Source organism: Onychomys torridus, chromosome 12 (assembly GCF_903995425.1).
Source record: "Onychomys torridus chromosome 12, mOncTor1.1, whole genome shotgun sequence".
Taxonomy (NCBI): Eukaryota; Metazoa; Chordata; class Mammalia; order Rodentia; family Cricetidae; genus Onychomys; species Onychomys torridus.
Window position 1 is genome coordinate 13,690,615 of NC_050454.1, and position 144,179 is coordinate 13,834,793.

Here is a 144,179-nt window from a genome sequence, read left to right on the forward strand (position 1 = left end):
TGTCTCAATAGTAATAAGAATAAACCCCCAAATTACTTCAGACCCAGTTAATGCTGGTCATATCAGGATTCATCTCAAAACTACAGAGTACATTTGTTCTGTCAGAATCCAGCCAGGAAGGAGACCCATGGCTCACAGGAAGAGCTACTGAGTTTGGAGAGATTGGAATGTGTTGTATGTTCTCTGCACAGTCCTGATGTAAAGAGAAAACTGATGACAAGGGGAAACAGGGTTGAGCAGGAAGCTTGTCAGAGCAGCTCAATGCAGGAAGCAGCTGGCCAGGAGCACTCGTCCAGCACACTGGCGGCAGTGGTTAGTCCTGGGCACCACTACATGTACCAGTCCTAGAATAAATGCCCTCCACATTCCCTTCCCTGTGGCAGCTTTTTCCTGGTAAGACTCATCTGTGAAACAACAGAACCTTAAAAAAAAAAAAAAAAAAAGATTTATTTATTGTGTTTATATAATATTCTACCTTCATGTATGTCTGCAGGCCAGAAGAGGGCACCAGATCTCATTACAGATGGTTGTGAGCCACCATGTGGTTGCTGGGAATTGAACTCAGGACCTTTGGAAGAGCAGCCAGTGCTCTTAACCTCTGAGCCATCTCTCCAACTCCCAGAACCTTAGTTCTAGAGTCAGATTTGCCTGGTGTCACACCTCCCTTGGCATCTATTCCAACCCCGTGCTGAATACACTACAGATCATGTTTTCCTTAAAGTCCTTCAGGAATGAAGAATTTACATTTCCCCACAAGACTGATCTTAGAGCCTGCACGTACTTTCACGGTCAGAGAGGGTCTTAGTTAGGGTTTCTATTGTTGTCATGAAACACCATGACCAAAAGCAAGTTGGGGAGGAAAGGGTTTATTTGGCTTACACTTCCACATCCATGGTTCATCAATGAAGGAAGTCAGAGCAGGAACCCAGAAGCAGGAGCTGATGCAGAGACCATGGTATGTATGTGTGTGTGGGGGGGGGGGGGGGTTGCTGCTAACTGACTTGTTTCCCATGGCTCATTCAGCGTGCTTTCTTATAGAACCCAGGACCACCAGCCCAGGGGTGGCCCTCCACCATCAATCACTAATTAGGGACAGCCGGACCTTCTGGAGGTGTTTTCTCAATTGAAGTTCCTTCTTCTCTGATGACTCTAGCTGTGTCCGGTTGACATAAAACCAGCCAGCACAGAAGGACACCATTGCGTGCTCCATTCTGTTGAGACTTCAGGGAGAGCAGGGAGGGAGCTCAGATGTGATATTGGAATCAATCCCAAGCACTCTTTGGGGGAAAAAAGATTACATCCAGGTTGGTGGTAGCATACAGCTTTAATCCCAGCACATGGGAGGCAGAGGCAGGTAGATCTCCATGATTTGAGACCAACCTGGTCTAAAGAACAAAGGCTACACAGAGAAACTGTGTATCAGCAGAAAAAAAGAAATACAATGGATTGAAAAATAAAACTTATTGATGGAAGTTTCTGAGAACAGGAGTGCCTTAAACCACAGCAGTCAATCCATCTTCACTTTTCTGTTTGTTCCTACTGAGGCACTATATAAGTAAAGTGAAAGTGTGTCCCAGACACGAGAGAAGAATAGCTGGGACCTCCTTTGATGGCCATGTGTCAGAGTCCAGCTCCGACCTGTCGAAGGGTTATAGGGAGGAGAGAGAAATGAGGAAGTATTAGATAGATGTATAGGCGGAGATGGAGAGAAAGACAGAGACACAGGATAGCTTCTGGAGGGCCCTTGGGTCAAAACCCAGCTACCTGGAGATTATTCTAATGGGCTTTTTATACATCAACAAGGGGAGGCGCAAAAGATCTCCCTCTTTCAAGATCAAAGCACAAAGTACAGCCAAGTGTAGACCCTTCAAAACACCTGGTAACCACGCCCTTGGCCAAAGCATCCCCTAATGCTTTACCCTGCTGGGCAAAGCAAGCTCAGGCTTTCTGACCTTGAGTAACATCTCACTAGGGAGTCTCTGTGGGCCCCCACAGCTTCCCCCTTCTTTATGCTATAAAATTCTCAAGTGAGGGTACAGAGCTGAACTCTATGAAGCTCTGAATCAACTTTTCCACTAAGAACTTGCAAGTATCTAGAAAAACCATAGCAATACACCTGCTCCTTACAGCTGCTATACCTCCTAGTAAAGGAGTAGAGGGTAATCAAGATGGAATAGCCTTCTTAAATGGGTCTTAGATGACCATAGCTGTAGATGAATTTCTAAACAGTCTTTTTTTTTTTTTTGTCTTTTTTTTTTTTCAGAGCTGAGGACCGAACCCAGGGCCTTGCACTTGCTAGGCAAGCACTCTACCACTGAGCTAAATCCCCAACCCCTCTAAACAGTCTTATTAAATAAGAAACACAGAGCCAAATAGAGGGGTAATAGCCGAAGAGATCAGAGAAATAGTGAAGATCCATGACTAGCCTTAGCTTACCACCACACTGTAGCTTCGAGAGAGAGAGAGAGAGAGAGAGAGAGAGAGAGAGAGACCTTCTTCCTGTCTAACCTGTGCTTTTATTGCATTTCTGTTCTGCCTTCTCATTGGCTCTAAGCCTAGCCACAAGACTTCATTACTTCCTGGTCTCGATGGTTGATACTGGGATTAAAGGCCCATGTCACCATGCTTGGCTGTGTCCCTGACCACACAGAGACTCTGCCTGCCATGTGATCGGATTAAGGGTATGGACTACCACCACTTAACTTCTGTTTATGGCTTGCTGACCTCTGATCTCCAGGCAAACTTTATTAACATACAGATAAAATATCACATTTCAGCGCAAATAAAATATCACCACATATAGCAGTTTTAGCTGCCTCAAACCTTTTTTAAATCAATAAACTCCTGATGCAACCACATCAAATAAATCAGTAAATTCCTGATGCAATTACATTAAATCTGACTCCTTAGCATCACCATATCATGGTTCATTAACATTAACAGGTTAACATAATTCTAGTATGAATATTACTATACACAATTACAATTCTTACAAACTTACATCCAAAATCAAACTCTTAACAAAACTATTTACATTTCATAAAACTTTTAGCAAATCTCCAAAAGCAATTTCTTAACAGAACTTTTTGCATTTCTTGTTAACAAAGCATAGGGTACATTAATATAGGCTAATATTATCCATACAAAGAACAAGAAATTTTTTTTCAAAAAAATTAAAGAGACTGAGGAATATTAACTCCTCCTTTTCTTTATAATTTTTTAAGCTGCATTTTGAACCTGGGTAGAAAAAACAAACTTCTCTATTTCTACACAAAACAGTTCATGAGTCACCACAGTTTATAGAGTGTATATGTGTAAATGAAATAAAAACTGTCCCATTGCAATTGAATCACTACTGTCTATCCCATTTCTTAAGTCTGAAAAGTTCAAAAAGTCAGTTCTGATACCAGTCTTAATGTTCCACTGAAAGCCCAAGATCAGAGCCTGGCTCTCCAGCTGCCCTGAAGCCTTTGTATAGCTGTCCAAGTCATAATGAATCTGAAGCAAAAAGCTCCAAATATGAAGAAACCCGTAACCAAATTCTTGTTGCAGTTCCCTTGAATACAATAACCCAGTTCAAACAAGGGTCTCTGAAACTTCACTCTTAGCAACAATGGCACTTTGATGCAGTTGCCTTTCCCTAGGCAATCAGGGTGAAGGTGGCATCACTGAAGCTAAGCCTCTAGGGACCTCTTCAAAAAAGCTCTCCTTACAGCCAGCATGAACCAGGAAGCCATCTCTTAAAGGAACTATGCCTCCCCTCCACATACAAAGCTGTGGGGCTTTGGCTGCTGACTCCTTCCCATTTTGGCTTTTATAGTCCTTTTATAGTCCCAGTGTCCTGCGGCCTGAAGATTCTCAACCTTCTAGTACAGCAAGAGCTCAAGGTGCTGCCCCACTGCTATGAGCTGGCTCTTATTCATCACCCTTGGTCCCATTACCTGCCCCAATGGTAGTGTTTCTCTGTGTACTGCCTTACTTGCATGTTCAAATGCCAACCTCAGAGCAGCTCCACAGCTCTACTTCACCCTGCTGCTGGAAGCTCAGGTTGGCCTGGCTTCCAGTGCATCTCTGCCACTCAGCCTGGATCATGGCTCTGCCTCACTCAGTAGTTCCCTTGCTGCAGCTATGGCTGCTAGGGACTCAGACCCTGTGCACAAAACCTCTACTGTACTTTCCATTCATGTGCACGTCCCACCTGGGCCTTCCGTCAGCCAGCAGTCTCCCTCAGGTCTGCTGTGGTTCTGCCCTTGGGGTAGCTGCCTCATCTCCCCAGGGACCCCATGCTGTCTCTGCTCTCTGCTCTTCTCTGCTCCCCTCTTCCCCCATCCCACCATCTTTCTCTCTCACCAGGCTTGGTCCCCCCCCCCCCTGCTCTTTTCCTCCAAATAAAGCTCTGAATACTGATACTGGGTTCTGTCATGACCATGACCTTTCCACCTGGTAACCAGCACCACCACTAGCCCTGCTTATCATCCTTTCACCCTGTGAACTCTCCCTCCAGCTACCCCTCAGCTCTCTGCCCATGCTCTCCTGGGGCATCCCTCACTCAGCTCTGGTTACTGGGGACCCTGGCTCCGGGTGACAGACTTGCTCCCTGCCAATGAGGTCCGAAGCCTCTGCTGCACCCTCGCCACCACCACCACTGATTGCTTCTCCTGCAACATCTAGGCTCCTCAGGGTTGTGGAACATGGCCTCCAGCCATATCCGTCTCGCTCTCACAAACACCTTGGTTGATTGTGCTCACCTCATCTAGGCTCCACCCATGGCAGAAAGCTTGCAGACTCTTGCTGCTCAAGCTGGCTCCTTTGGCGCCTGCTGTCCATGACTTGATGACGCCTTAGCAATGCTGGTACTACTTGTGGTGGGGCTTCTGAAGCCGCTGCTCATTCTTTGACTGCCGAAGTCCCCAGTGGCTGCTCAGTCCCAGACACCGTCCTAGGTACTGTGCTCAGGAAAACCTACTCTACCCTAAGTTACTTTCTATTCTACCTAAGCCTACATTTCTCAAACTTCACAAAAACTTTTATGACTTACTTACATTACAACTTTAAATCTAACTTAGTAGATAAAGAGAAAAATGCTTGCTGCAGCCTAACTTCTACTATCATCCTGTTCTTTATTTATAATTTTACTCCCAAAAAAGAAAATCATCGCACTCCAATTAATTATCCAAGCATGCCCATTTAATCTGTGGTGTTGCTTCTTTTATCCTCTGTACCCGAGTTCTAGGTTCAGGCACCATCAACCTGTTGAAGGGTTCTTGTGGGAGAGGAGAGGAATGAGGAAGTATTAGAAATACAGGCAGAGATGGAGAGAAAGACAGAGACACAAGATAGCTTTGGGAAGGCCCTGGGTCAAATCCCAGCCACCACGATGTTTATTCTAATGGGCTTTTTATACACTACCAAGGGGAGAGGCAAAAGACCTCCCCCTTTCGAGATCAAAGCACTATGAACAGCCAAGTGTAGACCCTTCAAAACACCTGCTAACCTTGCCCCTGGCCAAATCATCCCCTTATGCAGTCCTGCTGGGCAAAGCAAGCTCGGACTTTCTGACCTTGAGTAAAGCCTCATGAGGGAGCCTCTGTGGGCCCCCAAGGGATGAAAAGGCAATTTGGTATCTAAGGTCCTCTTCACCTTGTCTGAAACAGTTGCTCTCTTCTTGGCCCGCCCTCAAGACTGTGGGGGTGACCTCCTGCAAGATCTTCCTTAAACCGTCAGCCTGTGACAAATGTCACAGCAACTCTGGAAGGACATTCCCCTGGAGCGGAGGACATCTGGTTCAAATCATTAACAGCCTACCCATTAACGAATGAACTTTCTGAGAGGGCTCTGTGGGTAACGGAGCTACTGCCAAGAATGATGAGCCAAGTTTTGTTCCCGGTACCTATGCTGTGGAAGGAAAGAGCCAACTCCAACAGGTTGTCCTCTGACCCCAACACATGGACTGTAGCACTTATGCCCACCACATATACACACTAAATTAATTAATTTTTAAATTAAGAGCCATTATTTGCTGTGTAGCCTGGGCTGGCTTCAAACTTGTAGCAATCCTCCTGCCTCAACCTCCCAGGACTAGAGGGGTGTGCCACCATAGCAGGCTTAGGAAAACTGTTAGCCCCTCCAGCCACTCAAGTGGCCAGGCCCCTCCCCTGCGCACCTCTAATTGCCAGGTTCCACCCACAGAACACTCTAAATGCCCTAATTGCTGGACCATGCCCCCACCCTGCAGAGCAAAAAGCCCAAGCTCTCGACGTGAAATTCCACCAATCTCTACCTTGGGAAGCTGCAGCCTGAAAAGTTCCACCCCCTTCCCAAGAAGCTCTGTATAAGCCCTCTCTCCTGTTCAGTTTGCTGCTATTTCTTGCTCACGCAGAGGCAGCCGCCCTCCTGGTTTTTCCCTCCCCATAAATCTCTCGTGTGAGGTTTGTTGTGTGCTGTGACTTTGTGGTATTCCTTGGCTTCCACCTGCCAGAATATCTTTCCATCTGAGCTGCAATGCTTACAGTAGAGTGCTTGCCAAGCACGTGCAAGACCCTGGGTTCCATCCCTAACACTGCAAAGAAGACAAAAAATATTCTCAAAAGGCCCAATTATAAAGACACCTCTAAGATGTATGCTTATATTTCATGAAATCTTTTCTTTTGTATTTTGGTCTGCTGGAAAAACCAACGCCAAGTTTGTTCTTTGGACATAAAAGCTGGGAACTGGGCGTGTGATAAGGAGGAGAAAGGTCACCCGAGTGTGGTGAGCTCAGCTTGGGAGAGGCTGAAGACTGGAGGTCAGAGGGCAAGCTAGCTGCTTTTGGCCTCGGGTAACCAAGCTGTGCTACGTTATTAGCTGCCTGGCATGCAGAGAAGACTGCATTTGCCAAAAGTCAGCGTGGAGATGGTTTCAAGTTCTCCGGTCAGAAGCACATTGACTCAGACACCATGCAGGACCAGGACACAGACTCTGCTTCCCTGAGATGAACTTGTACTGGGCTACGGTCTCCACGAGTTATCTACATCTAGTATCATCCTGGACTATGTAACTATTCATTTAAGACATGATGGTGATTTAAGTCCTAAACCACAGGGCTAGAGAGATGGCTCAGTGGTCGAGAGCATTTGCTGTTGTAACAGGCCCCCAGACCTTAGCCTAACTGATGTCATGTTAGAGGCACCATTCTGACCTTAAAACCCAGCATGTAGACCCAACACCTGCCAAACCAGGAACAACGACCTCCAAAGATCTAGTCCACAGTTCCAGGAGAGTCCCTAAATGTACTAACCTTGCTTTCTGGCTTCTGTAGTTCTGTGTCCTGCCAACTGAAGTGTGACAATCAGGATGTTGTTTTTGTACATAAAGGACAAAGGGTTGTAAGGTTTTGGGGCTGCGTGATTGGACAAGTTCCCTGTGCAGCCACTAGCCAGCAATAAAGACTTCCTTTTCAGCTTTAAGAGAGTCTGTGTGGTGGTCTCTAGCGGGTTAATCTTGAAACACTGTTTTTGAGGAGTACCTGGGTTCAGTTCTCAGCACTTATATGGTAGCTCACCACCATCTATAACTCCAGCTCCTCCATGGGCACCAGGTACACACATGGCATATAGCCACAAATGCAGATAAAACACTCATACACCTAGAATAAAATGAAAAGTATGTTTTAAAAAGTGTGGGGGCCCACAGAGGATCCCTAGTAAGGCCTTACTCAAGGTTAGAAAGCCCAGCAGGGCTGCATAATAAGATGATTTGGCCAAGGGCGTGGTCACCAGGTGTTTGGAAGAGTCTATACTTGTTGGTACTTTATACCTTGACCTTGAAAGGGGGAGGTATTTTGCTCCTCCCCTTGCTAATGTATGAAAAGCCCATCTTGAATAAACTCAAGGTGACTGGGTTTTGACCCAGGGACCTCCCGAAGCCTGTGTCTCTGTCTTTCTCGTTGTCTCTGTCTGTATTTCTAACACTTCCTCATTCCTCACTCTTCCCCATAAGAACCCTTGACCGGTCGGGGCAGGCCCCTGACCAAAAAAAAAAAAAAAAAAAAAAAAAAGTGAAAAAACAAACAAACAAAAAAACCCAAAAAAACAAAAAACAGGGGCTGAAGAGATGGCTCAGTGGTTAAGAGCACTGGCTGCTCTTCCAGGGGACCCAGGTTCAATTCTCAGCACCCACGTGGCAGCTCAAACTGTTTGTAACTCCAGTTCCAGGAGATCCAACACCCTCTCACAGACAAATGTGCACATAAAATTAAATTTAAAAAAAAAATCTGAAACACAAGGAGTGGCCCAGAAGAGCTGGAGTGGGTCGCTGTTACTGTGTTTCAGTCATGAGCTATGGTTTGCAGGATGTGAACGTCTCTAACTGTTATAAAAAGCTGCTTGTGATGGAGTCAAGCTGCCCCCAAAGAAGGAAGGATTAAGTATGTACCCTCTAGGCCATTTACATTGTACTGAATGACTTTCTCCACGGTGGAAGGGTGTCCAGTTCCACTTTAGCCTCCGTAGTGATGGAAGAAGAAGAGGAGAGAACCATGTGCTCTAGCCAGAGTCAGGGACGTGGAATGGTGGAGAGGCCCTCTAAGATTGGCACTCACTCCCTGCTGCACTCTGGGGAAGACTTTCTTGCTGGAAGCAGCTATGTGTATTGTCAGCTTTCAGGACCTGACACAGAATCCAGCTGTGTGAAAAGGAAAATAAATCCAAGAGCCAATTCCAAAGTGAAGGCGTTTGGGGGCCAGGCAAAATCTGGCTCTGCTAATAGTGTCTGTCTGTCTGTCATCATCTACCTTCCTTCCTTCCTTCCTTAAATAATTTTCTGTGTGTTTGTGACTGTCAGTGCAAATACAGGCAGAGGCCAGAAGAGGGCGTTAGATCCCCTGGAGTTATAGTTACCAGAGCTTAGGAGATACCCATTGTGGGTGTTGGGAGGTGAACCTGGATCCTCTGCAAGAGCAGTACATGTTCTTAACCACTGAGCCATCTCTCCAGCCTCCATACGTCTCTCTACACTAAAGGACTCAATTTCCATCATGTAATTCATTCCTTTGCTTGGAATGATTCAGTGTCACTATTTGGATTTGGGGAAAAGTTTGAATTTCTTGACCTGGCATGTCTGCGACTCATCTATTTATCCTTTTCCTTTATTTGTTTACTTTCTGCAGTGTTATGGATTAAATTGGGCCTTGGCTGGGCGGTGGTGGCACATGTCTGTAATCCCAGCACTCGGGAGGCAGAGGCAGGTGAATCTCTGTGAGTTCGAGGCCAGCCTGGTCTACAGAGCTAGTCCAGGATAAGTTCCAAAGCTATAGAGAAACCCTGTCTCAAAAAACAAACAAACAAACAAACAACTTGGGCCTTATGCACACTAAGTAGGTGTTAAATCACATAAATATATCTCTAGTCCTCTCATTAGATTTTTTTTCTTATTTAGTGCCTGGCTTCATTGTTCTGTCCCTCAACTCTGAAGACAAAAAAGATATCTAGCTTAGGATTGCATCCCTTGGGCATAGCAAAGTGTTTGGCATTTTATCCACATGTGATAAACATTTGGTCATGGGGGCTGTAGAGATGACTCAGCAGTTAAGAGCACCTGTTGCTCTTGAACAGGACCTAGGTTCAAGTCCCAGAACCCACCGAATGCCTTACAACCATCCAAAACTCCAGTTCCGGGGGATCCAATGGCCTCTGGTGGCTCCAGCCACATATTTGGTGCATCAACACATGCTAGTAAAACACTCATACACATAGAATAAAATAAACACTCTTTAAATTTTTTTAAGACGTGTTCGGTCAATGGCTGCAGCAAAGGCTTTCAGAGAATGTGAAATTGCTTTCGTGGTTTGACATTCTGAGCCCATCTTTCCTCTTTTGAGTTTAGAAAGAGGAGCCCAGATCCTCTAAGACCGGAGAGATAATGACTAAACTCCCTGAGAAAAGGAATACCTCCCTGGGTGGTTAATCTGTGGGCTTCATCTAGGTATCCTCTGGCTAGTCTGAGTTCATCTTTTTCTCGTTCCACTGGATAATCTTACCCATTTCTTACTAACTATGCATGTCACCATACCTGTAGCATTTTATAATTTTCATTTTGTAGAAAGTGGCCTTTGGCATTGTTAATCATTTGATGTTCCCCCTGTGTCTCCTGGTCTGACAAATTCAATCATCTCTGGCTTCCCTCTGGACTACAAATGGATTGTTTTCCCGTGGACATTAATTTTCATTTCTCTTTCTCTCTCCCCCTCCCTCCTTCCCTCCCTCCCTGTCTCTCTTTCCCCCCTCCCTCCCCACCCACTTCCCTCTAGCTGGTTTTCCTGTAACCTGGACGGGCTTTGAGCTGGCTGTGTAGCTAAGGCTTGCCTCTACCTACCAAGTGCTGAGATTACAGGCCTGTGCCGTGCTCAGCTTCCTTCTGGTCTCCTAATATCTTAGTTACTTTTATAAGTTGCCTTGATCATGGCCTCTTATCACAGTGATAGAAAAGACAGTGTTTAATTGGTCTTACAGTTTTAGAGGGTCAGAGTCCACAATGGCAGAGCAAGGGCTTGGCAGCAGGAACAGCTGAGAGCTTACATGGAGAGAGAGAGAGAGAGAGAGAGAGAGAGAGAGAAAGAGAGAGAAAGGGAGAGAGAGCACTGAGAATTAATTCATGAGTCTTTTGAAACCTCAGAGCTTACCCTCAGTGATACATATCCAACAGGGTCACAGGTCACAGCTTCAAATCCTTCCCAAGTAGTTCCTCCACCTGGGGACCAAATATTCAAATCTATGAACCTATGGGAGTCATTCCCATTCAAACCACCACATCTATTTTGGCATTTAGAAAACTGTCTCAGGGCTAGAGAGATGGCTCAGTGGTAAGAGTACTGACTGCTCTTCCAGAGGACCCAGGTTCAATTCCCAGCAACCACATGGCAGCTCACAACTGTCTGTAACTTCAGTTCCAGGGAATCTGACATCCTCACACAAAAATACATGCAGGCAAAATACCAATGCACATAAAATAAAAATACATAAATCAATTAAAAAAAAAAAACTATTTTCGCCTGTCGGTGGTGGTGCATGCTTTTAATCCCAGCATTCGGATCTCTGTGAGTTCGAGGCCAGCCTGGTCTAGAGAGAGAGAGATCTAGGACAGGCACCAAGACTACACAGAGAAACCCTGTTTTGAAAAACCAAAATAGAATAAAATAATATTTCCATGGAAGGCTATGGCCAATGTGAGAGTGTGAGATGGCTTGATCCTCTGGCCTTGTGTGAATGTATCATAAATGCCACCACACAATGGGCTTCTGGGACAAAGCAGCCTCTCCTAATAGCCAAGAAAATAACATTCAGCTACAGCCAATGGACTGCAGAGTTGTGACCAGCTGTGGGAAGATGCCAGGCCAGGAAAGAGGATGACTCTTCCCTCTGAAAGGTCTCCATCACTCCTTTACTCCACAAGCACTTACAGAGGTCCACTGTGCCAGGCTACATGTTGGGTTCACATGGCACATGGTTCTAGCCTGCTCACAGTGCCCGGGCAGAGGTAGGGAGAAGTTGTTATATGAAGGATCACTCCTGATCTGCATTTTCAAACTTTAATTCATGCAAACACAATCAGAGCCCCCGTATGAAGCATGGGCTTTAAGCACAGAACCCATAGGAGACATCATTCATCGTACCAAGGAAAAGGAAGGTTAGAAGATGGCCCAAGTCAGAACCGTCAACTAGGCTAGCTGCAACCACAACATCTATGTACTTCCAATTCGCTGATGCTTAGGCAGCCAGGGTCTGGGAACCCTAGTGTTAGTTATTTGGCACTCTTACCCCGCGAGGAACATGTCCCGAAACACTACAAATCCACAGAAGAGCTGTTTATTAAGATAGGATAGGAAGAGACAGACGTGACAGGCCTGTGGGAAACACACGTGATCAAGAGAAAGGGGTGAGGAGAAGAGACCCGTGCAAAAATGGCGCTGGCTTCTTAAAGGGTGGGCCGCGCACGCGTACAGAAATGCATGTGGCTCCTCCACGCATGTGCGCTTTACACAACCATGCAAAGCCACGGAGTCCTAGTCACGCGAGATGTTTTGACCCGGAAATGGCTATTTTGAACCCAAAATAACTAGGCGGGAGTTTCTAGGTCCACCAGGCAAGCCCAACTGTGTGGGCATGTTGTGACTTCATATCACCTAGTCCCCTTCTGCCACAGTGTTCCATGACCTCATCATCTTGAGTGGAGCTGATTTGTGGCAGGGTGGAGGAAGAAGCAGAGGAGGAAGTCTCAGCATCCATCCTCTTCAGGCTTTTCTCCAAACTTAGCATGTCAGTAAAACACCCCGCCTCCTGAATAGTCCACGACTCAGGTGCGGCATTTCAAAACAGAATTCTGTTGGGCTTCCTTTTGCTCTGTACAGGTTGGTATTATTAGGTTTTGGAATCCAGATGAGAACACCAGTTTCTTGTCATTTTGGCCTCCTCAGCTGCCACTCACTTCCTGTTTGTTTGTTTGTTTTGAGGCAAGGTCTCACTCTGTAGCCCAGGCTGGCCTGAAACTTGATATTTAGCCCAGACTGGCTTCAAACTAATGTGCAATGGGCTCACAGGCTTAAGACACTATACCTGCCCCCCAGGGACTTTGCAGGCTCAGTCTTCTAGCTGCCTCAAAAAGACTTGCCTATTAAATCCTCTAAGGAGGGCTGGAGAGATGGTTCAAAGGTTAAAAGCTCTTCCAAAGGCCCCGAGTTCAATTCCCAGCACCCACATGGTGGCTCACAACCATCTGGAATGAGATCTGGTGCCCTCTTCAGTATACATAATAAATAAATAAATCTAAAAAAAAAAAATAAATCCTCTAAGGGTTATGCAATAATAGAACCACTTTTACTTTATTTTTTTATTTTAAAAAAAATAAGTGTTTTCAAATGTTTAAGAGATTAGTATCGGCTCAGGACACTCCAAGACCAAGTTCTAAGCACAAATGAGATTTATTTTCCCCAGAGGGACAGAGGGCAGGGATTAAGAGACAAATACAGGAGATAGAGGATGAGGGAGAAAGGGGAGGGAACAAGGGAACTGCCTCTGGATGGAGAGGAGACAGAAGTAGCCCACAGGAAAATGGCCGTTTATAAAGGGAAAAGGGGAAACCCCTGTGTTAGGATTGTTCTGCCCAGATTAGGACCCCCAAAGGGACCATCAGAGACTGAAGATGTCCAGAATGCAATAGCAAGGTTTATTTGATTCAGCGCACGTGTGTAGTTCAAGCTAGCAGGGAACTCTCGTCCACCACAACCAACACCGCAAGGCAGGAAGGAGAGTTCCTCTTTCTTGGGGAAGTTAGGTGTTTTGTTTTGTTTTGTTTTAAGATTTTTTTTTTTTATTATGTATACATTGTACTGCCTGCAGGCCAGAAGAGGACACCAGGTCTCATTATAGATGGTTGTGAGCCACCATATGGTTGCTGGGAATTGAACTCAGGACCTCTGGAAGAACAGCCAGTGCTCTTAACCTCTGAGCCATCTCTCCAGCCCTGGAAATTAGGTTTTTTTTCTGTTTTTTTGTTTTGTTTTTGTTTTTTGTTTTTTTTGTTTTTCAAGACAGGGTTTCTCTGTAGCTTTGGAGCCTGTCCTGGACTAGCTCTGTAGACCAGGCTGGCCTCGAACTCACAGAGATCCACTTGCCTCTGCCTCCCGAGTGCTGGGATTACAGGCATGCACCACCACCGCCCGGCTGGAAGTTAGTTTTTATAGGCAAAAATCACAAAATTCCTTAGAGGGGAGGTGGTTAGTACGGGTCCATCCTTGATTGGTCCAGTTTTTCCCGGGCCTGGACTTTGTCTTATTTCAGCTTATCTGTTTGCCCAGTCAGGAGTTTTACAGCCCATCTCCCGGGTCCGGTCATGTTATCTCTGGAGAGGGGCATCTCGTGGTTAATCTCAGTCACCACCAGACATCCTGGCTTTGTTCTTTTGAGAACACCTGACTTCCCCCTCTCCAGGAAAGGGGAACTGACTCAGTTCTGTTTGTTTTAAGATATCTCTTCGCTCAGCTCTTTTGGGTTTCTGGAGAAACTGTGTCTGGGCCTTGGGTGGGGGGGTCTTTCAGGGATGTTATTAATTTTAATTGGACGTGTTAATTAGGTGAGCCAAAGGGGGCTTTTGATTGCTAGACTTCATAACTTTGATAGTTGGACCTTGGCAGTCAGTTTCCGGAGGAGGAGGGAGTGTCCAAATAAGGGACTAGACCTTGGTTAGTAATAAAGGCGTTAGGGATGGAATCCCATGGTTTAGCAAGGAAAGAGGGAATGGGAGAGAAGGGCAAAGCCTGCCAGAGCCATGTTTGCCGCATTGTGGCATTGTGGTCGGCTAGAGTCCCTTCACAATGTATCTAATCACTGCAAGAAAGTTTTAATGTAAGTTGCCGCCTACTCTTGTACAGAGAACAAATGGAAACTACCGCCCTCTGTTTTCTGTTGGGCTTGTGGGAGAGGATGAGCGCTTTTCAGAAGGGATCTGGGCACAGATCTTCTTCCTAAGTAAACCAGCACTCTCCTGCCTTCTGACTCATTTCATGGGGACAATAAATCTGCATGCCATTTTGGAGGCAGACCCACGTGTGTACCCAATCCCCATCTCTGTAATTGCATGCTCATGAGCATCAGCTGCTTGTCCTGTCCCTGCTTTTCCAAGGCAACACCTGGCATGTGACACTTGCCCCAAAAAAGGTCATGTGACTTCAGGCTTGGTCATTTGTATGGGCTTCTGTGAGCAAAATCCTACCCGTACTACTAGCCAAAAGAGTCTAAAAATGGCCAAGAGACCCGTCACACGGGGCTTCGTTCCCATTTTCTAAAGCAGCTTTGGAAGGCTAATGGTTCTATCGACTGGGTGTTTAGTGACATATGTTTAGGTTGAATAGGCATCCAGCACAAAGGTGTTGGGACAGATAGACACTGCAAGACAACATCTCATTCCACCCAAATGTGAGCAGCTCCCTTTTAACCCCACACCTTCCTTTGAGCTCCCAAACACAAGCACCAGCTGCCTGTTGTTTTGTTTTGTTTTTTTAAACTCCCACAACAAGCTTCGAGCTTGGCAGAGGTTCTTCCAGGGCAAGGCTGTTGTTCTTTTGGAGCCCAGCAGCCGAATCATTCCCCCTGGGCTGGGAAATTGCTAAAGAGTTTCTGCCCACGTGGACAGGGAGGGGTGAGCTGTGGATGAACCCAGGCAGTTCTTTTACTAAGGGAACACCAGCCGGATGAGCATGACCTTCCCTCCCTGGCGCCGCCTTCAGTTTCTGCCTTCCTGTTAAGAGACCCACGTCGCTTCCCAGACCCCCTGCCGCCGCATTATCTGTGGCATTTCTTCACCTTCACTCCAGGTTTCCTGCTATCATAGTTCTAAGCTAACAGAGAGAGGAGGCGTTCTGGTTCTACAGGATGAACCATCCATCCCTTCCCCGCTGCGTTCATCACAGCTGGCAGAGAGTTTCCAGCACCGCCTGGTGTTAACAGGTGCTGGCACTGTACTAAACACGTTGTTTTAAGAAAGATTTTATTTTTATGTGTGTGTGTCTGTGCTGGTCAGGTTTTTTTTGTTTGTTTGTTTTGTTTTGTCTGTCAACTTGACCAAAGCTAGAGTCATCTGGGAAGAGGAAACCTCCAATGAGTAAATGCCTCTGCCAGACTGGCCTGTGGGTAATTCTAGAGAGGCATTTTTTAAAATTAATGATTCCCGTGGGAAGGCCCAGCCCCCTGTGGGTGGTGTCATCCTGGAGCAGGTGGTCCTGGGGTGTAATAGAAAGCCTGTTGAGCAAGCCATGGGGAGACCCCAGTGAGCATCTCCCCTTCATGGTCTCTGCTTCAGTTTCTGCTTCTAGATTCCTGCCTTTATTTCCTGCCTTACTTCCCTCCGTGATGGAGGCGGTGTGAGCAAAATAACCCTTTCCTGCCCAAGCTCCTTTTGAACATGGTTCCCCTTAGCAATAGAAAGCAAACCAACATAGTGTCTGTCTGTGTAAACGTGTGCCATGAGAGTGTGGGTGCCCTGAGAGACCAGAAGTGGGTGTCGATCCCCTAAAGCTGGAGTTACAGAGAGTTGTGAGCCACCTGATGTGGGTGCTGAGAACCGAAATCGGCTAGCCCACAAAAGCACCAGACACTCTTTACTGCTGGGCCATCCTCCCAGCCCTCTGTAATGCACATTCTATACAAGCGTTCCTGTTTTCTCAGATGAGGAAGCTGAGGCTTGCCAAAATAGTTTGCTCCCATCACCCACAGTAAGGGGCAGAGCCACCAAGATTTGCAGTCAAGGTCAAAGTGCCTGGTTTTGTTGTTTTGTTTTGTTTTTTCCTTTTGGTGTTGGGATTGAATTCAAGGTTTCACAGATTGCTAGGCAAGCACATAATGTAAGATGCCATGAAGAAAACTAAAATGTTGGGAGTGTAGCCCAGTGGTACCGCACTTGACCTGCATGCATAGGCTCTCTTTTTAATCTCCAGTACCATAGACATGCACATACTGTGTGCATTCATACACATTGGAGACACAACAAAACTGAACATGCTGTACACACACACACACACACACACACACACACACACACACACACACACCATTGGGGACACAATAAAGCAAGGCAAGGGATAGAGAAGGATAAGATCTGCTGCTCTGTGAAGAATGAGCAAGTGCTGGGCAGTGGTAGCGCATGCCATTAATCCCAGCACTCAGGAGGCAGAGCCAGGTGGATCTCTGTGAGTTCGAGGCCAGCCTGGGCTACAGAGTGAGTTCTAGGAAAGGGGCAAAGCTACACAAAGAAACTCTGTCTTGAAAAACCAAAAAAGAAAAAAGGAAAAGAGTGGCCAGGGGAAACCTGTAGGAGGAGATAGGTGACCTTGAGGCAGAGGTGACTGTGCCCCCCCACCCGCCCCATGTTCACCAACTGCACATGCTGGTGACTCCAGATAAGGCTATTAGGACTCTTTGTCTACAGAGACATACAGACAGGTCTAGTTGTAAAACCAAGATATGGCTAGAAAACTCCACTTCATTTGAGGGACAAAGTGGCCATCTCCCCCCACACACACCCAAAACACCACCAACCAAAAAAAACATGTTTGCAGAGAGCTGACCAGCAGAAATCGGCTTCCCCACCCCCACCCACACCATGATTGTTCATTCTGCTTGGCAGGCAAACTCTATCCTTCTAATAGCAACAGTTAGCGGTTGCAAAGCACTTGGCATGGTGTGTCTTAGACACAAGCTCAAGTGCTTAAGAGGCAGCATTTCATCTAACGCTGCCAACTCCTCCAAGACGGACGTTGTCTTAGCTTGGGCTGCCATCATCAAATACTGAACATGGCTGGATGGCTCAAACAACAGGAATGGGTTTTCTCAGTTCTGGAGGTAGGAAGTCCAAGATCCAGGGGCAGTGTGCTTGCTTTCTGGTGTGATCCCTCTGGCTTTCTGGTGTGATCCCTCTTGTTTTCTGGTGTGAACCCCCTTGCTTTCTGGTGTGAGCCCCCTTGCTTTCTGGTGATATCCCTCTTGCTTTCTGGTGATATCTCTCTTGCTTTCTGGTGTGAGCCCCCTTGCTTTCTGGTGTGATCCCTCTTGCTTTCTGGTGTGAGCCCCCTTGCTTTCTGGTGTGATCCCTCTTGCTTTCTGGTGTGAGCCCCCTTGCTTTCTGGTGTGATCCCTCATTTTCTGGTGCAATCCCTCTTGCTTTCTGGTGTGATCCCCCTTGCTTTCTGGTGTGATCCCTCTTGCTTTCTGGTGTGAGCCCTCTTGCTTTCTGGTGTGAACCCTTTTGCTTTCTGGTGTGAATCCTCTTGTTTTCTGGTGTGATCCCTCTTGCTTTCTGGTGTGAGCCCCCTTGCTTTCCGGCGTGAGCCCCCTTGCTTTCTGGTGTGAGCCCCCTTGCTTTCTGGTGTGAGCCCTCTTACTTTCTGGTGTGATCCCTCTTGTTTTCTGGTGTGATCCCTCTTGCTTTCTGGTGTGATCCTTCTTGCTTTCTGGTGTGATCCCTCTTGTTTTCTGGTGTGAACCCTCTTGCTTTCTGGTGTGAGCTCCCTTACTTTCTGGTGTGAGCCCTCTTGCTTTCTGGTGTGATCCCTCTTGCTTTCTGGTGTGATCCCTCTTGCTTTCTGGTGTGAGCCCTCTTGCTTTCTGGTGTGAGCCCTCTTGCTTTCTGGTGTGAGCCCCCTTGCTTTCTGGTATGATCCCTCTGGCTTTCTGGTGTGAGCCCCCTTGCTAGCATACAGATAAGTATCTCCTTTGTGCATCCTCAGATGGGAGGAGCTTTCTTTGTGCCCTCCTACACACCAACTCTTCTCACAAGGACCTTTTCTGACTGTACACACTAATCCACATCAACCTTATTTAACTGTAATCATCTTTCAAAGGCCCATCTCCAAATGCCGTCTCACTGAGGGGAGAGTTAGGGCTTCAGCATTGTATGGGAATAAAGACACAATTCAGTCCTTTGCAGAGATGTTATTACTTGACAGGTGAGGAAAAACAGATGCAAAGAGGTTGACTGGGTCGCTTGTCCAAAGTCACATGCAGCAGAATCTGCTGTCAGTTTTACTTCAGGATCTAGGTCACTGTGAAGCTTCTCCCACAGAAAAGGATACTCTACTGGCCGGCAGGACTGCTAGGGAATGTACCTTAACCTCCTGGAAGCGACACATAGGTCCCTTTGAAGGGTTCAGAACAGTGCATGTATCTTTCTTTATCAAACCATATTTTCCGTTCTCCTTGGACCCTGAGTGAAGGTCAGATTTAGACCCTAACACACAATAACAGAGGTTGTTTACAGACAAACAAAAAAACAACTGCCCAGCTGGGTCTGGTGGTACAGGCTTGTCATCCCAGCCATGGGGGATATTGAGACCAGAAATCACAAGTTCAACTTAAGACCCTGTCTTAAAATAAAAAGAGAAAAGGGTTTGAGGATACAGCTCCGTGGTAGAGCACTTGCCCAGAATGTCTGAGGTCCTGGGTTTGATCCTCAGTACCACAGCAGAGGAAAACCTAAATCCATGCAAACAGTTTCTCTGCTTCCACTGGGGTCTGGCCATAACTTACCCTGCTACGTTTCCTACACAAAACGGTGCAGTGACATGCAAAGTGTGGTCCCCTGGCCTGTGTTGTTCAATACTGCCACCTGTTTTCCCAGTAGCTGCATACCATGCTGAGTGGCTGACTGCAGCCAGTCCCAGACCGAATCTTACCGCCCTAGAAGACAGATAGTTCCAGGAACTCTGAAGCTGAAACGTCCATGTTTCCTCCAACCCTCGGTTGGCACGTTCCTCATCCCAACTGCTGCTCCTCCACTATCATTTCTGACCTAATTTTTGTATAATTACCTGCTATTAATAGTTGCCCCCCCCCTTCTTGTTCATTAAAGCCAACTCTCTATATGCACTTGGAGTTGTTTTTTCTATCAGACAAGGTCTCATGTATCCCAGGCTAGCCTCACGCTCACTATGTGGCTAAAGTTACCATGCGCTTCTGGTTCCCTTGCCTCCACCTCCCAAGTGTCGGGCTTCTCGGGTGCCACTGGATGTTTTATGTGACAGTAAGGAGAGAATCAGGACCTTGTTAGGCAAGCACATTACCCACAGAGCTCCATCCCCAGCTTGAGCAACTGAGCTACAGTTCATCTACTGTAAACTCAACCCTTTAAACTATACAGTATCCAACTAAATGGCTGGAATATTTTCACAAGATTGGGTAACCTTCATTCACCACTACCTGATTTTAAGATTATCTCTCACACACATACAACAAAAAGACGCCACACCCACAGCCTCCTCATCCAGTCCCCTTTTAAAAGATTGTTTTTATTATTTTACATTATGTGTATATGTGTGTCTGTGTATGTGTATGATACGTGTGTGCAGGGGCCTACAGAGGTTGGAAGAGGGCACTGGATCCCCTGGAGCTGGAGTTGAGGACCTGAACTTGGGTCCTCTGCAAGGGCAGCAAGCACTTTAAGCACTGGCCATCTGTAGAGCTCCCCTACCCCCCTTTTCTTAGTGCCTGGCTACTAGTCATCTGCATGTGGCCCTCCAGGGCTTCTTTATTCCAGACATTTCCTAGAAATGGAAACACACAGTGTGTGATCTGTTTGTGTCATCTTCCACTGAGAATAATCAATATGTTCAATGCCCATCTATGTTGTAGCATGTATCAGGCCTGCTTCACTAACAGGTTTTTGGACTTAATAAAAAAGATGTGTATGCCTGTGTGTCTGGGTGTGGGTATGTGCACGTGAATGCAGGTGCCCTCAGAGGACAAAGATATCAGATTCTCTTGGAGCTGGAGTTAGAGGCAGTTTTGAGCCGTGTGACATGGGTCCTAGGAACCAAACCCTGGTCCTCTGCAAGAGCTGTATGACTCTTAACCACTGAGCTGTATCCCCAGCCTCTATCCTTCTTCAGGTCATTTTCCATTTTCAATGACAGTCATCAATTTCTCCACATCCTCAATGATGGTTATTAATTAACAAATTAATTAATTAATAGAGAGGGACTCACCATGCAGCCCTGGCTAGCATGGAACTCAGAACTATTTCCAGGACATTCAGGGATACACAGAGAAACCTGTCTCGAAACAAAACAAAACAAAGAAATTAAAAAGTCAGGGCTACAGAGAAGGCTTGACACTTAGGACTGCTCACTACTCTTGCAAAGGGCTGATTTGATTTCTAGCACACACATTAGGTGGCTGGGAACCAACAAGTAAGTCCTCCAGTTCCTGAGGACTTGCTGCCCCCTTCTGTCCTCTAAGAGCATCTGCACACATGTAGTGGATATAAACACACACACACACACACACACACACACACACACAAATTATCCAACATTAAATAATTAAATATGGGCAAAGGATCTCAATAAGATGTAATTTCTTATATCTGAGCTGTAAGAATTTTCTACATATTCTGGATATAAGCCCTTTAATGTGGTTTGCAAATATCTTCTCCATTTAAAATATTATTTATTTTTATTTTATGTACATTGGTGTTTTGCCTGCATGTATGTCTTTATGTGGGATCCCTTGGAACTGAAGTTACAGATAGCTGTGAACTGCCATGTGGTTGCTGGGAATCAAACCCAGGTCCTCTGGAAGAATAGTCAGTTCTCTTAACCACTAGGCTATCTCTCCAGCCCCTATTTTCTTCATTCTACAGATTACTTTTTCATTTTCTTCATGGCATGATTTGCAGATCAAAAGTCTATTTTTTATGAAGGTTTTTAATTGTTATTATTATTATTACTATTTTATTGGTGTTTTGCCTGCATGTATGTCTGTGTGAGGGTGTCAGATTCCCTGGCACTGAGTTACAGACAGTAGTGAGCTGCCATGTGGGTGCTGGGAATTGAACCTGGGTCCTCTGGAAGAGCAGCCAGTGCTCTTAACCAGAGCCATCTCTCCAGCCCCATGAAGTCTATTTTTAATGATTTGTTCTTTCGTGGGTTGTTTGTTTGTTTTTTGTTTTTTTGTTTATGTTTTGTTTTGTTTTTTGAGACAGGGTTTCTCTGTGTAGCTTTGGTGCCTGTTCTGGATCTCACTCTGTAGACCAGACCGGCCTAGAACTCACAGAGATCCGCCTGACTCTGCCTCCCGAGTGTAGGGATTAAAGGCGTGCGACATCACCACCCGGCCTCTTTTGTGTTTTGATGTTGCACCAAAAACCAAAACCCAAACCAAAAACTGCCTAACAGCAGACTATGGAGATTACTCATTTTCTTATGTTTTACAGTTTTAGCTTTTAAATGGATGTTTTTGTCCATTTTTGAATTAATTTATGGACATATTATGAGGCCGAGAGGTCCAGCTTTTGGCCATCCGATTGTTCCACACTTGTTGAAAGGAGTGTAGCTTTAAAAACTTAATCAGGTCCCAGGCTTTCAGTTAAAACCTTCTATGACTTTCCACTTGGTAGATCCGGTCACTAAGCTTACAGATAAGGCAGCCTTGGGGAAATCAGGGCACCCTCCCCTGAAGTCTGTCCTTGAGATATAGAACTAGCAGGCCCCAGCCGTGGCAGGAAAAGCAAGCCCAGTTTTTCTGGAAACTGAAAACTATGTTCGTGGTCCTTCCTGGTGCCCGCCTCTGTGTCAGGAGTCAAGTAGACCAGATCACGCTGTCACAAGGTGTGGAAATCCCACCAGCCCTTCTAAGAGCCAGAAACCTCCTCTGTTCTGAGATTGGAAGGCTTTCCTTCAGGGCCTCCATCATGTTATCTGTGGGAACACTCTCTCCTAATCCAGCTCCTCCCTGGATCTGAAGGCTTTCCTCCTCCTCCTGCTCCATTGTGCAGTCTCTGGCATGGTCCTCGATTTCTCCTATTGCTCTTTCATTCAAGATCCAGTCACACCTCCCCCAGCTGTGAGACTGCCCCTCACCTCTCCTCCAGCTTTGAGACTGCCCCTCACCTCTCCTCCAGCTGTGAGACTGCCCCTCACCTCTCCCCCAGCTGTGAGACTGCCCCTCACCTCTCCAGCTGTGAGACTGCCCTTCACCTCCCCTCCAGCTGTGAGGCTGCCCCTCACCTCTCCAGCTGTGAGACTGCCCCTCACCTCCCCCAGCTGTGAGTCTGTCCCTCACCTCCTCCAGCTGTGAGTCTGCCTTCACCTCCCCCAGCTGTGAGACTGCCCCTCACCTCCCCCAGCTGTGAGGCTGCCCCTCACCTCTCCCCCAGCTGTGAGACTGCCCCTCACCTCCCCCAGCTGTGAGTCTGTCCCTCACCTCCTCCAGCTGTGAGACTGCCCCTCCCCTCCCCTCCAGCTGTGAGGCTGCCCCTCCCCTCCCCCAGCTGTGAAAGACGATGTGTGCTCCCTCCTTTCCCAAACCTGCTGCTCTTTCTTGTTATTATTTCTAACACTGTTGTATTTAAGTAAGCCCCGAATCCCTCTGCCTTTCCTCACTCTCACTTTGTACCACTTTCTGTCCCGCTCTAGGCTTCCGGCTCTCATTTCTCAGAGTAAGTACAGATTGCTCTTCCTGTAAGTTTCTTGTCCTTGATCATCTCACTTAAATGACATCTTATAAAACATCTCTTTATACATCTTTTTCCTTGCTCTAAATCAGGTTCTCCATTCCATCCCACTGATTTTCTGGTTCATCCTCCAAAGCCTTTTATTTATTTGTCTTATTTTAGTTGTGGGAGGTTACTTCTATGTTGTTCCATGTGGCGGACCTAGTAAAAAGTGCCTTTTAGACATACAGAAATAGCTTAGTCGGGAACCCCACTACACCCAAGGCTGCACCTGATAACCAGAACCCAGCAACGTCATTCACTCAAGATAATGGGACACACAGCTACACATTTGGAGACCTCCATGGTGCCCATTTGACACAGTGTGTGAGCAGAGATCAAAAGCAATGCTCTGCACCACACATCTTCAGGACTGCTGCAGACAGTGGAGAGATACCACCTAAATCTGCCCTGGGGTTGAAGATTCTCTCCTGGGATCCTGACCCTAGAACCAGAGACTATGTGAAGAGACTGAACCAGAAGACATGCCACATAGGTGAGCAGCCTTGGGGAGACGGGTTTAGGACCATAATTAGGAACTTAAGAGTGTGAACCTTGTGTGAGGACTCTCAGCAAAACAAATATAACTTTTGTTAGCCAGGTATGATGGCACACATCTTTAATCCCAGCACTGAGGCATGTGGATCTCTGTGAGTTCCAGGCCAGGCTAGCCTGGTCTACAAAGCCAGTTCCAGGGCAGCCAGAGAGAGCTGTTACAGAGAAATCCTGTCTTGAAACAACAATAACAACAAAAACAATAACCAAAGTACATGGACCTCCACTGCAGGCTCCCTAGAGATTTTGTGAGAATCAAAATTAATGCTGGAGGCTATTTATGTTTTCACTCCCCTGAACAAGTTTGTTTGACCCATCTGCGCCTGTACTAGTACTTGATCACATGGGGGTACAAGCTGCATGACGGGTGGGGAGTAAGGTGGGGAGACACCTAGGCAGGAAATACATCAGGATATACGCTTGCCCCAGATTGGACCTGATGGGAAATACCGTGACCTTGCGGGGTTGCCTTTTTAAGCCTCTGCAAGGCATGACTTGAGAAATGGACCTGGCCAGAGCCCATCCACCTGGCCAATATTTAAATTTGCTTCCAATTTGGCTTTAAACTGCGGTCGTACTCTTATTCTCGACCGGTGGGATTAACATAATATACATTCAATTCACTGGTCTTGTTGTTAGGAATTAGAGTTTATATTTAGTAGGGAAAGGAGAAATCTAAACAATTGTGAGAGTCAAAGTTACATTTTATGTCTTAATTACTATGCCTAGGAGATCCATGAAACAAAACTGCCACTGATCTGCAAGTCCCTTGCCCAAGGACAGTTAGTTCCTGAAATGCTGGAGGATATTGTTTATGGATGATAACAAGCCACAAGATTTCACTCCCCTAAACAAGTTTGTTTGACCCATCTCCACCAGTGCCATCCTTTTCAAATAGTTATCACCCAGGTTCACATTGCCCACCTAGCAGAATTAAGCTTTTCCTATGAAGAGACAATGGCAGGCCAGGCCTTAAGGATGGTTGTGGCCCTGCTCTGTCCCCTTGAGTTGTCTCTTAGTGGCATGCTTTGATATGGGGATGGCTGGTTGTAAGTCAGGGTTGTCTCCTTTTGCTCTGGGATGGAGTCTCACTGGAGGTCAGCTCAGTGAGTAAACAATCACAGAAACTTCCTTAGAAACCCTAAACTTCAATTAGGACCCAAACTTTCCTTTCTTACAGCAATCCTGGTTGTACCCTACTTTTCTTCCAGTCATATCAGCAGAGGCAGTGCTCCCTTAGCTAAATTCCACTTTGTATAACTTCATATTTCTGAAGCAAGTTTATTGTTAAATCCTTTATGGCATCAATATCACTACTTCAAATTTCTCTGGCATCACCAAGAGCTCTAATTTCCAAGACAATTTCCTTCTATTTTCTTCTTTCTTTCTTTCTTTTTTTTTTTTTTTTTTTTTTAGCTGAGGATGGAACCCAGGGCCTTGCTAAATCCCCAACCCTCCTTTTATTTTCTAAGACTGATTTACCTTAGTCCAATATCATGTTGGGATTTTTCTTCTTTTTTTTTTTTTTTTTTTTTGGTGGGTAGGGCGTTTCAAAATGACTTAACAGGTGTTTTTTCCCTCTTTGCTCCGCCAAATTCCTATTTATTTGTTTGTTTGTTTGTTTGTTTGTTTGTTTAGGTTCCCTTAAAGAAGCACGGAATGGTGCTCTATATGAGAGTATAGGACCTGTTTAGCAAGGCCATTTCATTCATTTCATTCCGTTTCTCCCTCCTTCCCCGTGGCTCTTCCCCAGTAGCTCCGATCCTCCAGCTCCTCCTCTCCCGTGGGCTCCCTGTCACCGCCTCCTTTCGGGCTCGGCTGCCCCAATCAAAGATGGCGTCGTTGCTTCAGCCCCAGCGGAAATGAGCTCACACGACACCGGAAAGGAAGGCGGGGAGAGCTAGCAGGCGGGTGGGTGACCGGCTGTGGGTGGGGCGGCGGCCGGGGCCCTGGCTTTTACGTTTGGGGCTGGGGTGGCTCCAGGGACCGGTCCGCTCCGGTGAACTCGGCCGAGCTTCAGGGCCAGGGCTGTCGGAGGAGGCCGCCGCGAACCTCTCGCCTCCGGCCCAAGCTGAAGCGGCCTCGGAGCCCGCGTCCCGCCCGGCGGCGCCTGCCCGACCCTCCGCGGGCTGCGCGCGACCGTCCCGGCTCAGTTTGGGGCTGCGGCGGGAACCGCCGAACTGGCTGGACGGGCCCTTCCTTCTGAGGACCCGGCCGAGGAGAAGAGGCAGCGCGGCCGGCCCGCCCCCGAGCCCCGAGGTCAGGCCGCGGGCTCCGGGGCTCCCCGGCCGTGGTCCCCCGTCCTTGCCCCCGCGTTCCGGGCCGGAGGATCCGCGACCTCGCCCGCGCCGCCCGGCTGCTCCTCGGAGTGTGGCACCGAGCCCTCTGGCGGGTTGATTTGTCCTCCTTGTTTTTGCTCCGGAGAGGCGTCTATCTGAAGGGTACCTGTGCGTGCGCTTTAAAAGTTTGAACCGAAGTGGAAATGCGTGTCCTCGTTTCCTGGACCACTGACGGTTTCCACGCTAGCCGCGGTCGGAGATCACGTTCAGAGTGAAAAAGCAGGAGAGGAAGGGGAGAAGAGCCTACCAAATCCCTCTGCAGTTGGTCTCTCCCGCCCGAGGAGGACAGATGAACTTCGGAGTTAAGATGCAGGGAGGCGAGCCGGCATCGGTCCTGAAAGTCTCGGAGAGTGAGGGGAAGCTGGAGGGCCTGGCCACAGCGGTGACCCCGAGCAAGAACAGCAACAGCAGCTGTGGGGGTGCAGTCAGCAGTAGCAGCAGCAACAGCAGCCGCGGTGGCAGTACGAAAGGCTGGCAGTACAGGTAAGACCCCCCAAGGGAGGTTCTGGGGTGGACGTGAGTGTTTGGGGGTCCGCATATTGCAGTATTGGAAAGCAACTTCCGAAGCAGCTGATAATCTTTCTTGGAGCTGCTTCCGTGAACAGGATTCACTTCATTCAGAAATACATTCAACAGGTATTTGTTGAGGCCTTTTGAGGAATTCGGAAGTGTACCCCCAGGGTTTCCTCTATTGCCCGAGGCTTTTGTCCGTCCTCTGAATTATTTCTGTACTCACTTCTGGTTTTGCCTCTGTTGTAATTTGTTTACAAGTAAGCCTGAAAGGCTGTTAGAGCAGAAACTGTTGAACTCGGCACTTTTAGCGGCTAGCAAATGCTGCGTGCTCCAAGTTGTGGAGTGATGGGAGCAGGCAGAGCATCTTACCCTTTGGGTGCCTGTGACCCCAAAAGGGGGAGGGGTGTAAACACTTAGGATTCAAGAGACAACATAGACCGTTTCCATGGATATAAATGAAAAGTTTAAGGAACAGGAGTGCCCGGAGAAGCAACAAAAGCTTCATTTTTGTGTTTTGTATACGTGAAGTGTAGGGAGAGATTACAATCCATAATTCTAAGAATGAAGAAAATCCGGGCGTCCTGTGATGTTGGAACTACAGTGATGAATACTTAAATTTTGGTTAACTGACTGTGTGTTTAACTCTAGGGTTTGTTTTGGTTTTTTGATTGTTTTCAACTCCTTGACGGCACTTGTGAAACTTGGAAGGGGTTAGAACCAACATTTTATGAAAGATACGTATTTGTCATGAATACTATTATGGGAAGTGTGCATGTATTACAGTATGCAAATATGGGCTGAGTGTGGTGGCACTCTTTTAATCCCACCACACAGGAGGCTGAGGCAGGAGAATATCTGTGAGTTCCAGGCCAGCCTGATCTACATGGTGAGTTCTAGGACAGCCAAGACTACATATAGAGCCCTGTATTAAAACTGCCCCCCACCAAAACCAAACCAAAACAAAGCACCTAATATGCAAATATATGTGTATGTGAAATATGTGTGGCAAGAATTTACAGAAATGAGTAGAGCAGGTAACTTTTTAATTGGCAAATGGGGATTGAACTAAAGTCAGTATGATATTCTTTCCCTCTTTGTGATTTTCTTCATTTTATTTTTTTATATGTATGAGTGTTTGCCTACATGTGTGTGTATATATGTTTGCATATGTATGCTTTGGTTGCCGAGGCCAGAAGAGGGCATTAAATCCTCTGGAGTAATAGACAGTTGTGAGCTGCCACTAGGGTGCTGGGCACCAAAACCAGGTCCTCCAGAAGAGCAACCAGTGTTCCTAACTCCTGAGCCATCTCTCCAGCCCTTTCCTTTTGTGACTTAAGATGAACCATTAGAAAATTCTTTTTGTGGGGATATTTTGATTTCATTAAAGGGAGTAAAGTACAAGATACCCAGTGGCCAGTCTTCTGATGGTCTCAATTCTGAAAACCACTCTGAATTAAAGTGGGAAATTCACTAGACTAGAGTAAGTACTCGGTGCCCAAAACGTGTGCTCTCCTTTTCTTGCCTTCTTCTCCCAAGCTCTGAGTCTAAAGACATTTAAAACAAAATAATAACAGTTATAAAAAGTGACCTAACCCTTTGCTCTGGAGAGCGATTTATACTTACTAAGCAACCTGTGTCATGTGCTCTGTCCTTACCAAGGCACAGTGGGTATTTTTCCATCTTATCCCACCCGAGTTCCCTATAAGCATACTTGCTTTTAGAATACTGTCTTGACCCCTTTCTTGCTAAAGCCAGCTCTTTATCCCGGAGCCACAGCTGCACCCTCCCATTTTCTTGACTGCCTGACAGTACTTTCTCGTTTGCCCTTCATACCTCGTTCCTGTCCAGTTGCATCGGTTGGCTTTTCTTTGCTCTTTTCCAGGCTGGTCTTATGCTCTTGTGCTGTGGACTCTTATCTCTTTCTCCTTTCTGACCTCAGCTAATGGAGTCTGAGTCAGGGAATCTTTCAGGAACTCTAGAGTCACGTATTCAGCTGCTTATCTGAGCATTACAAATCTCATCAGTAGCTTTGATCTCTACAATAATTTGATACTATCTCCATTTTGAAAATGTACATTGGGTATACAATGTGTATGTGTGTGTGTATGTTTTGAGATAGGATCTCATGTAGCCTAGGCTTGCCCTGAGTTTGCTATGTAGCTGAGGATGACACTGAACTTCTGATCTTCCCGTGTTGAGATTATAGGCACACTTAAGATGTGAATTAGCATTTAAAATTGTTAATTACTATCATATTTAAAACACTTTGTTAACTTTAAAAAAAGTAGGATTACATTTGTGAAATATTTGCCTTAACATGCTTGTCCTAACCACCCAGTTTTTCTCCCCAAGGAAACTATTTTTACTGATTTCTTTTTCATTTTCTTTTTCTTTCTTTCTTTTTTTTTTTTTTGGAGCTGAGGATCGAACCCAGGGCCTTGCGCTTGCTAGGCAAGCACTCTACCACTGAGCTAAATAAATCCCAAACCCCTTTCTTTTGTTTTTTTGAGATGGGGTTTCTGTATGAAGTCCTGGTTATCTTAGGATTCACTCTGTACACCAGGCTAGCCTCAAACTCTCAGCAATCTGCCTCTTGTCTCCCAAATGCTGTGGTTTTGGTTTGTTCATTCCTTCCTTCTTTCCTTCTCTCTCTTTCTTTCTCTCTCTCTCTGACTTTGTGTGTGTTCATGTCTTTGTTCTTTGTAAGCATGTTCTCATGTGTGTGCAGGTATGCATGCCTGTGAGCACATGGAGCCCAGAATAAGGCATTGGGTTCCTCAGAGCTGGAGTTGCAAATATTTGTGGAACATCTGTCTTATTAAGTGGATGTTGGGTTTGAACTGCAGTCCTCATGATTATGCATATGATTACCCATTTCCAGCCCCTTACCACCACCACCACACCGTCTTATTTGAGACAGGGTGTTACTGTGTAACCCTGGCTGACCTGGTCCTGTTAGGTAGACCAGGCTGGTCTCAAACCCGCAGAGATCCCTGCTTCTGCCTCTCCGGAGCTGGGACTAAAGGTGTACAACCATGCCTGGCCCTCCAGCCCTTTTCTGGTTTCTTACTATAGTGTCAGAGAAAGCTGTATTATTTCTTTTGTTTGTTTGGTTTTTGTTTTTGTTTTCCAAGACAGGGTTTCTCTGTGTAGCTTTGAGCCTTTCCTGGAACTCACTTGGTAGTCCAGGCTGGCCTTGAACTCACAGAGATCCTCTTGGCTCTGCCTCCCGAGTGCTGGGATTAAAGGTGTGTGCCACCACCGCCCGGCTATTTCTTTATTTAGTAAGTGCTTATTATATTCAGTATGTTTTAGGTTTTTATTTATTTATTTTTAGCAGTATAGGGAGTCAAACCTAGAACCTTGTGAGCACGTAGGCTAACAGCCTTTTAGTTCTATATAGTTACATTTAACAATGTATTGTATTTATGTTCTTGTCTGTGTGTGTAGATATGCATGTGTGGCAGTGTGCATGTGGAGGCTAGAGCATAGCCCTCAGGGGTTGGTTCTCTCCTTCCACTGGGTTCCAGAGATTGAAGTCAGTTCATTAGTTTTGACAGCAAGTGCCGTTCCCCACTGAGCCATCTCACTGGCCCCTGACTGCACTTTGTATGACAGAGAGACCACTTTTGTGTGTGTAGTGGGTGCATGTGGACACCAGGGGGCATCAGCATCTTTCTTGTTTCATACCTTATTTTTATTCTAAGAATTTGAAGTGTATCATTCTCTGTGTGTATGGTATGTGAGTGTGAGTGTTTGTGTGCCATGGTGTCCGTGTGAAGGTCAGAAGTAGCCTGTGGAAGTCGGTGCTCTCCCTGACTGTGGGCTGCAGAGATTGAACTAGGGTTGCCAGGCTTCCCTGGCAAGTGCTTGTACCTGCCCAGCTTTCTCACCAGCCTTCTCCCCCTTGCTTTTGAGACAGGGTCTTTCACTGAATCCAGAGATCCTCTGCCTCCCCAGTGCTGGAATTACAGCTGCACACTGCTGTGGCCAGTTTCTTTGTGGGTGCTGGGATCTGACTCGGTCCTCGTGCCTGAGCCATCTCTCCCAACCTACCTCCCTCCTGGTGGAGATGGAAGGCAAGGTCTCACATGTGATTGATAACATGCTGTGCCGCTGAGAGCACTTTATTTTGAGACAAATTTTCACTAAATTGATCATCAGGCTGGCCTTGAACTCATGGTAGTTCAGGTTGTTCTTGAACTTCTGTCTCAGCATCCCAAATTGTTGGGATTGCAGGTATGAGCCACCATGTTGTGGCTATAATTCTTACCTTCTGTGTAGCAACCCTGACTGTCCTGGCACTTGCTCTGTAGACTAGCCACCCTCCAGATCTGCCTGCCCGAGTGCTCTGGTTTAAAGGCGTGCATACCCACCACCCAGCAGTCCTTACTCATATTTTTTTAATGACTTGTTTTGAAATGTAGGTAAGCTGGGCTTCGTGGTGCACACCTTTAATCTCAGCACTCAGGAGCCAGAAACAGGTGGATCTCTGAGTTTAAAGCCAGCCTGGTCTACATGGTAAATTCTAGGACAATCAGGACCCCATAGTGAGACCCTGTCTTAAAACAAAACAAGGTAATCCCAGCCTTTGGAAGGCAGAGGCAGGTGGATCTCTGTAAATTCCATTATAGCCTGGTCTACAGAGCGAGTTCCAAGACAGCCAGGCTACACAGAGAAACCCTATCTTGAAAAAAAAAAGTGTAGTAAGCTTTCTTGTCAGACTATCTTTGAACCACTAGCCCACAAATGATGACCCAGAGACTTATTTTTTAATTATTAAATGTTTATTTATTAATTTTTTTTTTCATTTTACATACCAACCCCAGTTCCCCCTCCCTCCCTTTCTCCCGCCTCCTCACCTCCCTCCCACTCTACCCCCATCCACTCCTCAGAGTGGGTAAGGCCTCCCATGGTAGTCAACAGAGTCTGGCATACCAAATTGAAGGAGAGCCTAGCCCCTCCCCATTGTATCAAGGCTGAGCAAGGTATCCCACCACAGGGAATGGGTTCCAAAAAGCCAGTTCATGCACCTGGGATAAGTCCTGGCCCTGCTGCCAGGGACGCCACAAACAGATCAAGTCATATAGCTGTCACCCACATTCAGCGGGCCTAGTTCGGTCCCATGCAAGTTCCTGAGCTGTCAGTCCAGAGTCAGTGAGCTCCGACTAGCACTGGTCAGCTGTCTCTGTGGGTTTCCCCATCATGTTCTTGATCCCTTCTTCTTCTTCTTCTTTTTTTTTTTTTTTGGAATGTCGAACGTCATTTATTGAAGGAGGGAGGAGGTCTTAAATACAGACTTACAGCACAATGGTGGAACCCCGGTTGGCAGAAGTTCGCTTCTGGTGTTTTTAGTTTTTTTTTAGCTGAGGATCGAACCCTGGGCCTTGCACTTGCTAGGCAAGCGCTTTACCATTGAGCTAAATCCGCACCCCTCTCCCCATGTTTTACAATCTTGCATCTAAGCAGTTAATGACCAATATGCTGGATTCATAGACGAGGAGCTTCCCTTAAGCATTCAGGAGGGTGGAATCTTGCAGGGAATTAGCATAGGGAGGATATCAAGGTCAAGGTCAGCAAGCATGGCAGCAGTTACCCAGAACGGAGGCCAGGGACCTACAGGTGTCGTTGTCGTAGTTGTCCGTCCGTGCCCCCCCCCCCCCCCCCCACCCCGTTTTACTAAAAAATGAGCTTCTGACTTAGGTTGCATGGGACATCAATAGGTCACCTTACCCATCATGGAGACACCTGTCCAGGCCACACAGGTGTTCTGTCTTAGGTTGGTGAGCACCCCCCAGGCATTACCCACCCAGAGACTTATTAATTATGAAAGCTTGGCCTTAGCTTAGGCTTTTCCCACTTGCTCTTATAACTTAAATTAACCTACTTTTATCAATCTATGTTCTGCCACATGGCTCAGTTACCTCTTCTCAGTACAGCACCTCCAACCTGCTGGCGAAATTGTGCTCCTGGATACTTTCTCCCAGTTTCTCTCTCCTTCCCACCCCACCCCAAGTCCTGCCTATATGCCTAGTTCTTGGCCGGTGAGCTTTTTATTACACCAATCACAGCAATACATCTTCACCCAATGTACAAATATTTCACAACAAAGAAATGTAGGTGAGACAAGTGTGTTATTAAAATTACCCCCAAGTTCAGTGACTCAGTTTACTAAAGTAATACTTTTATATCTTTGAGGGAGGAGGCAAGGGGATCAGGTCTCCTTGTTGCTTAGGCTGGCCCAGAACCCCAGAACTTCCTGCCTCAACCATCCAAGTTGATTAAAGACATGCTGCTACCACCCCCGCTAAAACAGCAGCATTAGTTATCTCACAGTGTGTGGGTTGGTATTTTCAGCTAGCTGTGTCCTGTTTCTGTGTTCTTCATGAAGTCATGGTCACCCAGAGGCTTGAATTCAGATAGGAAGGGTCTGCTTCTTACCTCTCCCTTGGACTCACGGCATAATTAAGTTCCTTTTGTCTTATTGGACAAGGATCTCAGGTCCTCATGACTGGTGGTTAGAGACCTAACTAATTCCTGGCCGTGTGGACCTTTTCACAGAATATCCTATGCTGAGCAGTGTATTTCATCAGAGGCAAGAACGGAGAGCCCAAACTCTAGCCAGACTTAGAGATCTCAGTCTGGAATATCGGGTACATGCCAGAAAGTGTCTACTATAATTAGTAATGTCTAATTATGTGTGTGATCAAACAAATTTGACTTGATCGTTAGAGAATAGAGGAGTTAGGTGCCAGGAAATGAGCCACAGTGGCCTGGACACAGAACAACAGCAAGAGTGAGAGAGTTGGATGAGAGGTGGTAATGAGGGGAAGAAATACAGATTGACCCCAGTCGTCACCATAGTTCAGAGTCTGAAGATCTAGAGAAGAAATGAATTTGGGGCAGTCAGATTATTCATTTAGCTTTAGTGTGTCCAGCTCAATATGCCTGAGTATTTACATTACAGGTCATATTCGCATTCAACTAGCTTCAGAATGAAGGGATGAGAAATACAGGTAATTATCTTTCTGGTATTCAGCATGTTTCCACTTGCCACATGTAGTCCTCACAGTTCTCAGAGCATTGGCTCTGTTTTATAGTGGAAGAAAATGGAAGTTGAAATAGTTTGCCAGGATCCCTTAGCTAGTAATTGGAAGAATTTGTATTTCTAGGTAGTTATTGCAGAGAAGATAGGCTGTAATCGAAAGGATACTTACTGCTAATAACTAGTCTAATACATGGTTTGTCTCATGTTTTTCTGGGGTCCTAACTCATAACAAATATTTCTGAGCCTTTTCCGTGTGAGACACTCTGTTACTCAATTCCCATTTTGTGCCCACCCAGAAGAGCGGAACTCGGAGGCTCCTGGCCTACATTTTCAGCAGTGTTTGGAGACTGTCTCATGATGACCTTAAGAACAAGTTGGTTGAATTTATTCCATTAGCCTTAAATTATCTTCCTTTTAGAGTCATTTGTATTCACATATGGATTTTACTTACCATTTGTAGAGAGGATAGTTCTTAACTCTGGATCTTCCTTTTCACAGTGAATGTTAACAGTTCATAAATGAGTTTCCCCTTTGTTTTTCTGTGTCAGCTTGAAGGGAAGTTTACAGACCCATAACTGCACGTCTGGTGATTGAAGTGGACAGAAAGGAATGAGCCAAAGCTAGGGCACGGATGGTAGGGACCGCCTTTTCAAAAAATTTAAACATGAAAACGTTTTTGTTTTAGGCTGTCCACCAGCTAACCACGATTATATAACAGGCAGATCTCTTTGCTGAATTTTCGGAAGGTGAGTGGAAGTCTTGGCATGTCTCTGTCTTCTAGGCCATTAGTCAGCCTAGACCATGACTGTGGGACAAAGGGAGGTCAGTATCCCTGTTCACAGACGTGCCCTGGACGGCAGATCGTGTCTGTCAGTAGTCATATCTCTGCTGTTGCTGATGAAATAAAGTCTTGCTTTGGCAGAGTCAGTAGTACGTACTGCTCACTGCTTTTGACAAGATGTGTGTTCGAGCAAGGCTTGAGGCCTGCCCTTAACACAGTCTGTCTGTCCTGCGTGTGGGCCTCACTTGCCCTCTGTGTGGCCCAGTGGGGTTGGACTGAAAAGCTGCCATTTCCCACTCAGGGGGCTTCGGCTGCTCTCTATAAAATTGGAGCATGCTAATTTGCCAGCTTGTGGGTAGGGTAACCCCAGATCCTCTATAGTTTCTAACAAAATACCTATTGGAGAATAATACAGTGATAAAAATGATTAGTTTTGGTGCTAGAATCAAACCAATGGTCTTGAGCTTGCTGGGTAAGTTCTCTACTACTGAGCTATGTCCCAAGCCAATTAGTAGTTAAATATACATAATTTACACATATATAATATTTGTATTTCATGTATATGGTCATTATTTACCATAAATATGTCTTTCATAAGATTTTGCCTTTAACTCCTTCTGAGTTTCACACACATTCCACAATACAAACAGACCCTGAACTAAAAGGAACTAGAGTTAAACAGACAGGCTGTTAGCCCAAACTTAAGAGTTCCTCCCTGTGATTTCAGCACCATGGCATGCCCTGGTTTTGTTTTGTTTTGTTTTGTTTTGTTTTGTTTTGTTTTTTGTTTTGGTTTGGTTTGTCGAGATAGGGTTTCTCTGTAGCTTTGGAGTCTGTCCTGGCAGTCACTATGTAGCCCAGGCTGGCCTCAAACTCACAGAGATCCACCTGCCTCTGCCTCCCAAGTGCTGGGATTACAGGCGTGCGCCAGCAGCACCCAACCCTCATTCATTCTTAAAATTATGGATTGTTAAGTTTCTCCTTTATCAGAAACCAAAATAAGTCTTTCGTTGCTTCTCCAGGAATGCCAGCTCTTTCAATTTTTTCATTCGTAAAGATTTCCTCATTAAAACAGCATTTAACTCTTTCTGCCATCTTTCTGCGCCGTCACCGTGGTGAGCATGAATGTCCTGGCTGATACTCTTGAGAGCATCAGCCATGCCGAGAAGAGAGGCGAACGCCGGGCCCTCATCAGACCTGGTCCAGAGTCAGTAGGTTCCTAACTGTGATGATGAAGCATGGTTACATTGGTGAGTTTGAAATCATTGACGACCACAGAGCTGGGAAAATCATCGTGATTCTCCCAGGCAGGTTGAACAAGTGTGGAGTGATAAGCGCTAGATTTGATGTGCAACTCAAAGACCTAGAAAAATGGCAGAACGGTCGGCTCCTGTCCGTCAGTTTGGTTTCACTGTATTGACAACCTCAGCTGGCATCATGGCCCATGAGGAAGCAAGACAGAAACACACGGGGGAAAATCTTGAGATTCTTTCTCTAGAAATGTAAAACATATTAATAAAAAGCCTCCATGGACTGTGGGGGAAAAAATAACCAAAAAACCAAACCAAAACAAAAAACAGCATTTAAGAGGTCTGATCACCTCGAACTGAACTGTCTCTCTGCTCAGGTCTACATGTGGGAGGCTCTGTACTTGCTTTATCAATCTAATCGAAACTCCAGTGTCTGATAGCACTCAGCCTTGCTGGCCTCACACTCATCTGGAAATACCCGTAGACCTCTGTCCTCTGCTCCTCTTCTCTGTTGCTGATAACTCATTCTTTTTGCCCTTGAACTTTTCCTTAGAGTTCTCTCTCAGACCCTGTCCATGTCTCATCCTTTATGTATCTTGGGTAATCCCGTTTACGACATGTCTTCAGATATGCTGTATGCACAGAGGCCAAGTCTCTATCCATATCAACCATGCTGCCTTTCCAGATACCTTGCCCTGTGCACCTTGCAGGTCCTTAAGACTGCTGTGTAAATCACCAGCAAATGCAGAGACCCCTGGGACCCATTGAGGTGTCTAGGTATTGCCACTGGAATCTAGCTGTGGCCTTTGTCTCCTCTCTCTCACTGTTTTGTCCCTCATTTCATATTTCATACCTAATCAGTCACCAGGTCCTATCTCCCCAGCCCGTTACCATAGAGTCTGTACTTTGTTTAATGACATATCCTTTTTAGACAAGCATCACATGAATTCTCTCATGTGTGGTTCCTAGATTGCATAGAGATCAGTAAAATTATGCATGTGAATGTCATGAGAAAGTAGAAGCAAAACTGTCTAGTGGGACAAAGGGCACTGATGGGGGTGTGGAAGGGGGTGTGATCAACGTATAAGGTATACTTGTACGAGAACGTAGAAAGTGAAGGAAGAGCCGGCAGTGGCGGCTCATGCCTTTAATTCTAGCACCTGGGAAGCAGGGGCCGGTGGATGAGTTCCAGGACAGCCACAGCTACACCAGAAACCCTGTCTCAAAAAGCCACAAAAACATGTCTGCTAGGCAGTGGTGGCGCAAACCTTTAATCCCAGCACTCGGGAGGCAGAGACAGGTGGATCTCTGTGAGTTCAAGTCTAGCCTGGTCTACAGAGTGAGTTCCGGGATGGCCAGGGATACCCAGAGAAGCTCTGTCTTGAGGGAAAAAAAAAAAAAAAAAATCACACACACACACACCCAAAAACAAAGTGAAGGAAAAGGAAAGTCTTTTAAATATTTGGAGTCTGAAAGGTTAACATTTACTGTGTTAGTCAGGCATGGAGCCTAGCCCCGTGACCCTAGCCTAGCCCTCAGGGAGTTGAAGCAGGAGTGATCACGACATTCAAAGGTAGCCTAGGCTACATAGCAAGACTGTGTCAACAAGACTGTCTCAACACAAAAACAGACAAAAAAGATGTGTGTAGTAGTAATGGAAATTCAGAACTGAAACAATCGTCTAGGAGGGAGTGTCAGACTGAACATATTAATACCACTTGGCAGTTCAGTGAAGCAGCTCTTCAAAAACCTCGCAAATAAGTAGGAAGATCATCCCACCGTAATGAGACGAGTCTCTCTACAATTCACTTCTGTACAGTTTGAATAGGCTGGGAATGTAAGCCAGGGAACTTCACACTAAATTTTACTTTTAGTTTTCAAGACAAGGTTTCTCTGTAGCTTTGGAGCCTGTCGTGAAACTCACTCTGTAGACAGGCTGGCCTCAAACTCAGAGATCTGCCTGCCTCTGCCTCCTGAGTGCTGGATTAAAGACATTCGCTGCCACCACCCGGCTCCTAAATTCTACATTCTTAATATAGAATATATTTTATGCACTTATCTACCATAAAAAAAGCCCATGGCAGTTTTAGAACTAGAAAAAACGATTAACTTTGTGTCCTCTTTCATGACCCTTGCCCATTCCCTGCATTCAGTCCTTCCTTATATCCTTATATTTAGCTTTTCTTCTGTTTTCTTGTTATACTGTACCTACATGGACATTTGTTTTTTTATATATATGTATATATACACACATATATATATATATATATATATATACACTACTTTAATATTAAAGTTTGATTATGAATATGTATGGGGGTGCGGCATTGGATCCTCCTGGACTAGAGTTAAAAGCAGTTGTGGACCGTGGTTGCTGGGTGCTGGGAACAGAACTCAGGACCTCTGGGAGAGAGGTCCACCAAGCCGTCTCTCCAGCCCTTCACCAGCCGTTTTTCATAGAGAGCTTTCAGGACCAATTCCAAGGAAATGGTCCATTGAAGAGATCAGAAACATACCAGTCTGTTAAGCAGTGGGGTTGCTGCAGCTCTGAAGATAGTTTCTTTGTAGTTTAGTTTACAGAATCTTGTTTTTAATCACCTGGTTCATAGAACATGAAATAGCATGATAAAATCAGGTATGTAGTGTTTTCCTCAGTTAGCAACCAGATTGTCTCACTATTAAAAGTTCGTTAGGTAGATACAAAAATGTGTTCACCTCCAATGAGAGTGGAGCATGAGCGCTGGAGGACCACATGGTCAGCCCCAGGCTTTCAGCAGAAATCTCCTCAGAGATGCTTGAGACCAGCAAGGCTTCAGATTTTGGTGTATGTGTGTGGCTTTACTGGTGACATTCCTTAATCCCTTTGGATGCTAGCTTGTATAAGGAGATGGAGAAGAAAAAAGTGAACAAAAAGATGCTCTGGTCCAGCACAGAGTTGTGCTGCATGCCTGTCATCCCAGCAGCACTTGGGAGGCAAGGGAGTCAGGAGTTTAAGGTCATTCTTGACTTGACTGCAGAAGACTTAGAAACCAATCCCACAGCATCTTCTGATGGCCACCAGGTGGCACAGTTGTTCCACACCAACCGTCTGCCGTTAACTAGTTCTTGGGAACAGAAAGGGGTACAGTGAAAGAGTGGCCTTGCAATGGTCCATTCAGAGACTAGGACATGCTCCAGTGCTTCTACAGAATCGGGGCTGCTGTTTCATAAATCAAGCAGTAGTCTACACTTAATTATTTGAGTCTGCTTCTTCTCTGTTGCTGTTTTGAGAGAGTCTCTTGTTATGTAGCCCAGTTTGTAATTTTTATGAGAAAGTTAACCTTTTTTTGAGACTGTGCTTCATTTATCTTTGGCCTTGTAGCTGGTGATGGCTTTGAACTCCTCCTGATTCTTTTGCCGCCTGAGTACAAGGATCACAGGTGTATGCCATTACACCTGGTTTAAAAGTTAACTCATGGGAGGCCTGCTCCTTTCTGAACCGAGTAGTGGATAGGGGTAGACTGAAGGAGGGGGAACAGGAGGAGAAGAGGGAGGGCAAATTGGTTGGTATGTAGAATAAATGAAAAAAATTATAATAAAAAACAAAACAAAAAAATCTTCATATATGTATTCCCCAGTAAAGTATTAATAACATTAGAACACAGCTTACTGTATTATAATTTATAAAGAACCACTTTGGATTGTTTTTGCAGATAATACTACTGAAATTCTATATTTTAAATATTTATTGTTAGATATTAAATGATTGATACAATAACTTGCAAATGAAGAATACCATTAGTTTAAAAAAAAGGAAAAAGTAGTGACTGAATAAAGGGAATGAATATGATGCAATTTTTAATTAATTTTAATTAATTTTTGGGGTGTGTGTTCTCATGTGGGTGTGTGGAGGCCAGACATCGGTGTTAGGTGACTTCCTCTATTGCACTCTACCTTTTTTCTATAATTTGGTTTTTACGTTTATTTAGTGTGTGTGTGTGCCATGACGTGTGTGGAAGTCAGAGCACAGCTTACAGGAATGACCTGCTGCCTTCTACAGTGCAGGTTCCCATCTGGAGCTCTTATCATCACATTTGCTGGCCAATGTCTTTCCCTGCTGAGCCAGATTGTCTCCCTTTACTTCATTTTCTGGGACCTGGAGCTAGACTGGCCAGCCAGTGAGGTCCTGGACCTTCCCATTTCTTCTCAGCACTGGGATTAGAGGCATGCGCAGTCAGTCACCATCCGGCTTTTCCATGGGTGCTGGGGATCTGAACTCAGGGCCTCACACTTGCACATGAGCACTTTACCCACTGGGCTGTCTCTTCAGCCCCCTTTGACAGCTTTAACACACCTATGTTTTTCTAAAGGGTAGTCAGTGTACATAAGATTTTAGGGAAGTTTCTCCGCAAATCCACGTGTAGGTCGTCCTAGAAGTCCAGTTCTTGTAGGACATGCTCAGCTACAGTGCTTTTATGACGTGCCGCCAGGTGGAGGACATCTAGAGGCAGAGGCTGTGGAGGATCCGGCCGACTTCCCCAAGTGGTGAATCATGAGCTATCTCAATCCTTGGAGGAAGTAACTTGTGTGCTTCCTCAGGCTCTGGGGGTTGACAGAGAGCACAAGGTTGTGTGTGGAGCTCCAGGACTGGACAAAGAGTAAGGGCAGGAGCAGCTCAGGGAGAAGGGACTGGGTGTGACGTGCCCAGAGCAGAGGAAGGGCTCTAGGAGATCATTTTGGGATGGTTGTTTAAATATAATACTTAGAGTGGATTTGTTTTTATATTTATGCAGTTTACAGTCACAGAATGACTATTTGAAATATTGATAATACATGGAATATTGTACTTGTTTTGAAGAAATTTGGTAAATTAAAATTCCATAAGTAAGAAAATCATGGAGGAGGGGATCAGGTACCTCAGTGAGTCTATTTCTTTGTCTTCTGAAGAGTTTGACTTTTTTTTTGTCACAAGGCCTCTCTGTAGCCCTGGCTGGCCTGTCATTCCATATGTTGACCAGACTGGCCTTGAACTCACAGAGATTCTCCTGCCTCTGCTTTCCTGAGGGCAGAGACTAAAGGCATGCATAACCGTGCCTGACAAGTTTGATGAGTTAATGTCTCTGCGGCTGTTCTCAAACCTGTACAGTAGCCTAGCTGGGATTTCTTCTCATTTTTCACTAACTTCAACCTTCTGTTCTTTTGCAACAGCGATCACATGGAAAATGTTTATGGCTATTTAATGAAGTACACCAACCTCGTCACTGGGTGGCAGTTCAGGTAAGTTGACTGTCCTAGAAGAGATTGGGAGCGTGGAGCTGATTGTGGTATCTGCAGACATCAGTACAAAGAGCTGGGAGCCTTTTAGAGCAGGGTCTACCACCTCTCTCCTTTAGTGGGATGCTTTCTCCTTAGGTGGAGGGGTTGGCATATGTCCAAGCGGCAGCCTCTATCTCTCAGAAATGCCATTAGGAATAGAGTGCCGTGTTCACTTGCCATATATTTCTACTGTGTGCAGAGGGGAGGAAAATGGACATTTGTGTTTGATTCTCAAAGCTCTCTGACCTTGGAGGGTTAACTAAGCAGCCTACAGCCACGCAGGCTGTGAGAGCAGGAAAGCTGGATCTCTCAAGTACATTATGGACTTGACATTGCAGGCAGAGGTATTAAGCTTTTACTTTGTTGTTGTTGTTGTTGTTGTGTTTTGTTTTTCGAGACAGGAGTTATCTTTTAGTTTTGATGCCTGTCCTGGATCTCGTTCTGTAGCCCAGGCTGGCCTTGAACTCACAGAGATCCACCTGCCTCTGCCTCCTGAGTGCTGGGAGTAAAGGTGTGAGCCACTGCTTCCCAGCTAAGCTTTTACTTTTTAAGTGAAATTAAATATTAAATATAGCCACCATTTTGTACAGCTGTCTTAACCAACTACCTATCTCCAGAACCTTCCTCATCCTCTCAAGCTGAAACTCTACCCTTTATATAATAGTGTCCCTCCACAAGCCCCCCTCCCCACTTTGGTCTCTGGATTTTAATACTCCTTCTGTCTCCTGTCCATAGAGCGTACGTATGTGACTTCTCTCTGCATAGTTTCAAGATTCGTCTGTATGAATGTAGACTTGTATCACAACTTTGGGTTCTTTTGTTGTTTTTTCTGTGATGGTTTCTCTGCATAGCCTTAGCTGTCCGCAAACTCAGAGATCCGCCTGCCTCTGCCTCCTGAGTGCTTGATTAAAGGCCACCACCGCCCTGCTCTTCGGTGGTTTTATTTTATTATTTTTATTTTTTAAAGATTTATTTATTTATATACTTATTTATTTATTATGTATGCATGCAGTGTTCTGCCTGCATGTATCCCTGCAGGCCAGAAGAGGGCACCAGATCTCATCACAGATGGTTGTGAGCCACCATGTGGTTGCTGGGAATTGAACTCAGGACCTCTGGAAGAACAGTCTCTTAACCACTGAGCCATCTTTCCAGCTTCATTATTTTATTTTATTTTATTTTATTTTATTTTATTTTATTTTATTTTATTTTATTTTATTTTATTTTATTTTATTTTATTTTATTTTATTTTATTTATTTTATTTTATTTTATTTTATTTTATTTTATTTTATTTTATTTTATTTTATTTTATTTTATTTTATTTTATTTTATTTTATTTTATTTTATTTTATTTTATTTTATTTTATTTTATTTTATTTTATTTTATTTTATTTATTTTATTTTATTTTATTTTTTTTATTTATTTTATTTTATTTTATTTTTTTATTTTATTTTATTTTATTTTATTATTTTATTTTATTTTATTGTGTAAGACCTTTGTTTATTCATTCATCTACTGATAGACATTTGGGTTGTTTCTGCCTTTGGCAATTGTAAATAATGCTGCCGTGAATGTTGTGCCAATATCTGTTCAAGTTTATGTTTTTTGTCTATGTGAGGAGGTAGAACTAATGGATGATATAGCATAGTGTATGTTTTTAAAAGAAATGAGTGGCACACAACTTTAATCTCACTATTCGGGAGGCAGAAGCAGAGGCAAGCAGGTCTCTGTGAGTTAGAGGCCAGCCTAGTCTGCATAATGGGTTCCAGGACAGCCAGGCTATATATAAAGAGACCGTGTCTAAAATAAACCAAAATAAAATAAAATAAGTGCGTTCTTTCTGTGTGGCCCAGGCTGTCTAAGCTCTTGAGCCTTTGCATCTGGAGCAGCTAGCATGACAGACATTGTCTGTGCCTGGTTGTACCCTTTTACTCTGACCAGCAGAAGTTGCATGCACAAGGCTTCTAATTTCTCTCACCTGTTGGGGGTCCTGTTTCCACCCCAAGTGCTAGGGTTACAGGCACGCACAGAGTGCAAGACTTTTTATGTTGGTGCTGGTGATTCAGACTCAGGTCCTCAGGCTTGCAAGCACATTTCCCCAGCCCTTAATGGTTCTTTAAAGTAATCAAACTAAAATTTGTAAGCAAATAATTTTGACTATAAGGTCTATTTTTATAGACAAATTATTTTCACAAAACCATGTAGCATGCTGTTTCTAATCCACATGCATATGGAGTCTTCTGCTTTTCACGATGGGATAATACAAGTTGATGTTGTTTTCTTCCTACCTTAAACAATACAAACCAGGAATATTCCATGAAAGAATGATTTTCTTTTGGAAAGAATGTTTTTCAGACACTTTGAAGAATAGCAGAAACACTCATGAAAAATACAATTTTTTAAAAAGAAGCCATGGCATATGCATTTCCACCCTCCCATCATACACACACGTGCGCACACATCATATAAAGACAAACATTTTTATTTATTTATTTTTATTTATTTATTTTTTAAAAAGATTTATTTACTTACCATTATCATTATGTATACAGAAGAGGGTGCCAGATCTCACTACAGATGCCTGTGAGCCACCATGTGGGTGCTGGGAATTGAACCTGGGACCTCTGGAAGAGCAGATGGTGCTCTTAACCTATGAGCCATCTCTCCAGCCCGACAAACATTTTTAAAAAGAGAACAAACCCACCTTCATGCTCCATTTCTGACAGCTTTGTTGGAGGTTGTGAGACACTGCACAGACACACCAACTCCTCAGTGTGGAATGGATAGATTGAAGGATGAGATGGAAACAGAGTAAGAAGCTGTTGAGGAACCAGAGGCTTAGGGGACCAATCTGTGTGGTTTCCAAGCTACCATTTCTATGCACTGCGAAAAAGAAGCTTCAGGAACAAAAGCATTGTGCCTGTGCTGGATACTCCAGGCAGTTTCCTTCCCTCCAAACCATTGCTGCTTTACTCAGAGCAGCTTCAAGAAGGTTGGAGAAGCCTAGCAAGAGTGCTCTAGAAAAAATTGCTTGGTGACTGGTAAGAAAACTCAGTTGGCAGGCTAGCAGGATGGCTCAGGGGTTGGTAGTTAGCATTAAAATGGCCCCCATTGGCCCATACTGTGTGGCACTGTTAGTTGGTGTGGCCTTGTCAGTAAGTGCTTCACTAGGGGCAGGCTCTGAGGTCTCCAATGCCAGGTCTAGTGTGGCATTTACTTCCTGCTGCCTCTGGATCAAGATGTAGAACTCACAGCTCCTTTCCCATCACCATGTTTACCTGCGTGCCACCATGCTTCTTACCATAGTGATAATGGACTGAACCTCAACTGTAAGCCAGTCCCAGTTCAATGTTTTCCTTTATGAGAGTTGCTGTGGTCATGGTGTCTCTTCACAGCAATAGAAACTAACTAAAACGGGGTAGTAACTTCCATCCCTGACACCCACAGGATGGGAGGAGAAGATTCCTGCAGGCTGCCCTCTGACCTCCACAAGTAAAAAGAGGGCTCACTTGGTAAATAACTTGCCACACAAGCTTGGGGATTTGAGTTTGATCCCCAAAGCCCATGTTAAAAAGCCAGGTGGCACACACTTGTAATAGCATCACTGGTGGCCAGCCATCCAAAATGGAGAGTTCCAGGACATTGTGAGACCCTGTCTCACAAATAAGGTCGACGGCATTCCTGAGACATGACACCCAAGGTTTTCTCTAGCCTGCAGACATGCACACACAGTTAATTACTTGAGGTGGGCATGGTGACATATACCTGTAATTGCAGTGCTCAGGAGGGAGATGGAGGAGCAGGTATTCAAGACTGTGCATAGCTTCCTAGGGAGTTTGAGGCCATTGAGGAATGAGATCCTGGCTGTGCTCTTTCCCCTACTCCCAAAGAGTGGCTTGCTCTAGAATGGAATGTCCTAGAAAAGTATAAAGCAAGATTCTCCTGATTTCACTTCCTTCCAGTTTTGACTCTAGTCCTCGAAGGTGCCAGAATGGCTTAGGATTCTGTTGTTCTTCCAACAAGGCCATACCTATTCCAACAAGACCACACCTAATAGTGCCACTCTCTTTGGGGGCCATACATATTCAAACCACCAAAGTGTGTGAGCCTGTGGCTTTACACTGTGTGCACAGGAGCCCATGAAGACCAGAAGACGGCATCAAACCCTTAGAACTGGAGTTACCGGCAATTAGCAGCCACCTTGTGGGTGCCGGCAACCAAACTTGGGTGCTGTGCAAGAGCAGCAAGTGCCCTTAGCTGGAATCATCTGTGCCGCTCCCCATTCTGCATGTTAACATCTTTATTGAGAAGTAATTCATTTAGAATGTGGTTCTTTCATTGAAAGTACACAACTCTAGAGGGTTTTGTTTTTGTTTTTGTTTTTTAATGTGAGAAACTATTACTTTCTTGCTAACAGAACTTTTGGTGTGTTTGGTGGGTTTCTGTTATTATTTTTGTTTAAAAACAGAATTTCCCTTTGTAGCCCACACTGTCTAGAGTTCGCTTGCATGGCCAAGCTGGTCTGGAGCTCAAGGCAATCCTCTCGCCTCTGCGGTCTAAGTGCAGATTATGGCTGGGCACCGCCATTCCTCACTTGTTTTTGTTTGTTTGCTTTCTTTTTTAATGGAAGATTTGTATAGACATTTTAGTAAGTTCAGATTTAATTGTAAGATCTTTTTGTTTTGTTATTCGAGACAGGATTTCTCTGTGTAGTTTTGGTGCCTGTACTGAAGCTCACTCTGTGGCCCAGGCTGGCCTCGAACTCACAGAGATCCACCTGGCTCTGCCTCCCGAGTGCTGGGATTAAAGGAGTGCTCCACTGCTGCCCGGTGAAACATAAGACCTTATCCATGGCTACTTTATGTTAATTCAAATAATTCCTTTAAGTCTTTGGAAAATAACTCTTTAAAATGAGCAGTGATGTGATTGGCAGTTTACAGTATTGAACAAACATATGAAACGATCTTTAACTCCACCAGTAATGAGATGTGAGTTTTAAAATGACAAAACTATAGCCAAGTGGTGGTGGCACTAGCCTTTAATCCCAGCACTCAGGAGGCAGAGGTAGGCAAATTGAGCTCGAGGCCAGCCTGGTCTGCAAATCCAGTTCCAGGACAGCCAGGGCTATTACATGGAGAACCCTGTCTTGAAAAACAAAAACAAACGGTTACAAAAGTATGACTGTGGTTGGAGCTCATTCAGTAGAGTGTTTACCTAGCATTCATGGGGCTCTGAGTTTGATCCTCAGAGCCACTCCAAGCTGTGTGGTCTACCTGGAGGCAGAGGCACGAGAATCAGAATTTGAAGTCATCCTTGACTACAGAGAAAGTTTAGAGCTAGCCTAAGACTCTGAGACCTTGTCACAGAAAAATAGCAACAAAACCAAAGAAAAGAGAAGCTGCACAAATATTAAAATTAAATTTTTATCAAAAATGTGAGTATCATTTTCCAAACTCAAAAGTATGTTGAAAAGTTTGGGAGAGAGTCAGGTGTGGTGGTGCATGCCTTTAATCCCAGGCAGATATGTGTCTGACAAGGCCAACCTGACCTGCATTAGGATAGCTAGGGCTGTGTAGAGAGGCCCTGTCTCTCAACAGCAATGGCAAACCCTAGGAGAAGAGCCGAGCGATTTAGCCTCCCCCCACCCCCCACCCCTCCATCAACTCCTTCTCTCTTCCTGAATGGGAGGCTGATCCATTCTCTCTTTGATATGGTCATTTCGATGTCATTTGAGATGTTGAACGACTTCCTTCCTGGCTCTTGACTGGCTCATATTTTACACCAGGTTCTGTTATGAACTTGGCTCTTGCATAGAATGCCAAAAACCCCTCTGGAAACATAAACATACATTTTGAGAAATTCAAACTTTTTAATCAACTTTTAAAGAAAGGAACTATTGTGCTACTTAAATTGGGATCTGGATTGATGCATCCTAAACTATCTAGTCTATAACTGAATCAGAACATCAAATTCTTCTCCAACATCCACCAGTGTTCCATCAAATTCTTTGCCAAGGTGTATCAGTATTTCCTCACTTAGTCTCGAGTTCCCTGTGTTTCTGTCTCCAGTTGCAGTCTCTTCATTTTTAAACAGGTAAGTAACCTTCACTTGTGACCTATCTAAAGGTCCCAACATCTTTCTACGCTGACGTTCTCAGTGTGTATATCACTGGTTAAGTCTAAGATCATTCATTTCTCTAAAAGTTCATAGCGATCGATTACTGAGGGTTATTTTTCTTAAAGATATGTGTGTGTGCGTGTGTGTGTGTGTGTGTGTGTACCTGTAGAGACCAAAAAGGGCATTGGATCCCACTGGAGCTGGAGTTATAGGTGATTTTAAGAATGGGAACCAAATTCAGGTTGTCTGCAAGAGCAACGTGTGCTCTTAACCACAGGGCATCTCTGCAGCTCTCTCCCATACTCATTTCTACCTGGCACACCAAGACCCTGTCCAAAGAAGTCTAAGCAATGGTCAGATCACCCTGAACACTCTTGACTTTATCAAAAAACCAGGATGACACCCAAACTAAATGTAGTGTAGTGTTCCTGGGTTTATTTCCTGGCATGCTTTAGTTTTGGGGGTTTTTGTTTTGTTTTGTTTTTTAGTAAAAACCTATTATAGTTTTCAATGATTGAAGTTTGCATGGTTTAGTTTGGCTATGGCAAATGTTTAAAAATCAGTTTGGCTATGGCAAATGTTTAAAAATCACAGCTCTCTTAACATCATTCGTTGCAGGTTTTTTGTTTTAAACAATGAAGCTGGGCTACTGGAGTACTTTGTGAATGAACAGTCAAGAAATCAGAAACCCAGAGGTACTTTGCAGCTTGCAGGCGCTGTGATCTCCCCCAGCGATGAGGACTCCCACACCTTCACAGTGAATGCTGCCAGCGGAGAGCAGTATAAACTCAGAGGTAGGCCGACCTAGCACGGGGGTCCCCCTGCAGCAGAATAAACTCATAAGTAGGCTGACCTAGCACGGGGGTCCCTCTGCAGCAGTGTAAACTCAGAGGCAGGCCGACCTAGCATGGGGTCCCCTCCACAGCAGTGTAATTTCAGAAGTTGGGGTTTATTAAAATGTCCATATTCGTTAAAGTACGGTGTAACTTATTGGGTTTGGGTCGGTTTTGGGTGTTCACACTGGTTTTTTATAAAGTCAGGAGTGTTCAGGGTGATATGACCATCACTTGGGCTGCTTTAGACAGGGTCTTGCTGTGCAACGCAGCCCAGCCTGACTTCATATGCTTGTTCTTCACCTCTGAGTGCTAAAATCACAAGCTTGTGTTGCCATACCTGGCTTATAGCCTCTGTCTAGATAAATTAATTTGTGAAGAAATGTGTGGTTCTTACTTAATATGTACACATACAGTATAGTGCTAGCCTAACTGACCATTCTGCTAAGATCTGAAATTTTCTTTTTTTTTTTTTAATTCATTTTTATTTAATGTTCATTGGTGTTTTGCCTGCCTGTACATTTATGTGAGGGTGTCAGAAGCCCTGGGACTGGAGTTACAGACAGGTGTGAGCTTCTATGTGGAATCAAACCTGAGACCTCTAGAAGAGCAGTCAGTGTTCTTACCCACTGAGCCGTCTCTCCAGCCCTGATACTTTAGATTCTTAATCAAGGTTGCTCATTTAAATAGGGACATTTCAACTGGGCAGTGGCGGTGCACGCCTTTAATTCTAGCACCCAGCAGGCAGAGCCAGGTGGAGCTCTGTAAGTTCGAGGCCAGCTTGGTCTACAGAGTGAGTTCCAGGACAGCCAGGGCTACACATAGAAACCCTGTCTTGAAAAATGAAAATAAATATACAAACAAATAAATAAGGACATACCACTGAACGGAATTGAAGACCTGTTGCCTCAGGTCCTCACTTGGCTGCATGTGGGTTGTCCTAGCAAGGGCAACACTTGAGTCTATCCTGCCCCCTCTCCAGTGACATTTTCTGCAAGGAAAGTAGAATCTTTTGTGCTGTGGACAATTAATTGTGATCCTCAAATCCATCTAAAAACAAATAGCGTGCATATTCTTTCTGTCAGCCACAGATGCTAAGGAGCGGCAGCACTGGGTTAGCAGGCTGCAGATTTGTGCACAGCACCACACGGAAGCCATTGGAAAGGTACGTGGGCCTCCTCCAGTGTCAGCACACAGAATGGGAATGGAAGTGATAGGATTGCAGGTGCGAACCCCAATAGCTGACTTCCTTTCATGTTATATATGCTATGAGCCATGTAGACCATTTGGGTTTAAGTTTTGGGATGAACATAAATCAAACAGAACATTGTATTTAGGGCTGACACCCAGTCTCAGGAAATACAATGCAGTATTCTCATGGTACAAACTGCTGTCAATGGCAGTGAACACAAAGTACCAGACTTTTCAAAGGATGCCTGGTTGCTTCTTTAGAAGAAGTGTTATATTACTGCATACTGAACGCATGTATTCCTTATTATATGTATATACTGTCTTTCTGTTGCAATGTTTAGAATAAGAAATCAGAAAAAATCTTGTTCTTCTAATGGACTTTCAAAAAATATATAAAAATTCTTTGAGAATGACAAAACTGGAAATTTCACTTTTCTAAACTTTGAATACCATAAAATTAATCTTCAGAAATTTGCCTAAGTCAGTCTGATGTTAATCTATTCTCAAAACTGTACAAGTATAAAGCCTGAAGTACATGGTAATTTGATGGCAAGAGAGCCAAAAATTTAAAAAGCAAAAGAGAAATTATTTTCTTTTTCTGACAGAATAATCCTCCCCTGAAGTCACGGAGCTTCTCACTTGCGTCTAGTGGTAATTCTCCCATATCCCAGAGGAGACCGAGTCAGAATGCTATTTCTTTTTTTAATGTTGGACATTCCAAACTGCAGTCGGTGAACAAAAGAGCTCACTTGCATCCGGACCATCTTGTGGAAGTGAGAGAAGTAAGTATGAATTGAAGGCCTGGTAAGGTGCACAGCAGCGGTGTGCCTGGTTTTCCCACAGTGCTGTGATTGTGTCTGTGTCTGTGGGCCTCCCGGGTTTCTCTTCCTTTCTGTTAAGTGATAAAGAGTTAGACTACAGGTTGTCTAAAGTCTTCACGTCACGCAGCTATGTGCTGAGATACTGTCATTTTCCAAGAATCTCAATCTCTTTTAGTTTTCTTTTCAAAAATCTGTGTCCGTCTTTGAGTATTCAAGTAAAACGACAGGTTCCTTAGATGTAAAATTTATGATCAAGAGTCTTTAGCTGGGCATGGTGGACCATGCCTATCATTTCAGCATTTAGAATGCCAAGGTAGGAGAATTGCCAACATGGGCTACAGTGTGAGTTCCTATCTCAAAGAATCAGAGAACCATTAAACCTGATGAGAAGGATATATAGCCTATCTCAAGACTATTTAAAAAACAACAACAACATATGATATATAGGGCTGAAGACATGGGGTCAGTGGTAGAGAAGACAGCTAGTGTGCATGCACAAGGCTCTGTGCTCAAGCTGAAGAACCAAACACAAAGACCAAACAGGCAGACTGACACATAAAACTTTATCACACACACAAGTAGAGTTAACTCTGATAATGCGTTACCTTGTGATTTTTCCCTTTGTAACTTCAACTAATAAAGGGTGCAGTTTGCTGGGGTGTAACTATTTCAGGCATTGCTTGCTACATTAAATTTGGTAGAGCTTCTAGAACTAGGAAGTGGGTTGTGGAAATAATACTGTAAATCACTCAAAGCAGAAGGCTGGGGAGAATGTGCCCTCTATTAAGATCTATTGTACTATGTTTATGGATAAGGAAATTGAAGTGTAGAGAAATGAAGTAATATACTTGGAGACACACAAGACAACCACTTTTGATTCTAGTCCTGTTACACAAACAGGTTATTGTAGTTGGTTGGTTTTTGACTCTTACTCTTTTGGGGGATCCGCCACCCAGCTCCCAAATAAATCACACACAGAGGTTTATTGTTAATTATGAATGCCCGACTTTAGCTTGGCTTGTTTCTTAAATAATCCCATCTACCTTTTGCCTCTGGGCTTTTAGCTTTCTCTATTTCTGTATATCTTACTTTAATTCTTACTCTGTGGCTGGCTGGCCACTAGTGTCCTCTTCTCCCAGATTTCTCCTCCTATTTATGCTCTCTGCCCTCCAGCCCCACCTATCCTTTCTCCTGCCTCTCTATTGGCCATTCAGCTCTTTATTAGACCATCAGGTGTTTTAGACAGGCAAAGTACACAGCTTCACAGAGTTAAACAAATGCCTCATAAAAGAATACAACACATCTTTGCATCATTAAAACAAATGTTCCACAGCATAAACAAATATAACACGTCATAAAATAATATTCTACAACAGGTTATGTTGTAAAACATCTTTTTCATAAAAAGCAATATGTGACTCCTTTTCTTCTGCCTTTTAAATCATTCTTCTTGATATTTTGCTTCACTAAGTAAAAAATTTAGGCCAAGTGTGGTGGTGAATACCTTTAGTCCCAGCACTTGAGAGGAGGCATGTTGCATGAATCCTAAATGGTATTATAATAAAAACTCAGAACCAGATATTGTGGTAAATGCTGAAAGATCAGAGCAGAGGAACAAGCCACTAGAGAAACTTCTCACCATTAGCGAATCCTCAGGCTGAATGGAAGGTAGATCCTATCTCTACAAATTCTCAGACTGCAAGCCTCTGAGTTCTAGGCCGAAAGGGTCTAGTTTCTATCTCCTCACGCCTTATATGCCTTTCTCCGCCCAGCCATTTCACTTCCTTCCAGTGCTGGGATTAAAAGCGTGTGACTCCCAAATACTGGAATTAAAGGTGTGTGCCACCACTGCCTGACCTCTTTGTTTAATCTAGTGGCTGGCTCTGTCCTCTGATCCTCAGATAAGCTTTATTAACCTCAGCCTGGTCTACATAGTGAATTCCAGATCAGCCAGAGCTACATAAAAAATAAAAAATAAAAAAAATCAGTCAGTCAAACAACAGACAAATGACCTACCAAAAAACTATTTGAAGGTCTGAAAAATAGCTCAGAATGTAGAGGTACTTGCCCACCAAGCCTGATGACCAGAGCCTGGTCCCCAGAGCCCACGTGGTTGTCCTCTAATTGCCACACTTGTGCATGCCCAGCTCTGACTTTAATCTTACATTAGCAAATACCAAAATTTATTCTGAAAATTAAGTTCTGAGTAGTAGATATTAACAAGTTGTAACATGACCTCTAAGAATAATGTGCAGTTCCCAGCTATGTCTCAAGAAACGTTTCTTTGTGGCTCCAGTATTAACATGATTTTACAGGAAACCTCATATGTGACTGGGAGCATGGTGGTGTGCAGGCAAGCATGGTACTGGAGAATTCCACTTCTTGATCCAAAGGCAACAGGAAATGAACTGAGTCAGTGGGAGTGACTTGAGCATATGAGACCTCAAAGCCCGCCCCCACAGTGGCACACTTCCTCCAACATGGCCACACCTCCTAAGAGTGCCACTCTCTTTGGGGCCATTTTCTTTCAAACCACCACATACCTCACTGTGATTGTTCATTAGCCTTGGTATTCTTTCATGTGATCTAGTTTATTGGTGGGGGTTTCAGCTGAGTCTTTTTGACTTATTGAGCTTTTCATCTTTCTGTGTGGTTCCTTTTCAGGAACTCTACCCTTCCCTGAACTGCTCTTCGCACCCTGTGCTGTCTTCCCTGGGTGATCCACGTCTTAGCTTGCATCCTCTTGGTATCCATTGCTCCTTTTGTTTTCTTCTTGACGCAGGCGTTCTCTGTGCAGCCCTGGCTGTCCTGGAACTCACTCTGTACAACAGGCTGGTCTCCAACTCAGGGATCTGCCTGCCTCTGCCTCCCAAGTGCTAGGGTTAAGGGCATGCGCCATCACTGCCCAGCTTTTTTGATCTGTTAAAAATTCATTGTTTTGAACTTTTTGGCATTTCTTCTACATCTGTGTTTTTCGAATCTGCTATGAGAGTTACAGACTTCAGGTGGTATCATGTTCTGTGTTTTTGTGCTTATGTTCTATGGTGGGAATTAACCTGTTGGGATCGTTGTCTCTTCACCTGTCATGAAGACTTTAGAAGCAGCTTTCTCTTGACAGTGTGCCCTGGATGTTGGTGTGTTGTATAGAGATGCAGTGTCTGCAGCAGCTGCATTTTTTGCTGTCCATACAGAAGTGAATGTCCTGCAGTGGGTCTTCAAGCCTTGCCCCTTGATATGCCTACTTGGATTTAGGTTGTTGATCCTGGCCTTTTATCTCTCCTGTTCTTTGTGGAAAAGCTTCCACAGAAGGTTAGTTAGCACTAACCATGGTTGGGGTAGAGTTTAGTGTCTCTCTTAAAGTTCAAGGTTGTAGCTTGGGTGGCAAAACACTCATTATACTCAGTCTCCAGCACTGCACAGAAAGAGAAACAGGGGCTGGAGAGATGGCTCAGAGGTTAAGAACACTGGCTGCTCTTCCACAGGTCCAGAGTTCAGTTCCCAGCAACCACATGGTGGTTCACAACCATCTATAATGAGATCTGGCGCCCTCTTCTGGCCTGCAGGCAGACATTCAGGCAGAACACTGTATACATAATAAATAAATACATCTTTTAAAAAAAGGAAAGAAAGAAAGGAAAACAGCGGTAACAACATAAAATCAAACCAGATACAGAATTGCACTAAAGAAAATCAGCTCAAGGCAACACCTAACACACAACCATAGGACAAGAAGGGGTAAAAATAATAGAATAAGCTTACAAAGTAACGAACTTTACTTTTTGAAAAGGCAGTAAGGGCCGAGTGTTGGCTTAGTGGTTAAGAGCATTGTTGCTGTTGCAGGAGACGGTTCAGTTCCCAGCACCCACACAGTGGCTCGGTCATCTGTAACTCCGGTTCCAGGGGTCCAACACCCTCTTCTGACCTTCTCAGGCACCAAGCATGCATGTGGTACACATACATATGTTCTGGCAAAACACTCGTACATAAAATTAAATAAGTCTAATTTTTTTAAAAAAGGCAACAGGAAGGCCTTTTGTGGTTAAAATTCCCTGTAATCCCAGCATTTCAGAAGCTAAGACAGGTGGATTTCTGTGAGTTTAAGACCAGCCTCGTCTGCGCAGTCTAGCCCAGCCAGAGCTACATAGTAAGACTTTGTCTCAAAATAATAAGAGATGTTAACATTTTAAAATGGAAGAAAAGAAAGAAGAAAAAAATAGTTTGTAAAGAGTTGTCGACTTCTCCTAGCTGGGATGTTTGAAGAGCATCTGTTGTTCATAGGTGCCAAGACCAGCAGGGTGTCCTCAATCACAGACAAACCTGTTGCTCTCCCTCCGCTCACAGCAAACAAATTGGAGCAGTACCATGGGCACACCCTGCAGTTCTCACTGTTGACTCAGCCAGGATGCACTTTCTCCTCACACTCTTTTTTTTTTTTTTTTTCTGGAGCTTAGGACTGAACCCAGGGCCTTGCGCTTGCTAGGCAAGTGCTCTACCACTGAGCTAAATCCCCATCCCCTCTCCTCACACTCTTATTAAGCACATGAGGCATGGAGGAGAATGTTGGAGTGCTAAGAGCCTCTCTCCTGCTAAGCTTTGTCAGGTTATAGAGTGCCCAGGGTGAGCAAGTGCTTCTACATAGATCTGCAGAATGTGTGGCCAAGGGCATTGGCAGTGTCAGGGTGGCAGCAGCCCAGTACTACTGAGCGGCCTTTGGGTATATATTCAAGTTCTTAGTCCGTGTGTGAGAAGCAGTCTGAGCACTGAGTTCTGTCCTCTAAGGGGAACCAGAAGAATCTGCTGAGTTTGTTGGCTTGTGTCCGAGAGCTCCCAGACCCAACCCCCTTTGGAAACTACTTCCTCTGCTTTGATCTCTCAGGGTCACTGACTCCAGGGGCCTCGACTCTGTCTAAAAAGCCAAACAACAACTCTTGGATTGCAGGTTCTTTCATGTTTCACGAATCCTTTCCTCACGGATCAAACACCAAAACTCGCAAAGCTAGAACCACGAAGTGAGTGCTCCTTTGGAGAGTCTTTGCCGTCCAGCGTGCATAGTTACTGTCTGCTTATGGTGTCGAATATGGCTCTTCCTTCCTCTTCATTGCTATAATGTTTACTGCATAAGCATGGTACACTTTGTCCATTTTAGTGTTGATGGACATTGGAGTTGGTGAACACCTCTATGCCTCTGTTGTGTACTTGAGAATAATTGTTAAATCCTGGTTGTATTTGTTTAGCTCTGTTATATATCACAAAACTATAGTCTAACGTGGTTGTACTTACTTCCTAATTTGGATTACTTGGGAATTAGTCTCTCAGTACTTACATACATATGTATGCACGTGTGTTAGTATTTATTTTAGTGAACAAAGGGCTTTGCTTACACTGGGCAAACTCTGCTCTTTAAGGCCCATTAGTCCCCACATTTATATGCCAAGATATAGCTAGGCATGGTGGCTCATCTCTGTAATCTCAGTGCTTGTTTGTTTTTAAATCAGAGTCTTAACTCTTATTTATGTGGATGTGTGTCTACCTGCTTGTTTGTATGTGTGCCACATGACTGCAGTATCAGAGGAGGCCAGAAGAGGGTGCTAGATCCCCTGGGGCTATGTGTATCCGTGAGCCACCCAATGTGGGTGCTGGGAATGAATGCAGGTTTCTGAAAGTACAGAATGCTCTTAACAGCTGAGATGTCTCACTAGACAGTTTTTCTTTTTAAACTATTTACTGTATATCTGTGTGGGTACGTCTGTGTCATTGCACAGGTGGAGGTCAGAGGACAACTTTCTTTCCACCTTTATGTGTGCTCTGGGGACCAAACTCAGGCTTGCTGCCAGTGCTTTTACCTACTGAGCCGTCTCTCCAGCCCTAGTTACCAAACCTGGTAATTTTGGGGACAACCTGGGCTACTACATAGTGAGTTCCAGGCAATCCCTACTATAAAGGGAAACCTATTTCAATAAATTAATAGATAATTTAAAAATATACACACAGCCTGGCGGTGGTGGCACATGCCTTTAATCCCAGCACTCGGGAGGCAGAGGCAGGCGGATCTCTGTGAGTTCGAGACCAGCCTGGGCTACCAAGTGAGTTCCAGGAAAGGTGCAAAGCTACACAGAGAAACCCTGTCTCCAAAAAAAAAAAAAAAGACACACAGAGCACCCATACATTCACATTTATAGATGTGCTTATATGGATGTCTTTATGTCCAGTTTCTCATTTTGAAGATTTTTTTTCCTGGGAAAGTAAATGTTTAAACTTTGACTATGGCTCATATTTTAGGAACTGTTGCATGTGACACACTTGATTGGCTTCCTAGGGCCATTCTGCATCCCACTGTCACTAACTGCCTGATAAGCTGTATGTTTGTCGGTGTGGAACATGGTCTGGGGAGGTGTTTGGGGCTAAAAGCACTTGCTCCACCAGCATGAGGACCTGGGTTTGGATCACTAAAAAGCCAGCTTTTTGTGCATGCAGCCCTAACACCAGGAGGCAGAAACAGAAGGATCGCTGGGACTTGCTGGCCAGTAGCCAAGCCGAATAATAAAAACAGGGAGCTCCAGGTTCAGAGAGACCCTGCCTCCAGGGTGTAAGGTAGAGAGCAATGGAGAAGGACACCTGACTTTAACCTCTGGCCTTTGAGTGGGTGTACACGTACACACACACACACACACACACACACACACACACACACACAGCTTCTAAATGTTAAGAGTTTTCCATTACAGAGTTTCTGTGTGAATTAATAGGTTCTAAGGATAAGCAATCTGAGAACCTTCTGCTTACACTTGAAAGTATCATCAGTTATTTTCCTCTACAAATAGTACATTGTTTTTATTCCATTGCCTCTGTTAGAAGTGGTGGATAGGAACCTGGTGTGGTGGCGCACACCTTTGATCCCAGCACTTGGGAGTCAGAGGCAGGCGGATCTCTGTGAGTTCAAGGCCAGCCTGGTCTACAGAATGAGTTCCAGGACAGCCAAGACTATCTGGAGAGACCGTGGGGGTTGGATAGGCTCCTAGTCAAAGAATGTCTTGATTAAACCTTTTTTCTGGAAAGCTTATAATCTACTACTTGCTCTAAAACCAAATAGCAACAACAACAAATCAAGACTTGGAAGTTAGGTGAGGGATGAGGTGGGTGTGCTGTCATGCTTTCACAGTTGAGGGCACAGACTGCAGATTCATTTTAACTGTGGACTAAAAACTCAGTACTGCTGTTGAGGATGTTCTGAATGTTCTTTCTGACGACTTGGATAAATTAATACTACTGACGGAAAGTGGCAAGCACTTTGTGCTTTATTGCTTCCAGAGAAAAGTGCAGCCATCAAACGTCACAATCTTCAGTTGATAAGCACCATTAAATGCCCATTAATTAAAGATAGCCCCGCAGGGGCTGGAGTGGTTAGGAGCACTGCTGCTCTTCCAGAGGACCAGGTTCAATCTCTAGCACCCACATGGTGGCTCACAGCTGTCTCTAACTCCAGTCCCAAGGGATCTGATGCCCTCTTCTGGCCTCTGGGGGTACTGCATACATGTGGTACACATACACATGCAGACAAAAACACTCATAAACACAAAATAATAGAATAATTTTTAAGCAAGAAAATAGCCTAGCAAACTTAAGATAAATTTCTAAGCCACTTGAAAAATGCTTCAAAGAATGAATTCTATTATTTAAATGATGAGTGAACGTCATGTTGAGAGAGACCACAGGACTGTTGTTTTCTTAGATGATGTCTCATGCTGAAGGACAACAGCGAGACCTAATCAGACGGATCGAATGCCTTCCTGCTTCTGGCCTTCTGAGTTCTTTGGACCAGGACCTCCTGATGCTCAAAGCTACTTCCATGGCAACTATGAACTGCTTAAACGACTGCTTCCACATTCTCCAGCTGCAGCATGCCTCACATCAGAAGGGCTCCTTGCCCTCAGGTGAGTCATGGATTAAAGGTGGGCTGTAACATTGGCCTTAAAACACGGAAAGGACTGTAGTTGTTATCATTCTAATGCGAGAGAAACATTTTTTGAAAAAAGAGAGAGAGGGGAAAAAATCATTTGAGTCTCTTGGTTTTAATATCATTGAATATACCTTTCTAGACCTCAAACTCAGTATGTCAAAAGATAAATCTACAGCTCAGTTTCTGTTAAAGTAGTGGCATTCTTGTATCCAGGGTAATCAGGGTAGAGTCACTGGGGGCGTGTCCTGACCACCAGCTTTGTCCACGGCTCGTGAACTCTGTAGTGTTGTACTGTATTATATTATAGCATGTGTTTCCCACTAAATATCAGGAATACCTTCCAAGTTCCATTCTTGTGCTAAGGGGAATTTTTTTGGCTGTATTACCTCCTTAGGTGAGTACTTTGGTTTCCTCAAGTTATTCCCCTAATTTGAACATTAGATGAATTACCCTGATGTAAGAAATGTGGGCTAATTTTAGTTCATGAGTTTGTTAGGAAAATGAAACATCTTATTTCTAGTCTGTACTGTTTAATTTTTAAAAGTCTATCAGGTAACACTGGTGCTGGTTACTCGATTAAATGTTAAATAAATACTTGATTAAATAGTATATCATTTAAAACAATTGTGAAACTTTTGTATGCTTTAAATTAATACAGTTTTATTTTTGACATTTCCTCATGACCAAGAAAAGATGTATGAGTAAATTTGCATTAATTTTCAAAGTTTTGAAGTTTTTAAGTAAAAGTTGTTCTCACGTTGGATTTTTTTGGAGGCTAGGTTTATAGGTAGTTCAAGGAAATAGCTAATTGCCATTGCTGGTTCTCAACCATAGTTGCCATCTTTTCCAAATTGGGCATGTAAAAATTTATTTTCAAATCACCTCAGAATGAAACTATAACTTGGAAAAAGTTACCTTTCCATTCTAATTTCTCAATAACATGACAAATGAAATGTCTGTTCAGAAGAATGTTCAACTCCATAAAGTCATATTTTCATTTTATTCATTTGTGGATAAAGTGTCACTGGTTAGCCTGGGCTGGCTGTAAACTCACTGTGTATTCCAGGCTAGCCTTAGCTGCTCCTATAAACTCTCTGTGTATCTCAGGCTAGCCTCAGCTATTCCTGCTTCCTTGATTCTTTTCTTTTTAGTTTTATTTATTTATATTTTATACATGAGTGCTCTGCATGTATATCTGCATGTCAAAAGAGGGCACCAGATCTCATTACAGATGGTTGTGAGCTACCATGTGGTTGCTGGGAATTGAACTCAGGACCTCTGGAAGAGCAGCCAGTGCTCTTAACCCCTGAGCCATCTCCCTAGCCCATGCTGCACCTGCTTTCTAAACACTAGAGTGACAAGTGTATAGTACTGTGCCTGGACCATAGAGTCAGAATGTATGTTATATCTAAAGACCCGGTTGTGTATGTGTTGATTTGGAGGGGCCTTGAGGCCACGTTTAATAAAGTCTTATTATAGTTTCTAGTTAGCTAAGTAGCCCCCTAAACAGGGTCTTTTAATTAATGCTCACATGGCTTTTATGTTTAGAAAAACTCTGGATAGTGATATTAAAAGTAATTATTTTGGGGTAGAGGGAGAGTATTTTCATTTCTGTACAACTTTAAAATAGGCCCCATGACCTTAGCCAGGACATTCCTCCAGTCTTAATGCCCCTCGTGCCAAGGGCCTTTGAACACGGCATGTCACTGTCAGCCTGTCGGGTGATTTGTCACCTATTTCTCTCTGGCCTTTGCTTAGGAAGCGTCCTGCTGTGTTTAGTTTCCTGTTTGAGAAGTCTGAGCATCCCTAATTCTTGTACTCCATGACCTAGCTTCTGTGAAACCCAGATCAGCCTCTGAAATCGTCAAATGGAACATTTCCATTATTGATTAGGTATAGAATCTACTTTGTTAAACTAGTTGAAGGTAACAAGAGACCATTGACTCATTAACTGAGAAGTGACAGGTCTCTAAATGTGACTGCTGACTTTCACTAGGTCAGCTCTGTTTATTCAATAGAAAAGGTTTTCAGTTTAAAAGTTATGTTGAGCTGTTCATGATTTAAATAAAAGGGGTGTGTGTGTGTGTGTGTGTGTGTGTGTGTGTGTGTGTGTGTGTTATTTAAATTAGAGCCAATCAATTATTAGTTAGGAAAATTGCAGTCTTTAATTTAAACAAATTATGTTGGTTTTTACCATTCAGGTTCCTGGAGTGAGTCCCCACTAAAGCCTAATTATATACATTTTGATTACTAGAGGGACATAATGGATAGCAATGGTTAATCCATTGTGTGGGAACTCACTCCATGATTCACAGACATGTCTAAGAAGCAAGGTCAGCCTCCTTCTCGGGGTGGATTTCTTTTACATAGTGTCTCATTTCACGGGGCAAGCTGCTCGGTAGTGAAGTACCCAATCATGGTGCTCATGCTAATGAGGCCAAGCAGCTGCCCCTTTCAGTGCAGGGTGAAGAGCTTCTTCAGTCTTGGAGGGTCACCACAAAATTGTCTAATAAAATCCAGATCTGCTGGACTTCCCAGATTATGAGCAAGTCTCAGCACAGTTTTCCTCTTTCTTCATCAGGAACGACAATTGAGTGGTTGGAACCAAAGACACCTTTATCAAACCACTATAAAAATGGAGCTGAGCCGAGCAAGCCCCTGGCAGTCCCGGAAGCGCAGTCTGTGGCAGAATCTGGAGTGTTGTTAGCAAGGGTAAGGGAACATGAAAACTTGGTTTTGCTGGAAGAAGTGAGGACTCCTGGATAGGGGACAGGGGTGTTGTTGTTAGGCGTTTGTGTCCATAGAACACATAGAGATGGTTAAAGGCCCTAGTTGGTTTTTAACTGTCAGTAGGCCTCCTGGCTCACCTCACAGGCACCACCACAGCCGGTTCCCATTACATTGTTTGGTTGGTTTTGGTTGGTTGGTTGGTTTTGTTTCGTTGTTGTTTCTTGTTGGTTTTGTTTTTGTTTTTGTTTTTTTTTTTTTGAGACAGTGTAATCGGTGTAATCTCGGCCATCTTGGTAGACCAGGCTGACCCTGAACACAAGAGATTCACCTGCCTCTGCCTCTTGACTGCTGGGATTAAAGGCGTGTGTCTGCACATTGTTAACTTAACTTTATTAGTCTTTGCTACTACATTTACAAGTGCTTAAAATAGCATTGAGATTGTAAGCTCTGCTTGTTATAGTAGGTGGGTTACTACTACAGTTGTTACAGATGTTGCCTTGGCCTTTAGTGGTTACATACATCGGGCTCCTTTTGTGTTTCCAGGAGCTGCAGTGCTGTGCTCTGCTGCAGATAGGCTGTTAGAAATTATATCATTTTGTGTTTCCAGGAGCTGCAGTGCTGTGCTCTGCTGCAGATGGGCTGTTAGAAATGATATCATTTTGTGTTTCCAGGAGCTGCAGTGCTGTGCTCTGCTGCAGATGGGCTGTTAGAAATGATATCATTTTGTGTTTCCAGGAGCTGCAGTGCTGTGCTCTGCTGCAGATGTGCTGTTAGAAATGATATCATTTTCTGGTTTGTTCCCTTTGCCTTTTATGTTCATGCCTGCAATTTTTCTGCTTACTATAATTACATAGATAATTGAAGCTACTCTCTGTCTTGTGGTCTGGCCTATATAATTAGTGTTTGAAAGTCAAAGTAAGATGCTGAGTTCATGTCCTGTTGTTGAATGTCTAGTTTGTCTTTCTTGTTATTACAAATAACACTATTGCTAAGTATTTATATTCCTTCCCAAGTTTGGATTATTTCTCTACATTATGTTCCCAATAGACTTACTGAGTCAAGAATAATGCAGACTTTATGATCACTTATATACTAGCATGTTATTTCTTAAGAGGTAAGGTACTAGTCCAAACCTGGCAAAGACTTTGAATTTATGGAGAGGTGCTGGAGCCAGGGAGCTGAAGAGCAGGAAAGCAGGCTAACCAAGTAAACAACATGCATTGACACACACGTCCACACACTTGTAGTTACCAAGCTGTCTGCAATTAAGGAAGAACGCAATCCGAAGTCAGCTCTTTCACTGAAGAGGCGTGCGGCCTACTTGCAGCCTCAACTTCTGTACACTAAAACAAGCAGGTGATAAGATGAGACAGTTTTTCCTTAATTGACATGATTTACACTCTTGCACTTTGCCCTTCAGAGAAAGAAAAGAAATACCGAGTGATGTAGAGGAGGAGCTTTGGGGACAAAGCTTTTAAAGTTTGGTTCTAAGTTTCCTCACCTGTAGAGTGGTGATGGTGACGCCCTGTGAGACTGGGAGGAGGAGGAGGAGGATAAAGCTAACATATATGAGCCCCATCAAGGATTGGTGGGTACTGCAGTAATGTACTCCATGTGGAGAGGTACTTCTGCAGCGATGCCCCATAGAGACCACACATGCAGCAATACAGTGAGGCAGGACTTAGTCTTTTTTTTTTTTTTTTTTTGGTTTTTCGAGACAGGGTTTCTCTGTGTAGCTTTGGAGCCTGTCCTGGACTAGCTCTGTAGACCAGGCTGGCCTTGAACTCACAAAGATCCGCCTGGCTCTGCCTCCCGAGTGCTGGGATTACAGATGTGCGCCACCACCACCCTGCTAGGAATTAGTCTTAATAGAGAGACAATAGGAACGTGTACCTGGGAGAGGGATATATGGAAGATTGGTATGTGATATGACTTGGGATTAAAATGGGATCAAAGACCATGGAAGTAAAAATGAATGCAAATGAGTCAGCAATATGCATTTCAAATGACAAAAATCAGACTATGACAGATTGGAAACTTTGGAGCCAGAATAATAACAAGATAAAACTGTGTTGCTATTCACAAAGCCAGGAAATGAGAAAGCCCCTTCTGAGCAAGATTTACTGTGATTTGAGCATGCTGAATGTTCCAGAAGAGGAACATGTAATGATGCATGTTTCTCTGGAGCATTTAAGGTGATGGAGCCATTGCTTTGGAGAGAGGGCCAGACGAGAGGAGATTTAGTGTGAAGGACCATGAGCACAGAGCATGTTGTTAGCAAAATGAGACTTTCGTAAGGGATGGGGCACTGGATCTGGGAGGAGGCTGCCAGCTTTCCAAATCCTTCTATTGTTGACTAGATCTCCAAGTGCAGTAGAAAATAGCACAGCTAGCTGTTAGTGTGAAAGCCTAGACTCTACCCAGGCACACCAGACCAGACCTTTATTGTCCCAAAGTTTCACAGGTGCATTTTGTTATCCACTAAGGGCGAAGGTAGACCTCAGTCCAACCAGAATAACACCATCGAGCCTGGGCTGGTGAGATGGCTCACTGGATAAGGGCACTTGCTGCAGAACCTCACAATCCAAGTTCTGTCCACACAGCCCAAATGGTGGGAGGAAAGAACCAGCTGTCCTCTGTCCTTCACATGTGTGCCATGGCACTTGCACACCCACACACTTATAAACACTTATATATGTACAACTATATAAGTAAATAAGTAAAAGAATAATAATTCACTGGGCAGTGGTGGCACTCATATTTAATCCGAGCTCTCAAGAGGCAAAGGCAGGCAGATCTCTATAAGTTTGAGGCCAGCCTGGTCTATAGAGCTAGTTCTAGGACAGCCAAGGCTACACAGAAAAACTGCCTCAAAAAATATTTTTTAATTCTGTGGTTTCTTATTGCCTCTGATGCTGACATCAAGACAAAGAAAGAATGAATCCTGTAGAATTGTGATTTTTCTTTCCCATGCAGTCTTCAGCTAGCACAAGTTCCTAGACACTCACTGGCTCTTGGCCTTTGTCATTGCTAGCCACCTGCGTTTGTAAGCATTTCACATATTTGAAAGTTTGCTTTGTAGTTTGGAAGTGCATTGTTAGCTTAAGCTTTTGAAGAAAGTCATGATGACCAGGAAAGAGAGCTTCCAGCTAGGTGTGGTGGCACATGTCCACAAATTACCAACTTAAAGCTGGCTTCTGCTGCCCGAGGCCGTCCAGAAAACTGGGAAAGCTTCTGAATTCTTTTGTCCACACCACCATGCAGTAGAGTCAGTGTTGGTAAAAATTTCTCTTGCCGGGTGTGGCGGTGCACACCATTGGTCCCAGTGCTTGGGAGGCAGAGGCAAGCAGCTCTCTGAGGTCTATAATATAGCAAGTTCCTATCTCAAAAATATTAAATAAATTTTCTTTCCTATTTCAGTAAATTACGTGTTTGTTTGTGTTAAAGCAGTGAGAACAAGGCCAGCGAGATGGCTCAAGGGTTAAGGCACTTGTTGTCAAGTCTGACACCCTGAGTTCAGTCCCTGGGACCTACATGACAGAGGAGGGAATTGACTCCTCATGTTGTCCTCTGACTTCCACACGTGTGCCCACCCACATACAACATACGCACACACACAAAGTGTGTGCATGAATGTGAGACTTTTTAATATTGAAAACTGTATTCTTCTACAGTTGTTCTGCCTGGTGGTTCTCTTTAGTACTGTTTCCAGTAGAGAAGGTTCAACCCACAAAGTAACTGGCTTCTGTTGCTATCGTTCCTGTTTGGTTTTTGGTGCTGAGATTGAGTGTGCCAGGGTCTCGGGTAACTGAGCACCTGTTCCTTGGATTGACACCCCATCCTCTAAAGCTGTGTTTGCATTATTCATCCGTAGCCTAAGTCCAACCTCAGATGTAATGTCAGAGAGCGTTCTTAGTCACCACCTAGAAGGGGCTCTTGTAATTATTTAATCTCATATAATGGTTTTAGTTGGTCCACGTGGAGAGGGCCTTCAGCTTCAGCTCCCTTGTCTGAAGAGCGGACAGTGTTCAAGTAGGCTTTGATGGGCGGCAGCGGCGGATCTAGGCTCCAGAGAGGAGCTGCTTCCTCATGGGCTGCCTCTTCATGGAAAGAGGTCCTAAAACCAGAGGCTCTCTGCTGTGAACACACAAATTTGTCTATGCAGTCTTTTATCTATCTATCTATCTATCTATCTATCTATCTATCTATCTATCTATCTATCGGTTTTGGAGACAAGGTTTCTCTGGGTAGACCAGGCTGGCCTTGAAGAGATTCACCTGCCTCTGTTTCCTGAGTGCTGTGTTTTCCTGAGTACTACTACATCTGGCAGGTAGTGTGTCTGTGTTGGTGTCCATGTGTGTGTGTGTGTTTGGTTTGGTTTTGGTCCAGCTATACGAAACAAAAACAGGCGAGGATCTTATTTGATAGGATTAAATAGTGGTGGGGGAAATAAAAATGACACAAAATAATTTCTTTTAAAAATCATTGTAACTATTGAGGCGTGATGGCTTACACCTGTATTCCCAGCTCTGAGTGAGGCTAAAATAGAAGTATTGCTGTGGGTTTAAGACTAGCCTCGGCTACACAGTGAGACACGGTCTCAGGAATACCTACCCATGGGCCGGTGGAGCACGCCTTTAATCCCAGCACTAGAGAGGCAGAGCCAGGCAGATGTCCGTGAGTTCTGGTCTACAGAGTGAGATCCAGGACAGGCACCAAAACTACACAGAAAAACCCTGTCTCAAAAAACCAAACCAAACAAACAAACCAAAAACAAAAACACCCTACCCGTTCCCACTCTACTATCCTTAAAATCTAATAAATTAGAAAAGATTGTATCCTTATATTCAGCTTTCTGGCAGAAAGAGGTTAACGAGCTGTTCTTTGAGAGGCAGGGCACCACTCCTGTAGACGCCTGGTGACAGCCCACGAGGTGCTACTGAACCTTTGGACGTTGTTCAAAGCAAGCTGGACAAGTATGGTAGCTCCAGCCTTTAATCCTAGCATTCTAAAAGCTGAGGCAGGAGAATCACCACAAGTTCATAGTTAACTTAGACTACGAAGTGAGTTTCTAAGCCAGCCTAGCTACATACAGAGTGAGACTCTGGCAGAAACATAAAGCCAGTCAGTCAGGTTGGGGAGATGCCCATTTGGCTGTTTCTGTTAGGCATGTATGAGACTCAGTACGGCTTCCCAGCACCCGTGTGAAAGCCAGCTGCACTGGCATGCATTTTTAACTGCAGTGCTGGCGGTCGGGTAGGGAGATGGAGATAGGCAGATTCCTGGAGCTTACTGGCCAGCCATCCTAGGAGAATCGGTGGACTCCAGGTCGTTGAGAGAGCTAGTCTGAAAAAACAAAGTGAAAAATAATAGAGGAAGATCTCTGACATCAACCTCTGGCCTTCACACATGTACACACACACACACACACACAAAAGACATAAAATTTTTTAAATTAATAAAATAAAAATTTAAAACGAAGCCTCCTGAACTTAGCAAGGCCTGGTGTCTTATGCCTGTAATCCCAAGACTTGGGAGGCTAAGGTCAAGGCCAGCTTGCCTTATATAGTGAGAGACTTTGTCTCAAAACAAACAAAAATCACTTAAAATTATAGATGTGGTTCCCAGAATAGGTTCAAAGCTGAGTTTATTCAGGGGGCATTCTTTGCTCTTTTTGAAAAATTCTGTTTCTATAAAATGAATGTATTTCAGCTGGGCAGGTCGATGACACCTCTCTGGGATCTCAGTACCCAGGAGACTAAGACAGGAGAATTGCCATAAGTTTGAGGCCAGTCTTGGATACATAGTGACTGCTAGATTAACATGGTTACACAGCAAGACTGTGTCTTAAAAAACAGAAAAACATATGTCACAGGCCCACAGTCTGTTCTATGTCAGCAATTGTGGGCTCTTGGAAGGAAATGTGTTTCTTGGCTTACTGATGGGAGTTGTGTTCTCAGAAGGGCGTTGCCCACCCTCTGATTGGTTTAGATCTAGTATAAATGTCTCCAAGGCCGATTGTTTTTTCTTTTCTCTTTTTCCCATTTTTTAAATTTATTTATTTTTCTGTTATCAGCTTGATACAGTACAAATTCTTATCCTAATAGTGAAATGTTTCACTGAGGCTTGCCCAGTAATTGAGTAAAACCAAAACTCATTATAAGCCACAGTCATCCTAGGGTCCCCCTGCTATGTAGCCTCCCTGGTTCTGTGGACTGCAGTCTGATTGTTCTTTGCTTTCTATCTAGAATCCACTTATGAGTGAGTGCATACCATGTTTGTCCTTCTGGGTTGGGTTGATTGTTTTTTTCTTAGTGAGTGTCAGTAAGTACTTACAATACCTGACTCTGCTCTCTCCACGTCAAGGAACCTGAGGAAATCGATGCAGAGGACGAGATAGAGGACACCTGTGACAACAAGGAGGATGACCTGGGGGCCGTGGAGGAGCAGCGCAGTGTCATCCTGCATCTCCTGTCCCAGCTCAAGCTGGGCATGGACCTAACGAGAGTAAGTTACCGCTCAAGTACTGGGAGGCCGAGCCTCTGCTCCTGCACCTTCCTGCTGACAGCGGGCTTTGGCCAGTGTGGGACTTGAGTCTGCAGTCCTTAAACAGGAGAGACCGAGGCAGGAGGATGGAACTCAAGGCCAGCCTGGGCTACTTAGATGTCTCTCACAAACAGATCTGGGTTTCATCGAAGGCTGTAAATGTAGAGATGAAAGATTGTTTCCCATGCTCATCTGTTATGGAACTTTAATAGAAAGCTTAATCTTCCACTTAGACTAGTTGCTATCATTCTGTTCAAGAAATACTTTCACATAATATTAGCAGTCCAGAAGAAATACTTATTTTACCAGCTATGGTTCCAGTTGAAATAGTCTGGCAAGGGATTATCTGGTTAGTATGGTGTTTCTGTTCCTTACTAGATTTTAGGTTTAAAAACAGCATTGAGGTTTATGAGACATGAGGACGCTTACTAAGAATGTTCTAATAACTCAGGTGGAAAAGCTCCCTTTGGATATAAGTGGCTGTGTTATGTCCTTATTGATTAACTAAGAACTTATACTCTACTGTTAATTGAGCACCATCACACACATTTAAAGGAATGGCACTTCCAGGCCGTAAGGAGTGTGACTGAAATGCTGTCACAGCCTCCTCCTGCCCCATCAGACCAAGCCTTGAGTCTAGAGCAGACGCTGCTGAGGGTTAGAACAGCGGGTGAAAGGCAGCCTGGGCCCAGCCTGGGTGACAAACAAGGAACTTATCTCCCTTCTCTTCCTTTCTGTTCTTCTGATTACATTTGTTTAGTTGATGTGTGTGTGTGTGGAGTGTGTGTGTGTCTGTGTGTGCGCATGTGCGCCCCCCAGAGGACACCTTGCAAGAAGGGGGCTCTCCCTTCTACCACATGACCCCAGGGACTGCACTTAGGTCATTGGCTTTGCAGCAGCTTTGAGCTAGCTCACCAGTCCCCATGTTGATGCATTTAAAATTATAATAAATGAAGATAGTTAAGCACTTCATAGACAGTTTGGAAAAATAAAGCCAGATCTGGTGGTACATGCCTGTAATCTCAGTATTTGGGAGTCTGAGGCAAGAGGATTGCCATGAATTTGAAGGCAGCAGGGATGAGTAACAGGTAGTAGTTTCCCATCGTCCCACTGTCCCTAATGCACAGGATTCTCTTCCGGTCAGTCTGTTAAGTGTTTGGCTTCTTTTGCTTTTCTCGGTTGATCATTCTTTGAGGTGCATTACACACAGAGGAGACCAAACAGAACAAGCCTTTCCAGCAGGGGTGAAAGGAAACCCTCTGACACTAAGCTCTGAATGGTGATGGAACGGAGTCTTGGAGCACCCTCCCAGTTGTGACTTCCTCCTTTGTCCTGTATGTAGTGCCCCCCATGAAGTTCAGTCAGTTCTGCTTTCCTTATGGCTCTAACACTTGTGTCTGTACACCATGACGATGGTATTTGCCTTGTAAGAAAGGATCTGAAAAAATAATTGTGAGACATCATCTTCCTATATACTACAGGTTGGCTCCAAACTCACTATGTAGCCCAGGCTGGCCTTGAACTTGTTACTATCCTGCCTCACCCTCTAGAGTCCTGGACTATCACAGTGTGCCACTCTGCCTAAGGCTCTATTACTTAGTTTAAGAAAAAGTGAATAGCCACCTGAAGTTTAATTAGCTTAAAGAAAGGGCTGTGTGATAGATGGCAGCTTCCAAAGGGAGGTATACATCTGAGTCGCTGGCTTCAGCATCTTGTAACATCTTGCAAGAGTTGTTTTCTTCCTGAAGAAATGAGAAGGTCCTATGTGAATCCTGGAAAGTACACGGTCTCTCAGAGTTAGAGCATTTGGTGTAAACAAGCTCCTGGACATCCTGTGGAGGGGGGGGGAGGGTTAGGAGCTGTGTGGTATTCCCCACTTCTAAGTAAGCAGTGGCCTGTCTCCTGCTGTGAGGAGCAGATGAAGCCAGGATGCATCTGTTGGGTGAGCATCTTCCCACAGCAGCACCTGGGAGGAAGGAGCTGGCTCTGGAGCCTCTCCAGGAACCCCAGTGCAGACTGCTTAAGATTAACCTTTCTAGTTCCGGGATCTTAAATATGTTCCTTTTTCCTCCTATCTCAGTACTTCTGGGCTTGTCTGTGTATGGATTTATTTGGTACCATAGTAATGGACTTTCCGTAAAAGGAGAGAAGCTAAGCCAAGAGCATTGTTAGCTGGTAGCTGTCAGCCCACAGTACCGTCACTTTAAAGAACCGTGCTAGTCTCGTGAAAGCTCCAAAGATCATAGTTTAAACTATACATCAATTTAGTTAAGTTAGTTATTTTTATTTTTCACATTTGGGTCTGGGCATGGGCACAAATGCCAGTGTGGGTCAGAGGACAGCTTGCTTCTCTCCTGCCACAGTGGTTCTGAGGACCAAACTCCGTCTTCAGACTTAGTGGCAAGTGCCTTTACCTGCTGGGCTATTGGGTTTTTTGAGACAAGAGCTTAACTATGTGGCTTAGGCTAACCTTGAACTCTTGATCCCCCTGCCTCTGCTTCCTGAATGCTGGGATTACAGCCTGAGCCATCATGCCTGGCTCTGTTATTTTTATTGTATTGTTCTGTTCCTTTTTTTCATTCATATTTCTTTAAGAAATTAACAGAAAGAATGATTACTAAGTGAGTAAATGGGTGTAAACTTCTCAGGGCTTTTGAAAAGTCTTCCCAGTTTGCTTTCTCAAAGAGTAGAGTCATTTTGAATTCTTCCTGTTTCTGCCTTAAGGAAAACATTTCATCTCTCTTACTCTAGTGTTGAAACTTCTCTTCAAAAGGACTCATTTGTGCTTAAAATTAACTGGGTTACAGTTCTTGCCTTGGTCTGTGGTGTCTCTAACCTGTGACAGTTCTCACTAATTCTCAGTTTCCCTGTCTCCCCTCCCCAGGCTGGCCTCGGATTTACTGTAGAGCTGAGTATGGCCTTGAACTTGGAATCCTGCCTCCACCTCCCGAGTGTTTAGATTGCAGCTGTGGGCCATCGTGCCCAGTTTTATGTGAGGCTGGCCAGGGAACACAGGTCCTGTGTGAACCCAGGTCTTGTCTGTGCTAGGCAAGCACTCTACCCACTGAGCTACATCCTCAACCCTTATCTTTTTATTCTCGGGAAATGAATTTGTTTGTTTGTTTATTTTGGTATTTCGGGACAGGGTTTCTCTGTAGCTTTGGTGCTTGTCCTGGAACTCACTCTGTAGACCAGGCTGGCCTCAAACTCACAGAGATCCACCTGGCTCTGCCTCCTGAGTGCTGGGATCAAAGGCGTGTGCCACCACCGCCTGGTGAAATGGATTTCTTTCTAATTAGATTTTTTTATTTAATTTTATGATTTGAGTGTTTCACCTATATATATATATATATGTGCATCACATGAGTAAGTGGCACCCACAGGAGTTAGAAGAGTGCACTGGACCCCTTGAAACTGAAGTTATAGATGCTTTTGAGCCATCATATGGGTCCTGGGAACCAGACTGGATCCTCTGTAAGAGCAGCAAATGCCTTGATCTATGGGTGGGGCTGTTCTCTCTAGCCTCAGGAAATAAAACCTTATCACCTACAGCTTTTTGTTTGTTTTGTTTTATCAAGACAGTGTCTTGTGTAGCCCTGTATCTTAGTTTGGTTTCCGCTGTACCCATACTCACCTGTACATACCCTACACAAACATAGATACATACAGATTATTAAAAATAGTAACATTAAATCTAAAGAAGAGGGGTTAGGGATTTAGCTCAGTGTTAGAGTGCTTGCCTAGCAAGCGCAAGGCCCAGGGTTCGATCCTCAGCTACACACACACACACACACAAAACAATCTAAAGAAGAAAAGACTTGTCTCATACAGTACTTTGGGTTTCAGTACAATGTGCCTGGTATGTTATTGCAGCCTAGAAGGCCCAGAACCTTAGAAAATTAGTCTGACTCAACCCCTGAGTATGGAGGCTGCTCTCTGAGTGTTCCATGCTGCTCCAGATCCAGCTGGGCAGTGGTAGCGCACGCCTTTGATCCCAGCACTCAGGAGGCAGAGCCAGGTTGATCTCTGTGAGTTCGAGGCCAGCCTGGTCTACAGAGCTAGTCTAGGACAGGCACCAAAGCTACATAGAGAAACCCTGTCTCAAAAAAACAAAACAAAACAAAAAAAAGGACCGGATCCTTCTGTTTGCAATGAAATGCTCTTAGATGATAGAGATAATTATTTGTGGATATATATGTGGATTAATTCTCCTTAATTGGTTTGCATTGATGTTTTAGGTGGTGCTTCCTACATTTATCCTAGAGAAGCGTTCCTTACTGGAGATGTATGCAGACTTCATGTCTCATCCAGATTTGTTCATAGGCATCACCGATGGAGCCACACCAGAGGACCGCATGATTCGCTTTGTTGAGTACTACCTTACCTCATTTCATGAAGGTCGAAAGGGAGCCATTGCGAAGAAGCCGTACAATCCTATCATTGGGGAAACTTTCCACTGCTCCTGGAGGATGCCCAAAAGTGAGATGGCATCCAGTCCAAGTAGCAGCTCTTCCGCCCCAGCCGTCACAAATCACACTCCTCCTCTGTCGGAGGATGCGCCGGCCCCGGGGGTCTCGGACTGTTACACTGTCAGATTTGTCGCTGAGCAGGTTTCTCATCATCCTCCAGTCTCAGGATTTTATGCAGAATGTACAGAAAGGAAGATGTGTGTAAATGCACATGTCTGGACTAAAAGCAAGTTCTTAGGCATGTCAATAGGTGTCACAATGGTTGGAGAAGGTGAGTAGTAGAAAATCATTCTCCAGTCTTAAACTCAGTACATTTGGAAAGGCTGTAGGTATTGGTTGTAGAGTTTTGAGACTCGTTTGCATGTGTACGAGTGTTTTGTCTACATATATGCAAGTGCACCGTGTACATGCAGTCACCACAACTGGAGTTACAGGCATCTGTGAGCTAGTGTTTGGGGACTGAGCCCTTAGGTGCTCTGCAAGAACAGCCGGGGCCTGAAACTGCTGAGTTAGAGATCTGAAATGTTACATGTACTACTTTTTTTGCTCTGGTTTGTGCTCCAGAATGAGTGTTGGAACACACCAGAGTCATGTGCTATTACTGTGGACAAATAGAAATTCTCCTTGAAATTATATTGTGAAAATTTAAATGTAAAGATTTTGGGGCGGTTTATTTTTAGATATGGTCTCACTGTGTGTAACTCTGGCTGGCCTGGAATTCACTGAAATTAAAGGTGTGCACCACCACACCTGTAAAGTATTTTTATTGTAGAAACTTTGCGGCATGGTGGCGCATACCTTTAAGCACAGCACTCTGGAAGCAGAAGCAGGCAGGGCTCTGTGAGTTTGAGGCTAGCATGATCTACAAAGTGAGTTCCAGGACAGCCAAAGGTACATAGTGGGACCATGTTTCAAACCAACAAACAAATTCAGAGGAGGAAATAAAAGCATCACTAACCCATTAATCCAGAGATGGATAATTTGAACTGACTTTTAATATTTTTTTTCTGTGCCTATAAACTCAGTTTTAGTTTTTAAGATTAGGATTAGTTGAAATCTAGAGGTGATGGGACATGAACCTATGAAGGTTGGGCATTCTTTGTCACATGCTCCCAAAGGAGATCTGTTCTTACTAGTTTTTAACAGAACAATCTGGCAGTATAGGCTCTGCTTCTCAAATGTGTAAGGAGGAGCATGCGCCATTTTCAACTCTTTGAACCATGAGGGGAGGTACAGTGACTTCTTTTATCTAATGCTTTCGTGTATACAGTTACTGCCTTTTGGAAATGAAACTGCCATCTGTTACCCTTAACAACAAATAAGTAAAATGGAGGAAAGGAGAAATGGTGAGATGTTCAGTCTGCTAGGTGCTTGCCTTGCAAACATGAGCACCCAAAGTCAGGTCCCCAGCACCCATGACAGGAGAGCCAGGCGTGGCAATGGGTAAGCAGTAAGAGACCCCCTCAAAGGTGGGAGCTGGCGGGGCAGCCCTCAGAGGCTGAGGCAAGCAGAGCTCTGTTATTTCAGGGCTAGCCTTGTTACAGGGAGATGTTGGGTGTTGACCTCTGGCCTCCATACACAAGCACAAGCAGGTGCGTGCACGCGCATACACACACACACACACACACACACACACACACGCACGCGCACACACGCACGCACACAGTTGGAATGGGATTTATGGTCATTCATTTTCTTTTGTTATTTCTGCTCTTCAGCATTAGAGGGGACTAGTTTAATTACTGATATTTTAGGATCCTGTGAGTCCTGTTTTCCCTATATTTATTCAAATCTGATTGAAACAGAGTCTCTATGTAGCCCTAGCTGGCCTGCTGCTCACTCTGTAGCCCAGGCTGGCCCCAAACTCACAGAGATCCACCTGCCTCTGCCTCCCGTGTGCCAGGATTAAAGGCGTGCGCCACCACCGCCCGGCTTCAATCTCTTACACCTCTTATAGCTTCAGAATTTGACAAAGAAAACATGGGATGACCATTGTTCTTGATGGAAAGATCACATCTGGGTCTTTCACATATGTAGACAAGAATGAAGAACGTTTTCTTATCATACTATAAGTGACTCCGAAGCTGCTGGTGACCAAGCCGTAGCATAATGCTGCACAGCAGAGCTCCCCCAAGCCCCAGGGCTTTATTTTATTTTTAGGAGCATTGGTGGGACACTTAGACTGCTTGCACTGTCACAATTACACGTCCCATGAGCCACAGAGGAACAGGAAGGTGACAGTGGAAGTAACCCTGATTCAGTATTGTCTGGAAATGCGCCTAAATGAAGTCAATGCTATCAAAAGATGAATGAGTAGAAAATAATAATAATGTTTATTACTAGACAGGGAAAAAGCTTTCTTGGAAGAGACGTTAACCACCCTCGTGCTTTTACATTCAGGCATCCTTAGTCTGTTGGAGCATGGAGAAGAGTACACGTTTTCCCTGCCTTGTGCCTATGCCCGGTCCATTCTGACTGTTCCTTGGGTAGAACTAGGTGGCAAAGTCAGCGTCAACTGTGCAAAGACGGGGTACTCAGCCAGCATCACTTTTCATACGAAGCCGTTTTATGGCGGCAAACTGCACCGGTAAGAACACTTGAATGGTGTATTAAACCATTGTATTATACCTCCTTGCTCTTCTCCTGCCTTGCCTTTTGTGGAGCAGACTGGAACAGCTCTGGCTGTCCTGGAACTTGGTTTGTTGATGAGGCTTTCCTTGAACTGACAGACGTGTGCCACTGCACCCAGCTAACAACCACACCTGGACGGGGACACACACACACACACACACACACACACACACACACACACACAAAGGAAAGCAAGCATGATGTAGTTTTAAAACAGTAACGATGCTAACACTAACTCATGTAGTGTCTTAACTTTTTCCTATGACATTGCTAAGGACATGTAAACTGGAATTTCTAACAGATGAGTACGTGGTCTGTGGCACAGTTCAGATGAAAGGAATTCAGAATCAGATTTGGAGCTCAGTAGAGCTACTACAAGCCAGGATAAAAATAGATCTATAAACGTAAGACTAGCAGAAGCCACACAGGTTGGAGGTACAGATCCAGGTGCCTGTCATCGGTGGACTTGTGATTCTGTCTGGAATCAGCTCCTGTGGCCTCTCCTGCGGTCAGTCACTTGCAGGGTTTTTTTTTCTCCTTACCAAGGCCAGTATCCCATTGTGTAACTATGCCACAACTGATAATTCATTCTTGTTTGTCTACTTTTATTTTGTGTGTGTGTGTGTGTGTGTGTGTGTGTGTGTGTGTGTGTGTGTGTGCCGGGGGGGGGGGGGGGGGGGGGGGGGGGTATGTAGGTTAGGTAAGCCACGAGCATGCAGGTGCCCACAGAAGCCAGAAGAGGGTGTCAGATCCCCTGGAACTGGAATAACAGGCAACGGTGAGCCACTCAGTGTGGGTGCTGGACACCAAAACTGGTCTTTTACGGGAGCAACAAGTGCCCTTACCCACCGAGCGGTCTCTGTAGCCTTCATTATTTACTTTAATTTTGACAGATGTTTATGTAGTTTCTAACTTCTGGCTGTCACAAACAGTTCTTCTGCATAGGGTTGGGGATACGGCTCAGAGGTAGAACACTTACCGACCATGCACAAGGCCTGTGTTCTACCAGCACACACACCAGCATGCTTGTATGTATACACAAGAGTGCTGCAAGCAGACATTGGTGAATGTAGTTTTTTTTTTGTTTTTTTTTTTTTTTTATGTCTAGCACAGAGGACAAGCTTGTCGGGAGTAGCCATGTTGACTTGTACAATGAGTCAGATGAAAAGATAGTGTGGACATTCTTAAGTAGACTAGAGATGGCGCTCAGAACACAGTTGTGCCCTTTACTTTCCTTACCTTCTCTGCCTGCCTTTACAGTATAATGACCAAGTTAAGTAACGTGAAGAGACGGCCTGGTCTGTCTTGTAAGTGTCTGCTAACGTCGCCTTAAACTGTTGTAGAGGAGTGTCATCAGGAAAAGGACCTATGTAATTCAATGCTTGTGGGCAGAGACTTGGGAGGTAGCTGTATCATCGCGGATTGTGTATGGCAGGAAAGGTCTCATCAGCCAGCTTGGTGCCTCACTCCTGTAGGTTCAGTTACTTGGAAGGCTGAGGTAGGGAGGATGGCTTGAGCCTGTGTGTTTGAGACCAGCCCGAACAACATCACGAGACACTGTAACTAGACTGTCAGAGGAAAAATCAACAAGAAGACTAGTTGTCCCCAGTCCTCGGTGTCCTTCTGATTAGGTGTGCCTAGCATGCGAACTAGTCATTCTCAGTCCTCAGTGTAGTTCTGGTTCTGTCTGCCTGGCAAGAGGACTAGTTGTTCCTCAGTCCTTGGCATCCTTCTCGTTATGTGTGCCTAGAGAGTGGGAAGAATGTGCTCAGCATCATCTCTTCCCATCCTGTGGTTAGAGCTGAGTTTTCAAGGAATGGGAAGGGATTGCAAGTGGGATCAGAGAAGAAATAGGGGCGCTGCAGAGTAAAAGCTCAGCAGTTAAGAGCATGTACTGTCCTTGCAGAGGACTTAGGTTCAGTTCCCAGCACCCACAGTGCAGCTCACAACCATCTGTAACTCCAGTTCTTGGGGATCCAGCACCCTCTTCTGGCCTCTGCAGGCTCCAGGCATGTAAATGGTACTTACACACATGTGCAGACAAAACACCCATACACATAAAATAAATAAACCTAAATTTTTTTGCGAAATAATTAAGTGACCTTTTATCAAACATTCTGTCTGGCTTTTAAGGAACCCTTTGCAATACAATTCTGTTTGTTCACACGGTTTGAAATACAACTTAGAGTTCCCGCTCCTATAACCAAGCAGACTGGTAGCTTTGTCCTTTGTGTCCAGTGAACTGTGGTTAGCAGTCACTTCCGACTCACCATTGGAATGTTTGCTCTTCACTCCTAACCATCATGCACCCTGGCCCCCAAGATCTGGCCCCCAGATCCCTCGTTCTTGGGCTCTTTACCGCCTGCCTTGAGCTCCGAGTTTGCAGCCCCGCCCTTCCTTCCTTCTTTCCTTCCTCCCTTCCCCCCTCCCTTCCTCCCTTCCTCCCTTCCTTCTTTCCTTCCTTCCTTCCTTCCTTCCCTTCTCCCTCCCTTCCTCCCTTCCTTCCTTCCTTCCTTCTTTTCTTCCTTCCTTCTTTCCTTCCTTCCTTCCTTCCCTTCTTCCTCCCTTCCTCCCTCCCTCCCTCCCTCCCTTCCTCCCTCCTTCCCTCCATTCCTTCCTTCCTCCCTTCCTTTCTTCCTCCCTTCCTCCCTCCCTCCCTTCCTCCCTTCCTTGGGTCTGGCCTTGTATACACATGGCAAGTGCTGCCTTGTTCCTTGTGATGCCCGGGTCTCCCAAGTTCTCTTTGGACCCAAATAAATCACAGCCCCTAGACATTCATTAGACCTTCACCTTTAGCTTCTGCCTGCTGTTCCTGAGTTTTGAACTTCTCTCGCCTGTGTCCTACAGGAAACGTAGAGTTCGTTAGACATGTTTGAGCACTTGTCTCTGTGCCTTCCACCTGAGCTGTATCAGCACCACTCTGTTGGCGGCCAGGTGACTCCATTCCTAGGTTTCCACTTTATATGAATTCCATGTACATTCATAGATTACTACTCCTCACTTTTCTGTTTTAGCCAGGGAACTTGCAATTTTAATTGTATTTTGTATTTTTCTAACTCTTAATGACTTATCCAGGTTTTGTATTGAATTTAGAAATTTGGGGGGCGGGGCTAGGCACATGTTTTTAATTCCAGTACTTAAGAGGCAGAGTCAGGAGGCTCTCCATGAGTTTGAGGCCAGCCTGGTCTACAGATTAAGTTACAGGACAGTCAGGGCTACATGGAGAAACTCTGTCTGGGGGGTGGGGGGGATCACAAATTAATAAATATTAGGTGCTTGATCTCTAGAACTGCAGATGTTTTAGGTAGATGGGCCGGTGGGAGAGAGCTAGATTATAGTACTGTCACATTTTTAGATTGTAATAAACACATTAGACATGATTTTCTGTTGATACTGATGAAGTCCAGGCTGATGCCTAATAGTCTTCCTGAAGAGGAACCCTGACGCACCTGAACAGGCATCTGGGGCTCCGGCCCGGGATTGGTTCTCACTGACTTAGGGACTGACAAATTGGACGTGCTCTGCAACTAATTTGAAGTGGACTTTTGCGGTGTGTCCTTGGGCTTCAGAATTCTGAGGAAGGGGCCTTTGCTTCCCACCACTCTAGAGTCACAGCTGAGGTGAAGCACAACATTACCAACACCGTGGTGTGCAGAGTGCAGGGGGAATGGAACAGCATTCTGGAGTTCACCTACAGCAACGGGGAGACCAAGTACGTGGACCTGACGAAACTGGCCGTAACGAAGAAGAGAGTCAGGCCCCTGGAGAAGCAGGGTCCCTTTGAATCCAGGTATGTCACCCTGCCCAGTCAGGCCACTTCACTGAGTCACCTGACAGTTTATATCAGCTTTGCCGTCTGATATGAAAGAGTTGGTCTGATTTAATTAACTGTAAACCCCTTGCCAGCCGTGACATTTATGGTATATAATCACTTTAGTGTGAAAAATTATTGTCAAGTTTTTGTCTCCTACATTAAAACTAACCGTGAAACTCCCAGTTGCCTGGCTGGCAGATGGCTCTGAGTAAAGGCTCTTTCTGTGCCTGGCTGACAACCTGAGTTCTGTCCTCAGGACCACGGAAGAGGTAGAAGGGAAACACTACCTGCATGAGGCTGGCCTCTGACCCTCACAGCACACCTCAGCTCCCCCCAATAACAGAGAAGATTCCCGAAGCACACTACCACTGGCCAAGTTTTCACATAATGTCAAAGATCTGAATTACCTAAAAACTTCATTAAAATATTCTCTTTTGCAAGCTGGATGCAGTGGTGGCGCACACCTTTAGTCCCAGCACTCAGGAGACAGAGGCAGGCGGATCTCTGTGAGTTCGAGGCCAGCCTGGGCTACAGAGTGAGATCCAGGACAGCCAGGGCTGCACAGAATCCTGTGTCAGCTATACTTTAAAAATACACAGGATCTCTTGCAGCTGTGTCTATCAAAGGCTGCTTCTCTTTGTCTGTCTACACTAAAGGAATGTATCCCAGTAGACTGAATGTAGAAACAGATACTGCTACGAAACCAGACATTGAAGAGACAGATACTGCTGGATGTAGTTCCCAAAATCCTGTTGAAGGGTTTTGGTGTGAGTCTTTTGGAGCTCTCTACCAGTAGTGTAGAAGAGTCTGCATCTGCAATGTCTAGGGCCCCACAGTTACCCACTTTTTTTTTTTTTGAGTCGGGGTCTCACTGTAGCATAGCCTGGCTGCCCTCAGCTCCGACAAGAAAAAAAAAGAAATTGGTTCATCTACTGTATCAATTTATTGGCAGCTAATAGTATTACCTTACCCCCTATGGATCTATTAGGATATATAGTGATGTCCCAGACTCATTCATTTTGTTGTTGTTGTTTAATTTTATTTATGTGCATTGGTGTCTTCCCTGCATGAGGGTGTCGAATACCCTGAAATAGGAGTTACAGACAGTTGTGAGCTACCGTGTGGTTGCTGGGAATTGAACTCAGGACCTCTGGAAGAGCAGCCTGTGCTCTTAACACTGAGCCATCTCTCCAGCCCCCAGACTCATTCTTTGTACTGGATTTCCCCCCCCACCTCCGTGATCAGTGTGATTGAAGGTTTGATTATACTCAACCATCTTTTGGTTTTATTTTTTTTCTTTTAAAAACATTTTTTTTAATGCTTTCTGTCTTTATAGTGCTATTTTTCTATTTTGTTCATCATTTCTTAATCTCTTTTCCTAGGAATATTAAAGTGAATGTTTTAAGTCAGGGACTTAGCAGTGTGTGCATGGGCTCTCTTTCCCCCTTTCCCTGGGTTCTGAGGCTCAAACTCAGGTCACCTGACATACACTGAGTGTCTTTCCCTGCTGAGCCCGGGGATTTTTCTATACCTGGACAGAGCCTTACATATTAAGCCTTAATGGGCCAGATGGTGTCTGCCACAAACAACTGCTCGATTTTGCCATGATAACATGAAAGCCACGGACTTGTGCGTCAGCATCTGGACACTGTTCTAAGGTTTTCTGCAGAAAAATGGGCAGTGGCCACAGTGTGACTCCTGGTTAGATCATCATGGTTGGTTGGTTTGTTTCCCTAAATGTTTACTACAACATGCTTTCCTTTAAAGGCTGTTTTCTGTGTGTCCATCACTTTGTTTTTGAACAGTGTCTGTAGTCCAGACCTTTGCTGTTCCACTCATCCACCACATAGCGTGTATCAGTAGTCAGCTTCTTTAGTCTAGTTGCTGAATAGTATTCCATTGTGTGGGTAAGTCAAATCCGTTCTGCCGCTGATACACATTACTACTAATACACATTGAGGCTACGGTGAATCATAAAACTGAACCTTTTATAACCAGCGTTTGTGTAGACACGCGTTTTCATTATTCCGGGGTAAATGGCCAGGGATAGGATGGCTGGACTGTAGATTGCTATTTTCCAAAGTTAGTGTACCATTTTACATTCCCATTGGTATTGGATTACACTTCCAGTCTCTTCACATCCCCCGGCGTCTGTCTCCTACCCTCACTCTTAACAAGTATGAAGCACTAGTGGTTATGATTTATATTTCCCAGTGACCAATATGTTGGTCATATTTCATAGCAATCTGAAATTAACAAGGCATTGGCCATTTCTGTCTTTCACAAAGCATTTTTTTTTTTTTAATATTATTGGATTATTTGTCTTTTCTGTGTTGTGGGAGTTCTTTGTACCTCAGCCTGGCCAGGAACTCCGTGTAGCCTAGGATGACCTTGGACTTCTCATTCTCATGCTCCTACCTTCTAAGTACCCGGATTAGGAGCTGCACCACCATGCTCAGTGTTATGTGGCGCTGGGACTGAAGGCACATGTGTTGGGCAAACCATATCCTCAGCCTCGTTCATTTCAACCTTTTAAAAATATCTCATATTATTTGTTAATTTCTGAAAGTTGCCTAAAAACAAAACAGTTGTTTTTAGGAAACTTGAGAAAGTGTTTCTTAACTGAACTTCTCAATTTAAAATCCATCAACAGTAGCAACAGTAATCTGGGCACTGACAACAGGGCCCTGTCTGTGCTCTCAAAACTCGTAGATCTGATTGAGGAAAATGTAATGTTACAATTCCCGGGGGGGAGAGAAGGAAGGAGAAACTGTGGTCAAAATAGATAAAAGACAAAAATTACTGTGACTCTTAATCCCTTTTTAAAAGAACATTTGTAAAATAGGCTGTTTTCTATTTTAGACGATTGTGGAAAAATGTAACAGATTCTCTGAGGGAATCTGAAATTGACAAGGCCACAGAGCACAAACGTACCTTGGAAGAACGCCAGAGAAGTGAAGAAAGGCATCGCACTGAAACAGGCATACCCTGGAAAACCAAATACTTCATTAAAGAGGTATGTGCTGCACGCCTTCAGACAGAGCTCGTTCAGACAGAGCTCTGGCTTACCTGGGTATTGGTGAGTCGCTAGCTCTTGTCCTCACTTTTAAAAGTAGTCCAGCTAGGGGCTAGGGAGACAGCCAGTCAGTAAGGCACAAGGCAGTGTGAAAAATGGGTGAAATGATGGAGCTTAGTTGGGTAGATTCGCATAAACTGGTCCTCGGGATTCATTGTTAAACCAGGGCCCAGAGGTCAAAGACAAGACTTACTCAAGACAGCTGCCAGGAACCTGCCTGGTTCAGTTACATTAGGAATAAATTGAAGGAGACATGGGGAGTAGAGAGTAGAGACCGAGTCAGTCCTCTGAACACAAGCCTGCAGTCCTCATTACCCTAGCCTGGACTGCCACATTCTGCTCTGTCTGCTGCATTCTGCTTTTCTGCGTTATTACCACAGTTCTTTCCTCCCTCTACTCTTTGGTCTTTTCTTCATGAACATTTCCTTGTGCTCTGCCTGCCTCCTGTTATTCTGTGAGGCTTGGGCTGCAGCAGCATCTTGGCACATGGCAGAATTGCTACAGGTGACCTCTGCAGAGTTACATGTTCCAGAGTCACAAACGGTGTTTCCACACAGCACAGTTCCATTCCCTGACTCTCTGATGGAATCCCTGGCACTAAGGCGGGCGGGGTGGAGGGTGTGGGTGCTGCATTCTGGCTCACGATTCAGGGCTGTAGTCTGTTTTGGTGGCAGGCAGGGACATGCTGGGAGCTTGAGAAGGGTGGTCGTATCATCTTGGCAGTCAGGTCAATAGGAAGCAGAACTGGGCACCCCCGAAAGACCCCCAACTCCCCCAGCAGCCCACTGCTTCCAGTGAGGCCTCACTTCTAAAAGGTTCCATGGCCTCCTAAACACACCATCAGCCTGTAGGGGACAATCCACATTCAGACTGTAGCATCCCCTCTAAGCTGCAGGCAAGGTTGGTTTGCTGTTGCTCCTAGCTGGATTTCTGTTTGGAATGCTGGCAGGGTGCTGCTTTAATCCATTTTCCTTGTTTCAGGGAGACGGCTGGGTTTATCACAAACCCCTCTGGAAAGTAATTCCATCACAACCAGCAGAGTGACACATGTTTTCAAGACTGGACCAAACGGGGTTCTCCTCTGTGTACCCCAAGCCCTCTCAGATGGAGTTGTTGCACTGAGTGCCCTGCCTCCTAATTTGTACAGCCTGAAACTAGCTGAACACGAATGTACTCACTCGGGCCCATCATCCTGCAGCAAGACCAAAGTGTTAAGGACCCGTGATGGGCTTCTCAGCAGCCTGTTCACCAACATGAGCAATACCATCTTCCAGCCTTCCACCCCACCAGAAATGTCGTCTTTTATCCAGTCCGCTTGTTTGTACAGGGCCACAGGAAACAGCAGTGAGATCCCAGTGACTTTGGTCCCGGTGTAGGGAACAGTAAAGTCCCTGGCAGAGGTTTCTGCTCTCTGCCGTGACTGAAGTAGTCACTGCTCTTCTGAACCCAGCAAGAGGGAGACAGACGTGACCGACAAGTGGATTCAGCCATTGTGCCTGAAGTCAGTGTTCACACATCACAAGGCCTCCTGCCCTCCGGAGGCTGTGCCTGCGCCTGAGGAAGCCCATCACTTGCTCTGTTGGAACTCTCTTTTAAAAGTGTATTTATAATTAGAATTGTAACCATGGAGAAAGTTTTTCTTCTGAGCATTTTAATATACTTGAAAACGACATTGACTTGAAAAATTTCAGAACATTTTTCAATACCTAGTTTTATTAAATATTACACTTAAGAGACAATTTTTTTAAATGTGTTCATGTCAATATGGGATTTTTGCCTTTCTCAAGAACTAAGGCATTAAAACATAGCAAATATTAAAAAACGAAACTGTTACTTTTTCCCTAACCTATTTTCATTTATAGGTTCATATTCAGTATTATGTGCTATCCTGAGTAAGTTGGCTTTATCTGACCTCTGTTCACTCAAAAGTTCAAACTGAAACCTGTTCATGTCTGTCAGTAATTCAATTATGTCTGTGACTGAGTGCACGGAAGCTATGGTTTTATTTTACTTTCAAGGAAATTCCAATGCTAAAGAAAGGGTATGAAATAAAAAGCAGGAATTTACATTCAGGTACAAATTGGTTCTTTTAATCGGTGTTTTATTGGAGTTGAATTGCTGGCAGTGAGCAGAATAGTGCTAATTATGGTTTTCATTTCTTTGAGTATTTGCTGAGCACCCCCTCGGTGCTGACCCTTGTTACTGCGAGCTACCTTCACTGTCCCAGAGTGGTGCCTTACGTGCTCCTCCCACGGTCTTCCAGTCGGCGTGCATAGCACGCACCTGTCACTCAGCGCCGTGCCGGGCGGCTGCGCCTGTGCTCTGAGAACCTCTCTTAGAAGGGTTAAAAGGACGAAAACAGCGACAATGGTTTTTCAGCAAACTGTAAATTAAAAGAATTGGTTTGTGTACAACCATTTTGACGATTCCCTTTTCTTTTTTGCTGTGAAGTGCACTGAAAAAAATCTCAAAATGAGCTATATAGTTCATGTGTTGGGAAAATGGAAAAATAAAAAAAAAATAGAGAACAGCAGTGTTATTGTCTGCTTTGTGAGGGGAGAGAAATAAAAGTTGGTATTTGTGGGTCTTGGGGATTTAGCTCAGTGCTGGAGCGCTAGGCCCTGGGTTCCATCCTCAGCTCAAAAAAAAAAAAAGTTGGTATTTGTGACACGTGCCACCCACTCACCCAGAAGCCGTCTCTAGCTGATAGCCACCTGCAAATGAAAAATTAGTTCTTTCCAGGGAAACAAACCGCTCTTCAGGGCAGGCCCCATGGCCAGATGGCCAGCACAAGTGAGCTTGATGGCATCTTCAGCTTTGTGTTTTTATGGGATTCCTAAATGTGCAAACGTTTGTCTGTCTCTGTGTCTCTATGTGTTTCTTGTGTTTTTTCTTTGTCTCTTTTTCTTGTTTTGTTCTATTCCAATTTGTTTGTTTTTGTTTTATTATATTATTTTTATTTGTTTGATTTTGAAACAGGATTTTTCTGTGTAGCCCTGGCTGTCCTGAAACTAGCTCTGTAGACCACGCTGGCCTCAGACTCACCTCTGCCTTCTGAGTGCTGGGATTAAAGGCATGCGCTGCCACCACATGGCTTATTGTATTTTTATTTTATGTATTTATTTAGAGATTTATTTATTTATTTACTATGTATACAGCATTCTACCTGCACACCAGAAGAGGGCACCAGATCTCTTTTAGATGGTTGTGAGCCACCGTGTGGTTGCTGGAATTGAACTCAGGACCTCTGGAAGAGCAGTCAGTGCTCGAAACCTCTGAGCCATCTCTCCAGCCCTGCTTGTGAACCTATATGTGTACATGTGGAGGCCAGAAAGAGGGTGTTGGATCTCCTGGAGCCAGAGTTACAAGTGGTTGTGAGCATGCTGACTTGAGTCTTAGAAACCAAGTCTTGGTCCTCTAGAGGAGCTGCAAGTGCTCTTAACCCCTAAGCCGCTAGCACCAATATTTAATGAGTTTTTTAAGGGTCACAACTTTTTAATTTTTTGAATTTTTACTTTATGTGCATTGGTGTTTTGCCTACATGTATGTGTGAAGGTGTCAGATCTTGGAGTTACAGACAGTTGTGAGCTGCCATGTGAGTGCTGGGAATTGAACCCAGTTCTTCTGGAAGAGCAGTCAGTGCTCTTAACTGCTGCACCCTCTCTCCAGCCCCCAAGAGTCACAATTTTTAACTATTAATGTGTCGGGCAGTGGTGATGAACACCTTTAATCCCAGCATTCAAGAGGCAGAGGCAGGTGGATCTCTGAGTTCTAGTCCAGCCTGGTCTACAGAGTGAGTTCCAGGACAGCTAGGGCTGTTACACAGAGAAACCCCGTCTCAGGAAAAAACAAAACAAAGAATTTTAACTTTATGTACAGAAGCAAGAATGCCTGGAGCATCCTTTGGAAGCCCATTTAATAAACCCCTTTATATGTATGACACACATTTCATTTGTCAATTCTGTCCCTGTCTTAGGGTTTTTAATGGTGTGAAGAGACACCATGGCCAGGGTAGCTCTTATAAAGGAAATATTTAATTGGGGTGCTTGCTAACAGTTTCCCAGGTTTAGTCCATTATCATGATGGTAGCATGGTGGCATGCACACAGACATGCTAGCTCCATCTTGACCAGAAGGCAGCAGGAAGTCAACAGAAAGTCACACTCAGGAAGGCTTGATCAAAACAAAACAAAAAACCTTAAAACCTACCCACAGAGACACACTTCCTCCAACAAAGCCACACCTCTTAATAGTGCCACTCCCTATGAGATTATGTGGGCCAGTTACATTCTACTACATTGTCCCTTTAGAGAGCTCTAACATGGCAGCTAGATAAAATAATAATACAATTAACTTGGGTATAGGCATCTGCTACAATCCCAGTACTTTTGAAACTGAAGTAGGGGCATCTTGAGTTTAAGGCCAATCTGGACTCATAGCCTGACAACCTCAATTCTATCTCTGCTACCTACCTGGTAGGAGGAGAGAAATCACTCCTGCAACTTCTCCTCTGACCTCTGGGCACCAGTGCAAGAAGCTGGAAGCCTCATGCTAGAGGGACAGGAGATGGAGCACCTACCTGGCCCACCCTGATTGTCTGGAAGCTCCTGGAGAGTTGATGGTGTGAGTACACATTGGAAGGTCAATGGAGCCTGCTATGTCTGGACCCTGACACCAGCCAAACTGCAGCAGCTGAGGATGGATGAAGCTGTTGCTATGAAGAGACACCATGACCAAGGCAACTCTTATAAAGGAAAACATTTAATTGGAGGCTTGCTTAGAGTTTCAGAGGTTTAGTCCATGATCATCATGGTGGGGAACATGGAGACGTACTTTCAGGCACTGGAACTATATCCTCATCCATAGGCAGAGAGAGAGTGGGTCTGGGATGGGCTTTTGAAACCTCAGCTCAATCCCAGTGACACTTCCTCCGATAAGGCCACGCCTCCTAATCCTTTTCAAATAGTGTTGCTCCCTGATGACTGAGCATTCACATGAGTCCATGGGGACATTCTCATTCACACCACCACAGTAGGCATGTGTGCAAATGAACCTCTTTCTGCTTTACATTCTGCCCAGGCCCCATCTTCCTGGATGGTGATACCCACACGAAAGTAGATCTCCCCTCACTTCACTGACCCACATGCCAGTCATCTCTGGAAATACTCTCACAAACAAATCAAAACACATCTAGGCACCTTTCAGGCCAGTGAATGATTCATCATTTACAGGCCGAATCAAAGTCTAACATACAGGGGTGGGGGCAGAAAGAGAATCCCAGATAAATGAAAGGGAAGATCATTTTAATTTCCCAGAAGGCAGTGGTATAAATCTAACTTCAAATGCCAGAGATACCCTACAGATTAAGGGGAAAATAAAGGCCAAACTCAAGCACATCACTGTAAAACTGTAACACTGAGATGAAGAGATTCTGGGCTGACAAAATGGCACAGTGGGAAGAGTGAGGGGCCCGTAAGCCTGATGCCGCAAGTTCACACTCTGGTAGTTTGAATTAAAATGACCCCCAAACTCATAGATTTGAATGCTTGGTCACCAGGGAGCAGCACTGTTTGAAAGGATTAGGAAGTGTGTGGACTTGTTGAAGGAAGTGTGTCACTGAGAGTGGGCCTTGAGGTTTTAAAAACCCACGTCAAGACCAGAGTCTCCATCCTGGCCAGTGGATCAAGGCGTTGCTCTAAGCTTCTTCTCCTGTACCATGTCTGCCTGCGTGCCACCATACTCCCAGCCATGATGATAATGGACTAAACCTCTGGAACTGTAGGCCAGCCCTCAGTGAAATGCTTTCGTTTTATAAGGGTTGGCCTCAGTCATGGTGTCTCTTCATAGAAACTGAACACTGACAGACATACAGACAACACACTGACAGCACAGATACATACATACCAAATAAGTAAATAAATCTTTTTAAAAGAAGTACAATTTATATTTTACTGTAGCCTGCCCTATTAAACTAATTACTTCAGGCAGGTTTTCTGTAGATTCCTATTTTCTACATAGATGATAGTTGTCTGAATAAACAGAGTAGTTTTACTCTCCTTACCCAATTTTAGTTTAGTTTTTCAAGACAGGGTTTCTCTGTGCAGCCTTGGCTGTCCTGGATCTCGCGCTGTAGACCAGGCTGGCCTCGAACTCAGAGACCCATCTTCCTATGCCTCCCAAGTGTTGGGATTAAAGGTGTGTGCCACCATCACCCGGCTAAGATTTGTTTTCAAATGGCTGGTTGTTTTTTCTGTGTGTATATCTGTATACCACATGCATGCAGTGCCCATGGAGCCCCAAAGAGAGCCTCAGATCCCCCAGAACTGGAGTTACAGATGGCTGTGAGTCACCATGTGGGTGGCTGATACTCCAACCTGGGTCCTCTGGAGCCAGTGATGATCACTGCTGAGCCATCTCTCCAGCCCCCAGCACTTTTTTTTTTCTTCCATTTTTCTCTTTTTCATGTGTATGTGTGGGTGTTTACATTCATGCATGTATGCATGTTGGCATGTGTATGGGCACACTCGTGTGAGAGTGTGTGTGTGTGCACACATGTATAAGTGCATATGGAGCCTTGAGGCTGATATCAGGAATCCTTGATTGTTCTGCCTTATTCACTGAGGCAGGGTCCCTCAGTCAAACCCAGAGCTTATTCACTGAGGCAGGGTCCCTCAATCCAATCCAGAACCTCTTGATAGAGACAGTCTCCCTAGCCAGCCTGCTCTGGCAATCCCATGACAGGTGTAGGGAGTACACTGAGCAGAAGCAGCAGCCAGGGCACTGGCAGGGGACAGCCTGGCCCAACGACTTCTTACTTCTGCTTTAGTGCACCAGTATGACTTCCAGCACAAAACCAAACAGAAGCAGAGGCAGCAGACACATCTTGCCTTGTTCTGACCTTAGAGCAGAAGCAATCTTTCATCATTAAGTGTAATGTTTGTTTTTTGGTGCCTCTTATTGCTTTGAGGACATCCCCTGGAATCCCTACACTGCAGAGATTTTTATTGGTGTGTGTGTGTGTGTGTGTGTGAGAGAGAGAGAGAGAGAGAGACAGAGACAGAGACAGAGACAGAGAGACAGAGAGACAGACAGAGACAGAGTCAGAGACAGGATCTCAAGTAGCCCAGGTTGGCCCTGAACCCCCAATCTTCCCAGAGTCTCCCACTGTCCTGAAGTAGCAACTCTGAGTTCACTCACAGCATATTATTTGCTGTAAGCATAGTGTGATGAACTCATACAGAATGTACTCGTGTTCTTCGCTGTGTTAAATGAGAGCTAGTCAAGTCTGCTTGGAGTCTAGTGTCCCTTCCTCTGGACTGCTTAAGGGCACAGCTGTGATGACTCCCATTCACATCCATGCCGGTCGTATCTGAGTCTCCAGTTGCAAAAGGCCATGCATGCCAGTAGGGAATCACAAATCTCTGGTTGCAACTCCTTTCTGTGACTGTGGGCAAGAGGTGGGCTATAAAGTCTACCCCATAGAGATTTTATAGCTTTCTCTAATTTTATTTAACTCCATTAGTAAAAATAGCTATAATCCTCATGAGAGTTGGGAATTTAAATGTGGGGTATTTATTCTGGTTAGAGCCTCCCCCTCTGAGCTTGGTGTTTAAATGGCCTTGCATATAGATAGCTTCCTTTGAACTCAGAGGACACTGTAAAGTCCCAATATCCAGACTGAAAAGCTATTAGCTGGCTAGCATGCAATATTTCTAAGACCAAATACTTTTGTTTCTGGAAAAATCCTGTAGTAATTGGCTCAGAGGTTAGAAGGGGAGAGACTGCAGATTAGAAGCCAAAGCATGGTTTGTTCCTTGCTGCATCCTGTTCCAGGCCACCTCTTTCCCTAGGACATGCATTAGTGTCACTGAAAGCTTAATTAAATTTTAAAAGAGAAGGGAACCGAAGTTACACTACTGAGCCAGCCATGGGGTACACGTATGTAATCCTGGCACTTGTGAGGAGGGGGCAGGAGCATCAGGAAGGAGTTTAAAGTCACCCTCTGCTACGAGGTTCTGTCTCAAGAAACACTCAAAAACCAGCAAGCACCAAGAGGACCAAACAAGAGACAGAAAGACAGACCTTTCCTCCTCCTGACCACCATACCCACTTCAAACAACACCATTAGATGACTTTCCTCATTTGAGTATTTGAAGGATTTCTTTTTTTCTTCCAGTACTGGGAGTCAAGCCCAGGCACTTGCTCATTCAAGGCAAGCGCTCTACCACTGAACTATACTGCAACCCAGGGAAAACTTACTCCAGGAGATATAGCACAGTGGTAGAGTGCTTGCCTCAAATATACATTAGGCCTTGGGTTCAATTCCCAGGACTGTACAAAGAAAGAATAACAGAAACTGTCCAGCAGCACTTGAATTCATTTTCTCCTGGAAAAGGTTCCAAGCACAGACGTGTGGACAGCAAAAGGTCTGTGCACGCATATAAGCACTGGAGAAGCCAGGAAAGTTAGACACACAGCCTCCCTCTTCAGTGGAACGAGGTGCACAGCAGTCCTTAAATGCTGGGAATGAAGGTAGTTTACAACCTGCGGATCCTTTGCTGTCTGATGAGCCAGGCTCTGCCAGGATCTTCCAGAATTTATGCTTTACTTATCCCAGACCCTTTCCCCCTAAACCTTGAACATTACTTCTATTCCATAAAACCCATCCTTTTGCCAGGCGGTGGTGGCACATGCCTTTAATCCCAGCACCCGGGAGGCAGAGGCAGGAGGATCTCTGTGAGTTTGAGGCCAGCCTGGGCTACCAAGTGAGTTTCAGGAAGGCACAAAGCTACACAGAGAATCCCTGTCTCAAAAAACAATAACAACAAAAAAATCCAAAAAACAACAACAACAGAAACAAAAAACAAAAAGACAACCCATTCTTTTAAGCTATGTCATCTGTACTTTACAACAGCATAAGTGACTTCTGTGTTATCTTAGGGCCAGGCCAATTCTGGCACCCACAGGCATTATGTTTACCTCAGTCAATCTCCCTAGAAGCCAAATCTTGGGTACTATCTCTGAGTCAACATACCCATTCTTGTCAAAGAAGCCAGATGTACTTGTAAAGAATCTCAAAGTAAACATGTCTTAAAATTGTTGTGCAATTGGGACTGAGTTAATTGTTATCAGAAAACTTCTTTTCAGATTGTGCTGTTCTTAAATGTGGCTAAAGCAAAATGATCTGGATCAGACTCCAAGAAGTCTTGGCCCAGCATTGTCTACGCAAACTGTGCTGACAGAGTTTTATTCTTACCTTGCCTCAATTGTTTTTCCCTCACTTCTGTAAAGCCTGCAGGACACTGTTGTGGAACAATCTTTGTACACTATAAATATGTATTACTCTCATTGGTTAATAAAAAAGCTGACTGGCCAGGCGGTCATGGCACATGCATTTAATCCCAGCACTTGATTCCAGGCCAGCCTGGTCTACACAGAGAGATCCAGAACAGGCACCAAAACTACACAGAGAAACCCTGTCTTGAAAAACCAACAAAAAACAAAACAAAAAGCTGATGCTGTGGGATGTTCTGTATGCTGTGAATGTGTTGCTCTGATTGGATGATAAATAAAACGCTGATTGGCCAGTAGCTAGGCATGAAGTATAGTATAGGCAGGATAAGCAGAGAGGAGAATTCTGGGAAGTGGAAGGCTGAGTCAGGAGACGCTGCCAGCCACCGCTACCATGAGAAGTAAGATGTAAAGTACTGGTAAGCCACGAGCCACATGGCAACGTATAGATTTAACAGAAATGGGTTAATTTAAGATGTAAGAACTAGATAGCAAGAAGCCTGCCATGGCCATACAGTTTATAAGTAATATAAGTCTCTGTGCGTTTACTTGGATCTGAGCGGCTGCAGGCCCGGGTGGGACTGGAGAAAACTCCAGCTACAAGCTGACTGGCCAATAGCTGGACAGGTAGGTTAGGTGGGACTTGCAGACAAAAGGAGAGTAAGAAGGAGGAGGAGGAGGAGGAGGAGGAGGAGGAGGAGGGGAAGAGACTTGGAGAGAATCAAGATGAACTTGCCATATTAAAAAAAGGTATCACCACATGGCAGAGCATATATTAAAAGAAACATGGGTTAATTTAAAAATGTAAGCACTAGTTACCAACAAGCCTAGGCTATTGGCCAAGCATTTGTAGTTAATAATACATCTCTGTGTGGCTCTTTGGGAACTGGCTGGTAGGACAGAAAAGTCCACCTACAGGGGACCCTCCTACAGGAAGTGCCAAGTGAAAGCCCTTGTGTCACCTAAAACAGTGCCAATGTGATGTGCCCAGAGCCCCTCCAGCTTCCTTTCCCATCCATTTCCTATGTGTGCACATGCATATGTGTGGTGTGTCACAAAGACATGGCATGCTGTCCTTGCCAGAGTCACCTGCTTCCTCTCTGTGCATCCAGTGCTGCAGTGGACCCACTCTCAGGTTTGTAAAATCATTGCTTCCAGCCTGAATCACCCCCTCTAGACTGAATGAGCATTCCTTCCAGGAAGCCTTGCTCTGAATAAGGCAGGAATTTTCCAGAACGTACTTCCAGGTAGAGAGTTTCTACCTAGGTGTGGTAGCGCTCGCTCGCCTGTTTTCCCAGCACTCAGTGGTGGAGGAGGTCCAACAGTCTGGGACCAGCCCTGGTTACATAGTAACCCCTGGGTGGAAGCAGCAAAGGGAGAACAGAAGGACTTTCCCAATTTTCTGCCAGGAACTCTCAGTCCTCAGTAGCCTATACTTCTCTTCCCTTCCCCAGGAATTCAAGCTAGAGCTTTCTACCCGCGTGCCCTACCCCTTCCTGTCTCCTTTACTTGGGAACTGCGTCACACCGCCACACCTGTTGTCACCTCCCTGGCCTGGAGGTGGCTACGATGTTTCAAGTTTCCTGCCCACTTTTGAGACTAACTGTACAGTCACAGGCAGCTGACTGGCCGCTGGGGTTCAGTTTACTCACTTGGCCCAGCTTCAGCCTCCCGCCCCTGTAGAAACAGACATGCCTGCCTCGTGGAGGAGGCTCGGCTGGCTCTGGGTGGGATGCTCCCCAGCCCCTGTAGCATATCGTGGGAATCAGAGCTCTGTTTCCGCTCTGGTACGAACAAGCTGTTGGTACTGACTATAGCCAAGATTCTCTCTCCACGCCTGCACAATGAGGGGTTAGATTAGGTGATACCTTGATTTATCCACAGAAGGAAGAAACAAAACAAACGCATAAAACCCACTTTCCACTCCCATGCCCTTGGGGCCTAAGGTCTGTGGTTCCTATAGTTAATCAGCTGACTCAGAGCTCTGCTGTCTGACCAAAGGGAGGAGGGCAAGGTGGCTCAGAACCTTCTGTTAGATGATGAAACCGGGGAATTAGCAACAAGCCCTCCAGCTTCACTTGCTTTTAGGAACGTGCACACAGTGGACTTTAAAATCACCAGCGTAGGGCAGGTGAGGTGGCTCAGGGCGGTGAGGACACTTGGTGCCAAGCCTGACAACCCGGGTTCAAACCTTGTGACCCACATGGTGGAAGGTGAGACCAGTCCTGTAAGTTGTCTTCTGACTTCTACATACATGGCCCGGGTGGTGAAAGCTAACATGGCCTGGAGGCCAGGAAGCTAGAAAGCTGGCTCTCTTGACTAGCTGGCTTTAATAAAGAAAAGCTAAGACTTGTTATTATTTGTGTACTTGTTTCCTCTGATCCCTCCCTCCCCTCCCCTTCCCACATACTGATTCATTACTTCTGCAGACTCACAGCAAACAGCTACCAGGACCAAAAGGAAAGGCTGGGAGCTATCATGTCCATCTAAATTACATTAACTTTTACTATAGAATTCTACATGGCCATTACAAAGATCATGTAGAAATGGATCTATTTATGAGTTGCTTTTTGAGGTAGCATGAGATTCTGCCCAGGCAAAGCATGGCCAGGTCTCAAAGTGTCTGCATGAATGTATGTCCATCATATGCATGCAGTGTCCAAGATGGCCAGAAGAGGGCACCAAAACATCATGAACTGGACTTAAGAAGGTTATCACAGCAGTCTTGTATGGCTGGAAACAGTAGTTATATCTTTGGATGCCTCCAAAGGATGTCTTTTGTGGGGCATCCGTCAGAGAAGTCTACCTGGGCATGGGTTTAAGCCAATAGAATATATTTCTTAGCCATGTGGGGGCTACACTGGGTGTTTGGGATCCCAGTGTAACACTAAGCCTTTCTTGGGGTGAGTTTTTAGGCACAAAACCACATCTTGGATTGACACACAATCAAGAACAGTTAGCCAGAAGCAGAACTACAGAAGCCAAAAAGCAAGGTTAGTACATTTAGAGACTTTCCCAGAACTATGGGCTTTGATGGGTTAGGTCTCGACAGGTGGTGCTGTCTACATGCTGAGTTTTAGGGCCTGGATGGTCCTTTCATCATGGCATGGGTTGTGCGAAGGTCTGGGGGGCTCCTAAAGTCTAGGAGCTTGTTACAGGCCCTCTGCAAAAGCAACAAGTGCTCTTAACCTCTGAGACACCTCTCCAGCCCAAAGCTGGATTTTCTAATTTTACATCTTTACTTATTTGGATACAGGATCTCACTTTGTAGCCCAAACTGGCCTAGAACTCTCTATGTAGTCCAAGATGGCCTCCAACTCGCCATTCTTTTGTCTCTGGTTCCCAAGTGCTGGGATTAGAGGCATGTGCCACCATAGGAGGCTCCTTTTGCTCTATTAGAGTCTTCAAGAACCCTGGAAGCCAGTCAGAACTACGTAGTGAGACCATGTCTCAAAACAAACTCTACCAAATAAAAGCCTGCCCAAACCAAACCAAAACCCTTTTGACTGATTACCCCCCATCCCCAACTCCCCCTTTCTTCCTTGCTCTCATTCTGGTATTGAAGCCAGAGCCTTGTACATGCTAGGCATCAACAGGGCCTTGTGGATGTTAGGCAAGCACAGGGTGTGCGCCACCACCGCCCGGCTGGTTTTAATTTTTTTAAACAAAACAAACAGTACATAATACCATGACCTCCTTCAGAGACTGCCTCACAAAGCCCGGTGCCTTTTTCTTGTTCCCACTCACTGCAAGGAGAGACCAGCGCACAGCTAATCCTTCTGGCTTTAGGATCCAATGTTCTGAGACCAGAAATGGGAAAGGAGCATGGGATCCTGAGAACAAATCTATCCCTCCTGTGATTGATAAGAGTATTCTGACTTAAAAGTATGTTTCCTGGAAAGGCGTAAAGCTGTCTCGAAAAACAAAACAAAAGTATGTTTCCTGGGAGTTTGCCTGGTGTAACTAATTCTTGGTAAACAAGAAAATACCTTCAAACTTAGGCTTTGTGAGGGAAGGGAGAGGATAAGGAGAAGGGTCCCTGCTTTAAAGGAGTCCAAGGTCTAGCTGAGGGAGGTGGACGTGAAAACCAATAACATGGCGAAGGCTTTGAGTATGAACGGAACTTTGCCAGCAAGAGGAGAGAGAGAGAGAGACAGAGAGAGAGAGAGAGACAGAGAGAGAGAGACAGAGAGACAGAGAGAGAGACAGAGAGAGGAGAGACAGAGACAGAGACAGAGACAGAGAGAGAGAGAGAGAGAGAGAGAGAGAGAGAGAGAGAGAACATTCCAGGAGGAAGAAATTGTGATTCATAACTTGAAAAGGCTGTTTCGCCAGAAAGATCAGTTTGGGTCCTTGAAAAACGGAGAGCAGATTTTGTACAAAAACACCTACCCGAAGGTCCTATGTTTTGGCTACAGCCAGTGAGCATTTCCCTTCAGGTCACAACAGTGAATCTTGTCTAGGGGTAGGCTCAGGAAATTAAGGAGACTTTTGTAGAACGTTATCAGGTCTGTCTCCAGTGCTCCGGCGTCTGAGGCTTAAACACCTTCAGTAGCACTCTCCGCCCTGCCTCAAACCCTCGAGCGTTATCTTTTGCTGTGTTACTCAACCCTCTGAAAGTTAATCATTGATGCTGCTCTAGTCTTTGCGTGGGGAAACAGAGCTGTGACTGCAAGGCAAGGGTGACCACGAGACGACCCTTCCTTTCTTTTGAATGGCACATGTACTTGAAGGGACCCCCAATTTTAATGATTTCTTTCCTTTCTTTCTTTCTTTCTTTTATTTCCCCCCAAGACAGGGTTTCTCTGTGTAGTCCTGGCTGTCCTGGATCTCACTCTGTAGCCCAGGCTGGCCTCGAACTCACAGAGATCCACCTGCCTCTGCCTCCCGCGTGCTGGGATTAAAGGTGTGGGCCGCCACCTCCCAGTTACGATTTCTGCACTTATGTTTTGAGTTCGCTTGACCTTCGTTTCTTTTTGTCTCCACCGGCTCTCCCAGATTTCCAGTTTCGTGGCTGACCAGTCCTTCTGCCGATTCCCCTTTGCTCTTCTTCCTCACTTCCCTCCATCTCAAGTCCCGGAGGCTGGGTCCAACCTTCTGCGGTCTCGGCTGCTGGGGAGGAGTTTCCGTGGGCAGGGGCGGGACTACAGAGAGCGAGGGGGCGGAGCTACAGGACGCAGGGGGCGGGGCGGCCGCGGGCTAGGCACGGCGCAGGCGCACTGGGCTCGCGGTGCCGAACTGCAGCTATGGAGCAGGCACCTCCGGACCCCGAGAGGCAATTGCAGCCGGCCCCGGTGGAGCCGCTGGGCGGCCCTGGCGCCGTGCTGGAAGCCGCGGTCGGTGAGGAGACCGAGGGCACCCGGGAAGACAGCTCAGGGGTCGACACGGTGAGGAGAGGGGCGGCAGAGGCTTCGGGCCTGGGGCCGGGCCTAGCGGGCCCTGCCGGGCTGTCTTGGCTGGGACTGGTGGGCGCGGCCCCGGAGGCCGGAGGATGACCCGGAGCTGAGTGGAGACGGACCCCCAGGCGCGGCGTACGGGAGGGCCGCGTGCGCACGGTCGTGCGTGGCGTGGCCCCGGGGGTCGTCAGTGGGCGCGGCCCCGGGGATCTGGCCACGAAGAGAGGCTCGCCGCTGTTTCCGGCCGGCCGAGGGGGTCGCTGGGAGGCGGCTGCACCCGGGGCGAGCGGGGCGTGAGCGCAGGAAGGGGGCTTGGCCTGTTGCCCCGGGAGGGAAATGGACTTCAGTCGTGCTGAAGGGAAGGGACAGACGAAGAAACGTTTGTGTAATTTCGTTATTTGGGATAAGTGCCATGTTTTGCCCCCCTCCCAAGACGGATCTGTAATCCCGCCCCCTCTGCACCGTCCTAGCTTTGGAAGTCTCCTTTGGTAACCTGTGCTTTTTACTGTTGGGGGAAAGGTGGGGAGTGTGGCGTTGTCTGTCTGTGAATGCGTCCATCCCCAAGGGCCTTCACAGAATTGTAGACTCTGCTGAACAAGGACTAGGAAGCTCATAATGGCGCCCCGTATTGGAACTCCCTGCCCCCTCTAGAGGCTCGACCCTCTGGGCATGGCTTATCCAGCCATGTTGCTGCTGCTGCTCCTGTTCCTAACTCTTCCTTTTTTTTTTTTTAACCTACCCCCCACAACAGGTGTCCGAACTAAAGAAACCAGTGCATTTTTATGAATGATGCATAGAAAGGACTAAGTTTCGAGACGAGCCAACCAGGAATTTCTCAGCAATGTTCTTACTTATGAGTAAAAACTTTAAATTTATGCAACAGTTTTAAGTTCACCATAAAATGGAAAGGCAAACGGAAAGATTATACGATATGCTCTCTTCTCACATTCAGACTTCTACCTTATCAACACTGGTTTATGTTAAACTTGATGAGCCTAGGTTGGCACCCCAAGTCCATAGTTTAGAGTTCACGCTTGGTAATGAACATTCTGTGGGTTTGGGAATATGTATAATGACATGATCCATCAAATATTGTCGTACAAAACCCTTTCACTGTCCTAAAAATCCTGTGTTTGGCCTGTTCTTCACTCTCTCCACCAACTCCCTCACCCATGGGTCATTTTCTTTTGTTTTTCATCGTTTCCATTTTTTTCATTTTCAGGAATGTCATATAGATGTAATCATAAGTATGCAGTATTTTTTTCCCTAAAGCATCGTCTCATTGTGTAGCCATAGCTGGCCTGGAATGCATAGAGATCTGTCTCTCTAGAATAAAGGCATGAGCCACTATGCTTGGTGACATTGGCTTCTTTTTTATTATGTATGGGGGGGAATGACTTTCTGAGTATGGGTGTGTGACTCTGGAGCTGTGGTTACACTCTCTGGAGCTGTGGTTACACTCTGGAGCTGTGGTTACACTCCTCTGGAGCTGTGGTTACACTCCTCTGGGGCTGTGGTTACACTCTGGAGCTGTGGTTACAGGAGCTGCCTGACATGGGTGCTGGGAACTGAACTTGGGTCTTTATTAGAACACTGTGCACAACCCCCCACCCCAAACTGAGTTTCTCAGTGTAGTTTTGGAGCCTGTTCTGGGTCTCACTCTGTAAACCAGGCTGGGCTCAAATTCACAAAGATCTGCCTGGCTCTGCCTCCCAAGTGCTGGGTTTAAAGGGATGTGCCACCACCACTTGGGTCACTATGTTCTCTTAAGATTTATCTATCTATCTATTTATTTATTAAAAGAGTTATTTATTTATTATGTATACAGAAGAGGGTGCCAAATTTCATTACAGATGGTTGTGAGCCACCATGTGGTTGCTGGGAACTGAACTCAGGACCTCTGGAAGTGGAGTCACTGCTCTTAACCTCTGAGCCATCTCTTCAGCCCAAGACTTATATTTTGTATGTGAGTGAGTGTTTTGCCTGAATGCACACACACACACACACACACACACACACACACACACACACACACAGGAACCACATGGGAGCCTGTGGAGGTTAGAAGAAGGCATGTGGACGGATGGTTGTGAGCCACCATGTGGATGCTGGGACCAGAATCTTATCTTCTGCAAGGCCACCTAATGCTCTTAGTCATTGAGCCATCTCTCCAGCCCAGATTTAGACTATTCTCGTATGTGTTTCTGTTTTGTCAAGGTTCCGTGTAGTTCAGGGGTGTCCTGGAACTCCTGATCTTCTTGGATTACAGGCAAGAACAACGGTGCGTGGTGCTTTTGTTTTGTTTAGATAGGGTCTCACTCTGACCCAGGTTAGCCTTGAGGTTTGGGCAGTCCTCATTCATCCTTCCAAGTGATGGGATTCCAGGTGTGAGCTGCTGGACCATCGTCTTACTTGATGATGTGACTCTAAGTATCCCTAAAATATATATTCTTTAGTTTTACCTGATTTTGAAGTTTCATAAATGAAATCTGTATGGTTTCTTTTTTTATCTCAAAAGTGTCTTAGCTCATTTATTTTCATAACCCTGTTGTTTTTGTTGTTGTTGTTGTTTTTTCTGTGTAGTCCACAGTTGATTTACCTCTTCTGTTTATGGATAGTTGGATAATGAAAATTTTGCTGTTCCAAAGAGTTGTTACTACCATGAACGTCCTCTTAAATATCTCTTACTGCAAAGTGTCCAAGATTCCAGTCTAAATTTAGGAGTAGAATTGCAGGATTATAGGGTAGTAGTATGTTCAGCCCTAGCAGTTAGTGGTGCTAGATTGTTTCCAAAGTGGTTTTTCACTTTACACTCCCATCAGTTGTGCCAGAAAATGTGTCCTTACGAATACTGAATATTTCCAGGGTTTAAAATGTTTCCCAAACTTGAGGTTATGTGCCCACCTCCACTCACCTCCACCCCTTTTCTGGTTCTGGGATTGAATCCAGAGCCTCACACATGGCAGGCAAATGCTTTACTACAGAACTGCATACAGCCTTTGTGTCTTTTGGCTACATCATAAGGACTTTGATTTTTGATCATGATGATAAAATTTTACTATTTTGTGAACATACTTAGATATTTAATCAATCTGAACTTGCAGTATGGAATCTAAAATTCACTTGTTTATGTTAATTTGTGTGTACATGTTCATTTATATACAGATGCATGCACGTGTTTGTGTGTTCTCATGTGTGCATGTCTATCTTTTGTTTTTTTTCCATCTGTGATTCTCCGGTCCTTTCTCATTGTCTAATAAGAACTCTTATCTCATTATCTTTTGTATTCTTAGCCTGTAAGGAAGAGCACATTCATTAAAAAGACAAAAACAAACAAACAAACAAAAACCCTGTGGTCAGTCCCAGCATTCAGGAGGCAGAGACAGGTGGAACTCTGAGTTTAAGGTCATCCTGGTCTACATAATGGGTTCCAGACAGCCAGGGCTTCATATAGCGACCCTGTCTCAAAAAATAAACAAGAAACAAAAACTAAAAAGATAAATAAGCCCCAAACCAACAGTAACGATAATGTAGAAAAGGAGAGAAATGGGAGAGGCGTCTGGTTTCTTAAGAAAAGTAGCGTATAGTCTAGCAGGAGGGAGGAAGGTTGGAGAGAATGGAGGCAAGCACTCACTCCTTCTCCAGGTTGAAAGACTGGGAGAGTGGAGGGTCTGGGGGAGGGCGGGGTTGTGTTCACTGGGTGTCATTGCTGAGGAATTCGTAAGTGGTTGTTTGAAGGGAAAGGCCCTAGGCTGGCAGAAGAGAGTTTGCTCAACCAGCACTTAGCCGTTCTCGTGTGATTAACACGGTCCCCGTTGACAGCAGGTCTAAGTGGAGCTCTGCAGAGGAGGGTAACGGAAAGAGGAAGAGCCATTTCACAGGCGCAGTGTCAGAGCTTGGACGGTGACGTCTCTGAAGGACGTGTAGTGCAAGTGACAAGATCAGGCTACGACCTTGAGGCTGTGCCCTCCCACTGACACCTGTTAGAGTTGTTTCTGCTGCAGTGATGACATGCCGTGACAGAACAACCTAAGGAAGGGCTTACGCTGGCTCACACTTGCAGAGAGTTATGAGTCCGTTCTGGCTGGGAAGGTATGGCAGAGTAGCAGGAGCTTCTTGATCAAATGTTCACTCACAGGAAGGAAGCAGAGAGAGAGCAGGAAGTGGGATGAGAGTAACTGGGATTGGTAAGTGGTCTTTTAGTACAATACCCAGAGCCAGATATTGGGGTAAATGCTAATAGATCAGAGAGACAAAGGAACAAGCCACTGCTGCGTCTTATCTCTAGGACTCCTCAGCCTGAAAAGGCTCCCTAGACAAAAGGGGCTCCCTCAGTTGAAAAGCTGTAGTTCCTGTCTCCTCAGCCTTCTATGCCTTTCTCCGCCCAGCCAGATAACCTCCTTCTTAGTGCTGGGGTTAAAGGCGTGTGTGCCACCACTGCCTGACCTCTGTTTAATCTAGTGGCTTGTTCTGTTCTCTGATCTTCAGGCCAATTCTATAAGGGTACAAAATATATCACCAAAGATGAGGCTATAAATCCTTTCAAAGCCTACCTAAGTTACGGGCTTCCTCAAAAGGGCTTCACCTCCTGAAGGTTCCACAACCTCCCCAAACAGGCCACCAGCTGGGGACCAAGTACATGAGCCTATGAGGGGGCATACCTCATTCAACTACCAAAATACCCTACTGTCCTTTTCCTTACCCGCCCCCTCACTCTTACTATGATGTGAGTACACTCACCCCCCCAGCCAATGTATTCTGCCTTGCTACAGCCCCAAAGCAAGAGCCAGCTCCTTAGTCTGAATCTTCCAAAGCTGCAAGCCAAAACAAACCTTTCTTTTTAGATTGACCCCTCAGGTACTTAATTTTAGTGACAGAGTGCTGACTAATATTATTTAAGCTACAAATGACTAAATCATACCTTTTAGGCGCTGGGAATACAGCTTGATTTGTAGAGTGCTTGCCTAGCATGCATGAAGCCCTGGATTTGCTCTCTAGCATCCTGTAAACTAGACATGCTGGTACATGTGTGTAATCCCAGCATTCAGGATGTGGAGAAAGAAAATTCAGAAGTTCAGATCATTCTTGGCTATGTAAGTTTGAAGCCAGCCTAGAGTGCTTGAGACTCTTATCTCTAAATAAGTAGATAGAATTTTTTTTTTTTTTAAGATTTATTTATTATGTATAGATGTTCTGTCTGCATGTATCCCTGCAGGCCAGAAGAGGGCACCAGATTTCATTACAGATGGTTGTGAGCCACCATGTGGTTGCGGGGAACTGAACTCAGGTCCTCTGGAAGAGCAGCCTGTGCTCTTAACCTTTGAGCCTTCTCTCCAGCCCTAGATAGAATTTTAAAAATAACTTTTATTGTGTGTATGTGCACATGTGTGAGTTTGTGTGTGTGAGTACAAATGTTTATGTGTGGTGTATGTCTGCCTGTGGAGGCCAGAGGACAACTGTGGGTGTCCTTCATTCCTTAGATGCCATCTACTCTGTGTTTTCTTTTTTTGTTTTAAGACAGGGCATGACTGTTCTGGAACTCACAGAGATCTACCTGCCCCTGCCTCCCATGCTGGGCTTAAAAGGATGTGCCACCATGCCAGATAGAGCTAATGCCTTTACAAAGAAATCTTGGGGATACTTTTCTTTTCTTTCTTTCTTTTTCTTTTTTTTTTTTTGGTTTTTTGAGACAGGGTTTCTCTGTGTAGTTTTGGAGCCTGTCCTGGATCTCACTCTGTAGACCAGGCTGACCTCGGACTCACAGAGATCAACCTGCCTCTGCCTCCCAAGTGCTGGGATTAAAGGCGTGTGCCACCACCACCCAAAGAAACTTTTCTACTTTTCCTGTTTCATTTGATTTTTCAGGGAGGAAAGATTTGTCTTAGCTCAGTTTTAGAGGGTTCATTGCATGGTTGCTTGACCCTGTGTAAGGCAGAAGACCAGGGCGGCAGGAGCTTGTGGGGGCTTCTCCTCACAGCTTGGCAGGCAGGAAGCAAGGGATAGGTGTTGTAGCACCCAGCTGGTTTTTAGAGGCCCCTTTTATTCTGCTGTGTGATAAAAGACACAGTGAAATAGGTCTGTCCATGAACCAGGCAGCAGGTTCCCACCAAATACCAACTCCCAGCACCTTGACCCTTGTACTTCTCAGAATCTGAGACTGAGCAGCAAACTTAAATTGTGAGCCTCTGACCTCTGGTAGCTAGTCGTAACAAATTGAACTAAAGCAGTTCACTGTAGCTTTCATCATACTCAGTCTCACAAAACATCCATTTTTGAACCCAGAACCACTTCGGGTGTTGTCAGAAGTCCAGTTGTTGAAGGCTTGATCTGAGGATGGCACTATTGGAATGTGGTGGAGATTTCACTTAGCGGTGGGATGTAGTGTGTGTGTGTGTGTGTGTATCTTTAAGTGAGTACTTTTGAGCCCTTGAGAAGATTATAGAACCTCAGTGAGAGTTCTCTCCTAGTCTCTTTCACTCCCCAGCCCTGGCATAAATGGCAGTGTTGGACTACAGCTCCTCCATTCCAGTGTATTCCCTTGCTATGGGACCAGAAACAGTGCTGTCAATCAGTCATGGATTAGAATTTCCAAAGTAAACCTTCCTGTAAGTTGATTATTTTAGGGGTTTGCTAACACAACCATTTCTGATCAGTGTAGTCGTAGCCCCAAGGAACCCAGTTCAGTCACAGAGATATCTCTCCTAGAAAGGAGATTATGAGGATGCACACTGATTAATAAAAGCACAGTGATTAGCTTCAGGTGTGGTAGGTTACTTAACTTTTTCATACTTTTAAATGCTTATGTGGAATCATGCATTAGTTTTCATCATCAGAAAAACCTAAACCCACAAGAATTGGGTAATAGATAATAGTGAGCTCTTGTGTATGCCAGTCATCACAGTTCTTTGTGTGTGTGTGTGTTTGTGAGATCCTGCAGTGTAGTCCAGGCTAGCCTTGAACTTTCTTGGGTCTCCTTTTCAACGTTAGAGAATGTTTGTAGAATTTTTTCAGTTTATGTCTGTCTTCTCTCTTTATTGTCAGGTCCCATCAGACCTGTAGAACAGTCCTGAGTAGGGGGTGAGCATTGAGAAAAAACAGAGACAGAAGAATAGACAGAGCCGGAAAAATAGAGTCGGGAGGGCTCTCAGTCAATACTGCAGCAGCCCTGAGTTTATTTCTCACAGCCTTTAATACCCAAAGTGAGGGGGGCAAAAGACCCCCTCCTCTCAAGGACACCATGGTTCGAGGAACAAACCAGCATAAAAACCTCCTTAATTTTCACGACATTTGGCAACCATGCCTTTGGCCATACGTCCTGTTATCCAGCTTTGAGGAGCAAAGACCTTGAGTCAAGATGGAATCAGGCAGGAAACTGGTGTCACTGTGGACTCCTACACTTTATGATTAAATTGATGATTGGATTCACTCTAGCAAAAATGCTGGCCATGTGGTTCCTGAGTGTATTCCATGTTTGGATGTATCTTTTTAGCTTTGCAAATGATCTTCTTTGAGTGTGAGTGAGTGAGTGAGTGTGTGTGTGTGTGTGTGTGTGTGTGTGTGTGTGTGTGTGTGTTGAGATAATCCATGCTGGCCTTACACTGCTGATTCTTCTCTTTAGCTCCCCTAGCTGGGATTCCAGGTATGTACCACCACCCCAACTGTCTGCCTAAGCGCCCATTTTACTTTACCCTTTTTCTGTGTGGAATTTTATGGGGATGTACCTTGTTCCTTATTTAACTTGTAATTTAATTGACGTGTGATTTACTTGACAGTATAGCTTCATGGAACTTTTTCTTTTTTAAAATTATTATTTTCAAGGTATAATTAGTGGGTGAGTGAGATGGCTTAGCTGGCAAAGGTGCTGGCTGCCATGTTTGATGACCTGAGTTTGACCCGGGGAAAGGATAGAAAGATTTGATTCCTGCAATTTGCCCTCTGGCTTTACACCACGTGCACTGTAGCATGTGCACCACCCCTCCCCACATACATACACATGCACCTTAAAAAATTTAGGTATGACTTGTACTCTGAAAAATACATCCACTGTAAATGTACAATTCAGTGATTTCTACAACCGTCTTCACAGTCTAGTTTTACTTTTGGTTGGGAGCCTTTAATGGCTGAGCTGTCTGTCCAGCCCCTCAATCTCATTTTAGAACAGTCCTCTCACCCCAAGTTCCCCCTCCCCCGTGGTGTTTAAGTTCTCCTTCCTGCCCTCAATCATCAACGGTGTCATCCAGTCTGCTGTCATTTGAGTCTGGCTTCTTACCTGCAGAGGAGAGTGAAAGGATGCAGACTCAGTTTACCCTCAAACAAGAACCGTCTTTTGTCGGTCTGAGAGGGTGCAGGAGAACATGCCGTGCAGGTCTCTGGTCCAGAGCGGGGTGAGGTGGTAAAGGTAGGCCCAGAAACTGGTTTTCAAAACTTGGGTGATAAGTCAAACTGTTTTGGGGACCACTGGGTTCCAGGATGTATGGTGATCACTGGCTTTCTGGATTTCCATGGGCGACCGATTTCTTAAAGCCTTGGGCCTGTTTAATGGCCCTGTTTTTGTTGTTGTTGTGGGGTTTTTTTTGTTTTTGTTTTTTTGGTTTTTTGTGTGTGTGTGTGTGTGTGTGTGTGTGTGTGTGTGTGTGTGTATGAGTGTGTTCCTTTATTACTTACTTAGAATATTTTTGAGGTTGTTCTTTACAGCATGCCTTCCCCTGCCTGCTTGTCTGCCTGTCTGCCTCCTCCCCTCCCTTCCTCCCCCCCCTCTTTCTCTCTCTCTGTCTCTCTCTCTCTGTCTCTCTCTTTTGAGACAAGGTTTCTCTGTAAAGCCCTGGCTGCCCTAGAACTCACTCTATAGACCAGCCTGGCCTGCAACTCGGATCCACCTGCTTCTGCCTCCTGAGTGCTGAGATTAAAGGCATGTGCCACCACTGCCCAGCTGCATTCCTTTTTCTTACTGAATAATATTTTTTTTGGCAATTTTATATTTTATTTATTCACCATTTGATGGGATTGTGGTTGATTTGGGTTTTAGCGCTTAAGAATTTTGTCTGTTCCCTTGAGCAGATTTGTAGGACTGTGATTGCTAATCATATGGTAAGTTTTTGTTTAACTTTTTGAGACCGATCTCACTCTAGCCCAGCTGTGGCTGGAGTTTTTCTCTACAGGTCCCGCCAAGCCCTGGCAGTCTGACAGCCCACTTATAATCACTCAGGGGCTGGAGAGATGGCTCGGAGATTAAGGGCACTGACTGCTCTTCCAGAGGTCCTGAGTTTAATTCCCATCAACCACATGGTGGCTCACAACCATCTGTAGTGAGATCTGGTGCCATGTTCTGTGTACATAATAAATAAATAAATAAATAATCACTCAGATGCTTATATTATTTAAACTGTTTGGCCTAATGGCTCAGGCTTCTTGCTAACTGTTCTTATATCTTAAATCAACCCATTTCTATTAATCTATAAGTTGCCACATGGCTTGTGACTTACTGGTATCTTTACATGTTGCTTGTCATGGTGGCAGCTGGCAGTGTCTCTCTGACTCAGCCTTCCACTTCCCAGAAATCTCTTCTCTCCTTGTCCCACCTATACTTCCTGCCTGGCTACTGGCCAATCAGTGTTTTATTTATTAACCAATCAGAGCAACACATTGAACATCCCACAGCACTCCCCCTTTTCTTTTTTTCAAAAAGAAAGGTTTTAACTTTCCCATAGTAAAATTACAGATAACAAAACAATTATCAAGCAAGAATTACAGTTGCAGTATCTAGTCTATTTTAATGTGTAGTCTGTTTGTATTTGGTAAAATTAAAGAAGGTACACTATCTTATATTTGTGAGTCTAAGGTTTCATATCTAACTTATCTCTTATCACAACTAAGGAAATTATATCTAGTCTTCAACTACATCAAAGACTCCAGAAGGATATGCTATTACCTGAGAAACAGGAGAAGGAAGCAAGCAACTTTCAGGAGTCTTGCAAGAGTAGACAGAGACAGCTGGCAGCCTGGACAGTCACCTAATGTTACTTTGTAAAGTTGGGGCATCTGTCTTCAGCTCACAGGCCTAGCTAGAGTCTCAGTCATTTTTCTCAGTGTTTGTAGCTGGAGTTTTTCTGGTCCTGCCTGGACAAATCTTTCTCACCCACCAGTTCCACAGCTGCTCAGTCTCAAGCAAGTAAACACACAGAGACTTATATTGCTTACAAACTGTATGGTCAGAGCAGGCTTCTTGTTATTTAGTTCTTATATCTTAAATTAACCCATTTCTATTAATCTGTAAGTTGCCATGTGGCTTGTGGCATACCGGTACCTTACATCTTGCTTGTCATGGCGGCGGCTGGCAGATCTCTCTGCCTTAGCCTTCCACTTCCCAGAATTCTCTTCTCTGCTTTCCCTGCCTATACTAACTGCCTGGCTACTGGCGAATCAGTGTTTTATTTATTAACCAATCAGAGCAACACATTTGACATACAGAACATCCCACAGCACCCAGCAGGTATAGAAATTATGGCAGTGCTCCACAGAAAATACCTCTGTAGTATTAGGCTGGAGTGCTGTAATTAGACATGAACCACCATGCCTTTAACTTTCTGAGGTACTGACACTTTTCTTTTTTAACATTTTCTCTAGCAATTGTGTAATGGTTCCTTGTTGTGTTAGTTAGTTTTATGTTGCTGTGATGAGACATCATGATCAAGGCAATGGTGTGTGCTAATGTTATGTCACCTTGATATAAGCTAGAGTCATCAAAGAGGAGGGAGCTTCAATTGAGAAAATGCCTCCATAGTATCTGGCAAGCCTGTAGGGCGTTTTCTTAATCAGTGATTGATGTGGGAGGACTCAATCCATTGTGGACATGCCACCCCTGGGCTGGTGGTCCTACAAGAGCTATAAGAAAGGCTGAGCAAACCATGGGAAGCAAGCCATTATGCAGCACTCCTCCATGGTCTCTGCATCAACTCCTGCCTCCAGGTTCCTGCTCTGTTTGAGTTCTTGTCCTAACTTCCTTCAGTGATATGTAGGTGGAATTTTTTGGGACCACTGACCAGCTCCCAAATAACCACACAGAGAGGCTCAATTATAAATACTCAGCCAATAGCTTAGGCTTGTTACTGACTAGCTCTTACAACTTAAATTAACACATATTTCTCATTTAAGTTCTACCACATGGCTCATGGCTTGTTACTTCATTTTCTACATGTCCTGCTTCCTCTATGTCTGGCTCAGGACACAGACTGGCCCTTCTTCTTCCCAGTGTCCTCCTAGTCTGGCTCTCCTGCCCAATCTCTTCCTGCCCAGCTATAGGCCAGTCAGTTCTTTATTAACCAGTGAAAGTAACACATATTTACAGTGTACAAAGATGGTTCCACAGGAAGTACAGAGCAAATAACTTCCAAAACTATAGAAATGACAGAAAAGCTGGCTGCTTGGACAGTCACTGAAGGTTCCTCTGTAACATTGGGGTGTTTATCTTTGGCCTGCAGGCCTAGAATATCTGACAAACTTTTGTGAAGCAGGAATTTTGAAGGACTATCTTACCTTGTCTTAGCAAGGTTCGGCAGTCACTTTCTTTTGTGTCCTGCTTGTCCAGTTTGGACAGCATCCTGTCAGCAATCGAGGCAAGGGCAGTTGCTTTGCCACAAAGAAAGCAAACTCCATGTGGAGATTCTTTGATGCCCATCATCTTCTCTAAAGTAGATTGGTGCTGCCAGGAGCAGTCATGTCTCATTGTCATGAAAAGCCTTAAGTTATGAAAACATTTTAAATGTCATATTCTGTAGGTCTTTCTAAAATACGTCTCTGTATGACCTTGAGAATATACCTAACATGACTATAAGTTTGATAGTCTTAGAATACTATTTACCTGAATTTATTATCCTAAATAGCTTTCAAAGGCCAAAACTTCACATAACCTTTTAAAATGAGCTACATAGGTACAATACCTTAAACAAGAATAGAAACATATACAGTATAACAAAAATAATCTTAAATTTCTATCAATATTACAAAAATCCATACCAATGTAAAATATTTGAGACTAGTCTAGGTTGTTTAAAAATAGACAACAATACACCCCCCTCCTTTAAAAAAAAGATTTATTTATTATGTATACAGTGTTCTGCCTGCACACAAAAAAAGGGCACCAGATCTCATTACAGATGGTTGTGAGCCACCACGTGGTTGCTGGGAATTAAACTCAGGACCTCTGGAAGATCTGTTGGTGCTCTTAATCTCTGAGCCATTTCTCCAGTCCACAATCCACCCTTTCAACATTTTTATACTATATCTTCCTTTTTTTTTTCCCTTCAGAAAGAGCCTCTTGAATCTAACTCCTTTGTTTAGCTTTTTTCCTGACCATGATCAATAACAACTTGTAACCAACCCTCTTAAACAATGACAAACATCTATAACACATTGAATGATCAAAAAGCCATCTACCCTACCTCTTGGTAATGTGGGTGTCTTGTTCTCTAGACTGTTTCCTGTTGTCTGGGAGTGGTGGCATCTTTAGGAAACCCTTGGAAAATTGAGATAATGGTTAAGTTCTGGGAGTGTTAGCTGTTATTATTTGTTGTCCAGTCTCTGTGCAGTGGGAAAGTACAGGGCTTAGCTGAAGTCTGGCTGGAGTAGTCTGTGAGGCTGGACCATCTCAGCAGCATCCTTGAAGCTGTTCTGGATGTAGAACTCTGAGGAAACTGTAACAGAGTGTTCTGAGAGGCTGGGTCACCTGGGCCCCCTGTTTGGTGTTTGGTTTCCTTGGTCTGAAAACACAAACTTTTAAAGGTAACATGTATTTGTTGTTGTAAGTGTAGACTATGTGTTGTACACAAGTTAGCCAAAGATGCTTTTTTGGTTTATGTTTGACCAGATAAAATATACATTACATGTTTGTAGTTTTTGTAGGTTTATTTCTTTATGTCTGTAGCCAGGATTTTCAGGAGATTTCCCCCAATCAACCTGATCCATATCAACCTGGAATGAATCCATAGCCCCTCATGTGGAAATAAAAGCAACACACCCTTTGACTTCCATTTTGAAGTGAAGATATTTTTTAAATATATAGGTTGGTTTAATCTAGCAGCTTTCATAATCCAGTGTCTCTTAGCAGCTATCTCTCTTTCATCAACAGTCAAAAAATTCAAAGATAGCACAATAACATGCAGGATTCAGATTGGGTGTATTTCCCATCTTTACAAGGCTTGTTTATTTTTTTCTATTTTGCTTTACTCCTTTTTAAGGACTTTATTATTTTTAAACTTTTAAAATCTATGACTATATATATCCTTTATCTTTTCTCTCCCAAACCTATGTATATTTTTAAATACACTGTAACCCGATTGAGGGTTTTTTTTTTTCCATCTTGATCTGTCTTTATTGAGCATCTGTATTGTTTTTTATCACATGAGATGAATCATAAATTGTTATGTCAGCTGTTGGCACTGCTCAGTTTAGTGCATGGCCCTAGCACATGGTAGTTGGCAGCTGACTCCATCCCACAGGCAAGGGTCAGGAGATGCCTCTCTGTACTTCAGCCTGGGTGAAAGACTAGGAACCCGCCATGTGGCTTAGCTTATGGCATGCTGACAGGGCTCATGCTGGTGGCTCAATTATAGGTATTGGTTATGTTAAATTTTGTCCCTGTTCAATGCTAATAGGGAGGCAAAAAGAATATGGTATACACTACAAGCCCTGCTGGTATTGTTGTTAATGAATGAAAAAATAAATAAAAAGGAAAGGATATGACTGCTCCTAGGTATAGTATAGGAAAAAATTTACAGTAGATAAAAGGGGGAGCTTAGCCAGAGGCAGGGACATCTGGGAGAGTCCAGAGTGGTCATGACCCTGAGCCATATGAGGAGAGGGAGAAGGGAGAGGGGAGAGAGGTGATGTCTTAATTAGGGTTTCTATTGCTGTGAAGAGACACCATGACCATGACAACTCTTATAAAGAAAATCATTTAATTGGGTGGCTTACAGTTCAGAGGTTCAGTCCTTTATCATCGTGGTGTGACATGGTGCTGGAGAAAGAGCTGAGAGTTCTGTATCTTGTACAGGCAACAGGAAGTGAACTGAGATTACTATGCGTGGCTTGAGCATTTATGAGACCTCAAAGCCTGTTCCCACAGTGACATGCTTCCTCCAACAAGGCCATACCTACTGCAACAAAGCCACACCTCCTAATAGTACCACACCCCATGAGCTTATGGGAGCAATTACATTTAAACTACCACAGAGAGGAACCAGATGCAGCACCTAAGAGGGTGAAGGTACAAAATGGGTACAAATGGCTGGATTAGACAGGGAAGAGCCTCTGGGGGAAGGGCAGCCCAGCCCCTGGCTAGGGAGTTCAGGGTAGAAGCAGGCTATGCCAGCCATAGCCTGTAACAGGTAGGGACTGGGGGATGCTGGGAGAACCTGGAGGCCAGATCCGCTTTGATATGTTAATTAGGTACCTCAGCCATTTGTCCTAGGATCTGAGATTTAACAGCTATATGCCTGTGTACATTCTTTTGGTTTTTACTATTTTTGAACTTAATGCTTTTTAAAATTTTGTGTTTATTATTACTGGATCATATGACAGGCTAAAACATGATGAATGTGTTATCTTTGGGCTGAGAAGGTGATTTGCTTTATCAGTACGGTTAGGTGCTTTTAGAATTCAGAGAATTTTCATTGGAGCAGATGGCATAGCTGTAGGCCAAGAGCTGTACAGCTCTCTCAGCCAGTGTGGCCTTCATCATCCTTGATTGTCTCTCTTCTGGCTGAGAGTTTCTTTCTGTCTCTCTTATTTTCTATTCTTTATATATACAATATCACTTTCTGCATTTTTCCTGGGAGTGCTTCCTGAGTATTTCATCATTGATTCCATTTCTGATACTATAATACCTAAGTTTAATTTTTTCTCTAACTATTGCTTTTACTGTAGCATTTTTGTGTGTTCATGTGTATGTGCACTCCTGTCTGTGCCAGAGGTTGACGTTGGGTCTCTTCCTGGATCACTCTCTACCTTGTTTTTTCATGCAGTGTCTCTCACTGACCTGGAGCTAGCATATTTGACTGGGCTACCTAGTTAGTGAACCACAGAGATGCTCCTGCCTCCTCCTTCCCAGTTCTGGAACTGAAAGAGTATTTTAATTGTGAGTGCTGGGGATCCAAACCCAGGTTCTTGTGCATAAGCAGCATTTACTTTACTGACTGAATCAAAACCTCAGCCTGTGTAGCTTTTTAAAAACCTTCGGAGAGCTGGAGAGCTGGCTCAGTGGTTAAGAGCACTCTTGCAGAAGACCTGGATTCAGTTCCCAGCACCAATACCAGGTGGCTTACAATGGTCTCCAGTTATAGGGGATTTGCTGCCCTCTTCTGGCCTTTGCAGGTATCAGGCCTGCACATGGTGCACATACATGGTGGCATTCATATATACATGTAAAATAAAATCTTTTTAAAAATGTTGTGCTATACGTATAGTACTGCTGTTATCTCCTCCGTACGGACTGCCCCTAATGATTATCTGAGCAGTTTTTAGACTCCAAACCCACCCCAGAATTTCGAGCAAGGGAGAAAAGTGTAAAGCCCAGCAGCTCCACTCCCTTACCTTCTCCTGTGCTTGTGTCTGTCCTGCCTTTCCTTCGCAGTGCACTCCCCAGCCTGTGGGCCTCCATCTGACACAGACTTGCAGTTGTTCTGCTTGAAGAAAGGAGACTGCTCTTTTGTTTTCAGATCTTGTTCTGTGTTATCTTTAAAGTTAACACATGCACAAAACAAGGACTTTCCTTATGGTATTTTAGCATGTGTGTGTCCTTATTTTTTTTCCAAATATATACCCCCTTCCTGCTGCCTTTCCAGCAAGGATCTGCTTTATTTATGTGTTTGTCCACATGTGCACAGAAGCAAAGGAGAACATCAGGTGTCCTGTGCACGCACATGAACATGCATTCCCCTCTCTCCTTCCTCCTCCTCCTCCATCTTATCCCCTTTAGACAGGGTCTCTCCTTGAACCTGGAGCTCACTGGTTTGTTTTATTTGTATTTTGAGACAGGTCCTACTATAGCCTGGAAAGGTAGTGTGTGCTACTTGCTTTATTTGTGAAGTTGGTTTTTTGTAACTTCTTTCCTGTTTTTAGTTGAGGATATGTGACTGCTAGTTTTTTGTTTGTTTGTTTGTTTTTCTGGAGCTGAGGATCGAACCCAGGGCCTTGTGCTTGCTAGGCAAGCATTTTTCCACTGAGCTAAATCCCCAACCATGACTGCTAGTTTTTACAAGCTAGTCATTTCAGAGGAAGGGAACCTCAATTAAGAAAATGCCTTCAGGGTCTGGGCCAATACCTGAGGCCACACTGCTGCTGTGGCCAGGCTGCTCTGAGTGGCCTGTGCTGCCACCTCGGGGGGGGGGGGGGGGGGGGGGGGGGGGGGATGGGGCAGGGCATGGTGACATTCAGGTGCGAGCTGCTGCTGAAGGCCATGTAGGGTCTGTGGCCCTACACCAGCCAAGGTCTGAGTTGATATCCATGACTCCTGTTACCTACCACCGAGGGCCATTTGGATAGCCAGGGTCTGGTCAGCCACCTGAGACCATGTTGGTGTCGAGAGCCATGCTGCCACTGGGGCCATACTGATTTGGATGGCCTGTGCTGCCAATGGGACCACGGTGATATCTAGGTCCAGGATGCTGCCGAGGGCTATGGCTGGGTCCATAGTCCTGCTGTAGCCGGGGTCTGTGTTGATCTCCATGGTCCATGTTAGCACAGGGGCCATAGGAACCATGAATGTTGAAATCCAAGGGAAGCCCTGAGCAGGCACTGCCCACTCCTGACCCCAGGGTAGCTGGTTCTGCCCCTCCTGGGAGAGCTGGCACCACACTCAGGAGAGATGGCCCCACCCCCATCACAGGCCTGGGAGAGCTGGCCCCAGTGGCATATGCATGGAAGAGCTGGTTCTGCCCCTTGCCTGAGGGAGGTGGTCCTTGGTTACTTACACAAAATGTTGAAATTATAATAATTAATGTATGGTACCTATTAAAATACCTTTCAAGTAGTTGATAAAGAGAGATTGTCACTTGCTTTTTTTTTTCTTTTTTTTTAAGATTTATTTATTTATTATGCATACAGTGTTCTGTCTGCATATATGCCTGCAGACCAGAAGAGGGCAGCAGATCTCATCACAGGTGGTTGTGAGCCACCGTGTGGTTGCTGGGAATTCAGGACCTTTGGAAGAATAGCCAGTGCTCTTAACCTCTGAGCATCTCTCCAGCCTGTCACTTGCTGTTGTTATTTAGTAACCCATAACAACTTAGGAAATGCATTTATGTGTGTCTGTTTGGTGTGCGTGTGTGTAGAGTTGGAGTGTAGCCTTGGTTGCCATCCTCTCCTACCTTGTGTGAGATAGGGTCTCTTACAGTTCTCCAGTGCATAGGCTGGGCTAGTTTGCCCAGGAGCTTCTGGAAATTCTCCTGTCACTACCTCCTATGGTACTTTAGAAGGAGCATTGGGGTTACAGATGTATGCTGCTCATTCCGCTTTTACAGAGAACCTGGGGGTTCAAACTCAAGTCCTCAAGCCTGCATGGCAGACACTTTATGAACTGAACCAGTGTCCTGGCCCCCAACCATCTTGAACTATTTACCAGTGTGCCCGTGGGTTTTCCAGTACCGTTTTCACTAGCAGTGTCGTTATGTTGTCGGGCATGACTATAGTGCCCGTTGATCCTGTTCACCCCGGTACCCTCTTTACCAGGACCATCTCAAGGCTTTCATTGTTCCGTTTATTTTTGTCCAGACGACGGGAAATCATTTTTGGTTGAAGAAAATAGAAATCAGTGTTTCCGAGGCAGAAAAGAGAACGGGAAGAAACGCCATGAACATGCAAGAAACGTACACTGCTTACCTCATCGAGACGCGGTGAGTTGCCGGGAGGGCCTGACGGTAGATGGGAAGGTTCTTCTGGTAGCCGCTGTCTGTTAGGTTGAGAAACTAACTTCCTTCAATGCTTGGGATGTGTTTTCTTGTGATAGGAAATTGTTTCAAGATAAAAGTATGAGAATTTGTCTTTTAGAGCACATAGAAATGTCTTGGGAAGCAGTATGTTATTATTAAATTCTCCTAGTTTGGAAGACAGGCCAATGAAAACATTTGTAAGTCAGGATAAGATTAATTTTTCATGTTGAAGTTGGGAATCTGAACGGAAGTCGTTTTTAGAAGTAGTTAGTTAATATGACGTTGTTAATTAATACCTCTCTAAACTGGACTGTGATCCAGTATTCCTGTGTTTTTGCCATGGGAGGAGCCATTTATTTGTCTTATTTATTTGTTGCTTTTTGAGGCAGGGTCTCTATGTAGCCCTGGCTGTCTTGGAACTCACAGAGATCCACCTCCCTCCTGCACCTGCATCTGGGCCCCCATGGCCAGCCTTATGTATATATGTACTGCTTACATGTCGGGCATAATACTAGCACTAAGAGCAAGAGGGTAAGGAGTTGAAGGCCAGCCCAGGCTACATAGTAAAACCCATATCAAAAGCGATAGTGATGAGAACAGTAACTGCGAAGACCTGTAGTGTGAGGACTAAAGAGATGGCTTCATGGTTACAAGTATATACTGCTCTTGCACAGAACCTAGAGTTTGAGTACCAGCACCCACATGGGCATCTCACAGTTGCCTGTAACTCCGTCTCCCAGAATCCAACACCTTGCCTTCAATAACACCTGCATGTAAATGGCATACACACACAAAGACACACAGAATTAAGAATAATAAATAAATCTTCTTAAAAAGGGCAGTAGTGTACCATAAATCTAGTTACAAGGGAGGCTAAGGCAGGAACATTATCTTTCTTCTTTCTTTCTTTCTCTCACTAACCTGGGCCTCATAGGCAGCCAGCCCATCCAGAAGGTTCTCTTGTGGTGATATATTGTGTACCCTAATAAACATGCCTGAGGATCAGAGGACAGAGCCACTAGATAGACATAGAGGTCAGGCAGTGGTGGCACACACTTTTAATCCCAGCACCTGAGATCTCATGCCTTTGCTTGGGAAGCACACACACCTTTAATCCCAGGAAATGATATGGCATGGCAGAGAAAGTTGTACAAGGCGTGAGGAAATAGGAACTCTCTTTAGTCTGAGGATTTCATAGAGGTAAGAACTAGTGGATAGCTGTTCTGCTTCTCTGATCTTTCAGCACTTACCCTGACATCTGGTACCAGGTATTTTATTAAAAGAATATCTGAGATTCGAACAACAATCTCTTGAATGTAGGAATTTTAGGTCAGCTAGACCATCATGGTAAAGCCCACCCAAAACAAACTAACAGATAAGCATCTACTGTGCTGAGCCTGACATAATTAGAAACACTTCTCTAGTGACTGATCCAGGACTAATTTAGCTTCTCTGTCACTGTGTCCTGATGGACAGATGCACATTGTGGTTGTATGTACATTTCTTAGAGGGCAAGTAAGTTATTATCAAGTGAATAATTGGAAAATAAGAAGGTCTTGATAATGTTTCAAATTTTTCTGCAGCTGGGCATGGTGGCACACTCCTTTTCTCTTTGCTGGGCATGGTGGCACACTCCTTTCTCTTTGCACTCAGGAGGGTGAAGCAGGTGGTTCTTTGTGTTAGTTCCACGCCAGCCTGGTCTACACAGCCAGTTCCAGGCCAGTGAGAACTGTGTAGTAAGTCCTGTCTTAAACAATAGTAGAAATCAAAACCCTGCATTTATGATGGCAGCAGAAGTATTGAGTACCTTAAATAGCCTTCACACACTCTTACCCTAGCTGCAGTTTGGACTTTGGTGTAGATAAAACATGAGGCGCCTATCAGCTCTGTAAAGGAAAAAAAGGAGACGTGAGTTGTAAGCTTTCTTCCTTGGCTTTCAGAGCTGACCGAGTTTGCTTTTGCGGATCTCCTGGTACTCAGATCCTTCTGATTGACCCCTACCCTCAACTCAGGCTTTGTGGTATCTTGGTCTTTGTCATCATAAACTGTTTCCTCATTGTGGCAGTAGAAAAGTTACAAGTGTCTTTTATGTAATGAAGCTTGTAAAACCAATTCTGTACTGTAGCTTTTAGAATGTTTCTAATACAGCTATTTCCCATGAGTTCAGATGGGTTTCCTGTAACAGAAGGAAAGCACTCAGGGTGAGAGCTTTGGACTCCGATGACTCTGAGTGCACAGTACACAGAGCCTGTGTTGGTAGGCAGAACGCAGCTGCATCCCCGTTTGTCAAATGGGCACAGGAAGTCTGTTTCCCGGGGTTGTAAGTCTGAAGGAGGTGTGTAAGATGAAATGCTAAACGGTATTATTAATAAAAAACCCGGAGTCAGGTATTGAGTTGAAAAACCGGGAGATCAGAGGAATAATAGGACAAGCCACAGACAACCTCACCTTACCGACCTTCAGTCTCCAAAGAGACCTACTTCCTGTATACCCATGCCTATATTCCTGTCCTTTTGCCATCTCACTTCCTCTAACCGCCCAGCTACATCACTTCCTGTCTGTCCGCACAGATCTTCAGACCTCTGTGGTTAGTGCTGGGATTAAAGGTGTGTGCTACCACTGCCTGACCTCTGTGTTTATTTACTACAGCGGCAGGCTTTTTCCTCTGATCCTCAGATAGGCTTTATTGGGGGACTCAGATAAAATACCACCACAGAGGTGGGGTTGTGTGGTCTGAAGTAATAGAAACGCTCTTTGATTCTTTTTCAGGTCAGTCGAACATGCTGACGGTCAGAGTGTCCTCACAGACTCGCTGTGGAGGCGGTACAGTGAGTTCGAGCTGTTGAGAAACTACCTTTTAGGGTACTACCCGCATGTTGTTGTACCACCTCTTCCGGAAAAGCGGGTGAGACAGAGCAGGGGGGTTGAGAAGTGCCTGGGACCGAGCCCATTCATTTCTCCGTTTTTCTTTCTTCTTGTTTGTGTGTACTTCTCAAGACGGGGTTTCTCTGTGTAGCCCTGGCTGTCCTGGAACTCACTCTGTAGACCAGGCTGGCCTCAAACTCAGAGATCTGCCTTCCTCTGCCTTCTCTCTCTCTCTCTATATATATATATATATTTTTTTTTTTCTTTCTTTCTCCTAAATATATAGATGTAACTTGCTCAGTCTGTATAATGTTATTTGTATGTATATAATTTCAGGGTTGACCATTTGGAAGCTCTTCCATGGGAAGGACTCTTTCTCCCACTTTGAGCATTCATTAGTTGCCCAAAGTTCTCTGTCTAGGTTGGAGGCCCCATGAGATGACCCCGTTCCATGCTAGCATGTGTGTTAGTGCCGTCCTTGTACAGGGTTTGTTTGGGCAGCCATGTCCATAGGTATCGCTTCCCTGTCGTTCTCAGGAGATGGACTCTCACAGTCTTCCCACCCCTCTTCCCAATGTTCCCTGAGCCTTAGGGACAGAGATGTGCTGTAGATGCAGCATCAGTTGGAGCGGGCACCACAGGGTCACTTGTTCTCTGCATTTTGATCAGCTCTGGCTTTCTTCAGTGGTAAAGAGAAGCTTCTTTTATGAGTGTGTGCTGGATAGTTTTATATCAGCCTGACACAAACCAGAATCATCTGAGAGGAGGGAGTTTCAGTTGAGAAAATGATTCTAGAAGAATTTAGCTGTAAGCACAAAAGCCTGTGGGACATTTTCTTTCTTTCTTTCTTTCTTTCTTTCTTTCTTTCTTTCTTTCTTTCCTTCTTTCCTTCTTTCTTTCTTTCTTTCTCTCTCTCTCTTCTCTCTCTCTCTCTCTCTCTCTCTCTCTCTTTTTGGTTTTTAGAGACCGGGTTTCTCTGTGTAGTTTTGGTGCCTGTCCAAGACCTAGCTCTGTAGACCAGGGTGTCCTTGAACTCACAGAGATCCACCTGGCTCTGCCTCCCGAGTGCTGGGATTAAAGGTGAGCACCACCATGGCCGGCGAGTCTTAATTATTGACTGATGTGGGATTGAGATGGTTGGGCCCAGCCTGTTGTAAGTGTGGCTATCCCTGGACTGGTGGTCCTGAGTTCTATAAGAAAGCAGGCAGAGCAGGCCAGTAAGCAGAACCCCTCCATGGCCTCTGAATCAGTTCCTGCCTCCAGTTTCCTGTCCTGCTTGAGTTCCTGTCCTGACTTCCTTTAGTGATGAACAGTGATTTGGGAGTGTGAGCCAAACAAACCCTTCCCTCCCAAGTTGCTTTGGTCATGGTGTTTTGTCACAGCAACTGCAACCCTAGCTGAGACGGAGGGAGGGTGAGAGCTGTACTGACCTGTGGTTGAGCCTGTTCCTAATGGTTGTTCTGTTTACCCAGGCAGAGTTCGTGTGGCATAAGCTCTCTGCTGACAACATGGACCCAGACTTTGTGGAGAGACGACGGATAGGCTTAGAGAACTTCCTCTTGAGGGTTGCTTCCCATCCCGTCCTTTGTAGAGACAAAATCTTCTATCTGTTTTTGACACAGGTATCTTCCTTTTAATTAGTCTTTAAACATTCATTTGAGTTGGACTTTTAAAAGATTATAAAGTGCTGATTCTTGAGACTTTTGAATTAGCTTTTGGTAGGCAGATTTTTGTGCTTGCGTTAGTCTGAATTTTGGGCCATTGGCTTCCGTCACTAGCTGAGATTTAAATTTATGTATTATTAATGTGTGCGTGTGTATGGGGAGGGGGCACACCTGTCATGGCACACATGCGGAGGTAGAGGCCAGTGTTGTAGAGACAGCTTCTCTTTCCACCGTTACATCTGGGAATTGTTCTCAGTTGCCTCGCTTACATGGCAAATGCTTTACCTAAGTACAGAGCCATCTCAGCAGCTCCATAGCTAAGCTTTCAAAAATATCGTTTATTTAATTTTCTGTGTATTTGTGTGTGTGCCTGAGTGTATGTGCAACATGGGTGCAGGAGTCGGTGCAGGTCAGAGCGGGCCTGGGTCCAGGAACTGGGGTTACATGTGCTTGTGAGCCACAGTGTGGGCTTTGGGAACTAGACCTGGGGCTTCTGCAAGAGCAGGAACTGTTCTTTACTACTGAGCCGTCTCTGCAGCCCCATCATAGCTACCCTTTTTACACTACAAAGATACTGTGACTTCATGTCTGCTAGAATTCTCTACATGAAAATTTAAAATTAGTCTTCAGCGTTAGGGGGCTGAGAATCTAAAATCTTGGATGTTTTTCTAACGTTTGAAGTTTGCACTGTATGTTTGGTTTTGACCTTTCCCCTATCACTTGAAGTAAGAACAGAGTGGTAGATATTCAGTTTATTTCCCGTGGAACCTTATGTATTGGCTGCTTGGCTTGGCAGTGATGGTCTCTAAAGCTGAGTCTGATTTTTAGGAAGGGAACTGGAAGGAGACCGTGAATGAGACTGGATTTCAGCTGAAGGTAAGGGTATTTGTGGGACCCCACTCCACACCCCTTTACAGTGCCCAGCATGGTAGCATGCACTTAATGGAGAAGGGCTCTGTTTGAGCCAGTGGGGGAATCAGCTTTGCCTCTAACACCGTTGGCAGGGTTTTCAAGAAAACACCTCAGTTCACTTTTGATTTGTGTAATTTTACTGTTGGTTGGGCTATAATGGACAGTTTCTTAATCCTCCCAGAAAATATTTTAATCAGTAATTTAAATTCAGTCTGTCTATTTTTCCTACAGTGTATGTGTACATTTTCATTTTCTTAAATTCAAGTCAGACCACTTGACTTGTTCTGTCTCTCACAATTGCTTAGTCTGTGAGACAGGACACTGAGGAAAACCCACACTTGGTTTTCCCTACATTGGTAGACCTAGGATGAGACCTTAGTCATGCCGCTGGAGAACGAGACGGGTGACCAGTTTGCAACCAAGTAGGAGTTGTGGTGAAATACCTCTGTTAGTGATGCAGGTTCACAGTCGTTAGCATTGGTGTTTGGAAAATTGAACATTGCCTGGAGATTGAGATGCTCAGTGACGAAGAAATGGAGCTCTCCAGATCTTCCTGAAGGACAGCTAGCACAGGTTATTAACATGTTTAAAAGGATTCGTCTGCTGTAATCATGTGAGTCGGGTAGCATACATTTGTAAAATATAGGTTGAATATTCCTAAGTTGAAAATCTGAAATTTGAAATATTGTGAAATATTAAATATTTTAAAGTTCAAAACATTTAATGGTGTAATTCAGTTTTAGACTTAGGAAAATTTTGTATTTCAGATTTTGCAAATAGGGATACTCAACTGGCAAAGTCTGAAGACATTGTAAAGACCCAAACATTTCAGATAAGAGATACGGAACCTGTATTTAATATAAGATAGTAAGTGATAGCCAGGTGTACTGGCACACACCTTTAATCCCAACCTAGGAAGTAGAGGAAGGGAGGATTTCTGTGAGTTCGAGGCCAGCCTGGTCTACAGAGCTAGTTCTGGGACAGCCAGGGCTACACAGAGAATCCCTGTCTCAAAAACCCAACAAGCAAAAGTGAGATTTGAGAGTACTAGAGAAAAGGCTCAGTGGTTAAAAGCACTGGCTGTTCTCCCAGAGGACCAGAGTTCAATTTCAGTACCCAAGTGGTAGCCAGCTCACAACCATCTGTAACCAGTCCCAGGAAGTCCAGGCATGTACATGATGCACAGGCATGCCAGACTACATGTAGGCAAAACACCTCCATACATAAATAAAGAAATAAATGTTTTTATTTATTTGAAAGTGAGATTTGAGAGGTTGAAGAGATGGCCTAGCAATTAAGAGCACTTGCTACTTTTACAGGAGGCCTGGGTTCTTTTCCCAGCTCCTACATGGGGGCTCAAAACCATCTGTAACTCCAGTTCCAGTCTTTGGCTTCTGGGCACCAGGCACACATGTGTTACACATACATGCACACAGACAAAACACTCATACCTAAACTAAAAGGAACACAGTTTTAGGCTTGTTCATTATTCATTAGCTAGCTGTGCAGATCCCTGGCCTCTGGAGCTGTGGGCATTGTGTGGAGGAGGAGCTCATTTGTTATTTGTTCTTATTTTCTTAGCCAAGTAACTCTGATGTCCTGGTGGTTTGGGTTTACTTTGTTGGGTTAATTGAGAGTATTTGTAATTGTGGGTTGGAAATTGGAATAACATAAAGTCTAATTGAGGATAGAGATTTAAAAAAAAAAAAAAAAAAAAGCCAAACTATGCCAGGTGATGGTGGCTCACACCTTTAATCCCAGCAGTCGGGAGGCAGAGCCAAGAGGATCTCTGTGAGTTCGAGGCCAGCCTGGTCTACAGAGCGAGATCCAGGACAGGCACCAAAACTACACAGAGAAACCCTGTCTCGAAAAAAAACAAACTACATTTTGAATTGATTTATAATTGAACCACTTTTTTTTTTTTTGATGATTACTAATTCCTATGCCTTAGGCAAAGAAAGTTTTTGGTTTGTTTTTTTTTTAAGATTTAAATTTATATTTTCTATGTATGTGCACCACACGCATACCTGGTGCCCTTAGTGACTAGAAGCCATGCATTCCTCTCCAATTGGGGTTATAGGCAGTTGTGAGCTGCCATGTGGGTACTGGGAACTGAACCCAGGTCCTTTGGAAGACCAGCAAGTGCTCTTAACCACTAAACTGTCTATAGCACCCTGATTTGGGGTTTTTGTTTGTTTGGGCTTGGTTTTGTATGTGTGTGTGTGTGTGGGGGGGGGGGGTGTTTGTTTTTGTTTTTGGCGATAAGCTACGTAGTTCTGCCTAACCTAGAACTCACTTTGTAGAGCAGGCTGGCTTCAGAGATCCATCCACCTGCCTCTGTCTCCCAAGTGCTGGGATTAAAGGTGTATGCCACCACCTTCTTTTTGTTTTGTTTTTCCAACAAGGTCTCTCTACCTAGCCCTCACTAGCTATCTTGGAACTCACTATCTAGACCACAGAGGTTGACCTGCCTCTACTTTTCAAGTGCTGGGATAAGGAGGTGCATCATGCTTGGCTCAGTTTTCTTTTTTCTTTTTAAGGAAAAAATTAGGATTTGATTATATTAAGTATGCATCTCGTGCAATGAAATTCTCATTTAGTATTTATCTCTTCTTAGGAAACAGTTATCTAGAAATAAGTTAAGATGTGCTGTTTTGTCAGACAGGCACCACACTGTCTCACACCTGTGATCCTAGTGCTAGGGAAGTAGGAGCTAAGAGGGTGAGGAGTTTAGGGCCAGCCTGGGCTATGTGAGATCCTATCTCACACACCAAAAAGAAAAGGATGTCTCTAACACTTGAAACTAGCTATATAGTAGTGTGATGCCGTCTAGCTTGCTTTATTTAGCATAGCATTACTTTCATGGAGGTATTTTCATTTTTTCTTTTTCTGAGACATTGATTATGATAACAAGACAACTGAAGGCCCGTTTAGTTTGGATTCCACCTGAAAGGTGCACTCAGAGCATACAGGATCTCCATAAAGCAGCAGGTTCACAGCCTGCCTAGGCAGGTCATCGCTTTTCCTGGCTTAGAGATAATACGGAGCTATTGTCATAACTGGTGCGTTAGTGTTTACGGTTATTTGTGTTGGAATGACTGAAGGCCACATACTCATTCCGACTTACAACATGCTTGTGTAGTGTTCTCAAAAAAAAGCTATTCTTTTTCAGTATGTTTAATGTGCTTACAACAAATGATTAAAAGCAAAAGTATTTGAACACTTTAATTCTGAAGGGAAAGTAAAACTGTTTGAATTATATACCCTGAAATGTAATTGTATTAAGTCAACAAATTATTTTTTCCAGGCAGACTCCAGGTTAAAAGCGCTTAATGCAACATTCAGAGTGAAAAACCCAGACAAGTAAGGCTTTGCTTTAATAACAGTTTACAATGTTGTTTTGAGTGGTGCCTATCAATCTATTTAATTTTTCATTTCTGAATGTATGCACTTAATTTGCTAAATATTTTGAATAATTAATAATTTATATTTAGTGAAACCTTTTTAAAGTCTAAAACTGATTTTGAAATTCGGTAATTTGAGTTTAAGGTTGTGTCTGAAGTTATAGAAAATTAGACCACTGCTTTTTCTTCTAGAAAGATTTATTAAATGTTGAAGATGTCAGAAAAATGAGAGAAGTAATTTCCTGTAGTTTTTCCTGCGTGACTGTTTATCAAATGTGCACAGTTTAAGAAAGTTATGTATTATATATATAATAACTTAAGTCTAGTTTGTATGCCCAAAACACTGAGAATAAATGTACAGGTGTGAGGGTCCTTGACTTGATGGCTGTCAGTCTGTGTTCTTGAGAGCTCTTCTGCCCTAGATGCCAGAGTCTGCAGCACGACTCCTCGGGATAGGACAGCCCTAGGGATTAGTGTAGCTCCCTCTGACCTGGTGGGTGGACCAGCTCTTCCTCACTTGCCCCTTCACAGGGAAAGCACACTTCCCTAGAGGCGGTTTGTAGTTGCAGCTGCTGAGGTAGATGCAGATGGCAAATGGGTTAGGCTTTCTATAGCGAGTCCTTCAGCACTAAGTCCTCGGGAAGCTAAATTCTTATCAGATGAAGTGCAAGCTGCATAGTTGATGCCCTGTCATGTCTAACTCTAATTATAAACTGATATTACTACTAATAATGCCTCTGTTTTGTGGTAGGGATCGAACCAAGGACCTCTTGCATGCGAGGAAAGCCCTCTGCCACCAAGATAAATCTGTAGGCTTTCTTGACTTTTATCACAGATTTTGAATATAAAATATAAATGAATATTTCCAAGGTTTTGATCATTAGAAAGTGGTAATGGCCAGGCAGCAGTGGTGCAGACCTTTAATCCCAGCACTCGGGAGGCAGAGCAAGGCAGATCTCTGTGAGTTCGAGGCCAGGCTGGGCTACAGAGCAAGATCTGGGACAGCCACCAAAACTACACAGAGAAACCCTGTCTGGGAAAAAAAAAGAAAAGAAAGTGATAATGATAACCATTGAACTTTTGTTTTATTTTTTAATTATGTGTGTGTCTGTGAGTACAGGATCAACAACCATACTTATTTCCATTTTGTTTATTCCAAGACAGGGTTTCTCTGTGCAGCTCTGGCTGTCTGGAACTCACTCTGTATTCCAGGCTGGCCTTGAACTCATAGAGATCCGCCTGCTTCTGCCTCCCCAGTGCTGGGACTAAAGGGGTGCACCACTACTGCCTGGCTAGTTTTTGCCTTTTTAAAAAAAAAATTATTTATTTACTTTTATTTTCTGTGCATTGGTGTTTTTGCCTGCGTGTCCGTCTGTGTGAGGGTGTCGGGTCCCCTGGAACTAGAGTTACAGACAGCTGTGAGATGCCATGTGGGTGCTGGGGATTGAACCAGGGTCCTCTGGAGGAGCAGCCCCTGGTTTTTCCTTTTTAAGAATGTCATACCGAATCATAGGTAGCCTTTCAGATTGGCTGCTTTCATTCAGCTGCCATGGAGGTTTTTATAAGTGTCATAACGACATGCGTGACAAATACTCAGGGCTGTGTGGATGAGAACTAAAATGACAAGTTCCTCTGAAGGAAACAAGCTAAGTTTGTGACAAGGGTGGATGAGTATTCCTCGGAGGAGCTGTTATTTTTATTGATACTTTAACATTAATGTCTTGCTAATTAACTTTTTTATTAAATGTTAATGAATGAAAAAGATTTTGTCAATTTCTTCTTTTTTTACTTTACAAGGTTATTTGAGTTACTGGATTTTATTTATCCATATTGTTGGTTTTTAGAATTTTAGATGGGTTATGGCCAATAATATTGTCAGAGTGTAAAATCAGTGTCTAGTTGCAAGGAAATTTATTTGCCTTAAATTCCATTATAAGAGATTCTTAATATGTAAATTTTCTGTTCTAGGTCTGAACAGACCTAGATTAATAATTAAGACAGATTAATAATTATGAGAAGTAATCATACCATTATTAAAATAGTATGCATCACAAAAAAGTTGTATCCTATTTCCCTAAGTCCTCCAAAACCAGAATAATTATTTCAGAGAGATGACCGAAGTGCTGCTTCTGGTTGCTTTAGCAAGTCAGTTTCTCCCAGACTGACTGACTTGACGGTAAAGCCGCGAGAGGGACCTTAGTCCAGGGTCCCCGCCTTCCTCTGCTGCGGTCCTTAACACAGTGATGTGTGGTCACCCCGCATAAAATTATTTTCATTGCAACTTCATAACTGCAATTTTGCTGCTGTTACGAATTGAAATGTAAATATCTGTGTTTTCTGATGTAGGAGACCCCTGTCAAACGGTAGTCTGACACCCTCGGGGATTGTGACCCACAGATGCAGAACCAGTGCCTTAGGGTCTGTAAATGTCATTTGCCTTGTGCTGACAGTATAAATGCACCTAAGCTTGCTTTGTGGCCACTCATTGCCCGCTTATGTTGTGTTGCCAATAAACCAAATCCATTAAAACAGAATCTACAGAATAAATCAGCCAGATTACTTAAATCACATGTTCTTTATCTAGTTATTTTTAAATCTATTAGTTTGTTTGATTTTATGTAAACAAATAGTTCTAATCTTGTGCCCATCATAACCTTGCCAGAAAGTTTCATTTACTGTGATTGCTGGTTTTTCTTGTCTGAAAAAACAAAACTCTGACTTCAGTTAAATAACATATGAAACCATCATTTTTCTTTTAAAGGAAAACAAACCACATGATCAAATATTTAATTATGATTTTCTTAGGTCTTTTGAGTTTCCAGATTAATTGGAGCAGGGAAGGTAGAAATTAATATAGAGTTGGAATTGTCTTTAAGTGGCTCGGGTCAAGGGCTCGCAATATAGTTCAGTGGGTAAAAGTGATTGCCACGTAGGCTTGACACCTTACTTTGATGCTAGATCTGGAGACTGGAGAGAGGGCTCAGCAGTGAGAGTACTGGCTGTTCTTGCAGGGAACCCGGGTTCAATTCCCAGCACCCACATGGCAGCTCACAACTGTCTGCAACTCCATTTCCAGGGGATCTGACACTTTCACACCAGAGCACATAAAATAAAGTTCAATAAATTAAAAAAACAAAAAACAGATGTGACAGTGCACATCTGTAATCCCAGCACTTTTATGGTGAGATGGGAGGTGGAGTTAGGAGAGTCTCCCAGAAGTTCACTGGCCAGATAGTCATGACAGAAGGAAAGAACTAATTCCTGAAAGTTGTACTTTGTCCTCCACATGTATGCTGTAGCACAGCCATGCTCACATTCACTCAAGCACAGCCTCCACATGCATGCCATAACACACCCATGCTCACATTTATTCAAACACAGCCTCCACATGTATGCCATAGCACAGCCATGCTCACATCCACTCAAGCACAGCCTCTGCATGTATGCCATTACACACCCATGCTCACATTTATTCAAACACAATCTCCACATGTATGCCATAGCACAGCCATGCTCACATCCACTCAAGCACAGCCTCCACATGTATGCCATAGCACAGCCATGCTCACATCCACTCAAGCACAGCCTCCACATGTATGCCATAGCACACCCATGCTCACATTTATTCAAACACAACCTCCACATGTATGCCATAGCACAGCCATGCTCACATCCACTCAAGCACAGCCTCCACATGCATGCCATAACACACTCAAACACAGTGATAATAAATAGAAAAAAAAATTAAAAGCAGCTCTTCAGATAGGGCAGTAGGAACTGGAAATGCAGAAGCTGATGGAGGAAGGTTGGGAGCTGATATTTGTGATTTCTTAAAGTCATGAGACTCACAATACATTGAGCTTCTTTTCTGTGGGGTTTATTTATGTGATAGTTGGTTGTACAGATTGTACAAAAGGTGTGAGTGAGGCCGGAGAGATGACTCAGTGGTGAAGAGCACTGGTTGCTCTTGCAGAGGACCTGGGCTCAGTACCCAAGCCCCCACAAGGTAGCTCACAGACATCTGGAACTCAGTTCCAGGGCATCCCATGCCCTCTTCTGACCTATGTGAGCACCAAGCACATACATGGTACACACACACATATACATGCAGACAAAACACTGACACATAAAATGAGTAAATCTTTAAACTTTCTTTGTGTGCGGGGAGACAGAGTCTCATTGTATCTGGCTGTCTTAGAACTCACTGAGTAAAACAAGATGTCCTTGAATCCTGCTCTGTGCCTACTGAGTTCTGGGATTAAAGGAATGTTCTACTGTGCCTGGTTAAAAACAAACAAACAGCAACCACAAACCTTCTAAAAAATGTTTAAGAGATTCTTAACACTTTCAGTGTGATAGGATGGAGAAGACTAAAATCGTAAGGAAATAAGAGGATGTGAAATCAACAACAGTTGACTCGAAACTGTGTGCCTTTGAGCTCTCAGATTGAAGAGAAACAGCCTGTGGGGAGGTGGTCAGATAATGAATGAGATTTGCTGGGTGGAGGAGCACCTGTCCAGGTTGAGAGGGTGCAGTGCTTACAAACTGCGGGAATGTTAGAGACGGGAGGATGGAAGGCGACCTGTGGCTGAAAGGAATAGATGATAAAGAAGTAGATGCAGAAATGATGTAGACAGCCTCAGGCTTACGGTAGAATCTGAGTGTTGGGAGGTGACAGAATCTGCATTGTGTACGCTTCTTTAGTCTCTCTAACAATACCTTGTCACTTAGGTCATTAAGAGTCAACCGTCCTGGATTTTGGTTTTGGCAAAGGATCTAGGCCCCATTTCTGGACAATCCATGCCTCCATTTGTTAACTGCTGCCCAAGGTTTGATGGATTCTTTGGTCTTCACCATTAAGCCCTCCCATTCCGCAGTATCTAATTCCTCTAAAGATGCAGGCTTTGTTCTGCTGACCAGCTGTGGGTATTTAGAATCTTATCTATGACTCTGGTGATAGGATTGATACGGTGGGGATACTGTTCCCTTCTTTACCCACACGCTGTTGAAAAGAAAACAGATGGTGAAAGACTGGTGGTTGGTTGGTGTTGCTCTTTTGGAAGGCCCACCACCCAGCCCCCTAATAAATCACTCATGGAGGCTTATTCTTGATTATGAATGCCCGGCCTTAGCTTGGCTTGTTGCTAGCCAGTTTTTCTTACATTAGCCCAGCTACCTTTTGCCTAGGGACTTTCCCCATTCTCTTACTTCTGTTTATCCTCTCTGCCTGCCAGCCCCGCCTACCCTTTCTCCTGCCTTGCTTTTGGCCAGTCAGTTCTTTATTAGATCATCAGGGGTTCTAGACAGGCACAGTAACACAGCTTCACAGAGTTAAACAAATGCAACATAAACAAAAGTAACACACCTTAAAATAGTATTCTACTACAAATGATGGGCCTTGGGCATTCTGTCATTGAGATGTAAGAACCTCTGGATCACTTAATTAGGTGGGCTGCATGTTTAACTGTTTTATAGTCTTCTGAACTTTTTCATAACCCACTGTGACATTAAGAATTTTATAGTTAAGCCTGCTCTAAAAGGAAAGGTCATTAGGGAGTCAGGGTTAGGGACTCCAGAGGAACCACCTGTAAAGGATTTCTGACTCCTGATCCCCAGTACATTTGATAGAAGCTATACAGAACAGTGCACACCCTAGCCAGGCAGGCAGTGGTCCACACGTCTTTAACCCCAGCACTTGGTAGGCAGAGGCAGGAGGATCTCTGAGGTCAAGGACAGCCAGGACTACACAGAGAAACCCTGTCTAGAAAAACAAGGGAAAAAATAGTGCACATCTTTCATCTCAGCTCTTGGGTTCCAGGATAGCTAGAGTTTCTGTCTCAAAAAACAAAACACAACAAAAAACAGATCAATAAGATTTGATAAAGGTTGACAGGTTTAATGATTTACCTCCCTACCACTTCAGTATAAGTATTAGCTTCTACAGGAAGATGCTGCCAGCCAAACATTGGCTCTGCATAAAGAGAGCAGTTCATAATTATTTAGGGTAACATTCCTTTTTAGAATTTTAATTTAGACATCTAGAACATGTTTGACTACGCACTATAATACCTTGTGAGGTCTATGTGTAGAGTGCTGTATATGGAAGATTATAACTTAAAACTCTCACTTGGTCCCTCTCTGTCTATTCCCACTTCCTTCCCTAGAGTTCGATATCTCAGATGTCTACACGAGTCCATTTTCTACCTCTTCCTCCTGGACTGTAGACATCTTTTTCCAGTAGGGATTGACTCTTAATGACAGTCTTACTTGCCCTCCCTTTAGTGCCCAAATTATTTCTTAGCTGAGAAGCACTTGAGAGAGTGGAGGCTGTTTAGTCAGCGGTGGATCCCTTCAGGCTGGCCGGCAGCTTCTGGTTAGATGAGCCATGGTCACCATCAGCAGGAGCTCTGTGTAGTTTCCTAAGCTGTGTTAAAGAATTGAGACCTTAGGACCCGAGAGATGGTTCAGCAGTCAAGAGAGTTCACTGTCAGCCAGGTGGAGGTGGCGGCACATGCCTTTAATCCCAGCACTCGGGAGGCGGAGGCAAGTGGATATCTGTGAGTTTGAGGCCAGCCTGGGCCACGGAACAAGTTCTAGGACAGTCAAGGCTGTTACACAGAGAAATCCTGTCTCAAAAAACCAAGAAAAGTGTTAAGCGATTCTAAAGAAGAGGATGAGATAATGTGGACTTGAGAAAGCTTTAAATGGACTGGCAGTAGTGAAAATGGGGTCTTCCCTCCTGATGCCTTCTGTTGGCTGTGTGGAGAATGGCCTTAGAATCCTGGTGTCTTGAGCTGGGAAGGTGGATCCGTGGTTTAGAACACTTGTTGCTCTTCCAGAGGACCCCTGTTCAATTCCCAGCATCTGCACGATAGTTTATAACCACTAGTAGACCAGTTCCAGAGTATCCAATATCCTCTTCTAACCTCCTTGAATTTGCAAGTGGCATACATCAACATTCACATAAAAAACAACATTTAAATCTAGGCTGGGTGGTGGTGGCGCATGCCTCTAATCTCAGAATTCAGGAGGCAGAGGCAGGTGGAGCCCTGTGAGTTCCAGACCAGCCTGGTCTACAGAGCAAGTTATAGGACAGCCAGGGCTACACAGAAACCCTCTTTGGGGGATGGGGGTGGGGGACTTAAATCTTGTCTTTAGAGAGTAGAGCTTTGAGTCTTTGTGGACAGTGGGAAACTAAGGTTACTAAGATTGTTAAGAATGTTGGAAACTGCTGTTTAGCTTGCAGTATGTTTTCTAGCGCCATAAAGTTTCCCCCCTTTTTTTTGTTTTCAAAATAATTTTTCATACCCACAGATTTGATCTCTTAGTCCCATGATGTAAATTAAGAAGTTTGCCTCTTTCCTTGACTTTCAGTATGTGTATGTCCACTGCTTGATTTCAGACTGTTTTTCTGTTTGTATTGGTTTGTAATGTTCAGGGTCAGGGTGTGGTTAAATAGAGTGAGTTTCATCATCTGAGGAATTGCTGTTTGTACACAACTGCGTGTTTTCCTGTTGCAGAAGATTTACTGAGCTGAAGCATTACAGTGATGAGCTGCAGTCCGTCATCTCCCATCTCCTTCGAGTCAGAGCCGTAAGTGATGGAGAACTCTGGGACACATCGCTAAGGACAGCTCTTGTCGCTGAGTCACCGTGCTTCTGAGGAGTGGGTGGCACTTATGCTGGATGACTGGTTTCACATTTACTCTAGTAGGTTATAAGCAGACTGCCTTCTAAGAGAAGTGGAAGGCTTTCCTTTAGAAACAGCTTGAAGAATTTGAGCCCATTGTTTTCTTCCTGGTGTGGAATGGTGTAGTTGACAGCTTATCAAAAGGCCTGTCATTTCAGAGTGGAATGTAATAATGTAGGATCTTAGACTCTGTGGAATAATGCCTCAGCCTTTGAGGTTTTCTGAAGCTTTGTGGGATCATTTATGCATGTTAGGACATCTTGTGTCTGTGGTCCTTTAAGACAGGGTCTTGCTGTGCAGCCAAGGATGGTGTGAACTTAGCTGCCCTCCTGCCTCACCTTCCTCATTGCATATAGCAGCACACCTGGTTCTTCGTCTGTGCCCCGAAATTCCACTGAGTACACTTACTTAAGGTACTGGTCTGCCGTGGCCAAAGGGCTGAGGACAACCAGCCATTATACTTGCACGTGACGTTGGTTGTAATGCACGTGAGGAAAAGTATTTTTCAGTAAAGGGAGTACCTGGAAAATTTGTCATCTAATCTTCCCAGAGACCTTAGAACCCGAGACAGGGTTAGCAGGTTAGGGTCACATCTTGTGGACTGAACGCCTCTGGAGAGGGAATACAGTGAATAAGAGCACAAGAGCACACAGTAGTGAAGAATGGAACATGGGGCAGTTTTAGATGAAAGTAGGTTGGCTGTATAATAATTATTGAGGTGGGTGCTAGGAAGTACGCGTGCAGTCTTTGTTCTTTATGAGAGGTAGAGGTACACACTTGCTCTCTATACTTTAAATAGCTTTTTTGGGGGGAGGGGGGTGGTTTCAAGACAGGGTTTCTCTGTAGCTTTGGAGCCTGTCCTGGATCTCGCTCTGTAGACCAGGCTGACCTTGAGCTCACAGAGATCCACCTGGCTCTGCCTCCCAAGTGCTGGGATTACAGGCGTGTATCTATTTTCTCAGGCGTTGAATCTCCTAGAACTGGAGTTAAGATGGCCGTGAGTTTTCCATGTAGGTGCTAGGATTGAACCGAGTCTTCTGGAAGAACATCCAGTGCTCTAACTTTGGAGCCATCTCTCCTGTCTTTCTCTCTAGTCTTTGTTTGTTTGTCCCGGTCTTGGGGTTCGAACAAAGGGGCCTCATGAATACTAGACAAGTACTCTCCCACTGAACTACCCTTTTCTATCCTTCCATGTACTTGAACTTTTCCATGATAGCGTAGGAAAATAGGACTGGGGGATGGAGCTCTATGGTAAAGTGTATGACCAGCATGTGCAAGGCCTTGCATTCCATCTCTACACACACGCACACACACACACACACACACACACACACACACACACACACACATATACACACACACATATGACCAGCATGTGCAAGGCCTTGCATTCCATCTCTACACACACGCACACACACACACACACACACACACACACAGGCACATGCACACACAGATACACGCGCACACATAGACACGCACGCACATACATACACACGCACATACAGACACGCACACACAGACACATGCACACTAAGACAGACTGCAGGTTGTGGCGACAGCTCAGTGGGTGATGCACCTGCTCTGCAAGCATGAGGGCCCGAGTTTGAATCCTCAGCATCCCCATAAGAGCCAAATAGGCCGTGTGTCTGTAGTCCCAGCACTGCGGAGAGGGGAGACAGGCAGGTTTGGGGAGCTCAGTGGCCAGCTAGCCTACCAAAACAATAGTGAGAGCCCATCTCAAGGAATCAGGCGGGGGAGACAGAGGACACTCGGTCGTCTTCTCTGGCTTTCTCATACCATGCAGTATACACTGGCTGTGCACCATCACCACACTAAGGCTCCGCTCCTGAGGAAGGGAGAAGAAGGCAGACTAAAGGAAGAATAGCTTTCCTCCTGGAGCCGCGTTGTTAGGCTGTTTCGGCTCTGTATTGTCTGCTCTCTGTGGCTCATAGTGTCCTAGGTGCAGTCTCTGGTGAAGGTCCCTCTGGTGAGTCACAGCCTGACAGGTGACATCACGTGTGAGCATGTGTGACTGTTAAAGGGAGAGAGCCTAGGAAGCCAGAGAGCCTAGGAAGCCAGAGACTGAGGGGCCCACATTGCTCAGTTTTTAACAGACATTTGCTGGGGCCATGATAATTCAGTCTTTTCAGAGTTAATGTTCCTAGTGATCTAACTACTTACACGCTTCACTAAAGACCAAGATTCCAACATTCAAAGCCATAATAGAAACTACCAAACCAAAATAGACTCCTTAAATAAACTGTAAATGCTAAGAGCGTCAAACTGAATTGGGCGGTGGTGGTGGTGGCGGCGCACGTCTTTAATCCCAGCACTTGGGAGGCAGAGACAAGCGGATCTCTGTGAGTTCAAGGCCAGCCTGGTCTACAGAGTGAGTTCCCAGATAGCCAGGACTATACAGAGAGACCTTGTCTCAAACCCCCCCCTGCCCAGTTCTCCCCTCTCAAAAAAGAAAAGAAATAATAGGGAGGTGGCTCTCCCTCTTATCCCCCTACTTGGGAGCAAGAACTGAATATTTGAAAGGGTTTGGGCTCGATGAGGTGAAATTTCTACATCTTTCATTACTTTGAAATTCTATATGTTGAGTAAGAGTCAAGGTGAAGTTCTGACCATATCAGTAGAACCATGTGATGCCTTCTGATTAACTTGTGTTTTCAAATAGTATTCTGAAATTAGGAGAAAAGCCCTGAGATGTGGACAGTAAGAGCAGAGTAACAGAACCTAAGGATGGTTAAAGGCCCGCAATAATGGAGGCTTGGAAACCACACAGAAAGCTCCATGGCCTCTTTCTAATGCTAGTGTCCACGTAGAAGCTAGTGCAGATGTTGTTTAAGACAGGTGGAGAGTTATCAACAGACGGAAGGAGGCATGGAGGTGTTAGCTTTGCTGTTGAGGAAAGTTCTTTTAAAACCATGAGTATGAGTTAAATGCTTAAGTCAAACAGAACTATCAGGCAGAGCGAGGGTTGAGTTTGAAACTGGTCTCTGCTGTTCACACCTTTCAGAAATGGTTTTCTAAAGGAGGAGACTGGTCACATAGTAGGCCCTAACTCTTGTTATATGGATGAGTGCCTTGTAATAATGAGACTCTAGTGAGGTTGTTTGTATTGTGAGCTAAAGCAAAAGGAAATTAAAACTAACTCTTTTTCTTGATCATTGTTTGGGCACTGTGATGATAGACATGTTAGGATAGCCTCGCTTAATGACCCTGTGGGGATAGTCCTGTCACTCCATTTTATACAGTAGGAAACAGGCAAATGAAGTTAATACGCTCCAATACCTCCTGGGAGACAGATGGGGATCGAGAAGAGACCATAATCTGCCTCAGGAGCCCGTGCTCTTGGCCACCTACAGATAGATACACATGGACAAAGGATGTGAAGAAGCGGACACTGGGTGAACTGCCCTGGTTGGCACAGAGTCACCTGATGGAGGGCATGCGTGCCCTTACCTCCTGAGGCACATATAAAGATTTGGAGCACTCTAGTCTCACAGTTCTACAAAACAGCTGCACTCACGGGGCTGGGGGATGCTCAGGTCAAGAGCACCTGGTGCTCTTGTGGAAGACCAGGGTTGAGTCACCAGAGCCACAGGTCATAGCCATCTGTGACTCTGGTTCCAGGGGAGCCAATGCCTTCTTCTATACTGCATACACATAATGCCTAGGCATACATGCAGACAAAGCACAGGTACATGTAACTAAAAAGAAATCTTATTTTTAATTTTTTAAAAGATTTACTTATTTATTTTATATATAAGTGCTCTATCTGCATGTATGCCTTTATGCAAGAAGAGAGCATCAGATCCCACTAGAGATGGTTGTGAGCCACCATGTGGGTGCTGGGAATCGAACCCAGGACCTCTGGAAGAGCAGCCAGTGCTCTTAACCCCATAGCCATCTCTCCAGTTTTAAGTAAATCTTTTAAACAAAGAAAGAACTTGAACTCAACTATGTTTCTATTCCTATTGCACTACGTTGCCTCTTCTCCCAGAGGAAACACATTTTTAATATAACCTTGCTAATATTCTAAAAACACACATTTACTCCACTAACATTATAAAGATGCAAATTATACTCACTGACACCATATTTAACATTATTTTGTAGTTGTCTATAAACATGGTAGTATCTGGTGTTTGCAGCACAGTCAGGGTGGCAGGAGGGATCACACACAGCTCCTTTGGAACCTTTTTGCAGAAGTCTTTTTTTTTTTTTTTTTGAGATGGGTTTCACTGTGTAGACTTAGCTGGGCTAGGACTCACTTTGTAGACCATACTATCATTGAATTCACAGAGATGCACTTGCTTCTGCCCCTCTAGTGGAATTGGAGGCATGGGCCACCACAGCTAGGAATTTTAAACCTCAGAATCTCTGACATCTGTTAGGAGACTCAAAGAAGAAAAGGCTGTGTGTGTCCAGCTCTTTAAAGTTCACCATAGCCTGTCATAGACTGTCCTTTTCAGTGTCAGCCTGTCATAGACTGTCCTTTCCAGTGTCAGCCTGTCATAGACTGTCCTTTCCAGTGTCAGCCTGTCATAGACTGTCCTTTCCAGTGTCAGCCTGTCATAGACTGTCCTTTCCAGTGTCAGCCTGTCATAGACTGTCCTTTCCAGTGTCGGCCTCTCATAGACTGTCCTTTCCAGTGTCAGCCTGTCATAGACTGTCCTTTCCAGTGTCAGCATGTCATAGACTGTCCTTTCCAGTGTCAGCCTGTCATAGACTCTGTCTTTTTTTTTTTTTTTTTTTGGTTTTTCGAGGCAGGGTTTCTCTGTGTAGCTTTTGCGCCTTTCCTGGGACTCACTCTGTAGACCATGCTGGCCTCGAACTCACAGAGATCCACCTGCCTCTGCCTCCCTCTGTCCTTTTCAGTGTCCCAGCACTTGGGAGGCCGAGGCAGGCGAATCTCTGAGTTCGTGGGTAGCCTGGTCTACAGAGCAAGTTCCATGGCAGCCAGGACTTCACAGAGAAACCCTGTCTCAAAAAACCAAAAACCAAAACAAAACATAAACAAAAAAGCCAGCCGGGCGGTGATGGAGCACGCCTGTAATCCCAGCACTCGGGAGGCAGAGGCAGGTGGATCTCTGTGAGTTCGAGACCAGCCTGGTCTACAGAGCTAGTCCAGCTCCAAAGCTGCAGAGAAACCCTGTCAAAAAAAAAAAAAAGCCAACGAAAAAACTGCTGAAAAGAACTGTGGCAGCAGAGTAAACACGCCGGGCTGGGCTGCTTCCGTTTGTGATGTGGCTTTGAAGGGCGTTTTTCTTTCCTGTGTTTTCTTGATCTGTTGTACTAAGCATGATCATTGGGTTTTCCCCCTACTCTTAAAAATGTAAATGGATTTTTAAAACGTAGTCTGTATATAACGTCCACCTAAAACCAGTTTCTGTTAAATATTTCAGAGAGTAGCAGATCGACTCTATGGTGTGTATAAAGTACATGGAAACTATGGGAGAGTTTTTAGGTAAGTAAGTATCTTACAGACTTTTACAGACATTTCACTCTGACTGGATTTTTGGCTGTAAAACCCTTACAACGTATGACTCAGAAGAGTACATTTTATTTATTGATTTGTATTCTCTAATGTAGTGTGTATGTATTCACATGTTGGATGGTGTATACATGTCAAATGTGTGCACCTGTGTGTAGAGTCCAGAGGTTTGTAGTAAGATTTTTCTTTGGGCCACCAGCCTCCAATGATATGGAGACTTATTATGTATTAATTATGAAAGCTCAGACTTAGCTCAGGCTTGTCCCACTAGCTCTTTTAGCGTAAATTAGCCTGTTTCTATTAATCTATGTTTTGCAATGTGGCTTTTTACTTTTCTTTCATTCTGTATGTCCCTCTGTGTTGTGTCTCATTGGTGTCGTCTTCTCTCTAGCCTGGAATCATCCCAAGTTCCTCTCTTTTTCCCAGAGTTCTTCCTATCTCTCCAGCCTAGCTATCAGCCAGTCAGCTCTTTATTACAGCAATCACAGCAACACGTCTTCACAGGGGTACAAATATCCCACAAGAGAGGTTAGCATTGGGTATTGTTAGATCACTCTCCACCTTAACCTCAGGTGGGTTCTTTGACTTGACTCCAGAACTCACCAGTTTGGATTAGTCTGGCTAGCCAGCTGGCTCTGTCCCTGTGTCCCGAGTGCTGGCATTATAGGCAGGCTGTCACATTAGTGTAGCTCTAGCTATCCCAGCTCTGGTCCCTGGGCTTCCCTGGGAAGCCCTTTATTCCCAGAGCCGTATCCCTCGATTCCTGATCCTTTGGGAACAGGGTTTCACCCTGGAGCTTTGGCTGGCCTGGACCTTCCTTATGTTGTAGCCCAGGCTTATCTCAGACTTGTAACAATCCACCCATCTCTGACTCACGTTGAGATGTACAGCCATGTTTCATTGTGTCTGGCAGAACGGTAGTCACTGATGTCCTGTAGTAATAATTTTCACTGTTCAGGTAAGTACTTTCATTTTAAAGCCGTCTGTAAACTAGAGTGGTGCGGAAATTCTACATGCCTGACTGAAGGGGTACAAGGCCTTTTACTTTCCCCAGTGATTGCCTAGAGAGAATGGATCACTGGAGACTGCTACCCAATAGAATTGGATAATTTCTTTCTTCTCTTTGTTTTTGCCATTTTATAATTTGTGAAGACTTTGGCAAGATGAGTTTTTCAGTTGTGTGATATTTCAGTGATTAGAATACTTGTGTAAGGGCTGGAGATCTAGTGCAGGGTTACAACAGTTGTCTAGTTTTCTGTGAGGCCCTGGGCTCACTCCTCTGTACCGAAGTGGATGTATGTGTGTATGACTTGCATGGTTTGGTTATTTACATGGTTTTTAGTTTAGTTTATATTAGGGGTGTTTTGCCTACAAGTATGTATGGGTACCAGATGTGTGCCTAGTGCCTGTGGAGGCCAGAAGTTCCTCTGAAACTAGAGCTACAGATATTTGTGAGCTGCCATGTGGATGCTGGGACTCAAACCCAGGTCATTAGAGATGGGGTCTTTCTATGCAGCCCAGGCTGACTTGGAACTCACTATGTAGACCAGGAAGGCCTCTGGCTGCCTCTGCCTCTGCAGTGCTGGTGTTAAGACATGCACCACCATCCCAGCTTGGAATTCTTTTCTTTTGTGAACTTTCTTTCGGGGGAGGGGCCCTTTTCTTTATTATTACTGTTTTGTTGTTGTTGTTGTTCTAGTGTAGCCCAGGCTGGCCTTAAATTTTGTCATGTAGTCAAAGATGACCTTGAACTTCTGATCCTCCTGCCTCTGCCTTTCAAGTGCTTGGATTACAGGATGTACCACCACATTTATTCTGCCGACTGCGCTAGCTTTGTGTTAACTTTAATTACTAAATTTTAAGGGAACACCAGTATACTTGAATCACAGAAAGTAAATCCCAATATGGGTCTAGCTAGAAAAAGATCTCGTAAACACCTCCATTGAGTAACAACCCACAGAGCTAGTTCATGAGGCTTTTGTCCTTTTCTTCTAGTGAATGGAGTGCCATCGAAAAGGAAATGGGTGATGGGCTGCAGAGTGCTGGACACCACATGGATGTGTGAGTAACTGAAGAGCTGAGGGTGGCCAGGTCTGCTCAGTGGGGAGTGCTGCTTACTCATCGGGTTACGTCAAGTTAGCTGCATTTATAGTAATGCTTTGTGTGTGTAGATGGGACTTGTTTCTCCTAGGAATGCAAGATTAGTTAATCCATATATTCTGAAACTGCTCTAATTCATGTAGTAACAGAGTAAAGATAAAAATCTAGTGTGGTGGTGGTGACTCACACCATAAACCCCAGCACTGGGGAGATCTCTGTGGGTTTGAGACCAGCCTGGTCTACAGAGCGAGTTCCAGAACAGGTAGGACTACACAGAGAAACCCCCGTCTCCAAAAAATGAAGAAGAAAAAAAACAAAACAGCAAACCTGTATGTACATTTCAGTGCACACCGAAAAGTTACTGGCAAACTTTAACACTGTTAATAGTAAAGTTTACATTGTGAATGCACAGTCTTTGTCAATGCAGCTTAAACTGTTCAGTGGTAAGAAAATATTTTATTTAAATATTACTTTTCCTTATTCCATAGTCAAGCTAACTAGCTTTTTTTTTTTTTTTTTTTTTTTTTTTTTTAAGATTAAAAAAAGTTCTTAGCTGTGCGATGGTGGCACACCTTTAGTTCCAGCACTCAGGAGGCAGAGGCAGGCAGATCTCTGTGAGTTTGAGGCAGCCTGGTCTACAGAGTGAGTTCCAGGACAGCCAGGGCTGCACAGAGACACCCATTCTCAAAAAACAAAACAAAACAATGTATTTATGTTTATGTGTGTGTGCCTGTGCGTATGTGCAGGAGCCATGTGTGTGTGGACGCCCACAGAGGCCAGGAGAGGGTGAGAGACTCCTGGAACGGAGTCACAATTACTTGTAAGCTGCCACTTCCATAAAACACTAGTTGTTGTGGACACGGTTGGAGTCAGTCGCTTGTGTTTCTTAAACAGGTACGCGTCTTCCATTGACGATATCCTGGAAGATGAAGAACACTATGCGGACCAGCTAAAGGAGTATCTCTTTTATGCAGAGGCGCTGCGGTGAGTTTCATGACAGCCTCAAAATGCAGACAGGAAGTTGCTTCCTAAGTCAGGTCACAGTGTCAGACCCTTAATGAGGCCCCAGCATATTCCCCTGGCAGGCCTAAAAACCACAAGTTGCGCCCTGCAAGCATCTTCTTGACAAGAGCTTCCTGTTCGTGCTGATGGCCTGCCTATTTCTTCCTGCTCTTCCCAGTTTGAAGATTGGGAGCAAAATACAGACGAGTGTAGAGCCCGACAGACAAACAGTTCTCTGCTAGACAGATTTAGTCGACAAGAAAAGGTTAGCTTGTTTTCCTCCCTCCACGTCTTAATTGCTCTCTGGTGCTTTGGAGAGACACCATTATCAAGGCAGCTTACAAAAGAAAGCATTTATTTCGGCTTGTGAGGGTTTGTCCATGAACATCATGGTGGGAGCATGGCAGCAGGCAGGCAGACATGGTGCAGGCACAGTAGCTTAGAGTTTACATCTGATCCACAGGCAGCAGGAAGAGCGAAACGGGGAGCTAACTTGAGTGGCATGGGTTTGAAGCCTCAGAGCATGCCCCAGTGACACACCTCCTAATCCTTGCCAAACAGTTCCACCAGCTGGAGACCAGTCATTCGTATATACGAGCCTATGGGGCCATTCTCATTGAAACCACCACTCTTTCTGTCTTCCTTCCTTTGATTTTTTTTTTTTTTATTCAAGTTAGAAAAACCATTTTCCTGAAAGTGTTAGCTTTTGATTAGTTTTTTCTGTCACTTTGAAAAGCACTATAAGAATCCTGTTGGAGGCAGGGCATGGTGTGCATACCTTCAGTCACAGTGCTCAGGAGGCAGAGGCAGATGGAGCTCTGGGAGGGCAAGGCCCTCCTTGTCTACATTGTGAGTTCTAGTTGGCCAGGGCTACATAGTAAAAATAGCCTGTTTCCAAATTGAAGGGAAAAAAAAAGAACTCTTGGTGGGGCTGGAGAGTTGGCTCAGTGGTTAAGAGTTTGTACTGCTCTTCTAGAGGACTAAGTTCAATGCCTAGTACCTATGTCTGTCAGCTTACATCTAACTACCTGTAACTCCAGCTCCAGGAGATCCAGGGCCTCTGGTCTCTGCAAGCATCTGCACTCACATGAACACACCAGCACATAGACACACACACACACACACACTCTTAAAAGTAAAAATACATTTTTGAAAAAAAGAATTTCACTGGACAGACAGAAGAGCTGTATTCATTAGCTTGTCAGCTTGAAAACTTTTGGTAGATAGTTAGCTTTTTCCCTGCCTGCTTTGTGTAGAACTCTGTGAGTTCGAGGCCAGCCTTGTCTACCAAGTGAATTCCAGGAAAGGCGCAAAGCTACACAGAGAAACCCTGTCTCAAACTCCCCCCCCCCCCAAAAAAAAAGAATGCTCACTTGCCATGTGAGACCACAGTGTGAGCTCCTGAGTTGGGGATGGTGGTGCATACCTGTAACCCAGCAGCTCAGGAGGCAGAGGCAAGAGGGTTTGAAATCCAAAGATAGTTTTGACTGTATCTAATGAGACTGTCCCAGAAAGAGTTTGAACAATTGATAGTGGTGTGTTTATTGAAAACAATTACATAAGCCATCTTTTTTTTTTTTTTTTTTGTAAAGTTTTTATGCTTAGATTCTGTTAGATTTAATTTTCAAGGTTGGATTACTACTTTTTTAATTTGAAAGTTATGGTCACAAAAGCTCTGAACCTAGTTAGGCATTATGAACGCCTCTCCCTGCACCCCTAAAACATTTCTGATATGTTAAAGAAGCCAGAAAAGCTTAATGGCTGTGCTTGCTCACCCCAAGGGCTGTGTGCAGGAAGCATGAGCTTATGCAGTATGACTTGGAGACGGCTGCTCAGGACCTGGCTTCCAAGAAACAGCAGTGTGAGGAGCTGGCCACTGGGGTGAGTGTTCTCCAGGTTTCTGGTGCTTATGAAGCGAGGGTGCGGTGTAATGTGCGGGATGCCTGTGCCTCACAAGGGGTCAGGAAGGAGAATTTTTTATCAGTTTTTGGTTGCTTTGTTTTCCTGGAAAGGTTTATTACTGATTATAAAATCACTGCATAGGTGTGAGTGTGTGTGTGTGTGTGTGTGTGTGCCCATAAGCTGCATGAGTGCATGACCAGCAGAAGCCAGTAGAAGGTGTTGGACTCCGTAGAACTGGAGTTGAAGGCAGTTGGGAGCCACCATCTTCTAGATGTGGGGCCAGGAACTGAACCTGGTCCTCTGAAAGAGCAGCAGATACTCTAACCACTGGGCCATCTCTCCTGCCCTTTTGGTGGCTTTCTTGGTATAAAATGATAGCAGCCATCAAAGCTCTGCTCCTTTTAGTCCTGTCTGGTTGGTCAGGGTGTTTACAGGCATCTTAGTTCCGCAGCTGGGCAAACACTCAGTGGTTACAAGAGCTTATTCATTGCTCTTGTAGAGGCCCAGATCTTGGTTCCTAGCACTTAAGTTGGGCAGCCCCCAACTGCCTTTAGCTCCAGCTCCAGGGGTCTGATGCCATCTGCTGGCTTCTTTGGGCTCTGGATGCCCCTGCACATACCCACACACATACACACAGATTTGAAAACCTTAAGTTTCTTTCAAAACTTAGTTTACTTTGGAAAGCCTTGCCCAATCAGAATCAGTGCACCTCTCCTATGAAGGGAGTGTTGTCCTCTTTAATGCTTATGGTGTGGTGGGTACTGTGGTGATATTGTGTCCCCCAAAATATTGTGCACCCTAATAAACCTATCTGGGGTCAGAGAACAGAACAGCCACTAGATACAGAGGCCAGAAAAACGGTGGCACACACACGCCTTTAATCCTAGCATTCCAAAGGCAGAGATCCATCTGGATCTCTGTGAGTTCAAGGCCACACTGGAAACAGCCAGGCATGCTGACTCACGCCTTTAATCCCAGGAAGTGATGGCAGAAAGCAGAAAGGTATTTAAGGCGTGAAGACCAGGAACTAGAGTTGGTTAAGCTTTAAGGCTTTGAGCAGCAATTCAGCTGAGATCCATTTGGATGAGGACTCAGAAGCTTCCAGTCTGAGGAAACGGGATCAGCTGAGGAATTGGCAAGATGAGGAAGCTGTGGCTTGTTCTGCTTCTCTGATCTTCCAGCATTCACCCCAATTCCTGGCCTCAGGTTTGTTTGTATTAGTAAGACCTGTTAAGATTTGTGCTACAGTGTACTAGTGAAGAAAATTCCATGTATTGTATAAAGCTCTCTGTCCTGCCCAGAGACTTGACCAGAATACATGGGCTGAGATGGCGAGAGACAGGTTCCAGGAGCAGGGGAAGAGCGGGAGCACACAGTGCTTCAGTTCTAACAGTGCTTCCGGAAGTCCGGCGTGGCAGCATCTGCCTTGAACCCCAGCATTGGGAGGCAGAGGCAGGTGCTCTCTGTTGGGTTTGAAGCACCAAACAGACAGACAGACAACCAACCAATACCACAATGACCATTTTCAAGTAGTGTCAAGTATAATTACATAGTTTACAACCAGTCCTTAGAACGTGGACATTTGATGAAACTAACTCTGTTCTTGTTGAACAGCCCCGTCCTCCTCTCCCAGCCTGGAGGCCACAGTCCACCTCTGCCTCTGATTGACCCTTCTAGATCCCACGTCAGTGTGATCAGACATGTTTGTCCACGTGGCTGTCATGAAGATGACCTGTCTATCTAAAATATATCTGCTCAATCTTGAAAACACACCTAGTATGACTACAAGTTCAATTGTAATGTCTAACTTTCATTTCTTTATATCCCAATAGTTGGTAATAATAACATTCAAGGATCAGCAAATTGCATTATATTGTTAAATGAATGGTATAAATACAATATCTTGAACATGATTAAAATTATATGTATGGCATTTTCTAAAAATATCAATCTCAATATATATAAATTTGTATACAATATAAAAAAATCCAATCCAATGTAAAGTATTTAAAACTAGTAATTGTCTTTTTCTTTTTTTTCTTTCTTTTTTTTTTAAACAAGTACCTTAAATCTAATCTCCTTTGCCTAGCTCTTTTCCTAACCCTTAACAACTTGTAACCAACTCTCCTAAACAATGAAAATTATCCCAGACCCAAAACCCATTAAAAGACCAAAAAATCACCTGCCCCACACCACCTCTTTGGGTATGTGGGTGTTGTATTCTTAAAGTTGCTTCCTGCTGGGTATGGGCAAAGGTATCTTTATTCTGAAAAGAAAAAATTTTGGGTTAATCGTCAAATTCTAGAAAAGGTAACTATATCCTTCGTTATCCATAAATGCCAAAGTTAAGGGCTCATCTCAAGTCCTTATTCAAATAGTCTTTGAAACTGGATCATCTCAGCGAGCCCTCTCAAAATTGTTCTGAGCACTTTGTAGTCCAAGCTGATCTGTAGATGATGTTTGTCAACTTAGTGGTATTATTATTGTCCACGTGGAATTGTTGTTATTGTGGGGCCCCATCTTCTTCCTGGAGACTTCAGTTGATGTTAGGTCTGGCCGTGATTTCCTGCAGAAAACTGATAAGAGACTTGAACACAAAGACATGTATAGGCAGCGAATTGAAGCCTTTTTTCTAGAATTAGTACTCTATATGACCATTAATACCTTAACAAGTTTAAAATTATATATATATATACATATATATGTATATATATATATATATATATATATATCTTGTAAATTTTGATATAAAATCCATATTTGAAGAAAAGTTTAAAGAATCAGAATAGAATCAAAGAATTGAGATTAGTAATAGAATAGTCCCTTAGTTAATTTGGTTTTTCTCCTGTCCCATATCAGAAGATGGCTCGCTCTTCTGGCATGATGCAGGGAGTTTGCATTTTCCTTTTAACAACCACTACTCGCCTGTCCTGTGGTATAATCCTATTATAAGTTGACCAGGAGTTTAACATTTGCTTTACAAATGGGGAATGCATGCCATAAGATACCATTGCCTCCTTAAACCTTCGTAAGTCTAACATTTCAACTGGAGTCCAAATATTTTGTGTATTCACTTGACCAGGTTGCTGTTGTATGGTTACCGGATAAATTAAGGGTGATTGTGTGAAAACAGGCTTTCTTTCTGTAACCTTATAATCCAATCCTGAAACAACTTCACTGTCAAATTCTTCTGTCTGAATCTGAATTTCTCTATAATTCATTATAACAGGTTTAACAGGTTTTTCTAAAACTTTTATCCTGGCACTTAAATTGACTATCTTTTTAAATTGTAAAATAAGGATAAGGAAAGTAATAATGTGCATAATCCATCAACACTAATCTTCTCATATAGTTGCTCCATTTCCAGACTGCCTAAAATGTTATCACACAAAGCCCAATTTTCTTCCAATGTACACATAAAACCCATTTTTTTTTAATGTGGAAAAAAAATTCTCTTTTAAATAGTTTTTTTCTTTAAAATATCTGATATCTTAATTGACTTATCAAGTCTGCATAGAACAGTAGAAGTCTGAGGGAATTTCAAAACAGC

At 44.5% G+C, this 144,179-nt stretch overlaps 2 protein-coding genes and 1 pseudogene across 2 annotated transcripts in view; all 3 read left to right on the top strand.

Annotated features, from left to right (window-relative positions):
• Positions 1-25,484: 25,484 nt before the first annotated feature.
• On the top strand, positions 25,485-83,511 carry Osbpl11 (oxysterol binding protein like 11). Its single transcript, XM_036203803.1, has 13 exons — positions 25,485-26,387; positions 40,684-40,752; positions 47,529-47,704; positions 48,829-48,908; positions 49,540-49,716; positions 57,485-57,686; positions 60,294-60,424; positions 66,809-66,949; positions 71,227-71,728; positions 73,858-74,044; positions 77,696-77,878; positions 80,765-80,918; positions 81,960-83,511. The coding sequence occupies exons 1-13, from the start codon at positions 26,194-26,196 to the stop codon at positions 82,020-82,022; spliced, it is 2,259 nt and encodes a 752-aa protein (XP_036059696.1). The 5' UTR covers positions 25,485-26,193; the 3' UTR covers positions 82,023-83,511.
• LOC118594203 lies at positions 35,347-35,744 on the top strand (annotated as a pseudogene).
• Positions 83,512-95,459: 11,948 nt separating the features above from the next.
• Positions 95,460-144,179, top strand: part of Snx4 (sorting nexin 4) — an 82,897-nt gene continuing 34,177 nt past the window's right edge. The window contains exons 1-12 of the mRNA XM_036204092.1: positions 95,460-95,655; positions 113,428-113,549; positions 116,355-116,490; positions 117,923-118,072; positions 118,943-118,990; positions 122,334-122,389; positions 124,777-124,848; positions 129,951-130,023; positions 135,537-135,598; positions 137,621-137,686; positions 138,620-138,709; positions 140,509-140,608. Of these exons, the coding sequence (XP_036059985.1) occupies positions 95,515-95,655; positions 113,428-113,549; positions 116,355-116,490; positions 117,923-118,072; positions 118,943-118,990; positions 122,334-122,389; positions 124,777-124,848; positions 129,951-130,023; positions 135,537-135,598; positions 137,621-137,686; positions 138,620-138,709; positions 140,509-140,608 (1,116 nt within the window). The 5' untranslated portion in view covers positions 95,460-95,514. The remainder of the gene's footprint in view (positions 95,656-113,427; positions 113,550-116,354; positions 116,491-117,922; positions 118,073-118,942; positions 118,991-122,333; positions 122,390-124,776; positions 124,849-129,950; positions 130,024-135,536; positions 135,599-137,620; positions 137,687-138,619; positions 138,710-140,508; positions 140,609-144,179) is intronic.

Bases quoted from the DNA above. Each gene is read 5' to 3' on its own strand.
- Osbpl11 (XM_036203803.1), top strand. From the start codon at position 26,194: ATGAACTTCGGAGTTAAGATGCAGGGAGGCGAGCCGGCATCGGTCCTG. The intron at 26,388-40,683 runs GTAAGACCCCCC...CTTTTGCAACAG, and splicing joins ACGAAAGGCTGGCAGTACAG to CGATCACATGGAAAATGTTT. The intron at 57,687-60,293 runs GTGAGTCATGGA...TTTCTTCATCAG, and splicing joins GAAGGGCTCCTTGCCCTCAG to GAACGACAATTGAGTGGTTG.